Here is a 144,179-nt window from a genome sequence, read left to right as displayed (position 1 = left end):
CACCATCGACCAATGGCACCGTCATACAACTGTCAGATTACCTAACAGATCAAATGCAAACTTATGTCTTTTTCGCTCCGCCCAGGTTTTCTGCAATTTTCCTTAGGGCCCTCGTCCGAATGGAGAGCGATAATAAGTAAATGTCCGCAGCGTCAGTTAATAACAGACGATCTCTGGAAAAAAAATACATCGTTTAAATATATATACCAATGCTGTTCAAATTTTGTAACCTTGCTGAACGATGTAAAGTGTACTGATGTGAACTCAAAGTATGAGACAGTCATAGAAGTCTATGACTGGAATGATGTTAAATATTGTGATGCGAAGTGAAAACTTTAGTGAAAGTGCTTCATGTGACGTAATATGGAATGCCATGCCCGGACATTAGAACATGTGACCATGACATTCCAGGGGGCCTTATGACGTCCCATGGCCCAGATTAGGCAAACTATAAATTATCAAATATTTTTCCACGATTTTAAGGAAGTATATTTGTCATACGTAAAAGAAACTCTACTTGAAAGTCAAGAAATAATGCGATTATAAAGAAAATTTGTTATCTCTAACATAAGTATCATTACTATCTTTGTTTTTTTGGTGTCGGTGTGAAACAAAAAGCGCCAGACACTATGTTGCTTTGTCTCTTTTGGCTAGCGCGCCATTGTGCGCAATCTACATAATAAGGTGTGTCCATGTTTTATTATTTCACCAGTGAGCTCCGATATATGTCTAAAGTATTGCTGTTGTTAATTTTAACTGTAACCTGCACCACACATCCCGTTTGCTTGTCCCATATTTTTTAAAACAATTTCAGACGCCGCGCCGACAGGAAGCTGAACATCGCTGGACGGCGACAATTGGCCGCCATTAAACGGCAATTTCAAATTATCGTAATTATTATCCCGTTCTTTCCACAGGCGACGCTGGAGTTCGGTGGTGTTATTTCTTTCCTTCATGATCTGTAGGAAACCGACATGTTCAAAGTACTTAACGTTTTACTCAGACGTTTTATGTTACGTGCAATAGAACACAGACTTGGCCTGCACTAAGACCTAATTAAATCACACGTAGGTCCTTACGTATTGAAAATGGTGAAATACTTTTTTATGTGTGTATATAGCCTATAATAATTAACTGTTTTTGAGCACGGATTGTTTAAGTAACTTCAATAATTATACGGGATCCCACGCTACATTTTTGTGTCAGTATAATCTAAGAACGATCCGTGCCTTCGCATGGGAGTGAAACCAAAATCAAATTAAAAATAAAAACAAAATATACATTAAATTAAATAAATTAATAAAACCGATCATTCGCTTCAACAACACACACATTAATAGGTTATATAGATAGACAACAGCATGTCATTATGAAAAAGTCGTCAGATGTGAAAGAAATTTGGGGTATGCCCCAGAGAAGTGTTAGAGGACCATTACTTTTCTCAATATATCTATATATATAAAACAAAGTCGGGTTTGTTACAACACTTATAACTCGAGATCTGCAGGACCAATTTTCATGGTTTTTGATTTGTTGGATTTGTCTCCGCCCTGAATAACAGAATACATCTTAAAAATAATGAAAAATTGAAGAATAAAAATTTTCATGGTTTTTGATTTGTTGGATTTGTCTCCACCCCGAATAGCAGAACACATCTTAAAAATAACGAAAAATTGACGAATACTTGAAAAATGCGTTATTTTCCCTAAAAGTTCTTTAGTTTCGGAGCTGTCAAATTTTTTTGTCTAAATCTGTAAGTAATGATTGACATTTATGCATGCATTCATAAACTATTTAAAATGGATGAATAAACTATTATGTGTATTTTTTTAAAAAAAAGATTGAAAAATATTACGCGTGCGTTCAGAAATGTGTAATGAATACTTAATCTATATATATAAAAGAAAGTCGTGTTAGTTACACTATTTATAACTGAAGAACGGCTGGACCGATTTGGCTGAAAATTGGTAGAGAGGTAGCTTAGAACCAGGAGACGGGCATAGGATACTTTTTATCCCGTTCGACCGCTACAAAACGTAGTATAACAGAAACGCATCTGGCGTGGAATAACAAAACGCAAATTAGATTTAGTAGTTCAAACGCATGTACCCCTGTTGAACCCCCAACAAAAGGAAGTTTATGATACATTAATGAAGGCAATTGATGATGGAAATAGTGGTTTATATTTCCTGGATGCCCCTGGTGGAACTGGCAAGACATTCTTCATGTCAGTAGTTTTAGCCACTGTTCGTGCGAGATCCAACATTGCGGTTGCAGTTGGTTCTTCCGGAATAGCAGACACATTGTTAGAAAGATGCCGTACGGCTCAGTCAACATTAAAATTACCGTTAAATCTTCAAGCTATTGAATAACCTACATGTAATATTACAAAAAACTCAGCAGTGGCCGAAGTTTTATCGGCATCCAAGATCTGGGACGAATGCACAACGGCTCATAAACGTGCATTAGAGGCACTTAACCGAACATTGAAAGATCTACGCAATGACTCGAGATGTTTTGTAGGAGCAATGATTTTACTGTCTGGCGAATTCCGCCAAATACTGCCAGTAGTTCCAAGATCAATGGCTGCAGATGAAATAAATGCTTGCCTCAAATCATCGAATCTATAGCGCTTTGTGAAGAAACTTTAACTGACAACAAACATGAGAGTTGCATTGCTTAATGATACATCTGCTGAAGATTTCTTTGAGCAATTGCTGACTATCGGTAATGGTCGAGTACCTGTCGAAGAATCGAGCGGATTGATTTCATTTCCTCATAATTTCTGTAACTTTGTCTCATCGAAAGACGAACTTATCAACAAAGTATTCCCAAACATCATTACTAACTACAAAAGTAATGAATGGTTGAGTGAGCGAGCAATTTTAGCGGCTAAGAATAAAGATGTAGATGACCTAAACTACATAATTCAGAATGAGATCATTGGTAAAATGCATTCATTCAAATCTATTGACTGTGTAACAAATGAAGATGAAGCCACCAACTATCCAATTGAATTTTTAAACTCTTAGGATGTGCCTGACATACCGCCGCACAATTTACGCCTAAAAATTGGCTCCGTAGTAATCATGCTTCGAAACATAAACCAACCAAAACTGTGCAACGGTAAACGTTTTGAGGTAAGTAAATTGATGACCAATGTTATTTACGCGACGATACTCAAAGGAAAATTCGAGGGTGAGGAAGTTCTCATTCAGAGGATCCCGATGGTCCGAACCGATTTGCCGTTTGAGTTTAAATGACTTCAATTTCCGATCCGTCTTGCATTCGCCATGACCATTAACAAATCACAAGGCCAATCCTTGAAAGTTTGTGGTGTAAATCTGGAATATCCATATTTTTCAAATGGTCAATTATATGTGGCATGTTCACGGGTCGGAAGACCATATGCGTTGTTTGTTCTTGCGCCTGATAATAAAACAAAAAATGTCGTGTATCACGAATTGAAGAGTGGAAGCTATGCACCAAAAAACATAAAGAATCATTAAAATACTTAATTTTTATTTGTCCTAATAAAAAATTGAACTTAACATCCAAAATCTGATTATTTATTGGCTTTAAGGCGGAACAGAGTTCGCCGGGTCAGCTAGTGTATATATAAATGATCTTGTAATAAAGTCGAAACTTCCGTGAGGCTTTTTGTGGATAGTGCAGTTGTATACAGAGAAATCGCGAAACTTGAAAATTGTAGTGGAATGCAGTAAGACCGACAGAGGATCAACACTTGGTGCACGGAGTGGTGGTTGGACCTCAGCATAAACAAATGTATCGTATTGAAAATACATAGACAGAAAGGTCTCTTACTGTATAATTTCACAATTGCAGAACAATCACTGGAAGCAATTACTTGCGTAAAATATCTGGGAGGAAGCATAAGGAGCGATGTGAGGTGAAACGACCACAAAAATTAACTGCGAGTAAGGCAGGTGCAAGACTGAGATTCATTGGTAGAATCCTCAGGTAATGTAGTCCGTCAACAAAGGAGGTAACGTAAAAAGTACTCGTTCGACCGATGCTTCTATATTCCTCGTCAGTATCTGATCCATACCAAATATAATCGATGGAGGACAGAGAAGATTCCAAGAAGATCAGTGTGTTTCGTTACAGCTGCATTTACTAGGCACAAAAGCGTCACAGAGATCTTCAGCGTACTCCACTGGCAGACACTGCAACAGGGTTATACGACCCGGGAGATCCGGGAAAATCCCGGAAATTTTTACATCCGGGGGAAAACCCGGGAATTTTTTAGAATTCATGGAATTTTTCAATGGTTTAGTTTTCAGTTAAAGTCTTGTAATTTTGACTTGTAAGAACCGATGCTCTAACAAAGGATATTACTGTATCTCACTACTGCAGAATAATACTTCAACAATAAAACATAAACGAGAGAAAAAACGAAAATAACTTTAATTGCAAAGGAAATGCGCCACATACAACAACGACACACAGTGCTCATGCAAGCATGTGCCAACAGCGAAATGTGTCAAAGGCTTTAGGACGACTCGGCAATGCTTCATAACAACAAATTGCCTCCGGTAAGCGTGAAGTCACAACTGTTTACATTAGATTCGTTTTAGCAGTTACGAGCGGGCTCATGCGCATGCGTAGTCGAATCGTGTTAGAGTAGTAGATTCTCCGGCTTCTGGCTACAGAAATGTGCCTGTTGGCTGGGTAAGCAGTCGCAGCGAGCAGCTAGATGCTACCGGGAAAGGGGGGCGCCAAATTCATATTCTTTAGGAAAAAAACTTGTTTCACAAAGCGCCTAGCATCCAGCGCACGTTTGCCTATCGATTATTCATATGATTTTGAAACACATCCCTGTTGGTTTTTGAACACATTTTACGTTGATTTCTGAATGAACCATAAGATGATTTTTAAACACGTGCACAGTGTACGTGATGTTTCTGTCAGGAGAACCCTCGTCGCATCTACAAATAAACTGTCCGCAGACAAAAGGGAACGGGGCTATACGACTTGAGCGGAGTAAAGCCGAACGGATGAATGCCAATCGCTGTCTGATTAAGTTGTTGTTTGGATTTGCGAATTAACAGCGTTGTTATAATTACTAGGGAAATCCATAGATTCAGACTACCATAGTGGAAATAAACGACTAACAGGAATAACAGGTAAGAAAATTACGTATTATCTTCTCGGTGTATCCAAGAAAATAAAATTTTATCGGAAAACTTTTGGCCAGATCATTACACTAATAAGGGCCAGTTGTACACTCCCCGTCTAGCAGCCGCTTAAGTTCTATTCTGGAAGTAGCGCGGAAAATGGTTTGTACTAACCGGATAATAATCGGGGATAACTAAACCGGTGATTCTGGCAGGGTTAGTGAAGTTAACCGGCGAATAAGTTTTGACAAAGGCAGGAATAGTTCCAGAATTAGTAATGACAAAATTGTTTGTTATAACGAAGAAGGAGAATAAACTGGGATATCACACAAATTAGGGAAGAATATGACGATTTCAAATTTATATAAAAATCTCGTGCTACTACTTTTCGATCTCATGCTCGGGAAACTGTAGTGTATGAATGAAATGTGAAACTGTTTTCTAACATAAAGCTTTTTGCTTGTAGTAGGCCTAATAAGCATTTTATGTTGGTCTTCGTGAATTATATTCTGTCGTGTTATAAAAATGACCATTGTGCCAAAACAGTCCCGTTATTTGGTGTGTGTTACAATTTCTGCAGTGTTAGAAAGGCCTATTTTGTTTCACCTAGCAGACAGTGACAAAATAGACGTAATCAGATCGAGAAACCACACCAGTCTTGGGTTACTATTTGTGTTAACAGCATACGCAGTATTAGACAACGATATTTCGATTTTTCATGTAACAAAACGTTCGACGAACTTTGATGAGGTAATTGTTTCTTTCGCAGAAAGGAAAGCACTCCATGCAAAGCTGTAGCAGGATTAGAGAGAAAAACAATGCTAGGAGCTAAGGATTGAATAAATTTACACTGTATTGCTTGTCTCTTGCCTTTACTGGTTTTATGTATTCTACAGGGTGGTCCAAAAGTCCGGAAACGCCACCATAAAATTCAAATGGAGTAGCAAACAAGGAAATAGAGTCCCTACACACGAGGGACGGGAAGGGGCAAACTTTATAGGCTATGCCACCAACATGGCGGCCATCTTGAAAGCCGCCATCTTGGATTCAACTTCAAAATTTCAAATGGGAATGTGGTCATGTGACATATCAAACAGATAGAGAATTTCACCAGAAAAACAATGCTATTGTTATTTTAAACATAGCTTTATTCATTCTCGGGTTATAACCAGTTACATGTGGCAGTGGTGGGATGCTCGGCAGCATGTGTGTAATGTGCCGAAGAAACATTACGCCGATGTTACACAGCCCTGAGAGACCACCAACAGTCATAGGGATGGCTCGATATGTTGTCCATTATGTTGTATTGTTAATGCTATCCTCCGAACCCAGTCCTGATGAACTTTGTTTGACCAACACATCTGGCTGAATTTGACCACACGCATCAACAATGCGCTGCTTTAGATGATGCAAATCCCGTATTTGCACAGAATAAACCAGTGCTTTGACATGACCCCAAAGATAAAAATCCAAAGGAGTCAAACCCGGTTAACGCGGTGGGCACACCAGCACTCCACAGCACCCTTACGACCAATCCGCTTCTGAGGGAACTGCACCTCCAGGTATGCTCGCATATTGTGCCCATAATGTGGTGGGGCTACATCATGCTGGAAGATGTCGGAAATGTCCCGTCCTCCGTTAACAACGAGGAGAACACTTCTTCATCCAATAACCTCAGATAACCGTTTGCTGTTAACGTACCATCAATAAAAAAGGTCCAACGACTTTGGTACCCCGCACACTACACGAGACCATCACTTTTTATGAGTCGACCGTTTTGGAAGCATAAATCCAGTGCGGATTTGTGTCGGACCAGTATCTGTGATTCTGCTTGTTCACTTCACCATTGATAAAGAAATTGGCTTCATCACTGAACAGCACCTGATAGGGGTAACGTGGGTTTATCTGCAGCTGCTGTGTCACCCATTCTGCGAACTGTGCCCGACGGTCTGGGTCATCCACGTTCACGTGTTAGAGCAGCTGAATTTTGTACGGGTGCCATTTGTTCTGCGATAAAATTCGCAGTATGGAGGTACGGCTAACCCACATTCTTGTGACAGGCGACGAGTGCTCCGTTGTTGACTCTTGCTAAATGATGCCAACACGCTCAGTGTTGTTGCTTCATCGGTGACAGATTTTGGTTTTACAACCTTAGGTTTGCTAGGAATTTGGGCAAAAGCTTGGCAACTGCGCTGTGAGCGATGGGCTGTCTGGTCGGGCGACGACTGTTGAAATCCTCAGCAATGACCTGTGTGCTTCTTTCTCCTGATATCAAGATGACTTCAATGCGTTCTTCATGTGTTAAGGACATTTTGCAGCCTGTAAATAAGGAAACAATAATTAAAAGGTCAGCATGAGTAAATGATACCTAACAGTTAAACACATGGGATAGTCACTTTACACCGTTTCAGACTCAATTTTATGACTTCTCAGTACGTAATACTCACGCTGCCGAGCGTCCCAATGCTGCCGCAAGTAATTGGCTATAACCCGAGAATGAACAGAGCTATGTTTGAAATAACAACGGCATTGTTTTTCTGGTGAAATTCTCTATCTGTTTGATATGTCACATGACCACATTCCCATTTGAAATTTTGAAGTTGAATCCAAGATGGCGGCTTTCAAGATGGCACCCATGTTGGTGGAATAGCCTATAAAGTTTCCCCCTTCCCGTTCCTCGTGTGTAGGAACTCTGTTTCCGTGTTTGCTACTCCATTTGGATTTTATCAGGGTGTTTCCATCCTTTTGGACCACCCTGTATATTTTATTTCGCCGAAAACAGAAAGTTATTATCTAACAGACAACAAAGAGTGCAAATTTTCTTAAGAGTTCTTGTTCTCCCGATTACAAATAATCAAAAATGGTTCAAATGGCTCTGAGCACTATGCGACTTAACTTCTGAGGTCATCAGTCGCCTAGAACTTAGAACTAATTAAACCTAACTAACCTAAGGACATCACACACATCCAAGCCCGAGGCAGGATTCGAACCTGCCCCGTAGCGGTCGCTCGGTTCCAGACTGTAGCGCCTAGAACCGCACGGCCACTCCGGCCGCCGGCCGGGGTAGCCAAGCTGTTCCAGGCGCTACAGTCTGGAACCGCGCGACCACTACGGTCGCAGGTTCGAATCCTGCCTCGGGCTTGGATGTGTGTGATGTCCTTAGGTTAGTTAGGTTTAAGTAGTTCTAAGTTCTAGGCGACTGATGACCTTAGAAGTTAAGTCCCATAGTGCTCAGAGCCATTTGAACCACTTCGGCCGGCTACAAATAATCCCATCCAGTATTAATTGTGAGCTTTTTTTTTTAAAAAAAAAAAAAAAAAGGGAAAGAGGGGCAGGGTGTCAAACCGGGCGACTGGGAGCAGGAGAGGCACCACAGGACATTTTAATTTCCACTGTCCTGGATATAGTTTGATGGCACCCAATACAAAATATAAACGTTTCAATTTCACGGAGCGAAATACAGTGACGTGCAATAGAAGAATGCTGTGTGCACTCCGGCACACTTAGACCAAATAACATGTCTTTCATTTCCTCGAACATACATGTTTCATGTATCAGACTCTTTAGAAAGCCGTGCGCTACAAAATGAACATATTTTTGAAAATTCGTTTTTTTTCAAATTTTTGACGTATCTCAAACGCTCGAGGGAGGGGTGTGGGCGGGGGAGGGGGGGCGCCACTATCTTAGAGTTGCCCCGGTTCGGAAATATAGTAGTTCCGAGGTTGATGCACAGTGCAGTCTGAGGTATAGTGGGCAAGTGTGTAGTCTCCACGTGACCCGTGTTTACATTTGAGGAGCGTCGGAATAAAGAACGATGTATCCACTTTTGCTGTATTCGCGTGTTTGAGCTGTAGGGGGGAGGTACGGGAGTAATAATACATGCTGTCACAAAATAATTTTCAGCACAAGGCGACATCAAGTGTTTTGTGGTGTGTTTCTTCTTTTTATAGCTTGTGGAGCCATTTAGAGATCACTATTTGTTACTTTCTGTATTAAAAGCAAATGCGGATTTATGGGTTTTTGTTCCGGTGCTCCTCATTTAGTGAGTTTGCTGTTTCCTCTTCGTTTACTGCTCTCACGTCAAATGAAAACAAATTCACATAATTACGGAAGGCTAATATACGTTATTAGTTTCAGATTTTATTTTATTTCCACCTTTCTGACAGCCATGCATTAATCGCCTTGTAGAACAATGAAGTTATTTTTGTCGGGTTGCTAAAGATATTTGGTTGTTATCAATCTTTTACTCTGAGGCAGTTAATGTGCTTGAAACGAAGTGTTTAGTTGCATATAATTGGCTAATTTCGACTGCTCGCTGCATTTCAAGTGCACGTTTTCATGTTCTAGCACGTATGGCATTATGCTATAAGAAAGAATCAAACATGAGTTAATACAGTACTGGTACTCTAAGAAAATTTACATCCCAAAACCCATATCGAGAAGCTTAATATCAGGTCGAGGCCTACTTTATTGGGAATCTGGACATACGAACGTGCTCTTTAAGTATGCACTTTAAATGTGCCATTTTAGTATGGTTCACGAAATTCCGAAGCCCTTGGACATAATGTAATCTTTTATTGTTTTACACGTACGAATATACGGGCTTCCTGTGTCATAGCAGCTGCCAAAGCGCGGTGGTGCCTGTTATCTGGCGTTCTATGACGACTACTGAAACGAACCTATTCTTAACAGGTCACAGGAAAATGTTGCAAATAGTGGTTTGAAAAGCGTTACTTTCAAAGCAAATTTCCTTTTACGCAAACTGAACTATGTGCGAAAATGTACGATGAATTTCTTAAATCACAGAGCGTTTGATGACGAGCCATTTAGAAGTATTTCGAACCCAGAAGGTCAGACATTCATATCGTTACTATGAGCAAATTGAAGTAGTCCTTCGGGATGCTCTGTCTCCTCTGCGGTAGCTAATTTATTTGTGGAAAACTTTTGAGGTCAAGCCACTGGACGCGACTAAAAAATTTACTGGCATATTTGTGTGATATATCCTAAAGTGTAACACGCGCAAAAAATATCAACATTATATGTGAAAGCTTAGCTTCTCTTGCAGCTTATTAACCTTAGAGACCAATATTATATGTGACTTAACTTTTCCTGTTTGTGTATCCGCGCTACTTAACATTGATGTTACTATTAGCTGACTACATCACGTGTCCTGTGGTCTGAATATCCGATGTCATCGGCTGGCCGGATCACGTGACATGAGCTATGACTCGCTTATAAAAGCGCGTCGCAATCTCGATTACAGTGGTTCGGAAAGTAACATGCGGTGTTTGGTGGAATTCGAACTCATACTTTCGTGATACGAAAATATGCAGCGTACATGTTGCTGCACACCAAAATCTTCCCAAAAGGAGTTTTCTTCCCTGACTTCCGTTTTCTAAAGTGCCGGGAAATTCTACGCCCGTGTATAAAAACATAACCGTTCAAAGGATTGATTAGTTTTACAGTTCCGAGCGAAAATATACTGTCACTTCATAACACGGAAAAAGTGTGTTTTCATCCGGGAGAAAGTGTATTTTTAACCGGGAAATCCGGGACTTTTTTTTTTCCTTGTACGCGTATACAGCGTGTGCAAGAGAGGCATTCCACATCACAGTATCGTTTATTGTTAAATTTCCGAGAGCTTACTATCCTACAGTCAACAAATGCATTGCTTCCTTTTGTAAATAGCTTACGAAAAGATCATAGTGATAAAATCAGAGAGATTCGAGCCCACACGGAGGCTTACCGGTAATCGTTCTTGATGTGGCCATTGCTGTTCAGTACTTTACGGTCGCTGTCGAATTATATGTCATTTCCCGAGTAATGAAATACTATCAGTTCTGTAAATTATGAAATTTGTCTGAGCTATAAAAAATCATTTTCCCAAACCATCCACTATGCATACTACTCAATCTGGGCTGTAAATATCCCGAAATATCTCGGTTTAATACAGATATGATATTACGTCACAAATATTAATCTTTCAACGTAAATGTTTCAGTTTCAAGTGCTATCGCGTTGAGCGCGAGCACACAGATCATGCCCTGCAGATTTGATCAGGTTCGCCTAAATCTCCCACCTTAAGATCTGCGGGCGGCAAAACCGCGTTCTGCCTATATGGTGGGTACCCCCGTCAGCGCTGCTACCCCGCTGGGGCAAAAGTGGGTAAGCGCAGATTCGATCTGTCCCTGACAGAGTCGATATCTGTACTCTTACATAGTTCAATCTCTGATCCGCAAATATGTTGCAATGGTATTTCGTTCTATGTAACCCAAAGGCGCCATCTTGCTCTGCTAGTTCGAGCTCTGAACTCTGCATCATCATCCTTTTTCTCATAAGGCCTCTGACCACCTGCTACTCCCTCTTTATTTTTGTATTTCGTTCTATGTACCCTATCAGTTTGTATTGTATAAACTGGTGAGTGGCTGCCATTTAGCTTTCGAGGCTCACACAGGATGCCATCTCTAAGCTACAGTGCTCACACTTCCATCGAGTATGGAGCATTTATCATATCAACTTCTGCTGATATTGCCTACTTACATTGCTTTGTAACGTAAATAACATGCAGCTTTAATCGAACTATATACTGAACAATCAATTTATCATCATCATTTAATACTTAGTGTAAAGTGGTAAGTGGCACAACAACTTTTCAGACTTCTTTTCAAGGTCGCTCCTAACTCGCCTTAGTTCAGCTAAAGCTGCAACGATCAGGGCACAAAGTATTATGCGAGCGAAGCCTGGAACTTGAAGCCTCAAAATGCCAAATGTAGCTCCTTCATCGCACTTGGGACATTATATACAACACACACATACATAGTTAAATGGTTGAGGCACAGCACATGCAACAATCGAAACCTGCCTCCTAGGTATTGTAACCCACACAACACCAGACACTACGTTTGTGTCATGTATGAAACATGCTACACAAGGGTGATTTTAACCGAAAGCAGTCTAGAAAGTTATTTTTGCCTTTTCTCGACTGCATAATGGTACTGATAAAGCATTCTACACCCTCTTGTGTTTAAAATGACAACTGTTCCACAGAATCTGCGTCTAGAACTTTAACTTGACCACTGTTGCAAACGAATGTATCCTAAATGTAATTATTCCATAAATTTTGAACTCTACAAATGGGTTTTCTGTTGCTAGATGTACAGTGTTGGCACCACCAGTTTAACCATTCTTTTACACCAGATCCAAACGGGAATGGAAGTCCATAAACAGATTTTTCGTGTGCCCTCTATTGTACTAAATGTCCTCAAAACAATCTTTTTTTGCCATCACTCCAACGTGTGACTAATTTCCTTCGGTATTTACAGTAAATGCTGATATTTTGTATTTCTCACATATTTTTCCATACACTGCTTTCAAAGTAATTTGTAAGACTTGCATCTGCAATAGTGCGTTTTTTTTTTTTTTTAATTTTTTTCCAGTCGGATAGTGAATAATGAAACGAGCTTCATTGTGACAATGGATTACTGATTTGTGCGTATGCTTTTACATGCACAAAAAACTCTTTCCTTCTGTTGGTTTGTCGTTGTTTTCACAATATATGGTTAATTTTCGAATTATAATTTATATCTGCATCCAAATCATCTACTTCTTCTTCCAGCCAGTAATTTACAAAAACCAAGAACGTAGGTTCTCGATTACGAACACATACCCAAATTTTTTCCTATAAACTATGTCTTCTATAGTCTTCAATTGGCAATTCTTGTAGCTAAGAGCACTTGGGAAGTTTAATTTTACCTTTTATTTGCTGCATAAAATATTATTAAGGTATTTCACATCCTCTATCCCATATTTTAGTGGAATTAACGTATAGATAATTAAGTTTACCACATTAGAAAATTTATGGTGGCCATTAAATGTATTATGTCATCAGTTCTAAACTCCGGAAATGATTTTCCTGTTGCTAGATGCACAGTGTTGAGATCACCACATTTAGATACAAAGTAATCGTTCTTCTTAGCAGATCCAAATGGAAATGGAGGTTTACAAACAGCTTCGTAGCTGGCATACTGCAACGTATAGGTAGACACAGTGGCTCAGATGCTTGAATTGAGATAGTGACAGTGACTTTACCTTGGGATGTCGGTTTATTACTACTGGTTTGAGATAGAGACAGTGACTTTACGTTGGGCTGGCGGTTTATTACTACTGGTTTGAGATAGTAACAGTGACTTTACGTTGGGCTGGCGGTTTATTACTACTGGTTTGAGATGGTGACAGTGACTTTACGTTGGGCTGGCGGTTTATTAGTGCTGGTTTGAGATACTAACAGTGACTTTACTTTGGGCTGGCGGAGACTGATTGGCCCACTTTCCCAGGCTCATCAGTGGTCTTCACCACCCATGTACTTCGCAAGTAGGTCATGTTGCTAAGTTTAAGATTCAAGGTTTTCGCTTGCGTAAGGTGGGACAATTTCTTCCGGGTTTATTCTGCTTTTCGTAATGTCGGCTTTCTGTTTATTTGTCGTGTTCATTGCGAACAGGGCAATTACCTGGTTGCACTGGCTTGAAGCTAGCTGGAGAGAACTTTGGAAAAAATTTACATTTGTGCTTTATACACTTCTGCTGTGTGACATAAACTGTACTGTCTATTCCACCTGTCTTATTGTTGTTCACAATCGCATTACTGCTTGCTTGATAATCTTCTTGAACCAGTGATTTGATGTTAGGTAATCACTCTTCATTTTGTTAACAATCCCGGAAAAATGTTGCGTTGTATCCATGTTCATAAAGTAGTTGTCTTCTACGTGGATTCGCTGCAATATCCCAGGTATCTCATTCATTACTTTACTCAGTGCAATCAGCTCAGGGGACCGCGTGCAGCTACAAGGGTCATATTCCACTGGATTCTGTGCTGTGCCTTCCGTAGCCAATCACTTCTACGCTGATCTGCAGCAACTCCTCATGGATTCCAACTCCCCCTTATCTTTCGTCTTCTTCCGCAGTGTGTACAATCCATGGATTTCAAAGGCCACCGGTGTTTATGTACCTGAGCGACATGTCCTTCTCGAATTAATCGCTTGCTTCTCATCAGGCCTACAATATCTGGTCTATTGCAGATTTCATTCAGCTCACAATTACGCCGGATCCTCCATTCTTCAGTAATATCATCTTGTGCCAAATACAAGACTTAAGACTTTTCGCTCTAAAACGAAAAGATTACTTTTTTTTTCGTTCCAAGTTTCACAACCACGCAGTTCTACGGATTGGATCAGTGCTTTGTACAGCTGAGATTCGAAGTACTTTGAGAAACCGCACGACAAAAAGCTGATTCAGTTTGCAGCGTGGATACTTGCTTCAATTTTCTCATTTTTAGGATCCGGAAGGAGCGATCTCTTTTTACTTGCCAAAAAATATTCAACAACTGAAGTCGCATAAATTTTTCTTTATTTAAGACAATCGGCTTCGACAGGCCCTGCTGTCATATTTAGGTCTCAAAAAATGTTCTTCTTGTAAAACACGTCCATTTTATGATGGACCACATGCCAAGTTGTTATGTAGATAAAAATCAGCACATTATAAAATGCTGTCATGACTAAAATATTTAAAAACATAAAGCACCTCGGGGTCAGGGATTTTCTCTGCCTCGTGATGACTGGGTGTTGTGTGCTGTCCTTAGGCTAGTTAGGTTTAAGTAGTTCTAAGTTCTAGGGGTCTGATGACCATAGACGTTAAGTCCCATAGTGCTCAGAGCCATTTTAAAGCACCTTGTGCAAATGGCCTTCTCCATACATAGAAAGACGGTACACAGTAGCACATCTGTTTGCATAAGCTGGACATATTCATAGCAAAAAGATTTTATAAGCGACTCGCACCAGAAACATGCAACAAACACCACTGACATTTGATTTACCCTACTTTTAGTTTGTTAACGCTAATAGCTACTGTTACATTTAAAAAAGTGTATATTTGCACAAAAAATACACATTCTAAGTATTATTGCAACTGTTTATTGGCTAACAATACAAGGCCCTGACTACCAATCCATTCTGTGACAATCGCATATCGCTAGCACTTTTCCATTTCGCAACATTTGAGGTGCAAGTTTTAGGTGATTCCCCGGGTGAGTCAGGAGGAAAGGTACATGCTTTGAAATGCGGAAGTATTGATGATTCTGAACAAAAAACTTCTTGTGGACATATGCCCTATTGCGAATGGTTTCTGAGGTAGAAGACGTTTAATATCACTTTTGTACATTTTTCTTTAATACCCGAAAACCCCACACTCCAACAAAAACTTGTCTCAGTATACAATTAAACTAAATTAAATTTGCTACAAAAAGTCCTATTTATTTTTGTCTAAGACTAATGGTTTACTCGAAGAGATCGCGAGAATATTGAAAGACTCGCGCGACGCGCGTGCGCTATAGCTTATTTTTTGAAGGCCGGGTTGAGGTAGTTTTCCGACTTGATTGACCACACGCGTCCTGTATCAAAATGTCCATCTCAACTTTGCCTCATTTGGCCAGTTCCGCTGTCAAACATTATTCTGTAATATTTAGCTCTTTTATAACTGCAATAATTTTTTGCTTAACATGTTCGCCAAAAATAGAAATAAATTCATTTCATATCGCTTTTGAGCGATAAGAAGGCATTCTCTTTGACCCACGAGCGGACTCTTCACGTTATAAACAATGTTCTTCCAATACCGGATAGTATTTCACCATCAACTGCGCCAAGTCTAAGAAATTTCCTCTGTTTTCCGATGATACATCTTCACCATGACAGTAGAAAAAAAGGTTTTACTGAGGTAAAAAATTGAAATATCTAGAAAACGATGAAAACTATTTCTCCATTTCTTGGTGAGTACAGCATCCGTTACCTGAAATATACAGTGTCGTTCAAATGTGAGTAGAACTACAATAAAGTTTAATAGTGATGTGTTCTTTTAGTGAGATCACCAGCTCTTTCTATAGGTTCAAAAAGTCGTTGTCTTCGTAGTCGTTACTACCCTTTTCAATATTAACAATTCTTGTATGATTTGGAGCAGGTACTGGTCAATGTGCAGTAATACTGGATAAAGAAGAGTTGATGTTAAAAGCATTAGAAATAATTTCATTCTCACTCATTTTCTCTTCATTATCTTTATTGTATATTCTTTTTCAGTATCACATACGTCGAAGTCTTCATTAAAATCACTTGCAGTGTACCACTCCGGAGAATAAAATACCTAATTTTTTGATCTCTCTCATTTCAAATGCTGCGAAATGTCACGTGCAGAGGGATAACGGATAGATATTTTACGACCACGTGCCTAAACCCTACATACCTAGTTTCCCCGTGGCGGCTGTCCTCTTGTAACTTCCACTGCCAGTTAGAAATAGAGCCTGTGATGTTTATCAGTCAACAGGTTAGGGAGACATTCACACAATGAGCTCCAATTTCATCTGTTAAGATCGAAATGTATTCTGTTAACCAAACGCTGTAACTTTGGGCTGCACAGTTCACAACTAATCAGTTGATTGACGTAATCAATTATTGGCACTTCGGACGCATAGTCCGTTGGGATGTACTGCACTCTATTCTGACAACGTTAATCACTCAGTTTTACCTCTTCTAACAGCCCGTTGTAGGTTTAGACGAATGATACAGTCCTGGGAATTGATATTCATCTGTTCTGGCAGTGTTACTAATTATTTTTACGAAGGTGCGCATGACCGATTGCGACGCGCCTACTTGAAGACTTCACGATTCGATATCCGAACGAAAAGTATCTAAGCTCGTGATATTTGGTCAAACACATTATACGTCTCTGTCTCACTTTTAACTTTCGCGCACATAGGTGTCCAGTACAAGTTAACTGTCCCCGTAACCTTCGCGAGAGGTTCGTTTCTCTCGCGACTCGACGTATGGTTTCGAAATTACCACTCTCAATAATGAACAGTCAATACTAACAAGAAAAGTACACAACTTCAGTGCAAGAGTTTTTTTTCTTCGACGAAATTGCTGTAAAATGCGTTCTGCATCTGTGGCATCGACACAGCATGATACACGCACCACAGAAGTTGAAACCACGAGTCCTTTACAGTGGCGCCCTGCGCTCGCCAGAGAAGTGACTCTCGATGTACGCCTGTGGGACGTGTAACGCCCGTTTCACTTTTCAAACAAGCGTGATGTCACTCTGACGTCACGCGTCATATCAACAACTTTGTGACAAGGAAGAATATGAATGCAATTGCTCCTCGATTCACTCGCAGCAGTTTAGGCTGTCTTCTGAGGTTCCTGCCAAAGCACACACTCGGCAGTCACTAAATATTTATTTCATCCTTCGTTCCCAAATCAGCTGAAATGTAAATACCAACGTTTATTGCAGAACATACTTGTATTAAACTCAAAGTAAGTCCCAAAACGTGTTAACAACGCTAATATGGAAAGAAAAAAATTACGTGTGACGGGATGCGAACCCATAATTTTCGACTCCCGACGTTACCCTTTTCTGTTCACGTTGTAAACGTTTTATTAAATTCCAGTTGATATTTCTTAATAATTTCTTAACTCCACGAACGGAAACGATGGTTCTATATGTCAGTTCTACGGAGATTCGAAAAGAGTACATTACATCTGACACATTTTAGTGTAATATGAATAAACTATCAAAAAGAAGATGCTGGTCGAAATGGTGGTAGAACTGGTTTCGTGTCGTTTCTACTACATATTTGCACCATTCTCTTCAGATTTTCTGATATACATCGTAGTTATTCCTGACATGCGGATTCAGCGATGCGGAATTTGATTTTAGATTGTAAACATTGGGTCATCAGCGCTGACCGCTCTTAATCGAACCTCAGCTTTCTCATTGTGTAACATTACAGTACTACTTTATATCATTTCCTTCTCACTACGAGAATGAAAACATACATTGCACATAATGGGTTGAACACATAAACAACAACTTTAATATTGTTCGCCATACATGATGACACCCGAACCACATTTATGACTACCATTACGGTAGCACTTAACCACGTAGTATTTGTCTCCTGTCTTGGTTATCATATTCTCTCTTGGAGGTTTATATCGTTGATGTGATATTATGTGACGTTTAATGATAATGGTGACAAGTTTGTGATGAATTTTCAATGCTCCGTTATCTTAGAACAGTCTATCTATCTTTCTACATCCAGCTACGGCCGGGTCTGGATGCTGACGAGTCCTCTCCATTTGGCTCGGTCCTCCCACCACTTTTCTTCCTTCACTTGCTGCCAGGTCACACCTCTCCTTTCCACAGATATTCTCACTCCCATTTTCCACCGTGTTCTTGGGCGCCCTCTAGGTCTTTTCCCGTCCATCTTTAGTTCTTCCATAATTCTGGGGAGTCTCTGCCCAGGCATCCTCTTAACATGCCCATACCATCTTAATCTCTTTTTTTCAACTTCTTCTCTCATACTTTCTTGTTTAAGGTCCTTCTAATCTCTACACTCCTTACTCTGTTCATTCTTGTTTTTCCCTTAACTGCTCTGAGAAATTTCATTTCCCCTGCTTGCAGTCTGCTCCAGTCCTTTCTATCTTTGTCCACGTTTCTCCACCATAGGTGACAAGAGGGGAGTAATAATTCTTATACATAAGGAGTTTTGCTTTTTCTGAAACTTCCTTATTCCAAATCAGGTGTTTTATTGTTTGGTAGAATTTGCCTCCCTTCTGTAACCTCCGATTAATTTCGTTAGTTATTCTTCCATCCCTAGATATTTTACTCCCTAAATAATCTTAGAACAATATAGTGCAAATTATAAAACAAGCGTTTCCGGAAATGATGTGTTTTTGTAAATCTCCGGGACGCGCACATGAGATCTTGTGAGACGCCCATATCGAGCGCTAAAGAAATTTGATTGCCGATCATGTGGTTGTCGAGGTGTCATATCAAAATGACGTCACGTTTGCGGAAAGTAGTGTGAAACGAACGTTACGCCTGTGGGGAGTAGCAGCGATATTGCAATTTGTTTACAACGATAGCTTTTCACCTATTGTAGCCCAACATCAGTAATTATCTGTGCACCAGAGCGAGACTTAACAGTTTCGTTACTCTTTCCTTTGCCACCTTATTTTCCTTCGCCAACGCAGATATTTCGATAAAGATCCAGCGAGTAATGTAGCGTCTTCAGTCCTTGCCTTCTTAGCTTTCGTTTCTAGGAGCAAGAAGTTGAGTTCTTTTCACTAAAAGAAAAAGATTCACAAAATTATTTCGGTGACAGATCATGACCTACACATCGATTAACAGTAATTTCTTCTAGAATGAGATTTTCACTCTGCAGCGGAGTGTGCACTGATATGATACTTCCTGGCAGATTCAAACTGTATGCCGCACCGAGATTCGAACTCGGGACTTCCGCCTTTCGCGGGCAAGTGCTCTACCGTTTTTTTTAATTTTAAGTATTTGTAGACCAGTTCATGAAAATATCATAATTTATCCGACATGATCTCTAGCTTCAGTAGTGACAAGATTCCTGGCAGATTAAAAGTGTGTGCCCGAGCGAGACTCGTACTCGGGACCTTTGCTGTTTGTTGGCAACTACTTTACCGACTCTTTTTCTTTGTTCAACTTGGAATTTTGCCTTTTCCAGGAAAGTGCCCTACCTACCATCTTTTCTCTTAATTTTTAGTGCTCTACCGACTTTTATTCTTTTAATTTGAGAAAAAAGTCCTCCTTGTAGAGAACAAAAAGAATAAACACCTACTACGTGAGCAAAAAGTTGCAGGTAATGAGAAAACAAATAAAAACTCTAGTGTTCGAAAACAAAAGACGACGTTCTTCATAAAATAAAACAATATTTCTTGAAAACGTAAAACATAAATAAGTATACTTTCTCAACATCCTTCTTCTATTTTCTTGTAAAAGTAAATAAGTATACAGTCAAAACATCATCAGCAACCCACCTTTTTTTTATGGGGGAGCACATGAGAAAGAAGACAAATGGGCTGCAGATACAGAGCTATCCGTGAATAGGATAAACATGAGCAAGGAAAAAAATTAGAAGCTGAAGAGAAAAGAGAAGTGAAATAAATTAGGAATACTTGGTACGCCATGCTCCACTTTGGCGCGCCGTCAGAACAACGTCCATTCTATCATTCATCATTAGAAGGGGAACGTGTGGTCATCCAGTCTTGGCTGGCACGTTTCATTGAGACTCCAGCTCCAAGGCGGGTTGGCGAAAATACTCTGTAAACAAGAACCTTCAACATCGCAGCGCGTCAGCAATCGCTGGGTAATATATTAAAAAACTAGAAACCCGCCTCGATTGCGAAAAAAGCACCTAGTGTTAACCTAGGTTTCGGCGAAGATAACTACACCTTCTTCAGAACAATATAACCCACAAGTGCCTAAGAAGACCTTTGTCAATGATTAAAAGAGCACCATAGCTATACATTTATAAACGAAAAAAAAGGAAACACAAACCGTACATATGTACAAAGTCTAATCCGTTACTTAACTTGATGGTGTAACCTCCACCTCACACCGGCCTATGTTCGATGGGCCATGACCCGTCATAAACTGCCGCAGTTTAGGAAGTTGTGTGTATGGGACGGTCGTTGGGAGTGATGGCTACGCTTGAGCGTTGTAGTATAAGGGAAAAGCAGCCTCGCGCATATGTAGTATTGTTATATCAAGTCCCATGTAAATGTTAAAAAAAATCTGTTAATAATAATCTTTCTCATAAAAAGTAACTTTTGAAAATCATTCATCTCAATTTAAAGAATTTACTAATTTCTCAAATCCATGGTCATCCCGATTATTGTAAAGAAAAATCAGTTGTTTCCTTTTATACATGACAAATCTATCGGCCAGCATTGCACTGGGATGTGCCAGAAAAATTTATTGTAAGAGCAGATATGTATATGCGTTACCCGGCGACTTCATTGAGATTAGAATTTTCAATTTATTCAGTATGATCTTTCAGGGCCATGACGCAGCACTGCTGACGTCCAAAATTTACCAGTTTAAATTCACAGTCAATTATTGAAAGGTTATAAGTGAACCACAATTTTATAGAGAGATTAGTCACATTGTATTATTGGTAGGTTACGGAATTCATTTATTGGGAGGTTACGCTGAATGTGAACTATAAATAATTGTATTTTTTACTGTTGGGAGTGTACACTTGTCAACAACCGGCCAGAATCGTATTTTTTTTGTGAATTTCTGAGAAGTAGTCAGTTATGTATCTGCTCTTATTTACTTCATGTTTAATATAGTTTGCATCTGGCGCAACGCATTTACTAACTTGTCACTCTTTCTTTCACAGATCATCGACAATTTATTATTCTTTGTTGTTATTGTATTCCATTTTTGCTTTACCTTTGTTTGATTTTATGCCAATCTTTGACTTGTGAAAATGCCGCGAAAATCTGCTAACAGTACATCGCGATGCGTAATGAGTGAAAAAGCCGACTTCAATAATTTGACTGATAATACTAGCGACACTCAGAGCCATAATGATAATCCTCCGTTATAGATAATCAGTGCGTGCCGACCACCAGTAAAGATTTTATTTCAAACGATGAACAAACAAACTCAATTATGTCCACACTAATTTTAACGACAATTGATGACGCGGCACGTTCCGTTACAATGAACGCTGCCCAGTTTGACACACCTGATTTGCAAAATTTACACAGTGAACAGGTAAATGTTTCTCACGAAGATGAACGATGTACTCAAAATATGTCAGATTTATTTGATTCCGATATAGTGATCAACAGTGCACATCCGATTAGCAAACCTTTTCGTGAATCAGACAATGACCAAATGGTTACACAAAACGTGACACATGTAGATAAACCATCACACAGCACAGAGAATAGAGTCGCTAATTTTGGCTTGGATCAAATTATGGGAGTACTGCTGCAGCTTAATGTATCGAACAAACAACTTAATGAAAATTTCAAACAGTTGAATGAAAAACACGACAAACTTAATGAAAAACAAGACAACCTTAATGAATCGAACAAACAACTTCATGAAAATTTCAAACAGTCGAATGAAAACCACGACAGGTCGTTCAAACAAATTAGTGAAAAACTTGGCACCTCTATTGAACAGCTTACCGAACAGATTACAGCCGTCGCGGAGCAATGTAATGAAACTAAAAAACAATTATGTGAGGAAATTAAGGCCTGTGCCAGGAATAATAGTGAAGAGATGCGCAATACACATGCAGCCACAACGAAATTACTTAGAGATGAAATTAGTGCAGTCGCTAAACAATGTCCTAATACGCGACACAGTTACGCGACGAGTTTAAATTGATGTCAGCAGAACTTTCACGCACACTGGATGCGAATGTTGATAAGAAATTTGAACAACAAAACAGGCAAATTGACGAACGTTTTAATCATCTCCTACAAAACAGTGAAACGCGTTACCGTAAATTCATACAGGAGCAGAACAAAGTAAAGAAACAAGTCAGGAAACTATTACTGCGCAGAGACAGGAAGATAAGCGTAAATTGTTTACGAAGGCAAAAACATACATAGACAACAATATTGCTACAATATCAGATGAAATCAAACAGTTGAACACCGAATTGCACGATGAAATCTCCGATCTTAAAACAAGAACAGACACACACACAGTAGACTTTCAGACAATGACCAGCAGATTTGAACAATGGGAATTAATACAGGATCCCGATGCCATTAAAGCCGACGTTAAGAAATTGAACAAAACCACCCGTAAAACCAAAAAACAAATTGATGTTTGTGACACTAAAAATGACGATCAGGTAAAAGCACTGACTGAAAAAATCGATGAATTGGCCAGTCGTGTTGATGTTATCGAAAATAACAATGACACCAAATCAGACGATACGTCACCAATTTCGTTCAATCAAACACCCGAATTCCAAAACTTACAGCAAACAATCAGTGAGATGGGTTCGTCCAATAATACATTACGTAGAAAATTGTCATCTTTACAGCAAGAAGTGACGGAGATGAAAAATGTTTCAGCCCCTAACACGACACAGCATTCGCCACATTCCGAACATTTGTCACACTCACACAGCCAGTGTAACTTAGGTAATCTACTGAGAGTACGTGACTTAGAATCCGAACAGATACGGACAAATAGATTCTCATACAATCCTGAACCTGTTCAGACATTCAGAGACGATAATTTTGATTACAAGCACTTTCTACCCGTGAGAAGATTTAAGGTATTTATGAATGACAGAGCACAGATTCACCCCATGGATTGGATACAATGCTTTTCCACCAACTTGGCCCGTAACACAAAAACTTGAATTTATTTGCAGTTTTTTGGAAGGCGAACCGGCAACTCGTATGAGACCGATCGCGAGACAATGCTACTCGGTAGAAGAATTTCAGAATGCTTTTCTGTCAGCGTATTGGTCGAAGACGACGCAGCGCAGAATCAAGGATCAATCAATTAGCTCACCGAATTACGAGAACTCAAATTTTCCCACTGTCACGCAATTTTTTGAACTCATGGTCCAACAAAACCAGTACTTAAGTGAGCCATACAGTGAATCTGCACTTATCCAATTGTGTTTTTCTAAATTACCACGATCGTTAAGAGTACCACTTTTAACAGGACAGCAGAAAGAAAATATTTCGGCATTTAGAGATCTGTTACAGCTTTTGGAAGTCCGCAAACAGACTATTCTTTCATAAACAAAAATTTTTCACATCATAACCAAGGCCAATAAACATATAGTAATTACGATCAGCCACGCTATTTCAATAGCAAAAGTGATAGACGCTCCAGGACTGATAACCACCAGAATTTTAATGACAGACAAAATTTTTATTATCAGTATCATCAAAATTGTCAGCAACAGCAAACACATTTTGGCAACAATAGAGACTTTTCCCCGCAACAGCAACAAAACCAGCCGGTTAGCATACCTAACCAACAATGTAGTCTGCAAGGTCAACCAAGCTTTAATGTTTCGCCGCCTACACGTATAGCGTCGGCTGCACCAAATAGTAACGGACAGCAAACAAGGAAATCACTACGTGCAGAAGACACATCATTTCAGTTCCTATTGCAACGCGCCGTATAGTAATGAGTATCATGACAGACGTAAAAGTAATGAGCATAGTTGTCAGCATAACAGTCGGTCTTACCAGCAGCAGAATCATCCGCAACAACAGATTATCATGAATAATACAGACAGTCGGTATCATCCCGAACCTAATACGTCAGGAAGAAATAACAGAACAGTACAAATAGTCGAAATGCCACAGCATCCTCCTGCAAATAACAGCACGTCAGAAAGAATTTGACTAGATACAGGCCGGCAGCTCGTGGTCGTGCGGTAGAGTTCTCGCTTCCCACGCCCGGGTTCCCGGGTTCGATTCCCGGCGGGGTCAGGGATTTTCTCTGCCTCGTGATGGCTGGGTGTTGTGTGATGTCCTTAGGATAGTTAGGTTTAAGTAGTTCTAAGTTCTAGGGGACTGATGACCATAGATGTTTAGTCCCATAGTGCTCACAGCCATTTGAACTAGATACAGTACAGGTTGCATCTTCCAGCGACGTAAGCAATACTTTTGACACACAGAATCTTGTTCACGAAAATGTTATTACTTTTGACGAGATCCGAGACACACTTCTACATGAAAAACCAGTTAAACAAAAAACCATTTCCCACCCTGTCATTGAAGTAAAGATTGGATCATCCACATTTTCAGCAGTAATTGATTCTGGATCACCTATGTCAGTTATAAATGAAGAAACTTTCAGCGAATGTAACAAAGAGAACATCGCCGAAATATTGTGCCCGTTGGACACTATAGACCGGCAGCACACCCGTGGATATTTTGATTATCAAATACGCCGGGAGAAACTCAAGAATCACAACAAAGAGAACACCTATCCTACGTTACCATTAGGCAAAACTAAAGTAAAAGGAGCAGTATTTAGTGAAGGAGTAGATGTAAAATTACAGACACACTTATCATTTTGTATTGCAGGTCATACATTCCACTCAAATTTTTGGACTGTTCCCTTATTGACAACAAACGTTATTTTAGGTACGAATTTTTTGGTACAACATGACGCAATTATTGACTTTCAGAATTCCTATTTAATGTTAAAGGATGAAGATGTACAACTGGCATTAGAATTTCAGCACTCTTTATCTGCAGAAGAACAAACAGTTAATCGGACAGAGGTCATTTCTGCATCACGTAACATAGACAGTCATTCCACATTGTTCACAGATACGTATGTTCACAACTACAATACACCAGACGAGGCAGACTATGACGTTATACAAATGATTTCTGATAAGGTTAAACAGAGCAGTGCAAATACAGACGACGAACTTACAGAGCTACGCAGAATTCTTTTACAGCAAGCTCCAGTTTTTGACAACATCCCTGGTACTATGTCCGGTTTCATGTATGAATTTCAAGTTAAACAGCATGACACATTTAAAGCTAAACATTATCCCTATATTCACAGAGAACAAGTTAAGAAAGAATTACAAGCCATGTTAGACCAAGGTATTATTGAACCGGCAGTTAGTCCGTACATAAACCCGCTCGATATTGTTAAGAAAAAGGATGGCTCACTTCGCCTCATACTTGATTCGCGTCGTGTCAACGACATTATTATTAATGAAACAGATCGCCCACGGACACTAGAAGAACTTTTACAGAAATTTCATGGTACTGCTATTTATTCCACTTTAGATTTGAAATCGGGATTTAGGCAAATTCAGCTCCATCCGAACTCCAGGAAGTACACAGCATTTCTCTGTTTTGGTGATTGTTATCAATTTTGCAAATTACCGTTCGGTTTAACAATTTCTTCAGTAGTATTTATTCGCGGTTTGAATACTATACTTCCGACAGAACTGAAAGAGAGAATTACAACATACGCAGACGATATCCTTATCGCAGAAGCTAACTGGTCTGAACACAATTTGATTCTGGAACAACTGCTGCAAGCTTTTCGTGCACAAGGACTCGCAGTTAATCTTAGCAAATCGCATTTTGGCAAAACTTCCATAAAATTTCTTGGACATGTAATTTCAGCAGAAGGCATTGCGCCTGACCCGGAAAAACTTCAAGCTTTACGTGACATTAGTGTTCCAACGACAAGAAACAACTAAGCAGCTTTCTGGGATTAATTAACTTTTTCCGTAGATTTATTCATTTCTCTGCTTTAGACACCCCTAGATTATGCCAACTGACGGGTAAAAACGCTATTTGGTCCTGGGATAGCCAAGCACAGTCTGAGTTTGTTAACCTGAAAAATGCATTGTTAAATGCACCACTTTTATCGCACCCAGATCTACCAGAAATTTTTCCATTGCCACCGACAGTTCCAACACCGCTTTAGGCGTACACATTTTTCAGGAAATTGAAGAAGACGGTTCTACAGTAATTGAAAACAACGCCTTTGCAAGTCGCATTCTGTCACCTGCTGAATGCAATTATTCTGTCACAGAACTTGAAACATTGTGTGTTCTATGGGAATTTACCAGATTTAGGCATCATCTTTATGGAAGACATACTACCGTTTACACAAATCATAGAGCTATACAGTTTTTACTTTCAGCTCAATTTAAAAAATGGTTCAAATGACTCTGAGCACTATGGGACTTAACATCTGTGGTCATCAGTCCCCTAGAACTTAGAACTACTTAAACCTAACTAACCTAAGGACATCACACACATCCATGCCCGAGGCAGGATTCGAACCTGCGACCGTAGCAGTCGCGCGGTTCCGGACTGAGCGCCTTAACCGCGAGACCACCGCGGCCGGCAGCTCAATTTACACATGACAATTAAGCATATGGGAACTTTATTTACAGGAATTTAATTTTGCAATCGTTCATATTCCCGGTACACAAAATATTGCAGCAGACGCACTATCCCGTTCTCTCAGCAACAGTCAGCAAGACATCGCAACCAACTTCTGCCAAGCAAATTCTAGCGTCATGTATATTCAACAAGTAGCATTTGAAAATTTCATTTCGTCGTTATTACGAGACATAGCACAAGAGCAGAGCGAAGACAGCGTATGGAAAGAAATGAAACAACTTTGGGAAGATAAGAATAACGTTACCATTAGAAACCATTATACTGTACGCAAAAATATTCTGTTTCGCCGCTCTCACCCTGACAGCAACAACTGGTTATTATGTATTCCTGACGAACTTGTTAACAAATTAATATGGTATACTCATTTAAGTTATGCACATTATGGAGCCAGAAAATGTTTTCTTATACTGAGACAGAACTGTTATTTTGCCAACATGGAGAAACGTATTCGACGAGTTTTAGCGTCATGTAAAATCTTCCAGAAAGCTAAATCAGACACGACTTCACATATTCCTCCGTTACATCCCATTGTACCCGCTAAATTGAGACACATGGCCGCTGTAGACATTTTTGGTCAAATTCCCAGAACTAATAGACGTTTTTGCTACATCTTTGTCGCTGTTGAACTCACTTCGAAATTTGTTACCTTCACTCCGTTACGCAAAGTTACTGCTAGATCTATTTCGAATGCATTTGTAAAACATTTTTTTATTTTGTAGGGCATGTATTGAAAGTAATTTCCGACAATGGACCACAATTTCGATCTACGATGTGGACACGTATGTTACGAGCTAGAAACATTTCTCCGATCTATATATCCACGTACTACGCTTCTTCGAACCCTTCTGAGCGATTGATGAAAGAAATTGGTAAACTATATAGAATATATTGCCATAAAAACATATTGATTGGGATACACACATACTCTCATTCCAGGATGTAATTAACTCCATACCAAATGAATCTACCATGCTATCTCCGACTGTTATATTGAAAAATGTTGAACCACCTAACAAAATTAAAGAATTAGTATCTTTTCCTCCATCTCGTCGACTACGCCACCATGAAATAATTGACATTGCGCTCAACAACATCACACGTGCCGCAGAGCGCCGGAGCAGACAGCAAAAACAGGTTTGTACACGCCGTGACTTTCACATTGGACAGAAGATATTAGTACGCACACATTATTTATCCAACAGGGGACGGAGTAGATGCAGTAAATTTGAGCTTCTATACGCAGGTCCATATAGAATTCCAGCATTCCTCACCCCAATGTAGTACACGTCGAAACTTTGAGAACCAGAAAAAGCCAGGGCAATCACCGTATTTCCAATATTAAACCCTTTATTGAGTGAACATACTCTATGATTTATCACACTGTAATGCCATTTCCAGATATTTATATGACCACTTATTGATGATGATTATATTTTTTTCTTGGCAAGTGCCCGGCAAGGTAAGATTAGCAGGTCGCTTTTCTTGTCGTTAGACATCAGACCGTGCACTTTTTCCATTTTTTGTGTATGTATGATTGTTTCCCTGACGAAAGTAGAATTTTGTCTGTATACAGTGACTTTAGACTTAGTAACTAAATAGATTATAGAAACATTTGTTGCTCATGGCAAGTCCAATTGACTCACCGTCGCTGCCAAATTTTGTTTTTTGCTCCCCCCCCCCCCCCCCCCCCCCGTGGAGGGTTATGTAAGACGTCCATAATTAAGGAATTTGTTGCTAGCGCACTCGAACAGATGTAATTTCGATGGATTGCCCACGCGCTGCCTGCGATATGTAAGCTATAAGAGAATCTCAGATCAGAGAGCAGTGTTGTCAGCAGTAGGAACTGTGTGGCAGTAGGAGTAAGTAGTAGCGAGCAGTCGTGTGTGTGAAGTTGGCTGGGACGGTCGTGGGGTGCGATGGCTATGCCTGAGAGTTGTAGTATAAGGGAAAAGCAGCCTCGCGCATATGCAGGATTGTTATATCAAGTCCCATGTAAATATTTAAAAAAAAATCTCTTAATAATAATCTTTCTCATAAAAAGTAACTTTTGACAATCATTCATCTCAATTTAAAGAATTTACTAGTTTCTCCACTCCATGGTCATCCCGACTATTGTAAAGAAAAATCAGTTATTTCCTTTTATACATGACAAATCTATCGGCCAGCATTGCACTGGGCTGTGCCAGAAAAATTTATTGTAAGAGCAGATATATATATGCGTTATCCAGCGACTTCATTGAGGTAAGAATTTTCAATTTATTCAGTATGATCTTTCAGGGCCATGACGCAGCACTGCTGACGTCCAAAATTTACCAGTTTAAATTCACAGTCAGTTATTGAAACGTTATCTATGAGTCACATATTTTTATTAGGAGATTAGTCACATTTTATTGTTCCAAGGTTACGGAATTTATCTGTGGGAGGTTACGCTGAATGTGAATTATATAATAATATTTTTTACTGTCGGGAGGTTACACTATATATATTTTTTACTGTTGGGAGTTTACACAAGTTTCCGTCCTCAGTTCAAAAGGCTCTGAGCGCTATGGGACTTAACATCTTAGGTCATCAGTCCCCTAGAACTTAGAACTACTTAAACCTACCTAACCTAAGGACATCACACACATCCATGCCCAAGGCAGGATTCGAACCTGCGACCGTAGCAGTCGCGCGGTTCCTGATTGAAGCGCCTAGAACCGCTCGGCCACCGTGGCCGGCTGTCCTCAGTTCTTGTAGCAGGGTGATGTTGATGTTCACTGCTCTTAGCGTGTCACGATTGAAGTTTAACATGGGAGCCGATATTATTGGTGTTGATGGTAGTTATTCGCTATGCGTGATGGTGGATCCGCACTGTCGGTAGGTTCGTAGCTGCTGAAGGTTGTCGTGGTGGTTTCTGGAAGTCCATAGTTGTCGCAGAAGTCGTCGTAGAAACATCACCCATTTTAGTGTTGGTCTAACGGAGGAATAGGTCTCATTTCCGCGTCGGGTGGAGGTGGTAAATCCACGTCACCCGTCCATGAAAATTGTGCGTCAGTTTCAACATTGGTGAGAGGTGGCAGCATTGGCTAAGTCGGCTCAATTGCGTCGGTGATGACGGGCGTGCTATGTTCCTTGGCTTCTGGGTGCGGGGTTTGCTCGCGATCGTTGTCGGACGGCTCACCCTCTTGTGGATGACGCGACTTCGTGACAAAGGAAAAAGAGTTATTGTGTACTCCGTCAGATATATGGTCCATCTCTTCGTCCTGCGGAGCGGACTCAGTGGCCGATTATGTCTTGCGGCGTTTTTCGTCGTTTGGGCGACTTTTGCTTCCGGTAATGTGTTTCGGGGTCTGATGAAGGAAGAGATTCGCGTCGTTCCAGTAAAAAAACCGTGGGTTCTATGATGCGGCCTTCAGTCTCCATAAAATTCTCGCTGGTAACCTTGCGATCTTCTAGCGCGGTTACGTCCGGCTGTAAGCCATGTTCGCGCGCGGCGCCGCCAGTATTAAGGAGCTATAAAGCCTCCAAGTGTATCGGTCAAGAGATATGCTCGTGAATCGCATTTTATGAGGGCTGGACGTGCAGTGTCACCGCATAGGTGATTGGAAGGGCGGTTGTGGTTCGGTCGGTGTTCGTATCGTTGTGCTGTAGTTGGGTGACGCGACGTTGCAGGCGTTAATTGCGGACTTGGCCTTCTTTGCCACAACCAGAACATGTTCCAGGTTGTCCGTCTTAAATGACCACTGCACGGCAGCCGCCGATAGAAATGTACGATGGGACGTGCCGTTTGAGGTCTATTCGGACTTGTCTCAGCCGCGCGGGATTAGCCGAGCGGTCTGGGACGCTGTAGTCATGGACTGTGCGGCTGATCCCGGCGGAGGTTTGAGTCCTCCCTCGGGCATGGGTGTGTGTGTTAGTCCTTGGGATAATTTAGGTTAAGTAGTGTGTAAGCTCAGGGAATGATGACCTTAGCTGTTAAGTCCCATAAGATTTCACACTCATTTGAACATTTTTTTGGGACTTGTCTCACACCATTAAGCACCGGATACGTCGTAAATTGTGCTCATGTCTCGGCTACGTGGCTCTGGACTTTTCCGTACGAGCTTAGCGCCGCGATGACCTCGTCTTCATTCACCTCGAAAGGCAGTTCGAATACACGGATCGTTCGATGGCCCAGTCCAGCATGGTCGACATCCACAGGCCCTTCGTTGCCGCCGGAGTGTCGAAATTTTAGTCCATGTCGCGTCCGTTGAATAGTCTCATTGCAGGCAGCGTTAGAAGTTATCTTAACATAAACGACGCTGCTAGTGATCTACATCTACAACCACATCTACATGGATAGTCTGTAAATCACATTTAAGTGCCTGGCAGAGGATTCATCAAACCACCTTCGCAATTCTCTATTATATCAATCTCGTATAGTGCGCGGAAAGAACGAACACCTGTATCTTTCTCTACGAGCTCTGATTTCCCTTATTTTAACGTGGTGATTGTTTCTCCCTATGTAGGTCGGTGTCAATAAAATATTTTCGCATTCGGAGGAGAAAGTTGATGATTGGAATTTCGTTAGAAGATTCCGTCGCAACGAAAAAAGCCTTTCTTTTAATGATGTCCAGCCCAAATCCTGTATCATTTCAGTGACACTCTCTCCTATATTTCGCGATAATACAAAACGTGCTGTCCTTCTTTGAACTTTTTCGATGTACTGCGCCAGTCCTATCTGGCAAGGATCCCACACCGCACAGCAGTATTCTGAAAGAGGACGGACAAGCGTACTGGAGGCAGCCTCCTTAGTAGATCTGTTACATTTTCTAAGCGTCCTGCCAATAAAATGGAGTATTTGGTTAGCCTTCCCCACAACATTTTCTGTGTGTTCCTTCCAATTTAAGTTGTTTGTAATTGTAATTCTTAGATATTTAGTTGAATTTTGGCCTTTATCGATTGGTGTATGCCGATGAGATTGTCTCGAGGCATCTTCTCATCTTCACGTAGGACGTGTTCGACAGCCAATGCTTTGGGTCGTCCGTATTCATTTCAAAAGGTGAACTTCAGAGTGTTCTTCCTGTAAGAGCTGGCTATTATAACTTGTTCGACTGCGAAACGCGGTGACAGGGAAGTAAACAAACACTTCGCACTCGCAGTGGCGTAGACAACCGATCGCGGTCCGCATTGCTGCCCTGCCAAAGGCTGACTGCCAACGCAGCTACTCAAGCATGACACACGCACCGTCCTCACAGCTTTACTTCAGCCTGTATCTCTTCTCCTACCTTCCAAACTTCACGGACGCTTTCCTGCCAACCTTGCAGAACTAGTACTCCTGGAAGAAAGGATACCGCGCAGACATGGCTAAGCCACAGCCTGGGGGATGTTTCCAAAATGAGAAACATCCCCCAGGCTGTGCCTAAGCCATATCTCCGCAGTATCATTTTTCCAGGAGTGCTAGTTCTGCAAGGTTAGTGGGAGAGCTTTTGTGTAGTTTAGAAGGTAGGAAAAGCGATACAGGCAGAAATAAAGCTATGAGGACGTGGCGTGAGTCGTGCTTGGGTAGCTCAGCTGGCGAGTCGCTGCCGAATCGCCGTATTGTTCGGACGTGTGTGTTCTGTACGCTTGGCAGCCCTTTCCACGAGCTCTCGCTGTTGTTTACAGCTGCTTGGAGCTTGTAAGTAACGATAAATTCTTCATATAATGAAGGCTAGATACCAAAAGTGTAATCTGAAAGTTGGGTTCCCATTGGGGTGTGAACGATCTAGTGTACTCGAGATTGACGACTGGCTTTTCGAACAATTAGGTTTGCGAAATGGTGATGTTAATGGGTTGCAGTATGATTTCCTAGCTAACGCTCTGTATGTTGGTCTAAAAGACGACGATGTGTGTCATGTGGTTATGACAAAAACAGAAGGTTCTTCGAATTTTCGTACCTTGAATGGAGAAGTTCTGCAAGGAGGCATCAGTTATGATGGCTTACGTTTGAGGACTGTCCGCGTCTTTAACTAACTCTTAGAAATGTAATTAGATCACATCAAACGAATGCTTGAACCGTTTGGAAAAGTCGTTCATATCTGTGTCGAAGAAGGGCAGGGGAATAGGCACTTCATTGTCGACAGTGGTGTCCGAAGTGTAAAGGCTGACTTTCTTAGGCACATACCTTTATTTGTTATGGTGCGCGGTTTCAAGGCCCTAGTAGTTTCCGAAGGCCAACCACATAGTTGCCTTATTGTGGTTCTCCTGATCATATAAAATCAGGATGACCCCGTATTAAACCCAAACACAGAGACCCTCGAACTCTCCTTAGGCCGTGTCCTATGTGAGCGACAGAAGCGACCGACAGCTTCTGGGTATGCGACACTGCAGCGACAAGCAGCAGCATCGAGCAAAAAGCTTGGGTGTCCTGAGTGTGAGCTACCATGTCGCGCTACAAGATGGCTGCTTAAGAGCCAACCAGTTGTTTCTATAAAGCGGCGTCTCTAACCTGTAGAATACAGGGTGATTCAAAAAGAATACCATGACTTTAAAAATGTGTATTTAATGAAAGAAACATAATATAACCTTCTGTTATACATCATTACAAAGAGTATTTAAAAAGGTTTTTTTTCACTCAAAAACAAGTTCAGAGATGTTCAATATGGCCCCCTCCAGACACACGAGCAATATCAACCCGATACTCCAACTCGTTCCACACTCTCTGTAGCATATCAGGCGTAACAGTTTGGATAGCTGCTGTTATTTCTCGTTTCAACTCATCAATGGTGGCTGGGAGAGGTGGCCGAAACACCATATCCTTAACATACCCCCATAAGAAAAAATCGCAGGGGGTAAGATCAGGGCTTCTTGGAGGCCAGTGATGAAGTGCTCTGTCACGGGCTGCCTGGCGGTCGATCCATCGCCTCGGGTAGTTGACGTTCAGGTAGTTGAACCAATTTCAGACGATAAGGTTTCATAACTAACCTTTTTCGTAGGACTCTCGATACAGTTGATTGTGGAATTTGCAGCTCTCTGCTAACTCTTCGAGTCGATTTTCCTGGGCTGCGAACAAATGCTTGCTGGATGCGTGCTACATTTTCATCACTCGTTCTCGGCCGTCCAGAACTTTTCCCTTTGCACAAACACCCATTCTCTGTAAACTGTTTATACCAACGTTTAATTCACCACCTATCAGGATGTTTAACACCATACTTCGTTCGAAATGCACGCTGAACAACTGTCGTCGATTCACTTCTGCCGTACTCAATAACACAAAAAGCATTCTGTTGAGCGGTCGCCATCTTAGCATCAACTGACGCTGACGCCTAGTCAACAGCGCCTCAAACGAACAAATGTACAACTAAATGAAACTTTATAGCTCCCTTAATTCGCCGACAGATAGTGCTTAGCTCTGCCTTTTGTCGTTGCAGAGTTTTAAATTCCTAAAGTTGTGGTATTCTTTTTGAATCACCCTGTACTGTAGCTGGAGAGTAAGGCTACAAAATTAGATTTACTTAAGAAAATAAAGCAAAAAGGAATGCTGTGCATGAAATTTATAAAGGGAGCAATCTTCATGGAGAGTTTCGTAAATATCATCAACTACGAAGATTACCAGACAAATTCGTCGATTACACGTGAATGAGCGGAGGAACATTCGATTACCTCATCAATAAATTAAAGAAGAATGTTTTTTACATGATCAAGAACTTATAACAGCCAATAAATCCCATAAGAGTGACTGACTACAAGAGTGACTACAAATATAAATTGACAATAACTTATAACAGTTAGGTGTTGTGTAATGGTGGCATTGTAGATTGTTGTTACGACCACGGAGAGGTACTCGGTTTGATCCCATGTGCTTTTTATATTTTAACTGATTCAGTTAAAATTCCATATACTACGTTTCATGTATACTGTTTAGACTGCATCACTAAGTATATTTTTAAGGTCTTGTCAAAGAACTTGATCTTTTTATGTGTATACACTCCTACCCCAGTATATGACACACGTTAAATTCCTAATAAATTATAATGAACCATGAAATTTTACAGATATTTGATGTTGCGTACGTAATTCATCAGCAGTCAGTGTTAAGGTCAAGGGTTTCACTTAATCGTAATAGTCTGTAAAAGTAAAACATACAAAATTTTTAAAGAGAAAGTCAAACACTTTGTGAAATGATTTGTCTAAAAGTATGAAATAGGTCATGATTTCGAGCATCATTCAAATGCACATAAAATGTTTCTCTGATATACTTATTTCTTTTGCACAAATCATTTCATAAAATATTTGACCGGTTTCTTTCATTTTTTATTTTCAAGTTTTATACAGAAAGCATAATCTTAATGACTCCTCGTTTGCGTTCCTAACGTTTTCTGTACTAGAAAATCCTAACTTTTGTACTTGATTCGACAAAAGTCTTCTGACATTTAAATACCGCACCAGAGTATCATTTTATGTGCAAAATAGCTAGGTCCTAAAGAGACGAAATTTTAGACACTTCATTTACAAACCTTGGCAGCAGCTTTTCGTGAAATATTTCAATTTTTACTCCACTCATTAATTAAGTTTTCGTTGATTTTCATGCAAAACTAGACCCCACGCTGGTCACTTTGATACTGCGTTTACGTGTTTCTCTCTCTTTGGTTGGCTATGAAAATTCAGACAAAAGCTCATGGTGTAATTTATAGGGAGTCTTGTTTCCGCTCTACTCACGCGTTTACAAAAACGTATCGAGTGTTAATCAGACGATAAAATAGTCCTTTTTGCATGCTGTCATTTCCAGAAATCTTCGTTTCGATATCTTGAAACATTTATGAGATACGACGATTTTTACGACCACTTGATTCCTGAAGGGCAGGAAAGGTTCGGACGCGCCGCGAGCGACCAATATCTCAAAGATAAAATGAAAACAGATATCATTCCAGTCTGAACTTTAAATAGAATTTTGATATATTGGTTGCCTTTCATCCGCAATAATGTATGGCCTTAACGGAAAGTCTACGCAATGTAATTTTACCTCTACAAATTCTTAAAAATTTCATGCAGCCATGAACTCAATTTCGTGCAGCGTAGTAACTACGCCGAGCAACGAAAATAAATTCAGACTTTTATCGAGCAAAGATATCAAGCTATAAGATGCGGAAAAATCAAATTTTTTCACCAAATGTTTTTCTTAAAATCGGATGATAAGTACTTCATAGCTGCCATCGCGCCCACTCCGCTGCTTTGCCGAGAAGACACGTGGCTGTCGCTCTCTGTCGCGCGTGCTGCAGCGACAAGATCCAAATATGTTTGAATTCAAACGTAACTATACCTGCGGTTGTGTTTTGTCCCATGAGGCTGTCACGCACTGTCGGTCGCTTGTGTCGCTAAAGTGTAATCGAAGAATTTGTCTGGTGATCTTCATAGTTGATGATATTTACGAAATTCTCCATGGAGATTGCTCCCTTTGTAAATTTTATGCACATCATTTCTTTTCGCTTTATTTTCTTAAGTAAATCTGATTTTGTAGCCTTACTCTCCAGCTATAGTATCCTACAGTTTAGGGGCGCCTTTTTATAGAAACAGCTGGTTGGCGGTTGGCTCTGAGCAGCCATCTTGTAGCACGTCATGGTCGCTCGCACGCAGGACACCCGAGCTTCTCGCCCGTTGCTGTTGCTGGTCGCTGGAGTGTCGTGTATCCAGAATTCGCTCGCTGTCGGTCGCTTCTGTCACTCACGCAGGACGCGGCCTTACTGCGGATAGATTAATGTACGCGCAGCGGCTTGCAGACCCGCCGTCGCCGAGCCATGCTTTGCAGCGGCCGTCCACAATAGCAACACCGCGATGCAGCCGGCGGCCTCCGCTGCGGTAACCTGTTAGATTCAAAATATCACCGATCATCGCGACTGTCAGACTGAGAATTTACCTGACCTGACGACTGCCAGCCAGGTGCGAACCGGAAAACGTCACGAAAGCAAAGTCTGTGTTACCTGGTGTACCTTCCGGCAAGGAGGAGGACTCCAACATCAGCATCGATAACACATCTGTTGGTGACTCAATAACCGCTGGAAAACCCAGTTCCAAACAACCAGCCACCAAATCTAAACGTCCTGCTCGGAAACAGAGTCAAGAGGAACTAGACGAGATGGAAAGGAAGCTGTCGCGAATACATCATACCCTGAAGAAGAATACCTCTGAATGGTCGGTGCCCAACAAAGAAGAGGACAGTAAATCCAAAATGCAAGAGGAAGAGGATTCCATGCATGTCGACGCCCGTTCAGGTGATCCAGTGGCAACGACGACCACGAGTGTTCCTGCAACGACTGCTCCGTGGTCAGAGGACGTGGAACAAGACTAGAAGATTAAAAGATGATGCAAGCTACAAGCTTGCAACAATCAATGTCAACAGGATTGTCTAAGACGTTAAATGGAAGAGCTTAAGTGATTACTTATACGCAGCACACGTCGACATAGCTATGTTACAGGAACTTGTTTCCAATAAGGTAGAAGAAATTACTGGCTACGAAGGCATTGTGAACATAGGCGATGACTATGGGACAACGATACAGTACAAAGCAGACATGCAGTGTGAATTAGACACCTTGCTAGAAACCGGACGCGGGAGCATGGCAAAACTAAACGGTTGCTTTTAGTTAATATCTGTATTCCAACTGGGTCCGAAGGCTGATGTGACAGATGCAAATTTTATGGTCAGCCTGACGGATTGTCAATCCTCTGGGCCAAGATTCGATTCCCGGCTGGGGCGGGGAATTTTCTCCAGCCAGGGACTATTCACTAACATCAGACATAATATGTATTTAGGCGGAGATTTTAATTGTGTGTTACGCCGCGAGGATCAGTGGCCGAATTTTAACTTCTGTGACGAATTAAAAGTTTTAACTTATGGTCTAGGCCCGATAGACACTTGGACTCAAGCATACAGTATGCGTGCAATACCTCAGCTAGTCGACTAGACAGAATATACGATGCAAAAGGATTGCTGCACAATGTAATTGACTCTGAGACATGGGCTCTAAATTTTTCTGGTCACTGTGGTTACCATATAACTGTCACTTATGATTTATTTATTTAATCGTATGGCTAGGGCCCCCCGTCAGGCAGACCTTCGCCAGGTGCCGGGCTTTCAATTTGACGCCACTTCGGCGACCTGCAGTCGATGAGGTTGATAGGATGATGATGAGGACAGCACAACACCCAGTCCCTGGCTGGAGAAAATTCCCCGACCCAGCCGGGAATCGAATCTTGGCCCAGAGGATTGACAATCCGTCAGGCTGACCATTCAGCTACCGGGGCGGACAGTCAATTATAATAAACAAAAAACATTTTTGGGATGCGGTGTATGCAGTTAAATCCCTCCCTCCTCTACGATGTCGATTTGCAACAATCCATCAGGTACACTTGGAAAATGTGTATGCACACTCAAGCGAGATGCGGACGGCATGTAGTTTGGTGGACTGAGTTCGCAAAGCCACAAATAAAGAAATGTGTGATCCAATATGCCAGGGAAAAAGCGTATTGGAGGAATCGCGCATTAGAGTTTTACTTCTCATGCTTGCGCGAGTTGTATAGTGACCCTGCACAGATCATCAGCCTAAACCTTAGGATCAAACGTATTCAAGTAAAAATTACAAATTTGGTGCGACTGTCGCTGGACGGTCCTAAAGTAAGGGCGCGGACTGGGACTGACTCTCTATCTTCCATATTATCAGAGAAGCTAAACGTGGAAAGCAGAAACTACTCCAAATATTCAAGACAAACGAGGTCAGGAGTATAACACACAGAAAGACATTAAAAATTATGTTGGAACATACAATACGAACATTTATGCAGAACCGGAAATAGACTTATCAATGGAAGGAGTTCTTTTATCTCCGACTGCAATGACAGTTACTGCTGACGACAATATTGACCTAATGGTAAACATCACAAATGAAGAACTTTTAGGTTGTAGTAACAGGTTTACCTTGTAACAAAGCGGCAGGGGTAGACGGTCTCCCTGTGGAATTTTATACAGACTTCAGGGACCTTATTGGTGATGAATTAACAACTATGTACAATGAATTAATGCAAGGTGACCCCTTTCCAACAGAATTTACTTAAGGCTTGGTCATATTGATTCCCAAAAGAGTGCATCGCAGCTCTTTGAACGGTTTTCGACCAGTTATGCTGTTGAACGCCGATTTTAAAAAACCGACTCGTTTAATAAACCATTGGCTGAAACCCATTCTCGCGAAAGTTATTGGCCCATACCAGACGAGCATCGGAACAGGTCGATCCATGACGAATGTCTTATGTGCATACAGGGACGTCTTTACATTTAACTTGGATCTGTAAATGCCAACTTGGGATTATGGTTTTAGATTTCGAAAAGGCCTTTGATAGGATTAGCCACAAGTTTCTAACAAACGTTATGCACAGAATGGGATTTAATAATCAGTTTCTTCAGCTTTTACAAAAATGCATTGTTGGGACAAAGTATAGAATAAAGGTTAACGGTCAGCTCACCAATCGTGTGCCCATCAAACAATCTGTTCGCCAAGGCTGCCCTCTATCGATGTCATTGTTTGTCACCGCCGTTGAGCCGCTACTGTTTAATCTGCATGCACAACTAGCAGGCCTAATGGTGTTTAATGACAAAACAGTTTGCTATGCGTAAGCCGCTGACATTAGTGTCATTGTAAATACGAAAGATGATATTGAAAATTTACGCCGCGTAATCCTCAGATGCGGTGATAAATGAACAGAAATCTAAAATTATTCCTATCGGACCACTCGATGAACACATGGTATCATTTTCGTTGCAACGTGTTGACAAGACTAAGCGACAAGTAATGACTTTGCTACCGGACCCGCGTGAGACACAGTCACAGCAACACTCCAAGAACACAAGACTAGATCCCTCAACCGATTCCAAAGAGTGCAGTTTATAAATAAGTATGTTCTTAGTAGAATATATCATATCGCTGCCGCGTTAGCAATACCCAATGGTATTGCTCACAAGCTTCCTTGTTGCCATGTATTAGTTTGTATGGAGAGGCAACATCTTCAAAACTCCAGTTCACACCATAACACTGGCTCGCCATGCAGACAGGTTAGGTATAAAGGATGTGCGCACTCAGTGTCTTGTGGTCTCCATAAATAGAACATACAAAATAATCAGCAGCAACCAGACTGGGATATCCTAGAGTCTATTCACCTCCTTAATACCTCAGGATGTGAGGCCGCCAATCAATACTGGGCACATCAACAAAGAGCTGGGATACGACGGCGCCTACTTCAGGGAAATCAGCTACGTGAACCAGTCGCCTCAACATTTTAATACCCCTACATTTTACTTTGAACTGACAAAGCGACACTTCTTTTTTTTTATTTCACTTGCCGCCCTTATTTTACGACCCACCATCTAACTGCTTACGGTGGGTCTGCGACCGGTGTACAGGCCCCGATGTGGCTTGAACCTCCACACCAGTTCCCGCATCTGGTCGCATCTGGTCGCACCGTTGCCACGTGGAGGCGGGTCTTAGTTGATCTTATTTTGTTTTTATCTTTTGTTATTTTGATTTTGTTTTGTTTTGTTTGCTATGTTGTTCTGTGTTTTCTTTCTTTTTTGGCAGCTTATTCCAAAACCATTTAACAAAAAATTTAACAAGGTGTTTGAAATTTGGAAAAATAAATAGTTGAGAATGAAGAAGAGGAAAGAAGAAGGAATGGAAAATTTTGAAGTCCCGCCATCCTGTGGCACTGAAGATGAAAGTCTTGGAATTGACCATCAAGCCACCAGGAAGATCTATGCTATACTAGAGCTACCACTAAGCTAATTACTAGAGCTACTACTAAGCCTGTTTACAAGTTTAAAGTACCGCGTTTGCCTGTGGCAACTGCGACGGTGCGCCGACACTATTTACGTCTATATACCGGTAAATATTTGGATCTAGTCCTGTATTAGCCATTATTATGGCTATAATTGTGTTAGATCTAGGACGCTACTTCTAGATTAAAGACATTTCTGTCGGGTCTTTTGTTCTGTCTTTGTTTTCATCCGTCACACTATGGTGTCTGCCTAGGTGCTGCATATAGATTTGTCATTTGCGCGGCCTCTCACGTCTGTATTCTTTGTGGCATTCGTCACATACTTTTTGTTAGTACGTTTAGTTCGTCTCACAGTTCTGGTGTTCTGATTGCGTCGTATATGTGTCGTTCGGTTTGTATGTGTTGTATTCCAAGTGTGTTCCTGTGTTGTCTGTATTTCCCGCAGAATAGGATTGTGTGTGCATCTTGATGTGTCTCTTAGACTCACGCGGTGCAAGTGCGTGGGATAATCTCCGTGGCCAGTCAAGAAATGCACCATGCCGCTGCTAGGGTCGGCATGTTTCATTCTTAACCTTTCCGTTACATCCGGAAGAAATGTGTGTACTCTCCGTCCCTTATCACTTGTGCCCCTTTCTTCCTGCCATTTGTCAATTTTCCATTTTCTGAGGTCCCGCTTCTTATTCAGCGGTGAATCAGTTATTATATTAACCTGGTCTAGTCTACCCATCTTTAACCAGTACAGAGCGGCCCGATACCTGATTGTAATATCTATCGGGAAGATTCCGAGCACAACACAGAGCTTCGAATGATTTCGTGCCAAATGCTCCAGACAGTCGCAATAGGACGCTTCTCTGTCCTCGCCTAACCGCTGTTCTGTTTGTGACGAGGTTGAGCCTGTGCGCCCATGTACTGGCAGCAAAACTTAGTACTGATTCGAAGAGTGCGCAGTGGTAGGTTTGTGTGACTGACAGAGGAGTCTGTATTGTCCTCAATTTATCCTTGTTAGTTTGTGTAGTATTTTCTCTGCCTTGTCTGTTGCGATTCTAATATGTTCATGGAAGTTCAGTTTTTCATCTATGTGTACGCGCAAGTAGTGGGTGACTTTTATTCTTTTTGTGTTGCTGTCCCCGATTTTTATTGATGGGTTACGTGTTAGTTGGCCAAAGTGACAACAACGGATTCCGATCGAAAAGAAACACTCGGATAAAACTTGGCAACGTATAAGGGCGAACATCACCAACCCGATTCTTACGTCGGCCATAGCTGCTGTATGGTATGACACCACAGGCGAAAAGATGCATAAAATTAATCTACACCCTACACCATACTGTAACCGTTGTCACCTTATAGACAAACTGGCTCTCACCTTCAATTGTAAAGAGAACACCGTGATATGGAACTGGACGACGAAAAAGCTATCGATTATTAACAGGACGACAGAGAATGCAATCGCTTTGACGATGTGTTACACCGGGACTGGCATTTGTTTCCTGCCGCGAAGAACAATAGTTGTACCTGGCTCCTCGGACAACAGGGTACTACATTTTTGCGCAACAACATGCAAACCTCAGAGCACTCAGTTTGTATATTCACGAACAACATCATAATTTCAAAAAACGTTCTAAGTATAAATAGTTGTTCCAACACTTTCTTATTTGCACTCATTCCACGTTGTATTACTCATGTCCTAAAAGGCAACTTACACATTGTTGAGGAGCGCAAGCGCGAGAAAGCCACATGTACACATGCTGGCCATGAAAACTGCAAATAGTCAACGAAGAAATGTTACATAATTTGTTGGAGAAATCTTTCCTTTGCTTTTATTTTCTTTAGTTTAAACTGACGGTTACGTACTGCTACGAAGTTAATTGCATTTCCAAAAGGTGAGAAGCTACCACCAAAGAAAACACAACTTCCCTTCTTTTCTTTACGTTTATTTGTTGTGAGTAGCACTCATGGGCAACGATCAATTGCATATTTTTTTTTAAAAAAAGAAAAAGACAACAATTAAAAACTAAAATAAAATGAAAAATAAAATAAAATGAAAAAGGCAGAGCACTAAAAAACTAAATAAATCAAAAGTGGCGTAATTGGTTAGCACTGAAAAAAAAGTGGCGTAATTGGTTAGTTGAATCCTGGAGGGAGGGAACAGGACAAATAAAAAATAAAAAAGTAGAGCTCGTGCCTGCAAAAGGCAAAGGTACCTAGTTCGAATCTCGGTCAGGCACAAAGTTTTAATCTGCCAAGAAGTTTCATATCAGCGCTCGCTCCACTGCAGAATGAAAATCTCATTCTGGAAACATCCCCCACGCTGTGGCTAAGCCATATGTCTGCAGTATCCTTTCTTCCAGGAGTGCTAGTTCTGCAAGGTTCGCAGGAGAACTTCTGTGATGTTTGGAAAGTAGCAGACGAGATACCGGCAAAAGTAAAGCTGTGAGGACGGGGTGTGATTCGTGCTTGGGTAGCTCAGATGGTAGAGCACTTGTCCACCAAAGATAAAGATCCCGAGTTCGAATCTTGGTCGGGCACACAGTGTTAATCTACCAGGAAGTTTCAGTAATTTCTTCTCTCTGAGTAGCTTGTACGGTCGCAAAGAGCAGGTAAGTTCCATCATGGTCATAAATGCTTGGTAATTTTCAAATGAATGTTGTCCATAGCTTTTATATTTATACTGAAGCCAGGTTTTTCAGTGGATAAAAAGATTATTTTTATTGAATTATTTGATAAACAATTATTTGTTTGTGAAACATCATGACGCTGCTATTTGTAAACATTTAGATATTATAACGAAGTGTTGTTTGCTTCAAAACAATGTAACGAAAGAATCTAATGTTTTGTAAAGGATTATAGAAATTTAAGTTTCCATGCATTTATGATATTCCCAGTATGTACCGGTATTAGTAAATTTCCAGATAATAATAACTTAGTAAGAAATATAGGCATTTTCATTTTGGGATCTTCTTAGATAAAGTGTAATATAGTCACCCTTTAAACATAGTTAGCATATAACAACAAAAGTAAAAGAGAAACTGCATAATTGCTTAGTGTTTCTAATCGAGCTATATGAAGAATAAAATAAGACGAAGTCAACACGAAACTCAAGGTATTGTAGAGCGCGTTCGTTCACGAGCGGACTATCTGGGTTTTGCACTATTTGAAATATGTTCTCTGAGAGTTTCAAATTGGAGTCAAAGGGACGTCCAGCAGCGGCTACTATCTCTGTTTGGTCTCCTAACAAGTTACAATTTTATTTTACAACAATGAGGTTCAAATTGATTGGTCCCGTTACCATTCTTTAACAGGTACCCCGTCCCTTGCACAAAAGATATCATCACACAGTTTCTCTGTTGTTTGGATCTATTATTTATGTTTCGGGCCGAAGCGGCCACAGCGAGCTGGATGCACGCCGTTACGACGCTGGCTGTAACTAGATGGAGCCGTATGCGATATAAAGTGTGTTCAGCAGAAAGAAAACCGTTACCAAACGTTTTTCTACGATTGGCTAAGGCGTATAATGTCTCGATGACTCTAGTGTTGATCTTGATGTCTACAACTGGTAAAAAACCGTTGCTTAAATCTAGATGACTCTACTCCACATTGTCTAGTTGGAATTTTCATGTTAAAAAAAAGAGGTGTATAATGAGTATGTATAACTTCTGCTTTTTTTTAAAAAAAAAAGTAATTTTTTTAATTTAATTCTTCAGTGAAAAAAGTAATAAACCACTTGTAAGCTCTTCACTGAACTTACGTACGTATTTTCAAACTATGCTTATATACACACCTGTGTAGATGGCATAAGTATCAAAAACGAGTCCTACCGAATAACTGCGTCTAACAGACAACTAGCTATCATTCTACAGTTTTTAAGTTTCGTGCAATGTCAGGCTAGGGGTCGGCCGCCTCCTCCTTTTCCCCACTCTCTCCCCTCTCTTAGTCCGCCACTGTGTTAACGGACTTCTAGCCATTCAGTCAACTGACCTGGCTTATGGGTAAAGACATTGCACAGGTGAACAACACTAAAGACAATGGAGGTCTGGCGCTACTTCTTGACTAGGTGAACGATGGCTCTACATGTATCCCATCCTCTAGCATCAACTCGGATTGTGACCCTGTTACCAGTGGCGTAGCGTGGTTGTAAAGGTTGGGGAGACTCTGCAGTTATTATAGGGAGACAAAATGGTACAATAAACAATAATTTAAACAAATGAAACACAATGCACCAAATAAAACAATAACATCAACTACTACTACTACCACTACCACCGCCACTAATAATAATAATAACTAACTTGTTCAAAAAACGATGACAAATTTATAGAACTCCAGCAGCAAGAGAAGAAGCTCTTATATTTTCTTGTACACAGGTGCAACGCGCCTGTCTTTTCTCTCCTCGAATAAGTCTCTAACTCGGTCTATAAAGATCTGATCACTGGATAGCTCTCCAAGTAGTGTCTTTTCTATTGCTAACGTGCTCAAACACGACAGTCGGATGTTGGACACTGAATTCCTTAAATAATTCTTCACTCGTTTAAGAGTACTCATGCTTCGTTCACTGCTTGCTGTAGTTGCTGGTAGGGTCAAACACGCAGTTGTTTTTTCATAAACTGAGTCTAAATCATTGTTGACAATGTACTTTAAGAGGATTCTTGGAGATAAGTGTTTTTTCTCATCAGCGTTTACGTTACACAGCTCATTTTCAAGTTGTTCTTGTTTGAAAAAAGGGCACTGTTCTAACAATTGAAGCAGTTTCAACTTTGGGAATTGTTTTTGATAGTTCGGGAAGCACTTTTCATTCAAAAGTTCAGCAAACTGAATCTGGGGAAGTCTTGAAACCTTCTTTCCATCTGAACAATTTGCAAATCCAGTATCTCGTAAGTTAGTGCCCTGAGAGATGTCTTTTGACTGTCACAGGATGATAAGTTGCCATTCAAAGACAAGCTGTATTTAATGCATTCATCAAATAATGTTTCCGTTCTTAACGGTCGTAAGCTTCTCAAAACAGTTCTTATTTCGTCATGGCAGAATGTTATACTGGCAGATTTTGACTGAAGAACGTTAAAGAGAAGATAAACATAAACAAAGCACCCTCGGTAGAAGCAAAGCAAGTAGACAAACGTAGGATCATCCATCCGTCGTTTCATTCCCACAGTACAGCTCAAAGATTCTGGGTCCCACTGAGAGTCTGTATCATCAAGTATATAATTAAAAACACTATATAGCCCTGAGAAATTACTAGATGTTGTTGAAACTGCCCTGGAACGAAAGTTCCAGCGAGTGTTGCTTGCATATGGCAGTTTAAATCCTTTCTCAGTTAGCAATACAGTTCGTTTTGATGATTTGCTGAAAAACGAATGGAATGCAGTAAGATCACTTACAAACATGTGTACTTGTCGTATGATTTTGGAGGAATGTAACAGTACCAAATTCAGTTGGTGTGCGTAACAATGAATAAACAGCGCATAGGGACAGAACTGCTTCACCAATTGTTGTAGTCCTCTTTCTCTGCCCGCCATTACTGAAGCGCCATCATATGTTTGAATAACCACTTTTCCTTCCACATTCCATTCTTTCAATACTGCAAGAATAATGTTTGACAAACCTTCAGCAGTTTTATCTCCAGAAACATCGTAAAATCCAACGAATCTTTCCTCAATTTTGTCTGCAATACAGTACCTGAATATTATACTGATTTGACTCTTGCATGACTCGTCTAATGTTTCATCAACCTGAATCGAAATGAAACTGCAGTTCTGAATTTCAGATTTTATTTTCTCATTAACTGCCAGAGTTATGATTTCTATTAGATCATTCTGTATATCTGGAGAAGCTCCTTTAAAGGTTGAAGATGATGACAGATGCTCTCGGATTAACTGCTCTCCTTGGGCTAGTAAATCCAACAATTGCAGATAGTTATCTTTGTTGCTGGAAGATTCGTCTTCTCGATGGCCGCGAAAGGCTAGTTCTTGTTTACAAAGTAATACAATTTCCTGAATAAGACGACCCAATATTCTCCTGCTGGATGCAACTTGTTTGTCGTATTTTATTGCTATCAGACGAGCGGCTTCAGAAAGGGCGTTCTCATTCTACTTTTGCCCAATAACTGAAATGATTCTTTGTTCTGCAGGTGACGTTTTGATATGTGATGCTTTTGTGCTTTCCTATCAAAGTTCTTTATTGTACAAATGCCCTCATGGCATCATTCCTTTTCACTACCAAACAGAAGACATATATAACGAAATAATCTGTTATTAACTGCATTCGCAGTCTACCAAGCATACTTTTCGTACCAGGCTGTCTGAAAAGTGCGTTTTTGTTTGGCTTCACTTAAAACTACACTGAGTATAAGAATAGGTCGTTTGTCCTTCAATTCGCACGTTTTTTCGTACGTTAATGTAGGAAAAGGCGTTTTTAATAAAAATTCTATAAGGTGTTCAGTTGCTGGCTCACTCATGTTGGCGACACAACGAAAATATGCACTAAAATCACACAAGAATGACTATGAACACAAATTGCGCGACTGTTCCATTTCCGTGTTACCTCACGCTACGCCACTGCCTGTTACTCGTAAGCGTCTGTGTAGTGCTGTATTTTTCGCCTTTATCAGTAGAGGTCTCGGGAAGCCAGCAGTTAGAAAGAAGAGGGGGACGTGAGCTGAGAGCCCAGTGGAACGCTAAAAACGGTAACCCTTGGAGACTAGTGCTAGTAAATAAATAGCTATTTTTATAGGTAGGGCCATCTGTCAAAGCGCTCTCTGCAGAGGGCAGTGCACGTTGTCCACTGAATTCTCAGAAGGCACAAGGTTTGGTACGTAAGACATCCGCAACTGAGAGGCGTGATAACTAATTTAGAGAGATCCGCTTCAATAATACTGATTTTTATTCAAACCATGACCGGTTTCGAGACTTTAAAATCCCATCTTCAGGTTATGGAATTATGGTATACGGCAATACATAACACGCGGTCGGGTCAGTCAGTGCAAGAGCGCCAATCACTGCATGGTGGAAACTATCCGTCGCCGGGCAGCCGCACTATAGTAACGACAACCACTACTGTGACCGCGTATTCGATCAGATCACTATCTGCTTGACGCTAGCAAAAGCTGCTTAACAGTTCAGGTTCTACATTTCTTTTCTCCCCACGTGCGGTGAAAGCATACAGAAAAATAGATGCCAAGACCTGGTGGGCTGAAAGATTCTTTTTTTCTGCCCACAGGCAAGAAAGAAAAGCATTGGGTTTTCGCAAACAACAACTAGAGTGGAAGGGCAAGAACCATTTCCTGGAATTTTGTGGACTGTTAGAACGAATAAACGAGACGATGACGCAGTGTTACGAGCGTGGAATTCTTGGAACATTTAATTACATTTTTTTGGCTCATTCGTAACTGGATCGAGACCATACAAGGAATTATAGTAATGATTGTTAAATAGATATCAATTAAGTTAACGGATTGGTTCAAATGGTTCAAATGGCTCTGAGCACTATGGGACTCAACTGCTGAAGTCATAAGTCCCCTAGAACTTAGAACGACTTAAACCTAACTAACCTAAGGACAACACACACATCCATGCCCGAGGCAGGATTCGAACCTGCGACCGTAGCGGTCGCGCGGTTCCAGACTGTAGCGCCAGAACCGCTCGGCCACCAGCGGCCGGCTAACGGATTGGTAAAATATGTTTCATATAAATTCTCGGCGCTTGAGCATGGCATTTTCGTTAAAGGTCCGTTCATGTATTTTTAACCGTGTTTCCCCTCTGTGTTTTCAATAAAATCGGACTTCGTTATCAAGCAGCACCCGAAGACGATCGAGCTGGACGACTTTTTGCTTAGAAGTACGGAACTTTTGCCATGCCAAGTCGCCCAACCATCTTACAATGATTAAAGACACAAAATAAAACAGACACAGGTTAGTAAGAACTATGTATTCTGAAATAAAAACACAATTTAAATTATTACATTTTCATTGTGACTTGAATTATACAATTACGAGTGCCGTTTGGTTGCAACTCGTGAATAAAATAATGAAATAACATGGTATTAATGGCAATACGTCCGATCTGGACAAGACCTAGAAAACAAAAGCTGATTCTCCTCTTTCGGCAATAATATGACGATGAAAAATCTCCAAATGTTTTCAGCGGCTGCATACAATGGTTCAAATGGCTCTGAGCACTATGCGACTTAAGTTCTGAGGTCATCAGTCCCCTAGAACTTAGAAATACTTAAACCTAACTAACCTAAGGACATCACACACACCTATGCCCGAGGCAGGATTCGAACCTGCGACCGTAGCGGTCGCGCGGTTCCAGACTGCAGCGTCTATACACCATTCACAGAAACGAGAGACGTACTGTAAACACGGCGCGTGACCACAGCGCTGTCGTCGGGGGGTGTACAAGGCGGGGGCTTCAGAAATTATAAAATGAAAGTCGCGTTTTTTATAATGTGGCACCTGAACATGATAAAGTGATCCGAGAACTACCTTCCGACAATTTTTTTTACATTACAATAAAATTTATTGTCACTGAAAAAGAGAAATATTTAAGCTTTCAGGAAAAGTTGTTTTTTCGCGTTACACTATATTTATGACGCCATATCTCCTAAACTGTGTGTCACACAGCAAAATAATTTTATAATTGCCTTCAGTACTACATGTAGATGACGTCTGCAAATTTTCTGCCCAATAGAGTCAGTGATAGTGAAGTAATAAATTAAAATCTCACGTCTGATGCAGAACTTTTACCAAATCATCATCCGAAATATAGTAAGTGACAAACTCCACCCCTTTAAATTTTTTTTATGGGGGTGTAAGCGAGAAAAGTTTCAGAAAGGTTTGAATTTAATTTTGTAGTTTGTTCGAATGCGATGGGTACAACCGTTTGCCCTTTATGAGCGATGCATTGTGCGATTCGCAGCAGGCGCGGCGCTCAGTCAGTGTGGCCGTCTCAGTTGCAGGTGTGAGCTCGTTGGTGGGTGTTGTACAGCGGCAATTTAAAGATATCGTAAGTTCATCTGTAAAAACGCTTGAAAAACTAGTTGTTGATTATTAGAGTAAGTATATGTGTTTGTAGTCACGCTGAGCTTTCACTGTTTGTGTGTGCATCCAATAGCATCGCATGGTTTCATTAGCATCAAATACGGCTGTCCTCATTATGTCATCCACGGATTCAGCAAGCGAGGTCGACGTGTCAGTTCTGAGTCCACCAAAGAAGCGAGCAAAGGAGAAATCATTAAGTTCTTCTGAGGAGCACATGGTGCTTAATGTGTATAAAACGGAACTGTTACATCCAGAGCAGTCGATGAGTGACATTGTTTCGAAAACAGCTGCAGCTACAGGTGTTGGACGTTCTTCAGTGTATCGTGTGATAAGTGAGTAAAAGGCCACACACTCTTTGAAGTCTCCCAAGAAAGGAAAATTACAACAGAAACTTTCTGAAAGTGTTGGTGACTTCGATAGAAATGCGATACGAAGGAAAGTACACGAATTTTTTTTTCGTAACGAATTGCCAACAATTGACAAAGTGGTTACAGGCGTGAACGAAGATGCAGATCTGGGCAATTTTCGGAGAACTACATTTTATAAGTTATTGAGAGAAATGAATTTCAAATATGTCTGGCGTGGGCGCGATAGCATGCTAATAGACATGGATGACATCATTTTATGGAGGCGGCGTTATCTTCGAACCATTAAACGGTTGAGAGATGAAGGCAGATCCATTTACTATTTGGACGAGACGTGGGTGAACGCAGGACATACCCGAAGTTACGTCTGGGTAGCTGACACTATAAATTCCTCAAAATAAGCGTTTCTGTCCGGATTATCCACCGGAAGCAAGGGCCCATCAGGTAAAGGGAAACATCTGATTATCGCACACATTGGCAGCAAAGCAGGGTTCGTTGAAGGATGTTTGTGGACTTTCGAATCCAAGAAAAGTGGAGATTATCATGAGGAGATGTGCGCCGAAACCTTCCAGAAGTGGTTTCAAGATGTTCTTCCTCGGCTTCAGGAAAATGCAGTTATTGTTCTTGATAACGCGCCGTACCATTCTCGGAGAAAAGAAAAATTTCAAAGCGAATTCCAATAAGCATGAAACATCAGAGTGGCTAAAATCTAAGAACATAGATTTCGGAGACGGTATGTTGAAGAAAGAACTTTTAGATATAGTTAAAAATCACAGAACAGCGCACAACGAATACGCAATAGATGAAATAGCGAAGAATGCAGGGAAAACTGTTCTCAGAATTCCTCCGTACCACTGTGAATTAAACGCCATCGAGTTAGTGTGGGCCAGAATCAAAGGCTATGCTGCAGCGAAAAACAAAACATACAAAATGTCGGAAGTACTACTAGAAGAAGCAGTAAGAACAGTGACTGCAGAGGATTGGAACAAGTGCGTCCTCCATGTCGTACAAAATGTGGAAATTAGACTGCATTATAGAAGAGAGAGAGGAGCAGTTTGTTATAAACCTCAACGAAAACAGTTCAAGTTCGACAGAGTGAACTTTGTTTCATCCTTTATCATTACTATTACTGGTACTGTTATTAAAATTAACAATTAATTATGTTTGAATGGAGCGTTTTGTTAGCAACTTGAATGAAAATAAATCTGCTTCGACAGAATGAGCACAGTTTAACATTATTTTAACGTTATTGTTAAATTTATTTCGTACATTGTTGCCCAGGTTTGTCACGGTCCGCTGTGACAGCTCGGCATCCATCCGAACGCCGCCAGCTGCAAAGCGTGCGCCAAGGATTTTCCACACCCCTACGTATCACGTGAACACCGAATGCTTTCTCTGGAAACGAGCGTAGTCGCTCACGTGACACTGTTTATGTTTCATTCCAGCTCTCGGTGAATAGACTTTAGAACCGCTCGGCCACTCCGGCCGGCGCTGCATACAATATTTATACAGCCGTGGACTATATCTATGGCTTAAATTATTTCTTTTTTTATTACTTACAATTACGTTTTCCGCTAGTAAAAGCTCAGAATGCAAATGTGCCTTTAAACTGCTCCCTGGGTTGCGAAGCGAAAGGACACTCCTGCAGGCGAGCAACTCACTCTAAAGCACATTGCATATCTAAGTCTACAAATACACATGCGTATCATATATAACATACATATGATAACATAATATTTACACAAAACAAATTTCCGATGTTTGTATGCGGCGCGTGCGCCTATAACAGTTTTATGTTGGTATTGCGCCTACCTCGCATGCGCAGCCGCTTAAAGTTCAGTACTAGCGCCGCCTTCGCGAAGCGCGTTCATCACATGACACATAGTTAATACTCAGTCCGTGTGTTCATGTGCACAAGACGTTGCAGAGACAAAGTTCATCATCATGGATTCCACAAATGTGGGTTAACATTTAAAACAGGTATAAAATCCTAAAGTTACAACATTCGTTAACATGAAATTACAAAATCTTATTGCTGATAGTCTCTTTCACACAGTATTGCGCTTGAAATGTCTTTTTGTTTCAGATATAACGTCTTTCCAATACGTGTCGTCGTTCACAGTTCCACGTACCGAAAACATACGATAACTTTATAAAAGTGAGCCTCGTTTATGGCAATTAAATGTCATAGTTCGCAGTTTTGATATAGATGCGTGTGCGCGATCACTCGTAGCAGTTTATATTTTCGCACTGGTTTATTTAGACTGTCACTTTTTATTTATTTATTTTTTTTAGGTCGTACATCGCTGATAGAAGATTGGTGGAATCCCACTCCACAGCATAAGTTCGTGAAGGCATGGAAGCAGGAGCTCGGACGGCACGATGCTGGGCGTCGATACTCGTTTAGACCAGGTAAGAGTGTCCGTCATTTCCGAGAACATACTGCTCCATGAGGACCTGTCCAAAATTCCTCCACCCGTCGAGTGGTCTTCCTTGTTTTGGAACAAAGCGACCGTAGGTGCAGTAGGGAACCAGTTAGTTCTTGCTATACATACTTGCAGAGATACAGAGATGCAGCGCAGTAAATGTCAATTTGCGATGCACTCAGAAGTGTCGGTGCATTTCAATATAACAGTTTTTTCACGTGCTCAGTCTGTCAAGCGATATTCAAATATTCGTACACAAGTAATTGTGACGCAGAACAAATGTCCGTTGACATGTCTTTACGCAAACAATTCGTAACACGATTCTACATTAACAGTTTGTAAACAAATTTCAAACATCAATAGTTCATCACGTCTATATATAACCATTATATCATGAATAGTCATTTTCAATTATGCGGTTTTGCACACCAGTTGTTTCCTCGCAGCCACAAGTTCAGCAACGTATAGTAAACGTGCACAAATAGTTTTAGGTTATGCAAGTCTCATAACTGTACCCATATGGGCACATGTAACAACTACAGATAACATACACAAGTGAGCATTAGCATTTAGCTTTACCTAAATACAGATAAATATATGGAAACGTGTTACATATAGGTTTTTTACATAGGTACAAATACCTACAAACATATTACGTTTTGGCTTTGCATAAAGATAGACATATTCCTCTTGTCTTCACACAAGTATGATTGGTCACATAGAAATACAGGGCTATTACAAATGATTGAAGCGATTTCATAAATTCACTGTAGCTCCATTCATTGACATATGGTCACGACACACTGCAGATATGTAGAAAAACTCATAAAGTTTTGTTCGGCTGAAGCCGCACTTCAGGTTTCTGCCGCCAGAGCGCTCGAGAGCGCAGTGAGACAAAATGGCGACGTATGTCGTGCTCGAAATGCACTCACATCAGTCAGTCATAACAGTGCAACGACACTTCAGGACGAAGTTCAACAAAGATCCACCAACTGCTAACTCCATTCGGCGATGGTATGCGCAGTTTAAAGCTTCTGGATGCCTCTGTAAGGGGAAATCAACGGGTCGGCCTGCAGTGAGCGAAGAAACGGTTGAACGCGTGCGGGCAAGTTTCACGCATAGCCCACGGAAGTCGACGAATAAAGCAAGCAGGGAGCTAAACGTACCACAGCCGACGGTTTGGAAAAGCTTACGGAAAAGGCTAAAGCAGAAGCCTTACCGTTTACAATTGCTACAAGCCCTGACACCCGATGATAAAGTCAAACGCTTTGAATTTTCGGCGCGGTTGCAAAAGCTCATGGAAGAGGATGTGTTCAGTGCGAAACTTGTTTTCAGTGATGAAGCAACATTTTTTCTTAATGGTGAAGTGAACAGACACAATGTGCAAATCTGGGGGGTAGAGAATCCCCACACATTCTTGCAGCGAATTCGCAATTCACCAAAAGTTAACGTGTTGTGTGCAATCTCACGGTTTAAAGTTTACGGCCCCTTTTTCTTCTGCGAAAAAAACATTACAGGACACGTGTATCTGGACATGCTGGAAAATTGGCTCATGCCACAACTGGAGACCGACAGCGCCGACTTCATCTTTCAACAGGATGGTGCTCCACCGCACTTCCATCATGATGTTCGGCATTTCTTAAACAGGAGATTGGAAAACTGATGGTTCGGTCATGGTGGAGATCATGATCAGCAATTCATGTCATGGCCTCCACACTCTCCCGACTTAATCCCATGCGATTTCTTTCTGTGGGGTTATGTGAAAGATTCAGTGTTTAAACCTCCTCTACCAAGAAACGTGCCAGAACTACGAGCTCGCATCAACGATGCTTTCGAAATCATTGATGGGGACATGCTGTGCCGAGTGTGGGAGGAACTTGATTATCGGCTTGATGTCTGCCGAATCACTAAAGGGGCACATATCGAACATTTGTGAATGCCTAAAAAAACTTTTTGAGTTTTTGTATGTGTGTGCAAAGCATCGTGAAAATATCTCAAATAATAAAGTTATTGTAGAGCTGTGAAATCGCTTCAATCATTTGTAATAACCCTGTATTTTTCATATAGCTTTACATAAGTTTACAATATTTACAGCATTTACAATCACTGCAAGTTTAGATCTATGTTTTGCTTTTGCAAATGAAGTCACCTGAAATAGAGGAGGATTATACACGACATCCCACACCAGCAATAAGACCAAGTGCACAACTACAAATAAGGAAATAATAAAAGCAATGAACTAACATCAAACACAAAAAATACTCGTGACACAATTGTAAGTGTGCAGCGTAAGCATGGCCTTAGCTACTCTTAAGTGAGTGTGTTCAATGGTGAGATGCGTATCCAATCAATTTCAAGGTGAAAGTGTAAGGGTGTAGAATGATTAAGTATTCTCATCAATCAGTCGTTAGTAGTCGAAGACTGATGATGCAGATAGTCAATCTCATAGGCTGAAAATATTGTAAGGCATCCAAATTTTACGGACCTTACATGAACTTGATCCATAACGACAGTACGATACAGTATGAGGTCCTCAGAAAATAGTAATTATATCAACAAAAGGCAATTGCAGTAATCTCATGTACCGAAAACTAACAAAACAATATCTGCCAATATATGGACAATGGCACGAATAAATCAGTTAAAGTGAAACGCATTTTGGCGATGAATCGAGCAGGCGGTTAATGCCATCTGAAAACCCCATTTAACAAGAGAACGGCGAGCTTCAGCTCAGAAAGGGATAAATCCAGAACAATACATTATTCCTTTTACCGTAAATATGGCTGGGACCGAGGGTAAGTGGCTGGACAGCTTTAACAGGGCTAGGCTGTGACCCAGCAAGAAAAATAAAATTCACCTCTAATGAGACAGCAATTGGCTGAAACCATACTTGGCGACGGAGACGCAACATGGTGGGGAGATCCCCATTATATAAAATAATTTTGAGAACTAAAATTTCTAGATGTCTCTCTCGTCTCGTAGCGGACCGTACAAGTGTGTGGAAAATAGCGAGGGCATTGAGAGCTTTGCTTTCTGCGAGTATGCTTCATGTACACTGCTGGCCACCGTAAATGCAACACCCTGAAGGAAGCATCCGAATCAAGTGAAATTTACACCATGGGTTTGCAGCAATGAGATATGCAGCTGATTAGAATTTCAGCGCAGACGCACATCACGCGCGCCTGTGGCGCCACCTCATAGCGCCATTTAGGGCTTGGCGATTTCGACGAGTGTACGTTCGGCACGTGTGTTTACCTTGTGGTTGTTTCACAAGACGATCAGTTATGCCTCGTAGACAACAGCGAACATCGTTTGATCAAGTATCCGAGTTCGACAGAGGGAGGATAGTGGCTTACCGAGATTGTGGATTATCATACAGAGAAATCGCTAGTCGTGTTGGACGAAACCAAACAACTGTAATGCGGATATGTGACCGTTGGATGCAGGAGGGTACGACGGACCGACGTGGTCGATCGCATTCACCTCGGTGCACCACTGCACGTGCTGATAGGCAAATTGTGCGCATGGCAGTGACGGATCGCTCAGTGACATCCGGAACCATAGCACAGCACATTTCGTCTGTAACGCATCATCCAGTGTCTGCGCGTACCATTCGACGCCGTTTACAGCAAAGTGGTCTGTCCGCAAGACGTCCATTGCTTCGTCTACCATTGACGCAGAACCACAGACGTCTCCGTCGCCAATGGTGTGATGACAGACGGATGTGGACGGCAGAATGGAATGACGTTGTCTTTACTGACGAGGCACGCTTCTGTCTGCAGCATCACGATGGTCGGATTCGAGTGTGGAGACATCGTGGAGAGAGGATGCTGGACAGCTGCATTATGCACCGCCACACTGGTCTTGCACTGGGTATTATGGTATGGGGCGGTATTGGATATTACTCTCGCACGCCTCTAGTACGCATTGCCGGTACTTTAAATAGCCGGCGCTACATATCCGAGGTGCTGGAGCCAGTTGTCCTTCCTTACCTTCAGGGCTCGGCCACAGCCATATTTCAACAGGATAATGCGCGACCACACGTGGCACGCGTTGTCCAAAGGTTCTTCGTCAATAACCAGATTGAATTGCTTCCCTGGCCGGCTCGCTCTCCAGATCTTTCGCCGATAGAAAACATGTGGTCCATGGTTGCTCAACGAGTGACCCAGATTACATCCCCAGCTGCCACACCAAATGATCTTTGGCAACGTGTGGAAGCTGCTTGGGCTGCTGTACCCCAGGAACACATCCAACGTCTCTTTGACTCAATGCCGAGACGTGTGGCAGCGGTGATCTCCAACAATGGCGGCTACTCTGGCTACTGATTCTGGCAGGAACCACATGTCACAGACGTCTGTAAACGTAATCATTTGATACTTGGTCAACATGTTATCTACAAAATAAATTTTGTTGTGCTACCTCTTGTCTTTCTTGGTGCTGCATTTACGGTGGCCAGTAGTGTATTTTGGCATAATACAAAGGCAAAAAGAATTTGAAGGGCGCATAACACAAGGACAACAAGAATTAACACTGGGACTGAAAGAAATAAGGAAATACAAAAAAGCGTGATAATATTCAAGGCCAATTAGATCAAATACAAACTGAAGCTAAAAAAGCACATATCACGCTTCAAACGCTCGTTACAGGGCACAAACAATTGAGATGAGACATTGACACTGTCCAAACAGACATGATTACGTTGCTTGAAGTTACCCAACGAAGTGTCAAAAAGGTTAAAGAACAGGTCGAAGCTTTTGCCATCAAAGCAAAGACAAAAGCAAAACATTTTATTGCTGAGACAACGTCTCACAAAAGAACGACAAAAATCAGCATTAAAGCAATTCGATGCTCGTATTTTAAAAATTTAAGAGAAAAACGAACACCAATTTCAATGGCTAAGATCGGAAGTCATACGTTCGATCGAAAGTCGAGGTGACGAAGAAAGCGTTAGTGAGGACTCACAGACGACGTCAGAATCCACTTTAGTGTCGGTAGATACTACTGTGAAGACTGCAAAATCTACAGTTGCCGATAATACGACAGAAATGGTACGCGAAGTTACGTTTGACATTAGTCCAAACCGGCATATGCCAGAACATCACGGTAACCGTAGGGTACAGTGTGGAGTGCGACCACGTGTTCAAGAAAGAATAACAGGTCAATCGGGAATACAAGAGTGTGGTTTGCAGCTAGGTGCAAGTTGATCAAACCATAGAGACGCGTTACGCAACGCCACAACCTGTAGGACGAATACCGATGGGTTTAGGACGAATACCGATGGGTTACAGTGCAGCGTCTAACGAGCCAGAATTGCTTACACGTCAAGATACAGCGCCGGTCGTGGGCGTTATGCAAGCATATTGAGCAGTGAGACCTACAAGTGATTCTACAGCTCAAACGTCACAGGACGAAGTTACACACGTTTGCGTAGATTTGACGCAAACCAAGGACAGAATTCCAGTCTTCAGAGCCCAGAAGGTAAGTCACAGAGAGAAGCAAGACGTTTTGATGATAACCACTTTCTTACAGTTTGGAACTCCCAGCACTATAAGGAAGATCCAAATGTTTTGAGAGAAGTAGAATTCATGTATGAAAACGACGATCGAAAACGTCGCGATTCAAGCCAAAATAATTTTGAACGAACACGTAATAGTAAAGAGAATAATATTTGTAGCGATGGTAGGCCGGTATTGGGATTGAATCCTGGAATAATTACGGAAATGGGAGTAGTGGAAACACTAGACCACAGCGTAATGGATATGGTTTTAATAGTGGTTGGAACAGGCGGAATATAGACAAAAATAGGAATGTCTCGCTTCCGTCGGCCGTAGTAATTTAATTTATTCTTTGCTACAGAAATTGATTGGTAATGGTGATTGTTGCCGACTTACGTGGTGGGCCTTAATCAAAATGATATTTCATTCAATTTTGATTTACGATTAAATGCTTTTGTTCAGATGTCTCTTTTTACAATATTAATCTTCAGTGGAAATTATTTGTTACGTTAATGACGTAAGACTCACTGCATCTTAAAACATGAGCATATAAGTTGAACAATGGAATAAACTTTTCATATCAATTTCCTCGGCTAGTTAGTTCACTTTAAAGCAAAAAATCTTTAGTTATTAATTACAATTGCGGCTCACACACGCGCTAGAGTGTTTCTTCTTACCTCCGTTAACCATTGCATTGTAGTCGGAGTCGTGGCTGGCTCTGGCTCTCGGTGTTGTACAGAAAATAAGACTCTTAAAGCTACGTATTTTCTGTAACGTCGGGCGGCTGTGGAGAAAAATGTATATTATGTTAATAGCGGACGAGTTTTTCGCTTCCGCTAATTTTTATAAGTTAATATCGCTACGTAAAGGCGTCGTTGGCTGCATCGGCCGCTGCGATTGTTTCACTATAAATTACTCGAATGCAGGTTAATTCAAGGAAGGCGGACATGAAATCGGGATCACCTCTTACAAATAAAAATGAAAAATAATCTTAAATCAATATATTATCTACTTAATTAGTATAAATATGCTTACATTTGTCAGCACTCGCAAGATGTCCGTCCACACGCAACCAAGGCAAGAGAAGTGAAGACGACTAAAAAATTAACAAAAGGGCTTATCTTGTCGTCTCTTTAGATCATTTTGTTATATTTCTTTGCCCTCAAAACTTACACAGAGAAATTATTATAATACGGATACATGAGAAAAATGTATATTCGCCTGAGCGACTAGTGTCCGCTTATTATTCAATTTTTAAATGTCTCGTCTTTATAAATACTGTTTTTAAGTCTTTTCTTAGTGTTTCACTGGGGACGGTATATTGCCCCCCGAAACGTTTGTCATAAAAAATGTTCGTGTTAATTGCTTTTTTGACATAATTATTTCCTATGTCCACAGTGTTCACACAAAGGCAGTTTTTTCTTTCACAGTCTACATGTGTCACATCGTATGTTTTAGTCACTGTACTTAGTGATGTTTGTTGCACACAAAGTAATAAAGATGAAGTTATTTACATACATATATATAATATACAATTGGTTACGAATATAGCCGTGGATTAAAGAAAAGGACATAGAATACAATGAGTTTGACAATTATGTTATGACATGTTACATTTGTACAGTAATTTCGGCTGCTTCTTTTCGTGGTTGCAGCTTCTGTAGTGTTCGAGGTATACAACTACGAGTTAGTCTGTAATTCTTCCAGCCCCAGGAGTGTCAACTGTTCGCTCCCCATTTGGCGCGGCCGTAGGGAAACCCTGAGGGAAAACCTCGGCAGAGCGACAGACTAACCGCTTTTGTTATTTTCACTTAATTCTTTTTGGGATGTCATTGGAGTACAGGATGTGCATACGTTGCGAGCAATTTTTCGTTGCACTATGCAAAGAAATGAGGTCATTATAACAATTAATACATCGAGTTATTGACTGCGGTGTCGTTGGTGATCTACGCCGCGACTTCTAGCTCGCGACGGCGCCGGTTGGTGTGTTCGGTGCTCGGCGTTCGCGGCGGCTGCGGAGAGGTCAACGCCTGCTCGACGCCAGCGTGTCTCTCGCCGTCGTGGAACATCAGAATCAGCTGATCCGCTGCACAGTTGGCGATGCGCTTCTGTCTCGGCCGGGCGTGGCAGATTGGGGATGATATCCGCCCCCCCCCCCCCCTCCTCGCGGCTCTTGTTGGCAGGAGTCAGCTCTGCTACAGATCTCCAGCGTAGTACATGAAACATACACGCAAACAACGTAATAGTTCCCTCCCGCTGCAGATGGTTACGCTAGTGGGAAAGGAGCATTTATCAGTGCGGCAGTTATTGTTAAGTTTTCGCCAGTTTCCGAGTGTCAGGCCAGCATTGCCTTGCAGAATACAAGACATGAATCCTCTTCCGTGAATTCAGTTTTGATGCGACGCTGTTTTCATTACACCTCAGTTTCTGTTTTGATGAGATTATTTATGTTTTCACCGCACTCGCCAGTGTCCCAATACGAGCTTAGCACAAACATTCCCCGTTTCTGCGGTCGCTGTTTTGCAACAGTCCACGCATCGCATTCCGATCTCGATTTTTTGTACTCACTGAAATTACAGTCTGTCCCAAAAATATTGACTGTGGGTTCACTTCACGTTAACAGTTTACATTTATAAGCAAATTCACAGTTTTTCGTGCTTAATATTGGCGTTTGGCGTCTTCACCGCTGTTGAACGTTCAATACTAGCACTTCACTGTCCGTATTCACAGCTTCACCTTCGCAGATTATCACACTGCTTAAAGTAAGAGTTTCGATTAGTTCACAAACACTAATTTATTTAATTCAGTCTGAACTGTATTTTGGCTCGTGCTGGATTTTACGTCTCTCGCACTAATTTCATCGTTCCATTTTCCACTTACAGAGCCGTACTTGCCTTCAGACTTTTGACTATACAATTGTATTTCCGTCTCATCTGAGGTAAGTCCCTATGTCATGTCTGCCTACTCATTGCATACTTGCCCTCCAGAGCCAGGATCGACTTTACAAAACTTAGCCTCTCGTATTATTTTACACATTTTGTAATCTTGGCCTAGCGTGCAAGTTCCTAAATTAGTCTTAGATTAGTGACTTTTGTTTACATGATAAATTCGTGCAAATCTCTGCCTTAGCACATGGCGTTATATTTTAACGGTGCTTCGCGTTAATCGCGTTTACTGATTTGCTTTGTACCTTGTCCGCAACACATGAGGTACCTTGGGTGACGCACACCTTGCACTCATGTTTTATAGTAAATTATGATTGATCATATTTCAGGATCGGTGTAGACATAAATACATGGAATAATATATACACTATAATATTGAATTTCATAAGTTTCATTACTACTGAAGTTCAAAATTATTCATGACACACTAATGAAAAATTCGTTCATCATTACATGCTGTTGAATTCTTTAATAATATTTTAAGGCATTTTAAAAAAATGAAATTTGATAAATATTCTTAAACTTACTTTCATTTTTCTTTCAAAATGCAGTTGCTTTCAAATTACTGTTATTCCTTAACATCTACATAATTGAATCACAGTAATCCTATGTGCCTCATTGTCTTTACATGTTACCCTAAAATCTGAACATTTACACACAGAAAATATACACTATGAACTTAACCCACTACTCATATATGTAAAAGTTGCTCTTCTGAGCGAACTTCTTTAAGTCTTTGTAAGCATTTTTCTTACTTCCTTCGTAACTGCCTCCTTCTTCGACCACGGGATGGTGTAGTTTGGGTGACAGAAAGTATCGTGAGGTACCACTTCGATGTTATAGGTGTAGCCCACTATAACACCGAGTTTTTCCGAAAACACATTCTCATAACCTTTAAGTAGCTGAGTCAACTCGTTTTGTTTTTCTTCAGTCAAATATTCTGACTTCATGACTTTCATGGGTATGAATTTCCTTTTTCCTCTCTGTCTTTAGTAATATACTCTTTATAATATGCCTGTCTTGTACTTAAGTCAGAATATAAATTCATTACCTGTATGCCTTCGAATCTAGGCTGAAAGCTCCGGCAATATTTACGGTGCACTTCCCATGTCCTCAACAATAGCAAAATTACACGTCTGCCCTCATTCATAAGGCTTACTTCCCCGCTCAAGAGGTCGATTTTTGCGTCCATCTGGCGTAAAAATTCCATCCCCAGGATACAAGCAACACCTAATCCCTTAACTACTAGGAACGAGCTTTTCATTGCTTCATTTCCTACCGTAAACTCGACTTGCACCTGGTGCTTTATGATATGAGATTGTGTACCTATTGCACCTGTTACACGACAATTCTTCACTGGAAATACTGGTATTCTATTATTATGACTCAAGTACTTGTAAAGAATTGCATTCATGACATTGGTTGACGCACATGTATCGACTATTATCTGTATTGGCGCTCCGGTACATATCTGCTTGCAATATAGCCTGCACAACACTTTTGTCGGTTCGGTTACATTTCTGCGATATGTCTACAACTTCCTTCTATTTTTATTCCTTTATTTTATCTCAGCATACAAAGTTTATGGCTGTCGTCAGTGAATGTGCCCTCACTACACCATCCTGCAGCCAACAACGGAGAGTGTATTGTGGCTGTTTTTAGTTTAACGGATGAGCGTTAGTGTGTTGACAGTTGTCTTGTCACTTCCACTAATCTCACATTGTGGTTCTGGTTGTTGTTGTTGCTCCTGTTGGGTTGGTCGCCCTGCCTCCCCGATGGTGTATTTTGATACTGTGCATGGCTCTGGTTTTGCGGTGGTTGGTTGTAACTTCTGACATTTTCTGTGATGGACCTGTGTTGGCGTTGCTTTGTGGCGCCGTGTTTTGTTGCCACTGTGGCGTCGGTTCATTATAACCACGCCACTGGTTTCGGTTGTTCCGCCATTGAGGATTGCCGTTACCATTATATCCACTAGTCATGCGTCCATCACGACGTCTCTTCCGATTTTGACGATTATAGCCGTTGGCGTTATAACCATTGCCATTGTTTGTGCCTTGACTCTGTTGCCGGTGGCCCTGCCTATTCCCGTTACCATTTGGTACTGAGTTTCTACCGTTACTGTTGCTGCCATTGTAATCGGCTTTTTGTTGATTACAGCTTGCATGGTTCCACTTGTTTTCGGTTTTCATATCTTCGATCACTAAGTCAACAGAATCCACTATTTCCAGGAATTGTTTTATATCATATTCCGGCACTGGGCAACTTCATTTTTATTAATCTGATTATGTCGCGATCGGACATGGGCTCGTCCCAGTACCTGGTTTTGTTTACATTCTTTTCAAAATATTTGCCTAACGTTCCCACCTTAGGATTTTATATTTCTGGACTGTACAACTCCTTGCGTAGTTTTTCTTGGACGCTATCGGACCAGAATTTTTGCAAGAATGCACCTTCAAACTGTTGCATCGTAAGACATTTTTCGGACACGTCGGTGGCCCACAGTGCCGCGTCACCTTGAATAAAGTAGACCACGAACTGTATTATTTGTCTTTCCGCCCATGTCCTGGGAAACACATTTCTGGAGCTCTTAATGAATACCACAAGGTGGACATTTCGTTTTTCACTACTAAAGGGTTGGAATGTCCTGTGTTTTACACATTGTCCTCCTTTTTGCACATCTAATTGCTACCTTCTGTGGCAATCATTACTTCGTGATGTGCGCTGCACGGTATCGCATATTGTTCGTGCCCGCAATTCACATTAGGTTGCTGTTGCGCACTCGCGCCCTGCATACCGTCTGCGTTATTATAGAAATCAGTACGCGGAGTCGGATTCATTATCTGTCCGCCGCTGTTTACATTGCTTTCCAACACAGTCTCCGCGCGACCTCCTGTTGCCAATCCGGCAACTCCGCTGTCACACGGGATTTGATCTGTGTTAACCCTAGGACGCCCAAGCCTTTTTTCTAACTTGTATGCCTAAGGGGGTGTGGGTTCGGCGAGCCCACAGGTACTAAATAAGTTTACTCACGAAAAATTACAACTTTCAAGATGATTTATGTATTTTAACTAAGGCATCGGTTTATAAATGTTGTTATTTGTTATAAATATTGGACTGGGTGAATAAAAAATTGACATATTACAATAAAAATACAGATGTGTTCATATACAATAGACTACTCTGAGTCCTCAACTTCAAGACAAGAGACACACTTCACAATTTTTTCTGAATGTGTGTTACACACATGTTTATGACATTGTCCACAATACTGTTTTGGTTGTACTTCTGCTTCTTTGTTTTAGCTTCTCTTACATAAATATGGCACCGACCTTTCCCTGCAGGAGGCTGACGTGCTTCTGTTATCACTTCTTTGATTTTCTTTTGTAGAATAGTCTCCATTGATTGAAGAATTTGGTTAGATAACCCTCTTGTATTGGCACTTCTTTCTTCTACCTGCAATTTCACTAGTTCCATCCCAGCTTGCAGAAGATGAAGTTCCCGTTTGTTGTGTTTCTTTTCATTCCATCTTGGATGTTGCTGGATGAATATGGCAGTTGCATTGATAGCACAAATGTCGACGAGAGAGTAAAATACAGATAGAGGCTATCTCTTTGTTCCCCTCTTGCAGGTGAAAATACAGATAGAGGCCATCTCTTTGTTCCCCTCTTGCAGGTGTACATACGCGCCATTTGATCAATGGTATTAATTCCACCTTTAGTGGAATTATAATATGCATTATCTCTGTTTTGTTCTTCTCTCCTCCAACAGTGCTTTTATCTTGGTGCATTGTTGTCAACATCAGTAAGTTTTTACTTGGTTTCGTATTTGCTATGTAGGTCACCAAAGTTACTGGAGGCCTACCTGTTGATGGGTCTGTGAACAAGAACATTGATGAATATAGCTCTCGATTTGACGTGTTCTTCATTATGTCTGGAATATGCTTCCTGTTTGACTGGAGAGTTCCTGCTGTAGTAACTTTGTAGTCTTGCTATAACTCTTCCGCCAAATCCACCGATGTGTAGTATCGGTCTGTAGTAATATTTCGACCTTTATTTTTCACAGGTGCTACCAGACGTTTGACGACAGCTGCTGAACCTCGTTCTTCTTTCGACAAATTCTGAACATTACCTGCATTGGGTTCCATATTCAAGACGTATCTGTCAACTGCATCGGACATCATGCGTATAAGGATGTCATAATTGCCCGATTTATCCTTCATAAATACTTTGAAGGGTCAGCGCCGTCTAAACAAGCTGAGCATCTCATCAATGGTGAGGTGGATCCCTGGTTTATACAGTAGTGGAAACCTATCATTCATTTTGTTGAAAACATCACGGATTGCTGTGAACTTGTCTGCTTCCCTTCTTAGCTGGCGGGTACTTTTGTCATCAAACCTTATGATTGCAATAAGTTCCTTGAAACGTTCTCTTGCCATAATACCCTTGTAAACTGGCCCACCCATTAGGTCTGACCAAAGATTGTGTACACTGACAGAATTGCCCTTATTTGCCCCCATAAGTATCAGGATTCCTATAAAGGCATAGAATTCTTTCTCATTAGTCAAAGTAACATTTCGCCTAACTGCTTCTTCATTTGAATGTTTTACTATAACACCTATGATGTCATGCGTAAGAAGTAACTTCAAGGCTTCTCCAGGTGAATGGCAAACACCAGCTGGGGTTCTCCTGCCTGCTCTCTTACTGTATTAGCAACAGACCTCCGAGGAATTCTGGGCTGTGTGGTTATGTACCTTCTTCCAGACTTGGCCACAATAACATCCTGATGGTCACTGCCTGAAGCTGTGCTATCTTCATCTTCTCTAACATCCACATCACTTTCCCGATCTGAATCATACTCCATAACACCATCGTCATATTCAAATTCACTCCCCGAGCCAGACTCTTGATCTAAAATTTCATTCAGAAGTCTTTCTAAACACGGGTCACGTATTCTTTTAGTAATTTGTAAGTCTGTGTGTGAACAGTAGGGAACTGCACTAACTCATTGCAAGTTTACAAGATAAATAACAGCTAACTGACATCAACAATCACTTCCTCTTAAAGTAAACCGATTGTTGCGATTATCAAGAATACCAGCCAACAAGAAACAAACTTGCATTGTTGTAGAGATGAGAAATACGAAATCCTACTAAGGAAAATTTTCTATAGCATGGAAGCCTAAGGGGGGGGGGGGGGGTTGTTGGACCCATAATAAGTTTATTTATTTTTTTCTTTCAAAGCACGAATTTTCTATAAAATATATTGACACTAACGTTTCATAAAATAGCCAACAAACAATAACTCAAAGGGAATATGTAGTATGAAAGTTACTTGGGTAAAAGCAGGGGACAAAAAAAAATTGTGGGTTCAACGAACCCCCCCCCCCCCCCCTTAGGCGTCCTAGGGTTAATTGAGCGTGTAGTGCAGCAGCACTAGCGTCAAATTTACACTCGCGGCCGCAGTCGCTTGTTCTACAGCTGTTTTTACATCGCTTTCAATCTGTGCAGATATCTTGCGATCCTTTACTTCTAGCCATTCAATACACTCTTTTTCGACTTTTTGAGCTTGCACTTCCGAATAGGTATCAATACTTTTCCGTGCATCTATCTCCACATTATCCACGCGGTTAGTTAAAGTTTGGACATTATCTTCTAGCCTGGCCTGCGATATCTGTAGTTTTTACATCTCGCCGGCTAGGCTTTGCACAAGATCAGGTCTTCATTTCCAAGCGTCTCGCGTCTCGCCAAGTTCGCTTTGGATACTGTTTAGTTTCGTTTGTAGTCTTTGGTCTCGCTCTCTATCTTTCTGCTCACGCTCATGGAGCATTTGTGTTAATTTTCTCTCCTGCTCATGTAGCATCTGAGCCACTTTTTCTTCCCGAGAAAGGTATCTCTTTTTCCCTCTGTTCTGACATTCTTTCTTTTTCCCTTTCTTTCTGTTCTCTTTGTTGCTCTTGCTCATAGAGCATCTGAGCAAATTTCTGATCTCTCTCCCTATCTCTTTCTTCTAACCTGCGCAGAAATTCTGCAAATGGGTCTGCAATCGGTGAGCATACTGCTGCCCGCTTAATCTAGCACTCGATTGCCCCCTGCCCAGGCAGTGGAGTTGTTATTCTATTCCCATTCTGCAGTGGAGCGTCATTCACCGTCCACAGATCCTCCACCGCCGCTCCGGAAATTATGTTATCCGAGGCGGTGGCTTGGGATTCGTTTACGTTTTGCAAATGATCTTCACTTTCCATGTTAACAGAATTTTGTTCGTCTGGTGCGGAATCTGCATAATAAATTCACTTTAAGCTACTAACAAATCCTTAACACTGATACACACACGAATAATTATCCCCTCCAAAAATAAACACATAAATACACAAATACACAAAATTTAATTTAGACTCTACTTACTATTTTTTCACCGAAGGTATCTAGTGTGCACATGGGTTCGATATTCCGCACAGAGCTACACAGGATGTTTGCACAATAGGCCTTACCTTTGTTATTTTTCTTTCATGTAATCCTTTTTCTTTTCTACACTTTTTCTTCTCCAGATCTCTTCAGGGTGTGGTTTTGTTGTTGTACATGTAAAGAATTCAAATAGGCATTAATATTTTACAACAATTAGGCACATACATAATTACATTCATTACAATAGTAAGTTTCATATTAATAATACTCGCATTTTCTGTGATCGGGCCCCAAAGTTGCGGAGCCAATCTCCCGTCCGTCGGCCGTCGTGATTTAATTTATTCTTTACTACAGAAATTGATTGGTAATGGTGATTGTTGCCGACTTTCGTGGTGGGCATTAATCATTCAATTTTGATTTACAGTTAAATGCTTTTGTGCATTGTCTATTTTTACAATATTAATCTTCAGTGGAAATTATTTGTTACGTTAATGACGTAAGACTCACTGCATCTTAAAACATGAGCATACAAGGTGAACAATGGAATAAACTTTTCATATTAATTTCCTCGACTAGTCAGTTTACTTTTTACCGCGCGGGATTAGCCGAGCGGTCTGAGGCGCTGCAGTCATCGACTGTGCGGCTGGTCCCGGCGGAGGTTCGAGTCCTCCCTCGGGCATGGGTGTGTGTGTTTGTCCTTAGGATAACTTAGGTTAATAGTGTGTAAGCTTAGGGACTGATAAACTTAGCAGCTAAGTCCCATAAGATTTCACACACATTTGAACATTTTTTCAGTTCACTTTAAAGCAAAAAATCTTTAGTTAATGATTACAATTGCGGCCCCCCCACACGCGCGAGAGTATTTTTCTTACCTCCGTTAACCATTGCATTGCAGTCAGAATCCTGGCTCTGGCTCTCGGATGTTGTACTGAAAATAAGAATCTTAAAGTTACGTATTTTCTGCAACGTCGGGCGGCTGTGGAGAAAATGTATATTATGTTAATAGCGGGCGAGTTTTTCGCTTCCGCTAATTTTTATAAGTTAACATCGTCACGTAATGGCGTCGTTGGCTGCATAGGCCCCTGCGATTGTTGCACTATAAATTACTCGAATGCAGATTAATTCAAGGAAGGCGGACATGAAATCGGGATCACACATGATACAGCTAAATAATGTAGATATTTTTAGGTAGCAGCAGATCTCAAGAGGCAGACAGGACGAGCTACAAACATGTAAATATTCAAATATAGGTACAATAATACTAATCATTTAAATCGTTAAAGTAGGTCAGGAAAAAAATAAAAGGAAATCAATGGCGTGATGTACTAATTAACTAACCTACATATCAAAAAAATGGTTCAAATGGCTCTGAGCACTATGGGACTTAACTGCTGTGGTCATCAGTCCCCTAGAACTTAGAACTACTTAAACCTAACTGACCTAAGGACATCACACACATCCATGCCCGAGGCAGGATTCGAACCTGCGACCGTAGCGGTCGCGCGGTTCCAGACTGTAGCGCCTAGAACCGCTCAACCACTCCGGCCGGCACCTACATATCATCACCCCATGCAGGAACTGTTATAAAATAGAGTAACTTTAAAAGTAAAGGATAATTGATCTGTAAAGTGATGAAAAAACTATTTAAATATTCATTCTATTATTCATGTAAATATTAAGTGTAAAACTCATTGCAAATTTAGATAAAGAAACTTCTAAGTAGTAGCATTAAACAAAAAGTCATGGTAACCAGGTGAAACAGAGAACACATGCAGTGCCACGTCACTACAATCGTCTGGGGAAGGAAAACAAGCTGACAACAGGAGCGGAAGGTCAACGGGACGCTACGGTCTGAGTGTGAGAGTTTATACGATTGGACAATATGGCTTTGGCAACAAACCGGAGACCAAAGTAAGGAATTTACTGACTCACGCTTCACATTAGTGCGGAGACCAAACCAGGTGTAATTTGAAGAATATTGTCCCAAGCCTCACCCCAGTAGCGGGAGGATGGGGAAAGCCCAGCTACAGTGAGGGACAGAGGACGTACACCTGCGAGGATAACGAAACTACTCCATTTACGCAAAATACAATAGAAACGACTAACAATAGCAAACCGTCGATAACAGCTCCATAGTACAACTGCCTGGAAAAATAAACTCGGAATATTTCTCTCAATACCAGATGGAGAAGCTAATAACTAACCACAGAAATATCACTTCCGAAATTATCTGTTCAGACTTTACCATATCTCATAACAACATTACTGGTAATCCTTCCCACTGAATAACATATCCTATCCCTATGCCCAAGCAGTTGCAAGTTCAAAGAAAGAAGACATGAAGACACAGCAAGAAACAAAGAGAAGAAAGAAGATGAGGGCAGAAGACAGCAAGATTCCTTTCTAAATCCTATACCTTAAACAAGTATGAGATTTGGCAGACTCAACAGAAAGCAATATTCAACAAAATCATGGCAATTATATCATTCTAACTATCAAACCAATCAAAGGCGGTCAAACCATCAAACAGAGTACGCATAATGTGGACATCAAACTGCAGCAATCGTCAAGAGGCTACACTCAACCTCGATGACAACGATACCAAGAAAGGACTATGCCACCTAAGTTGTCACATTATGGCATTGCCTTGGTCGAGCAGTTTGTCGTCAAAACAATGCAACAGGGAATCGACCATGTAATGGCATTCGTGGTCGAACTGTAAATGTCGCTAATCTTCATCAAATCATGCAGAGTCTACAACTGCATCAACCACCACTGATCAACAGCAGCATAGGGAAGCAAACCCCGCCTAAAGTTTGTAGTGTAAAGTGTACTAAGAAAGAAAGTGATGCATGTGATGAATTCATTGTAATATTATACAGAATGCAAAAGATAATCACTTCAGCAATGAATGGAGATGCCTATAAATATTCAGTTGCACCTTTACCACTGAGAATTTGTGCTTTATGTGTTTTATTTGTATCCTATAATTCGATTTGTAAATTGCTAATTTATATTCATAAATTACCATGTTTTATATTTTGTATTTCATGTGTAAATTTGTATATCTCCATTCAATCTACAGATATGTTAATAAAAATTTGTGTATTGTAGATATTTTGGAAACTTGTGTTTTTAATGATGAATAACGTGTTGGTTGAAACCAGTCTTGGTTGCAATTTTTAGTTTTTTTTTATTTTTCAGCTTCGCATTTCACCTTATTTAGGCATCTTCAGGTTGATCTACGAATACTGTTAAGCACTGGTTTGCTGTATGCCACAGATGGATTGGAAGAATTTCTATGAATAATGTGAATGAATATAAAGTTTCTGTTATGCAAAAATATTAACTGTTTTAAATAAGATGACAATGATGTAGTATTTACGTTTTGAGAAAAGAGATAAGAGAAACAAACGCTTCCTTAACTTCACTCATCTTTCACAATCGTCGATAACATGAATGTTTGAGAATTGTGGAATGCCTGAAGTTATTGTAAAGAAAGAATCTAAAGGGTGGATGAACCATTTTAATAGAACTTAACCGCAAGTACTAGAGAAAAATGTTGTAAGATTAGTCAAATAACTGCTATAAATGACTGTAAAACCACATAATAATCATCTAAATAGAAATTCCGTGTAAAGCAATACATTTCAAACGAAAATAGAACGTTAAAACGACATCATCTAGCATAAGATAGACAAGTAGCTGGCCAATGATTAAAATTAACTGAATTTATAATTTAGCACTGCAGTGAGCATTGCCTCAACCACTGGTCACAGCAGTACAAAATCAATTTGGAAGGGAAAGCATGTGTAAGGCGTCCGGATTTTACAGACCTTACTCGAATTTGATCCATGATTACAGTACTATACCATATGAGACCCCCAGAAAATAATAATTGTGTTATATCAAATAAAGGCATTTGCAGTAATCTCATGTACCGAAAACTAACAAAATAATGTCTACTAACATATGGACAGGGGCATGAATAAATAAGTTAAAGTGAAACGCATTCTGGAGATGAACCGGGCAGGTGGTTAATGGCATCTGAAAAACCCATTTAACAAGAGAACGGCGAGCTTCAGCACAGAAAGGGATAAGGCCAGAACAATACATTATTCCTTTCAACGTAAATACGGCTGGGACCGAGGGTAAGTGGCTGGACAGCTTTAACAAGGCTACGCTGTGGCCCGGCAAGAAAAATAAAATTCGCCTCTAACGAGACGGCGATTGGTTGAAGCCATACTGGGTAAAGCAGACGTGACACGGAAGGGAGTTCCCCATTATATAAAAGCATTTTGAGAAAAGTGTGGACGATATGTTTCACATATCATGGCGACAGGTAGCAACGAGATAGTTAACTATTCCCGCGGGAATTTTTACGGGCAAAGATTTTGTGCACGTTGCTCCAACCCTTAGCGAGTGTACAATAGCCATTATTTCACCTAGGGAAAAAATTAACGTTCTATGGAATGCAGGAAAGTTGAGACTGAGTGAATTCAGTAAAGGACAGAGCAGGGAATTGGCGTTTCAGATCCAGCATGGAGACAATGCCGTACTGGATGCTGCTTGGTAAAGTACCATCGCACATTAGGCCACAGTAAATGTTGAGTCGAGATTTTGATCACTCCAACTTGCATACGCTTTGACCATTGATCATAAAAAAAAATGGTTCAAATGGCTCTGAGCACTATGGGACTTAACTTCTGAGGTCATCAGTCCCCTAGAACTTAGAACTACTTAAACCTAACTACCCTAAGGACATCACACACATCCATGCCCGAGGCAGGATTCGAACCTGCGACTGGAGCGGCCGCGCGGTTCCAGACTGTAGCGCCTAGAACCGCTAGGCCACAACGGCCGGCTGATCATCAAAAGCTAGGATGCTAGCCTACCCTCACATTGAGTACATGAGAGTTTTTTTCATTGGTTCAAAAAATAAATTTATTCTCCACCAACTCACTGCATTGACCAGCTATGACCTCGTGGATATAAATCAGTTAATGAAGATTTCAATCATTCTTTCCTGTGATAAAAAATGTTTCATATGTGGAGATAACGATTTTAATAATCGTCAATTCAATATGTCCAAGAGTTAAATATTTTTTATTGAGTGTTGAAAGTAATTGAACATGGTTGTTGTGTATGTCTTGACCCCTGAAAGCACAGTTGTTAAATTATATGTAGAATAAAAAGGGAATAGCTGTTTTGTCTTTCTAGAATAGACCCCAAACTTTCACTTTTATTAATTCATGCATTCTAGTTAAGTGACAGCAGCATTTCTAATGAGTTTTATTACGATCCACACATGATATTAGTTGACTTACAGTGCCAGGTTCATATTTATATAGAATGTCTGTTTAACACCCTGGGCTTGAGAAGACAGTTCATATATTTTGTCCATTTGTGTGCTAAGTGGTAAGCTAAGTTTGCACACATTAGTACACTCACTGTGCAGATACAAAGTGCGGTCAATCTCACAATATATCTTATTCATTCCTGTATAAAAGTTAATATAGAAATGCTTTAAAATTTTAGGTGGCTGCTGTAAGTATTCAGCGAAGACGAATCTCTTCTTTCTCCTTCTGCTGCTGACAAGACAGCTGAAATAAAACACTTATGCTACATAGCTTCAGTGTAGATGTACTGTGAGGTACGTGTATTTGATGGTTGTGTATAACATAAGCATGGTCCATAGATGTGTTTACTGTTGAGCACGGAATACTCTAAGATCACAGTGAGCAATAGCCCAATAATTCTGTTTGTTTTAGGATGCTGCAGCAGATATGCACAAGGATGTGCAATGCTGACAATAATATAAGGACCATCGTACAGCAGACGCCACTTCGTGTTGCGCCACTAAAGACCACACGACTTATGGCGAATACACAAAAGCGCTAACATACGAGCTTTAAATTCCTGCTTCCTCCTGACAGTGCGCGCTTAAGTTTTGCTCCTAATGTTGGTTTTTGCAGTCAGCATCGCACAGGCTTTCCCTTACCTTTTTGTTGTGTGTTGTTTGCCAAAAAGAAAGTTTTGGTAACAGCGTTTTCCAGTCGTTGTCTTCTTTGCGATCGAACATGAGCTCATTAGGAGTGTATGGAGTTTCATAAACATTGAGGTTGTTGTGTACCTCTTCAAATAAAGACAAATATGTTACCTAATTGGAATGTTTGGTAGAATTGTAGGTACTCATAAGTCCGTCAATCTCACAAAACACACGTTCAGTGGGTTTACACTGGGGATTATACATTGAGATAAAAATACTCTTAATTAATATTGTCTTTGAGAAATTTAGTGGTGGTCGAGCGGCTCTAGGCGCTATAGTCTGGAGCCGCGCGACAGCTACGGTCGCAGGTTCGAATCCTGCCTCGGGCATGGATGTGTGTGATGTCCTTAGGTTAGTTAGGTTTAAGTAGTTCTATGTTCTAGGGGACTGATGACCTCAGCAGTTAAGTCCCATAGTGCTCAGAGCTATTTGAACCATTTTGAGAAATTTACGCCACTTGTACCCAGTATAGTATGTAGCATTGTTGGATAACATACATTTTGTTTTTCCCACGTGAGGCATGTAGTCATATGAGAAACGACGAATGATGATAGTGGCAGTAGCAGATCTTATAACATACAGTTTAACATGCTTGGAGAATAAATCATAAAATTCAAGAATTTATTTTACACCACCACTGCTTGTGGGATATGGACCACTTACGTCAGAACTTACAATTTCTGGCGGCCTACTGGGTAGAATAGAATGCAAGTCAGTCTTCGTAAAGAAGTTCAGCAGTTTAGATTTTTGACAGATCGCACATGTTTTGAGTATACTGTGGATCTTACGTCCCATATTCCTAAAGTAACAATAGGTACTAAGCTTTGCTAGGCATTTCTTGGTTCCATAATGACCCCAAACAAAATGTGTGTGCCAAATTAGGTTGCGTTCAGAATCCTTAGGAATACAAACACACCAAGTAGAGGCTTCAGGATGATGGCGATAAAATAACACATAATTATATATCAAATATCGGTTGGACAGAGGACTTGTTCTCCATTCTTTACAATTTGAAACAAACAACAGTTAAACCATAGGATGAGGCGTCACATGTCATACAAAAATCTAAATTAAAATCAAGGTGATCCAAAATTTTTGCTTTAACCAAAGCATGCTTAATACTCTCAAAGTCTTTCTGATACTGGTCAGACCATATCCATATCTGATTCTTTTTGAGTAGGTTCCATAAATGTTTGCTGTTTAAAAGTTGGTGCGGTAAAAATCGTCGAAAGAAAGAACCAAGTCCAAGGAGAGATTTCAATTGCTTTCTAGTTCGTGGACTAGGAAAATTCCTGATTGCGTCTAAGATACTTAGGTCAGGTCGTATACCTTGAGCATTAATAATGTTTCCAAGATACCTAATTCCGTTGCAAGTAAATTACGACTTTTTGAGATTAGCTGTTACTCCAGCTTGTGCGAATTTACGTAGAATCTTTTGCAAAGTATCAATGTGTTGAGACCAAGTCTTACTAGCTATGAGCAGGTCATCAATGTAGTAAAATGGAAATGCCGTGTGGCTAGGGCCTCCCGTCGGGTAGACCGTTCGCCTGGTGCAAGTCTTTCGAGTTGACGCCACTTCGGCGACTTGTGTGTCGATCAGGATGAAATGATGATGATAAGGACAACACAATATCCGGTCCCTGAGCGGAGAAAATCTCCGACCCAGCCGGGAATCGAACCTGGGCCGTTAGGTACGACATTCCGTCGCGCTGACCACTCAGCTACCAGGGGCGGACATCACTGTAGTGAGTGACTGATTCAACCAATTCATCACCAAGTACAGTATCCAATGCGGTGATAAACACACCTGAACTGACGTTCAGATCGAAGGGAAGGACACAAAATTGATAGGTTCGCCCTCCGAATATAAATGCAGCATACTTTCTAGAATCTGGCGTGGTTGGGACTTGCTAGAACGAATTGGTGAGATCTATCGTAGAAAAATACTTAGAATCTAAAAATTTCTGAAGTCGCTCCTCTAAATTATCAGGTTTCCTGCAAACAGGTAAAATAATCTCATTAATTGCACGAGCATCCAAAATAACTCTGATGTTCCCATTGGGTTTCTTTACAACGATTAAAGGGCTGCACTAAGGTGACGTGGAAGGTTCCATAATTTTCCACTCTAACATTTGTTTCAACTCGTGCCACACAGCAGCTCGATGGGATAGTGGCACATTATAGGTTTTGTGGGAGAAAATCTGGTGAGGCTTAACTCCTATTTTATACATATATGCGTTGATCACACTTGGTCGTTTGCTAAATACTTGTATATATTTGGACAAAACATCATAAAGTTCACTACGTTCATCATGTGTGACAGCTGTTGTTTATAATAACTTATTACTAATTAAAGTTTTCAACTCCTCAGACTCAGCATCAGGTGCGTGTGTCTTTGTGTCAACATCATCAGTGTCCTGTACTAACTGAATCTTGTACCCTGTACAATATTTATCGTGCTTCAGAGTCCTGATATCCAGGCCAATTGAAATTTCACTGTCCTTATCTCTAAGTATACATTTACGTTGGGAGAAGTGAATAGTGCTGTCCTTCTCGCATAATATATCTAAACCTAAAATACAATTAATGACCAGGTTTTGGACGACGAGGAATGACCATTGTACGATTCCATTACCTACCTTGGCTGATACAAGTACCTGTTTCTTAACCATAGAACGCTTATTGCCTACGGCAGTTAAAATTTTACAGATCTGGACAGGATACTCTGCTACAGGTTCAGACTCACACATTTTCTTGTAAAAATCATAGGAAAAGACACTAACATCCGCATTTGTGCCCAGAATAATAGTAGTGGGAATACCACCCACAACACCTGTAGTTGAGGCCAAAACAATTTCATTGGTTGATGAACGACATTGTGTGTTCTCTTGTAACAGTTCATCAGACTTTTCGTCATGATTATACCTTATGAATAATAATGGTTGATGTATACAACTGTCAGGTACATGATCATTGTGCCGTTGCGAAGTGGGAGTGTCAAATAATAAATTTAAATTGAAGTCGCCCCCAGTTCTTCCACAGCCACAACCTGGGGCACAGTAGTGACTGTTTTTAGTTTGACGTCGTCACATTTTTAGTGGGAGCAGGCACAGACGGAGGTGGAGAATCATTAGTTACTTCGATAATATTTACATTTGGGCATTGTTTATTCCAGTCTCCAAACTGTGGCGGTCGTTGCGTTTTCATGTTTTGACTTACCTGTGGGTTCGTAGATGCATCACAGTTATGAATTTGCATTAGCGGCGGCGGCAGTTGCCACTGGCCTGTATTATAGTTTTGCTGCGGTGGTGCCGCAGTGTTTTGATACTGAGCGGCGTAAGTTGCTCCAGCTCTGTTGCTGGTTTGGTGGGGATCGATGGCTATTTTTGTTTCTCTTATAATTTTTGTTACCATTCTGATAATTATTTTTACCGTTGTAGTTGTTGCGCGGTCTCTTATTTGGATTGCTGGCAGTAGAGTAAGAAGTGTTATAACTGCTGTTTGTGCTATGTTGAGCATTTTGGTTCTGTTGGGTATATACATTTGCCATTTGAAGCGGTTGATTCTGTTGGCTTGCGTGTCCGACAGCAGCCGGCGCGCCGGCTACTCTGCATATTTTGCATGGGCTGGTGTAAATATTGTAGCAATTGTTTTGCCATACGTAACGCTGGTCCTCGTAAATCATATCAACAGAGTCGAGCACTGTGAGAAAATACTTGCGTCGTTGTCTGGGATTTTTTATTTTATTTTATATTACGCAGCAGTCTTTCCTTCAGTGCGCGGAGAACGTCGCGCGTTGCAGCCGGCTCGTCAAGGAAATGTCCCATATTTAAATATTTCTCAAAATTCGGGCGCAAATTGCCGTGCTTAGGATTGAATGGTTCAGGATCCACAGTCTGCCTACGAAGTCGTTCCTGTACAGATTGTGACTAAAATTTAGATAAAAAAGCCCTCTCAAATTGTTCGTCCGTGACTCATCTGTCGGCTTCATTATACGCCGATACAGCTGCGTCGCCTTGGATATAACCGACAACATAAGATATTCTCTTACGGTCACTCCACGTACGAGGAAATGGATTTCTGAATGCTTTAATAAAAATGACAGGATGTACGGGTCTTTTTTCAGGTATAAATGGCTATGTTTTATGAGGCTCTCCTCTGCCTTGTCATTATAGTAATGTAAGGTTCAACTAGCGAAAAGCAAGGAAAATGTTGATAATTATCACGACTGCAATGCAGTGTGTCATGTCGAGATGCGTACTGTTGTTGTTGTGAGTACGTAGTGTGCGTCATAAATGAACTTGTATTCATTGCCAAACTGTGTATTTTGGTGGCTACTACCGTCACTGCACACTGGTTGTACGTAATTGTCAAACTGTTTCGATTGCGCAGCGGCAGATTGTGCTGCTTCACTGATTACGTACGTGTTGTTATGTATAAATTCTGCGACAGTGCTCTATCCAAATTCTCTATTGATGCATGAGAAATGGTTGTCAGTGCGTAGTCTTACTTTATCAGAAAGTTGTTTGTCAATTGTGTCAACCTTCTTTTCGACGTCGGCAATACTCGTTTTTATACCTTCATGCACTGCCGAATAAGATTTAATCCGAGTAACTACAGACCCGCATGTTTTACTGAGATTGTTCACTTGTGCTTGCACATCTGTCCCATTTTTATTTGTGTTTTCTTGTTGTAATGAAAGCTCTGAAAATTTCACGTTGAGGTCGGACACTTGTCCAGTCTGTCTGTTATTCATGTCCTCAACATGGCTACACAAAGCGTCGTTTGACGTTTTAAGTACAGCTATATCTTTTCTAATTTCATCATGTCTTGTTTTCATCTCGTCATGAGATGTTTTCAAAGTGGTGCGTACAGACGTTATCTGTTGGTCATGTTGTGTCATTTGTTTCATAATAGCATCGAACATTCTGGCAATACTATTGTTCCGCCCCCGCCAAGTCGTTAGACATGACGTGAGACACCAAAATGGGTTCGGACCTACATTTAGGCATATTACTGTTAGACGGACTGTTTTCTAAATTTGCGTCACCAGAATAGTCAATAATATGTCGCTCGTTAGTTTTCAACTCAATCGTAATGTCACTTTCAGTATTTAATGGCATGTCAGTGTCGGATTGCGTCTGTTTTTGCAGTCTCTGGTTTCCATCGTTGCTGTTTTCTGGTCAGTACCATGCCACACGTAATGTATGACACAATAAAATTTTAAACTCGTATGTGTAATCAGAATAAATGTAAAAATTAATCTCGCTGTGCGACAATGTCTGAACAAGAAAATTAATTGTCGAAAGTAATGGCGGAATTTTGAATACTAATGCCTGCACGCCGTATTACGTCGCACAAAACTAAAGTCGGCCATATTGTGAACTGATAAAACTCTATTGTTGCACTGCATGAATAATGAAAATAATTTTGGAAACCGCGATGCAACTTAAAATCACTGCTACGAAAACGGAAAATTCTATCAAGCAAGCTACAATAATACAAAGCGCTTGGGCAAGATTGCTGATGTAAAGATGCGGTGCCTTACCTTGCATCTGCAATTGCAGCGCAATTTCAGGTGTCGGCATACATTCCAGTAATTAGTCTTACTTCACTGTATTCTGGTCTCGCATCCCATTTGTCATTTGCAATAAACTTGTAACAAAAGGAAGACAATATAGTACATTTAACAATGCGTCCAGACACGAAGCCGCCGATTTATTATTTTTTTTCCTCATTCGTAACTGGTTCGAGACCATACAATGAATTATAGTAGTGAATCTTAAATAGATATCAATTAAGTTTACAGATTGGTAAAATATGTTTCATACAAACTCTCGGTGCTTGAGCATGGCATTTTCGTTAAAGGTCGGTTCATGTATTTTTAACCGTGATTCTTCTCTGTGTTTTCAATAAAATCGGACTTCGTTATCAAACAGCACCCGAAGACGACGATGGATCGGGCTGGACGACTTTTAGCTTAGAAGTACGGAACATTTTGCCATCCCAAGTCACCCAACAATCTTACAGTGACTAAAGACACAAAATAATACATACACAGGTTGGTAATAACTATGTATTCTAAAATAAAAACACAATTTAAGTTATTACACTTACATTGTGTCTTGAATTATGCAATTACGAGTGCCGTTTGGTTGCAACTCGTGAATAAAATAATGAAATAACATAGTATTAATGGCGGTGCGTTAAATACGTCCGATCTGGACAAGACCTAGAAAACAAAAGGTGACTCTTCCCCTTTCGCCAATAATATGACGATCAAACATCTTCAAATGTTTCCAGCCGCTGCATACAATATTTATACAGCCATGGACTATATCTATGGCTGAAATTATTTCTTTTTTATTTCATGACTTACAATTACGTTTTCCGCCAATAAAAGCTCAGCATGCAAATGTGCCTTTAAAACAGCACAGTAGAAAAACCTATTGGAAATGACTCATACACAGTTTTTAGCTGGAGAAAAAACAGTAACAGAACAATTGTGTCGTTGGCTACAGCGGGGCGATTTTTTTCCTCACTGGTGGGCGCTTTTTTTGTAGGTGAACTCATTGCAGAGCAGACATGGGAGATGCGGCTAGCGTAGGGTGACCAAATTATTTTCGGTGAAAACCGGGACACATTCACCTGGGTGCCAATGGACACCTCATTCCAGTTGTACACACGTTTCTTAATTTTATTAATGTTGATACATTTTGTTAACCCGATTATTATAATTAATACGAGGATACAAAAGATTGATATAATCTAGATTATCTGTATAATTAATGACATTTAATAAACGTATACGGTAATAAAGAAATGTATTACGATTTTACAAAATTTTACAGCCATTCAACTTTTAATCAATTAATATTAACATGAGCTTTAATATTACTGAGCACTTGTAGATGGAATTGACTGTCCTTGGAGAAAGGGTATTTTTCACTGCCTCCAGCCTTCTTGATCATTTCTTTGTTCTTTGAGACACAGTGATAAAACTCGGCACAATCCATTTTGTAGTTGTAAAGGATCTGCAGGTTTGCTTCAAGAGAGTCCTCCTCCGTTCTGTCCACTGCATATTCATGAACGAAAATATTCTTTCCACATTGGCATTATGGGCTGGGATTGCAAATAAATACCTTGCAATTATTACCAACTCAGAGTAATGCTGAAGGCAGTCACATCTTTTAAAAAAACTTTCCCACTTCTCATGACATTCCAATGGTGTTTTTTATTTTTTTTTTCATCATTCCACTTGTGAAGACTTTCTTCAACAAAATTTGTCAGTATTCCGAACTGATCAAAGAGAATGGAATCATCGATTTCAATCTCTTTACTCTTCAAATAAGAAACTGTCTCTTCAACACTTTCCCATTTTGGCACTCTCTTCGGTAACATCCAATCAGACACCGACGATGAGGGTAAATATGAGGCGCTCCACTTGCTGAGATATTCTACACAAGTGTCATACAACTTGTTAACTTCTTCTCTAAAACTCCTTTCCGCTGCTTCTGATACTTCTGCTCTTTTAAGGACAGATTTAACATTAAAAGAAATGAACTGCTGTTCTCTTCTCTTAGTAACAGTTTCCAGAGTATTTTTCAAAACATCATTTCCATCTCTTACACTTTTCGTGCTTCGCTCAATTTCCTTTATCCCATGCTGCAAAGTGCTAAGCTGACTGTGAATGAACCAGAAGCAGGCTTCACTTAAAGGGTTACTGAAAGACTGAACCAATATTTTGGGGGCTTTGTCTTCATTTAGGAAAAAATCTTTTAACTGTTCAAACAGGCGGATTACTCTTTCGACTGCTGGAAACAGTGATAACCAACGAGTTTTCGAGTGACATATTACATTCATATATTCAGTTCCCACATAATCACAGAGCTCCTTAAGCCTCTCTGTTCTAACAGTATATACGTAAAAGTGTCAGTATACCTTCATGACAATAGTTTCAACATCACAGCTTAAACTGTCAGCAGATGTCTGCACGCTCTTGTGTAAAACATGTGCAGGGCACCCTATGCCGTCAATGTTTTCATGCAAAGTTGCCTTTAATTTGGTAAATACGTTGCATTTGCCTTGTCTTTTTAAACCACCAAAGTTTGTGTTGGTGTTGTCTCCACAAAATGCCACACATTTATTTTTCTCAACATCAAACATTTCGATAGTATTCATACAAAACCTTGAAATTTCGTCAGATGTTTCATTAGGTAGGGAACTCACTTTCAAAAATTTGGTCGGAATTCCATGATTAATCTCGAAAAACTGAACAACAAACGGAAATATTTTAGTGGCCTTGATTGCTGGCATCAGTGGATATCCCGTAGAAAGAAGACTTTTTGATGTATTCAAGGCTTTCCTTTACACTCTGAGGAGCAATAACTCCTTTCACTAAGGCTGACACTTTAGCTCTTGCTGAACTAAACTTTTTTTGCAATGGAAGAATCATCAAACATAATGCTGTTAAGCTTATTAGTACAATCACTAGATCTATTAGTTTGGTAATGTTTTACTGTGTGGTAGGCTGCTCGAACTTTCGTCTCTTCACTTGACTGATGTTTCACAAAATAATTTTGTAGAGTTTTACTGCAGCTCTCGGTGCACTGTATCTATTAATGTGTGTCTTTGACCTGATGTGATCAACTATGTCAGAACGTCCACCATGACTTATACTAATAAAACAGGTACATACGGAACAGTCTGCTTCGTAATCAAAACGACCTTTGTTAATGAAATTCCATTCCTTGGAATAACAGTCACTGAACTTGCACGCACGTTTCGGTATTGCGTTTCACAGTACTGCAGCAATAATACCACTAATATGAGAAAAAACTATTGCAGTTTGTCTGACAAAACATCAACTACTACACTGTTCTGACAATGAGTGTGTGAGTAAGTGGCGCGACAATCGGACGGTTTCATAGCTCTGTTACAATAATACAACTTATTACTTGTTGGCCAGAGTACCGCTCAAAGTAAATTATTGCCTGAGTGTATCAATACTGTGATTACTAGTATGGGACAATGGAGGTTTTAGACAAATAAGCTAAAATATATTAATTTCTTGTGTTGTATTTCCTTTAATACAGCGAAATCCCAAAAATTTGAGAAAGTTTCACGAAATGTATTTAAAAACTGAACTCCAGGACTTTTGAGCGTCCCGGAACAAATTTTCGGGACACCGGAACACAGGGATGAAAACCGGGACAATACCGGTTTTCCGGGACGTTTGGTCACCCAAGGCTAGCGGACACTCTCTTACTTGCAGATATTCTACCTACACACTTCGTGACAGACAATCTGAGCGGCAGAGCCCTTGACTTGGCACCAGATGACTTCTTGCTGTTTGTGAGGCAACCTGTGTTGGCAGACGAGTTCCGGTTGCGTCCATCGGCACCATTCGCGGGCTACGGTCGCAGATTCGAATCCTGCCTCGGGCATGGCTGTGTGTGATGTCCTTAGGTTGGTTAGGTTTAAGTAGTTCTAAGTTCTAGGGGACTGATGACCTCAGATGTTAAGTCCCATAGTGCTCAGAGCCATTTGAACCATTTTTGAACCATTCGCAGTCTACTCATCAACACACAATAACTAAGCCGAGGATTTCTGACGAAATCGGCTGGTTAAGACTGAATAACGTGAGAGGTTTTTCAGTACTTCAGTAAATTAACACAGGCTCAGCCATGGCTGAGTGGATCGGCGTTGTGTGTATGCTTAATTTCCTTTCTCTTTTTGGTACGGCCACACAATCGCTATTGTCCACCCACGGCTATGTGTGCTAAATTAATATGTTCGGAAACTGATTGCTACAGACCTCATGCCTTGTCAGATAACTTTCCGAACGCAATCAGTGTTTATTGTAATCTTACTTTCATATTTCAGTTACGTGTTCTTTATTATCTGTTAAGCTAATTTCTATGCAATGTCCTCTATTAACCTGCGCACACTGAATATGATAAAACTGCGTTTACTTGGGTCAAGTCTTTCATTTGAGAGTTAATGAATTCTATTAATACTGAGTTATTAAAAGTCAGTTCCCAAGACACTGTAGGGAAGCAGCCTACTCACGCTGTAGTAAATTCACATCAGTTTCCATTGTGTGCCAGCCAGTCTGCTGTAACTAGCTCTGACGTCATAAATGTTGCGCAATACCTTAAAAATCAAGCAAAGAACCTAAAACTTTTCTAGCATGTCAGGAATAATACTAAATTAATGTGTGTTAAATATCAGTTTGATAACTTCAGCCATTTTCGAAATTTGGACGTTTTTCTAAAAAAATCATTGGCGCAACAGAAAAGAGCTAGAGACTTCAAAATTTATATTTAGATTCATCTTTCATAATGATTTAATAAAAACAGTACTTTGGATTTCACAAATTAAGATTTTAGTGGAAATTCATGATTTTCTGGTTTTCGTCTCAAAACTGAAGGAAGCAAGATAGATTAAGTAGGCTAATAAATAAGGCTAGGATGTTTAGATTTACATAAGTTGGAGGTCCGCTATGACTATGAAGATGTGAAAAGTTTCTTTTGAATACCTATAAAATTATAGCGATAGCGGATCTCAAAAGGGCCAGTTCAGAGCTCATCTACTGTGTGCAGTGTAATTAAATTAATTCTCTCGCCCAAAATATTTAACTTAGCCACGTCAAAATTTTATTATCAATACTTACCTGCGTGCTGAATGCACGTTTAAATTAAGAGCTTCATCGGCCATCAGCAAAAGAAGCTATAAATTATTATGTAACTTGAAGTGGTGCGTTACTAGCCCAGCGGCTAGTCGGGAGAGCCGATTTGATCAGGCGTTCCCTTAGCCATCCGCACCGCGGCTTTATATATAAGAACGCTGCACGAGGAAGCAAGGCCCCAGTTCTCTCCAGACGCTGAATAACACGCCATCTGTGTCGGGAGTCGCGTCGCATCGGTATCACTGCTACAAACAGCCTCGGGTGCCGTATTAAGTTACTAGAGATACGCGGAACCATGAAATCATTTCAAGTGAAGGGTTAATTCTGGGATGATTTTCATTATCTAGCTTCAGTTTGCGTATTGTCGTATTTTCACGTGAGGTCGCGGGACAGACATTCTACCAAATATTTAGCGTGGCGTTTGATGAAATATTCTCTCATCAAATTATGGCGAGCATTTTTTTTAACATTTAATTCGGACATTTATAGTTGCATCAGCGCATTAGACTCTGAACTGCTCTGTTAGTTAGGTTGTAGGGATACTTGTGTTTTTTATCAGTGAATTTCAGAATATACTCAACTATTTTGGAAAATCGTTTTTGATTAGAAATCCCGGACAATCTCCTAATTCCTCGGAGCTATAAGCTGCAGCTATAATGGTATTCTCAGATGAAGTGGGCACTAGGAACTCTAATTACAGGCTTCACGTTTTGTTAAATCACTTTCTGGGTGCTAAAAAGTAAATAGAGAGCCAGTGTTGAGAATGGCCAAAGACAGCATTAACAACATTCTAAAAGCCTGAAACTGATTCAACATGCAAGCATTTATACAGCAATTTATTTTTACAACTTATTCGCCGCCCCACATATGGTGCATCGGCCGGGAAATTCAACTAAGTGAAAGTGATTTTTTTTACTATTCGGATTCGCGAGTGAACAGTGAATGTGTTACGTGTGCATGTGGACGACGCAATTGGATTAACAACACATCTGGATTGACGGAGCTGGCACTGAGTCTAGCGGTGCTGCCGGCATCGCGAGAAGCCAGTCTCGCCACACCGCAGTCGTCCGCTGGAGCAGCCAGCGCAGCGCCTGCAATTGCGGGCCACGCAAACACACAACAGCCGTCGGAGAGCCATCTGCAGTTCAACGTGCCACGTCGCATCAGGAATCCTGGTACGCCGCGCCGGCAACGCCATACGTCGTGCAGAAGGAACTAAGTTAAGTGAAAAGCTGTTAAAAATTTTACTAACCTGCACTAAAAGACTGTCGGCGATGGAACCGCCAAAAGAAGCTGAGGTTAAACTTAAATCAGAACCAATATCTGTTGAGGGAACTGTAAATCCAGACAACGGTTCAAGTGTAAATATGCATGGAAGTAGTAATGTTAAGGTGAAACATGAAGTATTGTCTCCTGAAAGTAGTGTAAAATGGGGCAATGATTCAATAATAGAAACCCCTGTAGTAAAGCAGAAATTAGAAATTGTAAATTTATTGGATGATAGTTTCTCTGATGAATTAAAAATGAAACAGTCATCAGAGATGGTACAGTTTAAGAAGGAGAAGTTAGATATGACTGATCAATCAGAAGTTTCAGTTAGTTTTGATGATTCTGGTGTTGGAGCTAGTTTTTCGTCACCTGAGTGTGATAAAAAGCCAGCTAGTGAGCAACCCAAAGATGCTGGGGCTGTTGATTTAAATGTTATATTACAAGCAATAGCTGCCAGTAATCCAAAAATGTCAGCCAGTAATGCTAGAATGACAGCTGATTTAAAATCTGATATAATTGAGGTAAATAACAGGATTGTGGCCAGCCAAACAAATTTTAATAAACGGTTTGAGGCAATGGACAATAAATTAGAAGCCAATAATGCTGAATTAAAGTATGAGATTGTTGCCAGCCAAACTAATTTTAATAAACGATTGGAGGTAATGGACGATACCTTCAAGGATGGTTGCAATAAGTTGAAAGAGGATCTAGACAGTTTAAATTATAAAATTGATTACAATCATGAGGATATTAAGAAAAAGGTTGCTCAACAGTTTTCTGAAATGTATAAAACAGTTAAATCCGAAGTTGCTGAGGTTCGCAAAGACTTCCAAATGAAAGATGCGAAGCTGGAGCACAAGTTAACAGAAAAGATCGAGGCGGAATCTGAACTGTGCTCAGATAGATTTAAAGATGTTAGTGTAAAAGTAAACATATGTCAAGCAGAAGTAAATGCAATCAAAACTGATACTACTCATATTGTGCAAAGAGTAGATAATGTTGGAATGATAGTAGAAAATATCAGTACTAACATTGCTAACATTGAGAGTAAAGTAGCTTCAGTAACTTCTGGTAATGGTAGTATACAACAAGTTGTAGCTGCAAACGCCGCTTTTATCGGGTGTCGGCAGTTCTTGCGGTTCGATCCAGATAAAAATATCCATCCGTTAGATTTCTGGAACGATTTTGAAGATGTGATTCCACCAACTTGGTCTGAGCGAGAGAAAATCTCATTTATTAGAAGCCATTTAGCAGGTGACGCCATACGTTGGTCAGCTGATGTTATGTTGAAGTGTAAAACATTAGCGGAGTTTAAAACAGCTTTCATTAATGAGTACTGGTCTAGCAATAAGCAAAATGAAGTGTTGAGAGAATTTTGGAGTGGAAAACGCTTCAATGCAGGCAAGGAGTCCATTAAAGAGTTTGCTAGGTTATGGATTTCACGTTTGTCACATTTGGACGAAAAGCTGAAACCTGAAATGATAATACTAGGTCTTGAAGCCAAACTGCCATGGTATTGGCAAACTAGAATTATATCAGCCCCTAGAGATAATCTGGATCGTTTCATTGAGTATTTGGAACGTGTAGAACGTGTTGCTGCCAATGAGGAGCAAGCACGTAATAACCGAAATGCCAATAACAATAATAGTAATTTTAGGAACGAGCAAAATGGCAATGTAAACATCAGAACAGTAGGTATTCGCCATCCTAAGAGAGGTAGGAATTGGGGAAATAATTATCAGAACCAACAATGGCGTCCAAGGGATAATAATTTTGTTCCAAACAGAAATATGCATGTAAACAACAGTACGGAAGGTAATGCTGCGCCAGTCAACTATAATGAAAATAAAGGAAACAGTAGTAGGCCGAGGCAGGAAAACTAGTTCCCGTCTATGAGGACACTGGCGCTCACCAGGCGGTTACTTTTCCTAAGCCAGTAGTTACGGGAATTGGTAAGACAGATCAGAATACTCAAACTGAACAGGTGGATGAAGTGTCGGTAGCATCTAAGGATACAACAGAAATATTAGATCACTCACAGTATTTGATAGATACCGTGTTAGAGACTCTTTCTAAGTGGGAAGAGAAAGACAAGGCGCAGCAGTGTAACAGTAGGGAAGAGCTACAAAATATTGAATTGTCAGGTGAAGAAGCAGAAGAAATTCATGCTTATATTTACGATGAGGATGATGTGCTCTTATCTAAAGTGCCTGTGCAGGATGTTGATAATGTACTAATAGATTTAGGACAGGAGATAAGTGAGAATGTAGAGGGTAGGCTGTTGAGGGTCGATGAACCCAGTAGCTGTGACCAGTTGTCACTTGAGAAGGAAACCGACGATAATGGTGAAAGTTGTTTAGCTGTAACTAGTTTTATGCCCGGTCTGGAGGCGCAGAATCGCTCAGACTACAGTAATTTGGGTTATGTTCAGCAAACTAAATGTAATGAGGTCGTGCGGTGTTTCGATTTAAAATTAATAGACCGACTGGAAAAGGCAGCTGAAAATGTAATTCAGGAAACCCCTACACACTGTGACCTAAATGTAATCAAGACAGATGTCGATCACTTTAGTTGGAGACAAATCCAAAAGGAACTACTAGATGAATTTGAGGAACCACCTGTACAACCTAGAATAAGCCACCCTATAATAATAGTGAATATGTTGGGTATCAGTGTACGTTGTCTCTTAGACAGTGGAAGTGAGGTGAGTGCAATATCTCAGTCTTTCTTTGATGCATTACCTGGTAAAGACAAGCTTACAGTAATGAGGGTATCAGGACTAAGAATAATTGGTGCTACTGGCAAGGTGTCAAAAACGATAAAGCAAGAAGCTTTGCTGCCCTTTAACATTAATGGTAATTTAATTGATCATCCATGTTTAATTGTAAACAATCTCATTATTGAGGTTTTAATTGGCATAGATTTCTTGTCGAAATATCAGAGTGTTGTTGACTTTGAAAGAAGCCAGTTAGAAATGGTCTTGCCAATAACCGGAGTAATTATAGTACCTTTTAGTGATAAACATGTAGTAACTGATCATGAAACTTGGGAGCTGCCTATACGAGTTCTGAAAAATAGGAGGTATTGGGACGAAGGTGTTAATCTTAGTAACAGTAAGCTGAACACAGAAGATGAAGAAGAAGAAGAAGCAATTATTTTAGACAAAATAGAAGCTAAATTGTAGGAAATCAATAAGATTTCAGCCAATCAGAAGGAAGAACTGAGACAGGTTCTAAAAAGGCATCATAAAGTATTTTCAGATCGACGTAGCGTGGTCAAAAGTTATGAATGACTGCTGTAGGGAGGAGGTTGTTCTGTAACCTCTACACAGTGTGGCAGCTGTGCAGTCCCAGCTGTGTGAGATCTTCTTTCCCTTTCAGGTCTCACTCATTCTTCCTCTTTCCTGTCCTCAAAAATTTCGACCTTTTCTTTCCAAATACTAAAATTTTCCGTTATGACTATCAATACAGCATCAAACCAATGAATGCTGTAGGGAGGAGGTTGTTCTGTAACCTCTACACAGTGTGGCAGCTGTGCAGTCCCAGCTGTGTGAGATCTTCTTTCCCTCTCAGGTCTCACTCATTCTTCCTCTTTCCTGTCCTCAAAAATTTCGACCTCTTCTTTCATACATTAAATTTTCCGGTATGACTATCAAGCCATGTGTTCTGTAACCATTCTATCCACCGATCAGTGAAGAAAAATACCTAATGTGACAAACCTAATAGTGAAAAACAACAGAGAAGTATGATATAATTAAGATATAAATGTATTTGAGTAACAATTATGTATAGTACCCTGGTAATATAGTAAGTACAAAGTGTTGTTCTATTGGAAATGGTCCACCAACAGTAATTTAAAAAGATATATGAATTCATGTACAAGCAGGATCTGAAGTGGCAGTGAAACCTAGTGTATGCATTAGAGCTAACTAAGAAATAGTAAAAGAGATTGCTTAGTGTTAGGAAAAATATGCAGATAAGTTGTAAGATTAAACTCACCTGGTGTAGCAAGGAAAGACAGTGTAATAGATTTGAGCAGTGTTTGTGGTTGAGACGTGAAGGACACGTCCCTGAAGTATTTATAAGGTTGGAGCTGGCCATTATTTTAGTGTAGTGTGTGACAGGATACACCTACACGTATTGAGGTTATGAGTTGGAGGCGTGAATGCAACCATAGGTACCCTTACGTTAGATGAGACAGAGTAGCTCATGGTGTCCTATAGGTTTAAGGAAATTAGCATTACGCTTGTCCATAATTACTTGATGCACTTTAGTGGTAGGTCTGAGAGAGACTACCTGAGGTTTCAGCGTCCGATCGAGTGGAAATGGATTGCCACGTGAGCAAACTAATCAGCTGCAATACACTATGAATATGAAATAAATGTGCTATCCTATGCTTTAAATATTAATACAGTGAGTGTTAAATAAGTTCATACACTAGCAAAGTAAATAAGTAACATAATGGCAGACGTGAAACATTAATTTTAGCTCAGCATAAATACACTTCAAAGTAAGTAAGTACCTAATTGCAGATGTGGAACTAACACAACAGCAGAGGACCAATAAGTGGATTTAGTAGTCAACTAAACGTAGTGTGTTTTGAACACTCACAACTGTACTATTACCAAAAGTTACTCACATGTACAAAGAAGCTGAGAAAACAACCACTAATCATACTCATACTATCTCTAAGAATAAGGTAATCAAAGATGAGTCAGTTAAGTGCTTAAAATACAAATGTATCAGGAATGTACCGAGCATTGGTTCAGTGTTCCGGCCCAGAAATAATAAATTTAGATTAAATATGATTTATGATTGTATGCCTTAGGAGCATAAATTTTCTCTAGTACATGACTAACGGCGTTTGGAGCCATTTGTTTACCGATTTTATGACAATTAAGTAACCGCGAGAGTAATACTGAAAAAGTTCTGTTAACTTTGTTCCAGCAAAATATTGAAGGATAAAATGTATATAACCCCATTTCATTGTGACCCACTCTTAGATATTAAGTGAACAGAGTCTGAGGCACTCTTTTTGTTTGTTCTACAGGACAAACCAGATAATGGCAGCCTGGTAGCTGCGTGAAAGCGTGGAGTGACTTGGACACAACTCACAGTGACCCCTTCCCTTTCCCCATGTAATTTAGAGTGAACGTGAAGGACGCACACCATAGCAACTTCCCCTCCTCTACCCTTGTGAATGGAAGTGTAGAACGCCAGCCAAAGCGGCTACAACCACGTGTGTAAGAATTATTTGTGAACTTTTCTTTCAGGTTTAGAAAAGACTGCTAAGAGATAATCATCTGTTTATGTATCATGTTATTTTCTTTGAATTTGTGTATGTAAAAATGTATTTAATGGATCTAAGATTTTCATAATTTTTCAATTTGTATGTGTTTGTTTGTCTAAGGCAATATGTATGCCAAAATATTTCATTGACTTTGCTTAAAATTTTGAGTAATGACATTGTTTAAAAGGCAGTGAACATGCCCACAATTTAAATAATTAATGTAGGTAATCAGTTTTCTTTAATGTTTCTACATGTTTATATTTCAATTTTGATTTTTCATAGGGAGTTAAACTGTACTCTTGCTTCCCTTTTTGTAATTAATTTTTTTTCATTCATTAACATTCATAAACAAAAAAATTTAAGTAGAGGGTGATGTAGGAAAGCAGCCTACTCACGCTGTAGTAAATTCACATCAGTTTCCATTGTGTGCCAGCCAGTCTGCTGTAACTAGCTCTGACGTCATAAATGTTGCGCAATACCTTAAAAATCAAGCAAAGAACCTAAAACTTTTCTAGCATGTCAGGAATAATACTAAATTAATGTGTGTTAAATATCAGTTCGATAACTTCAGCCATTTTCGAAATTTGGACGTTTTTCTAAAAAAATCATTGGCGCAACAGAAAAGAGCTAGAGACTTCAAAATTTATATTTAGATTCATCTTTCATAATGATTTAATAAAAACAGTACTTTGGATTTCACAAATTAAGATTTTAGTGGAAATTCATGATTTTCTGGTTTTCGTCTCAAAACTGAAGGAAGCAAGATAGATTAAGTAGGCTAATAAATAAGGCTAGGATGTTTAGATTTACATAGGTTGGAGGTCCGCTATGACAATGAAGATGTGAAAAGTTTCTTTTGAATACCTATAAAATTATAGCGATAGCGGATCTCAAAAGGGCCAGTTCAGAGCTCATCTACTGCGTGCAGTGTAATTAAATTAATTCTCTTGCCCAAAATATTTAACTTAGCCACGTCAAAATTTTATTATCAATACTTACCTGCGTGCTGAATGCACATTTAAATTAAGAGCTTCATCGGCCATCAGCAAAAGAAGCTATAAATTATTATGTAACTTGAAGTGGTGCGTTACTAGCCCAGCGGCTAGTCGGGAGAGCCGATTTGATCAGGCGTTCCCTTAGCCGTCCGCACCGCGGCTTTATATATAAGAACGCTGCGCGAGGAAGCAAGGCCCCAGTTCTCTCCAGACACTGAATAACACGCCATCTGTGTCGGGAGTCGCGTCGCATCGGTATCACTGCTACAAACAGCCTCGGGTGCCGTATTAAGTTACTAGAGATACGCGGAACCATGAAATCATTTCAAGTGAAGGGTTAATTCTGGGATGATTTTCATTATCTAGCTTCAGTTTGCGTATTGTCGTATTTTCACGTGAGGTCGCGGGACAGACATTCTACCAAATATTTAGCATGGCGTTTGATGAAATATTCTCTCATCAAATTATGGCAAGCATTTTTTTTTAACATTTAATTCGGACATTTATAGTTGCATCAGCGCATTAGACTCTGAACTGCTCTGTTAGTTAGGTTGTAGGGATACTTGTGTTTTTTATCGGTGAATTTCAGAATATACTCAACTATTTTGGAAAATCGTTTTTGATTAGAAATCCCGGACAATCTCCTAATTCCTCGGAGCTATAAGCTGCAGCTATAATGGTATTCTCAGATGAAGTGGGCACTAGGAACTCTAATTACAGGCTTCACGTTTTGTTAAATCACTTTCTGGGTGCTAAGAAGTAAATAGAGAGCCAGTGTTGAGAATGGCGAAAGACAGCATTAACAACATTCTAAAAGCCTGAAACTGATTCAACATGCAAGCATTTATACAGCAATTTATTTTTACAACTTATTCGCCGCCCCACAACACGGCGCTACACCCATCCTTTTCATTACTAGCGTTAATTAAAATTCATTGTGTAATATTTTTACCGAGTATCTGAGTTCTCCAGTGAGTGATTTGCCTCTGAGCATCCCAGTTGATGCAGATCATTGTACCACTCCAGAATTGATGCAGATCATTGTACCACTCCAGAAGGAGTCAGCTTGATTGGTATTTTGCACAGCGACCTCCGATTCTCATCAGGTACTCTGGCGACTATATGGAACTCCAGCATTCGATCATTACGATTCACCACCATGGTCGTCTGATGGGACAAGCTGAAGATCTGTATGTGCACCGTCGCTGATTATACACTCTAAGACAATAAAAGGAAAAAAACGACGCATCACGAAGGAATTATAGGTATGGAATGGAAATCGGTAGATGTGATGTGCATGTAGAGACAAACAGAAGATTATAATTCCAGAAAAATTGGATGATTCATTAAGGAGAAAGAGTTTTCAAATTCAGCAGGTCAATAATTCATTGGTCCACCTATGGATCTTATGCAGCTGTTATTCGGCTTAGCGTTGGTTAATAGAGTTGTGGACGTCCTCCTGAAAGATATCGTGCCCAATTTTGTCTAACTGGTGCCTTAGGTCGTCAAAATCCAGAGCTGGTAGGAGGATTTTAATCAAACAGCTCCAAACAGTCTCACTGAGGAGAGATCTGGCGAACTTGCTGGCCAAGGCAGGATTTCATAAGCATGAAGACAAGCAGTAGAAACTCTCGACGTGTGCTGGCTGACATTGTCTTGCTGAAATGATGTAAGCCCAGCGCTGTTTGTCACAAAGGGCAACAAACCGGGCCGTAGAATATCGTCGACATACCGCTATGCTGTGAGGGTCTCAGGGATGACAACCAGAGGGGTCCTGTTATGAAAGAAAATGACACACCAGGCCATCACTCCCGCTTGTCGGTTCGTACAACCGGCGACAGTCAAGTTGCTATCCCACCACGATCCAGGCCGTCACCAGGTATGTTAGACATTTCAGGATTTAAGCTTGCTTCCTACTTCTGCAGTTTAGATATGGATGGAGGAGGAGTTGCCACAATTATTAAAAACTGCCATAAATTCAAGAACATTGACATTAATAAATTCCTTTTAGAGCAGCATCTAATTCTAGAAGCATGTGCAACAGAAGTAGAGTTCCATAACAGACCCTATATAATAGTAACTATTTGCCGAGCACCTGCAGGAAATTATAATGTATTCATAAATCATTAGAAGCTCTTTTGGGTTATTTAACAGGAAGAAACAAAGAAATTTTGATTGCTGGTGACCTTAATACAGATTTTCTAATGCAATCTTCCAGTAAACATTTACTGCAGTTAGTAATGTTGTCTTTCACTCTAACTCACACTGTAAACTTTCCAACTAGGATCACTAAATCCTCAAAGACAGCCATTGATAACATTTTTATAGACAAATCAAAAGAACAAAATGATATCATAAAACCTGTAATAAATGGACTATCAGATCATGACATGCAGCTCCTTGTTTTAGATGTAAATTCTAAGCAGATTATCAGGACTAATAAATCTGAGTACAGGAGAGTAGTCAGTCAACCAAAAATTGAGTGTTTTAGAAAACTGCTCAAAGAGATGAACTGGAAAGATGTTTATAGTGCTCATGGCATGAATGAAAAATATAACACATTCATGAACAATGTCAGTACCATGTTTGAAAACTGTTTTCCTCTAAAAGTTACTCAAATTAAACAGAAGTCTATAACAAAAACATGGATTGCACAAAGAATAAAGATTTCCTGTAAGAAAAAAAGGAAAATGTATCTGTTGACTAAGAATAGCTCCAATGCTGATGATTTAGCTAAATACAAGGAATACTGTAAAATATTTTAAAAAGTAATTCAGACATCTAAACAAATGCACTGTGAGAAGAAGATAGCAATGTCAGGGAACAAAAACAATATGGGATATAGTGAAAGAGGAGACTGGTAGAACCAGGAAGGAACAGGAGCAAATAGCATTAAGAGTAGATGACACATTAGTAACCGATGGGCATAGTGTGGCAAATCCATTTAACAAGTACTTTATATCCATTACTGATAGAATGGGATTGTCAGGATCAGTAAATAATGCCCTTGTATATCTGAAACTAGCCTTTACAAATAGCTTCAGGTACGTGAATGTGTCACTCACTTCACCAAAAGAAATAACTTCCATAATAAAATCTTTAAAAACAAAGCATTCTAGTGGTTACGATGAAATATCAACAAAGTTAATTAAGGCATGTTCTTGTGAGTTTAGCACAATTTTAAGTTACTCGTGTATCCAGTCAATTATAACTGGGACATTTCCTGACTGGCTAAAATATGCAGATGTTAAGCCTCTCTTCAAGAAAAGGGATAAAGAGATACCATCATACCACAGACCGATTTCACTTTTGCCAGCATTCTCAAAAATTTTAGAAAAAGTAATGTACAGGCAGCTTCTCAACCATCTGACCACAAATAACATATTATCAAGAACACAGTTTGGATTTCTGAAGTGTTCTGATATCGAGAAGGCTATTTACACCTACCATGAAAATGTACTTAATTCATTAAATAACAAATTACAAGCAGCAGGTATTTCCTGTGATTTGTCAAAGGCATTTGATTGTGTGAACCACTACATCCGTTTAAATAAATTAGAATTCTATGGTGTCATGGGCAGTGCTGCAAAATGGTTCAAGTCATACCTCGCTAACAGGAAACAAAGGGTGTCAGTGCAAGGGACTAGTGAATTAAGTCATCAGTCATCATCACAATGGGAAGAAATTACATGTGGTGTCCCACTAGGATCCATCTTAGGGCCAGTGCTTTTTCTTGTGTACATTAATGATTTCTCATCAGTTACACTGCCAGAAGCAGAGTTCGTTTTTTTGCAGGTGACACAAGTATTGCAATAAATAGTATGTTGAGTGTAATTGTAGAAAGGTCTGCTAATGATATTTTCATGGATATTAATAAATAGTTTAAAGCCAACTCACTGACATTAAACTTTGAAAAGACTCACTATATGCAATTCAGAACCTGTAAGAGGTTTCCACCCAGCATATGCATAAAGTATGAAGAAGAGCAGATAGAAGAGGTTGACAGTCTTAAATTCCTGGGATTACAACTTGATAATAAATTCAGTTGGGAGGAGCACACCACAGAACAGCAGAAACGCCTTAGCAAATCTGTATTTGCAATTCGAGTGTTAGCAGACATAGGCGACATAAAAATGAAAAAGCTTGCATACTTTGCCTACTTGCATTCCATAATGTCATATGGTATAATATTTTGGGGTAACTCTTCAAGTCAAACAAAAGTTTTCAGAGTCCAAAAGCGTGTAATACGTATTATTTGTGGAGTAAATTCACGGACGTCCTGTAGAAACCTCTTCAAAGAACTGGGTATACTAACTACTGCCTCTCAGTATATTTACTCCTTAATGAAATTTTTCCTAAACAATATACCTCATTTTCCAACAAACAGCTCAGTTCATACATACAATACCAGGGACAAAAATGATCTGCACAAGGACTTAAAAGCACTTACTTTAGTTCAAAAAGGGGTCCATTACTCAGGAACACTCATCTTCAATAATTTGCCAGCAAACATAAAAAATTTAGTTAACAAATAAAGATCAGTTTAAAAGGAGCCTGAAAGACTTACTAGTGGCCAACTCCTTCTACTCCATTGACGATTTTTTTAAAATAGAAACAAATGATGTATTGTATATATTCATACTATTAGTATTGTTATTTAAGCTTTAAAAAAATTGACATGTTCCACATCCACGAAGATCTCCTCAGCACGGATCTATGGAACGAAAAACTAATCTAATCTGATCTCATTACGAATACGACGCACGGCCTACAGCAGAACATCAGTTCTGCTGTGAAGTTAGCCACTCAGGGGCCATTCCAGGAACGCGTTGCCAACATGCGTGGAAGACCACATGGTCTGACTATCTCTAGATGTAATTGTAATAGCATATACACTCAAGAAGCAGAATTTCGACACTTTATCACAGAAGATTTTCTAAAATCGAATTCCAGCCCTCTAATCGCAATAAAATTGTCTTCTTCCTAAACTATCTGAATCACTTATTTTGCCTCATCATTTGTTCTGTCAGCTTCTTCGTCATCTATGGAGGTACTGTACTTAGCATATGTACTTGTGCCATAATGGTGGACGTTGGCGTCAGGTCTGTCTTGGCTATGACGACACGTATATTACTTTCTTCACAGTAGATTACTCTCATTACTAATTTTTATTTATTATTAAACCCACGCCTGCATTACTCCTGTTTGATTCTGTATTTATAACTCTTTATTTAAGGAATTTAACATTCCTCGTACTGACTTGGAGAATACCACTTATGTTGTTCCTCGCAGGTTCGAATCCTGCCTCGGGCATGGATGTGTGTGATGTCCTTAGGTTAGTTAGGTTTAATTAGTTCTAAGTTCTCTGTGACTGATGATCTCAGAAGTCGCATAGTGCTCAGAGCCATTTGAACCATTTTTATGTTGTTCCTGATGACTACATTCTGCTGAGTAGTCCCCAGCTGAAGATCCAAACTGGGAAGTTTTTACCTCTGGAATATGTTAAACAAGGAGAATACCATTATTGTTTAACCATACAGAAAAGCTGTTGTCTGTCGGGAGAAATAACAGCTGCAGTTCCCACTTCCTTTAAAACTTTTGCTGTACCAGCATAGCTAGGCCACGTTATCTAACCTTACAAGGACAGTCTGTCAATCATCTAGACTGTTGTCCTAGCAACTACTGAAACGGCTGTTGCCCCTCTTCATAAGCATAGGCTTTTCTGACGTCTCCACGGATACCCATGTATTGTGGTTGCACCTACAGTACGGCTATATACATCGCTGAGCCACGCAAGTCACCATGCCTCGGTAAGATCAACGGTTCATGGAGGGAATAAATACGAAACTTAAAAAAGCCATAGACAATACCCAAGTTGTTTATACTTATTTACAATGAGGGGCCTGTGGCGAAATAAATAAAAAATTAAATTTTTTGATTTTTTGAAAAAAAATGGGTATGGAACTTTAGAATTTTTGAAAGGCTTTTAAGGACTGTAATGACTGGCTTTGAATACGAACAAGGCCGGCCGGGATGGCCGAGTGGTTCTAGGCGCTACAGTCTGGAACCGCGCGACCGCTACGGTCGCAGGTTCGAATCCTGCCTCGGGCATGGATCTGTGTGATGTCCTTAGGTTAGTTAGGTTTAAGTGGTTCTAAGTTCTAGGGGACTGATGACCTTAGAAGTTAAGTCCGATAGTGCTCAGAGCCATTCCACCCATTTTCACTGCGAACAAATTCAAAGCTGATTGAATTTTGCCTGAAATATAATGTACATTTCCGATTAACAATATTTTGGAATTTTACGTCGTTATCGATTTATTCAGAGTTCTCATCTTAAACGTGGCATTAGTTCTTCTGCCACATGGCACTGTGAATTCTTTCGTGTTACTGAGTGTCTGTCAGTTTTTTGGCACACTTATGCTAATATTGACAAACCTTAATCCTAATGTATAAACTTCTGATTTATACTCATTCATTGTGGCCATAAATCTTCTTCACTTTGTCGACTGTGCGTATCTTCCTAAGGCGGCGCCGGCTTCTTTAGCGAAGACGGTGGAACAAAGTACTACAATGATACGTCCATTGAAATAATTCTCGTAAGACTGGAATGTTTTCACTATTTTATTCACGAGACAATAAGACTTTTCTTACGCTTGTCGCACAAATCGTTGATACTGACAATATGGCTGCCTCGCAGCACACCCAAAAAAAAAAAAAAAACAAAAAAAAAAAACGCGCGTCCGTCACATACAAGGTAACAAGGAGAGTTTTTAGCTCCTTCTTGGAGTACGAAACAAAAGTGGATCAAGTATGGCCATTACAGAGATTATTTTCTACATTTCTCTCAATTTAATCGTAGGCGCATAATTTAAAGTACTGTATCTCTCTGCGTCGTAATGTGTCATTACAACTCCTCCCTACTGTATACTGTCACTAGAAAATTTTATTTGGTTGACAGAATACAGTAGTCGACCTTGTAATTATTGGTTTGGGAGTCTTTTATTTACAAACTTCAGTTTTACTGTCTGATTTCAATGGCTCTGTGAATTCTTTCGTATTACTGAGTGTGTGTCAGTTTTTTGGCACACTTATGCTAATATTTACAAATCTTAATCCTAATAATATAGACTTTTGAAAAAAAAAACATCATATAGTAAAGTTTATACAAAAGAATATACAAAGAACACAACGTTATTTACAAATGTTTCCTTCCTCATCAGAGGTGAAAATTAAGTCCTTGTATTGCTTTCTGTGTTTATTCTGTGGCGGCGAGCTTTGTTCGCTGGCCCCAGGGTTGAATATGGGCGAGCGATACGCGCACGTGATTGCTTAGTTGTTCGTTAGCAGGCAACGTTGGCTGATCGCGCGCGCCAGTGCAGTAAATATACAGCAGCGTGTGGGTACCATTTAGACTTCCGAACATCAGTATGCGTGTTCTCTTTGTAGTTCCTTCCAGTACTAAGACTTCATATGACGAGGTACATTGGAATATGTGCCACGAAGAACACACCACACTGTGGGCGAGGCGGAGGACGACCTCGTCGATGCAGTTCCAGGTAAGAAGCGTACCATGTCTAACTTATTTGGCATTGTCTCCTCTTATCGTGTCGCTGGGGTTGTTAGACGCCGGCCGAAGTGGCCGTGCGGTTAAAGGCGCTGCAGTCTGGAACCGCAAGACAGCTACGGTCGCAGGTTCGAATCCTGCCTCGGGCATGGATGTTTGTGATGTCCTTAGGTTAGTTAGGTGTAACTAGTTCTAAGTTCTGGGGGACTAATGACCTCAGCAGTTGAGTCCCATAGTGCTCAGAGCCATTTGAATCATTTTTTGTTGTTAGACGATACAGGCTTCAGTTTTTGTTTGCACTTGTTTAGGCTCGCTGACACTTGCAACGTAGCACTGCTTTGCACAATTTTGATTTCTAAACACACCACTTTAATCGCGATCGAAACTTTTTTCACTGCACTTTTTTCTTCACATTAACCCCTTTTACATATTGTACCGAGATTATTTCCACTCGATACGTCTGGTCAATGCACACACATATTTACAAAATTCAAAGGCACTTGACTTTGAATAAAAATATAAAATACATTACATACAATAGAGTAACATATAAAACATGGTCTTGGATTTTACTGAAACACAAACCTTTTGCCATTAATCAGTTAGAAGGAACATGTCCTTCGTTTTCATTCTTAAACTCGTGTGTAATTTCAAGGTTTACTGTACGTTGTGTTCTTCATACGCAACGACTTGCATCAGCGTGCAGAGAATACACCTGTAGCCGCTCCACTGAAGCTTCGGAAGGAAATTTTCTACCTTCTACTTAGGATGATGACTACGTGTATTCTATAAAATCTGAGAAATGCATGAAGGAATCATTTATATGTGGCTTAACCCTAATATGTACAGTGTTTCGTGCTTGAGCACGTTCTGGTGTGCTCGTAAATCATTCTCCCTTATAAAACTTCCTGCACTAACATGGACATATAAATATAAAATCTTGAAGTTGTAACTGTACAGTATTTCATAATAGCGGCACGCCCTTGCGTGCGTGTATCATCACTTAAAGAGCGCTTATAGGCGTCTTGTGTTATCATGAGAAATATGAACATTTTAATTCATCGGTTGTCATGAAAATCTATGTACACAAGTAATCCTTTCATAGCTTCAGTGCAGCATAAAATTTTGTCTGGCGTTTTTGTTTATAGTTTATTTTATAGGCGATTCCTTTTGCTTACAGGTCGTCGATCACACTACTTACCTGTTTCTCGTATAGCGGCGATATCATTCTCATTCGTCGTAAATATAGTGATATGTACGCAAAATACATTTTTGAAACAATTCATAATTTCATGTTTTAAGTGTGTAACGTATTTCATGACTTCCTTCCGCATACGTGAGTCAAGTATCGCTGATGTTGCACCGTGTATGTTTCTTAGTATTTGCTATTAAACCGGTAGTGTCTTACGGCTTTAACTGCGTTGTTTCTTGACGTTAGGTATACATGTTTATAAGATTTTATCTTGATTTAATTTTCCCCTATCAACTTCAATGTTAATTACTTGGATAGCTGTTCCGTACATGTACAGCGCTTCTTACACACACACACACACACACACACACACACACACACACACACACACATATATATATATATATATATATACACCACTATAATAGAATATCCTCTTAGCTGGTGGGGCCCTCTCTAGGTACCCTGCACCATTCCTTAAATTCTCCAAAATAATTCGGGCTGTGCTGAGTACCGTCCCCTCATACTAATAATACTTACAACTAAATATCTCGTCGTACGTACATAACTGCCGTATGGTCAGTTAATGTACAATTATACCATATTTTCTTCCTTTACTCCTTAGTTTTCACTTCCGTACATGTACCCTGGTGTATAGCTTATACAATCTACAGAGTCGCATTTACTGAATGTTTTATGGGCTTCCTTACGTCAATTTGTTTCTCTCTCGATAAAGTGTAGGTATTTGTTTTGAGAGCTATTCATGTTCATTACTCACGCTGCATAGGTTTATTTCCGTATCTTAAAGCTTCTGTCATTCGCTTCTTTAGCCACAAAATTTCACGTATTTACCTTGTTGGTTATTCTGAAATCACTCGCTACTGTGTAATGTAAATTTTTCTCTTTGCCTTACTCTTTGCTGCTAGCTTCCTTCTATATGTAACTGTTGTTTTCGTGTACATAGCCTTTTTTCCGTTAATATATCTGTATTACATCTTTCGTTACTGTGCTATTTTCTTTCTCCTTCCATACAGCTAGTTTTATCCCTAGGATTTTCCCCAAATAGTATGTAATACTGTTTGAGTGGAGCAGAGTAGCTTACTTCCTCTGCATAAAATACCGTCAAGGACCAGTGTGTACCTTCATTTCACTTACTACTACGGAGTACAAGCTTATAAACTAAACTTTCTAAGCTACTATTTACAAGGATTATGTCCTTTATTTTCCTGCTTTTGAATGACGTTCTCACTGTGTGTCACAATAGGCGTAATGGCAATACTTTTAAATATTCAGCGCATCATGTACTAATCTGACTGCGTCAGGTTTGCTGACAGGTAGGATGGGACTGCAGTAGGGTGAATGCGAAGGTTCTATCACCTTCCACAGGACCGGTCTATTTCTTTGCGAACCGCTCCCTTCTTTGCCCATGATATCGCATATGATTATGCCAGTGCGTTTTATGGGGGTAGACGTCCATTATGTACTCATAGTTTATTACTGTCGGCTGTTTTCTAAAAATGTCTTGTTATTCATAAGTAAGATCTGCTAATTCATTTTGAGTTTCCTACCTTCTCGTGGGCGGCCTGTTCGTTAATTATTTCTGTGTCTAATTGTGCGGGGAAAGGAATGTCTATCAATAACACTTGTGGGTAAACTAATTTGTTTCTGTAATTGGCCATTACGCTCTATTCTTGACTTTACAAGATTGACCTCGCTACGACTGCCCATTCGAAAATAGCAAAGTGCACTGCCTATGTCGATGTTTACTTTATACTGCTGGAAAACTTCCATTCCTAAAATAAATTGACGATTAACTTGTCAGCTATTAAGAATGTACAGTTTATCGTGACATCGTTAATAGTAACAGGTATTTGTGTGTGCCACTTGTCTTTTTGACTGGCTACTTACGGCTGTCAAGATTTTACAATTTTCCGTTGGCAACGATGGTACTTTTAATGTTTCCGAAACTTCTTTAAATAATCTGTTGGAAATATTTGTAGATGCGCCTATATCTAAAATTACGTTGGTAATTATAGCCCCTATGTTCGCTGTTATTACACCCTGCCCGAGGTAACTTACCTTGTTCGGTGCTTCCATCTCTTCTTCACGTAGATCTTCTACGGTAGCATCCTGATCATATCTTAAGGCGTTGCTTGATTAGTCTGTTACCTGTACGATGTGTACTGAGTGGTTATTCTGTCGCCAATTAGTTTCCGGACCGCTGCGTGCAACATTTTCTTGCCGCCGGCCGTCGCTATTTCTTTTTGGTCAGTCATTCCTATTACTGTAACTATTGTAATTTTCATTGGCGGGCCACCTTTCATCACGCGGGCCTGACCAATAATTCGCGTGATTTCTATTATTTCCATGTCGGCTTGGACCGTAATCTGTATTATATCTTCAGTCGTCACGTCTCTGTGGCACCGAATTCCTTAGATTTCCGTAATTCCCGGTTTCCATTATTTGGCCTCGTCGCATACGGATTCCAACCGTGTTGGTTTTGTCCACTGCCATTAAAATGATTTCCTTTGCCGTTGTTTTGATTGGTTCCGGAGTAATCATTCCGAGTACTTGTGCTCGGCTATTCACATGTTTGATCAATTGAGTAAAGCACGGAAAGAAAGTATTCAAGGTCGTTCTCTGGTATGGTTACAAATTTCTCGCGTATAAGTTCCGGGTAGTCTGTGTTTCAGAATTTTGAAAACATTCACGTGCGGTATTGGATAGTTCCAAAAGCTCGTCTTATTCAAATACTTTCCGAAATACTTCCTCAACCCGCCGTGTTTGAGGTAGAACGGTTGTGGGTTGAATATCTCACGTCGCAGTCTTTCTTGGACCCCAATAGACCAATATTTCTCAAAGAAAGCCCGTTCAGATTGTTCGTAGGTGACGCACTGTTCTGGCATGTCTGTGGCCCACAAAACTGCGTCGCCTTGTGTGATGCCTACTACATACCTAATCTTCTGTGCCTCAGTCCAGTTTCTTGGTAAGACATTTTTAACTACTCTCACGAATACGACTGGATGAGTTTTTCTGGATTCCGTGGAGAAAACTGGAAACTGTCTAAGTTTTAATAGGCTCTCATCGACTAGAATCGTCGAAATGCAAGGCGGCACGCCTACTGCATGTTGCAGCGCCGCGTTTGGCGAATAGCCATAGTCTGTCTGCGCCGATGCGTGCACATACGCCGGACTGGGCGTGTGATATTCTGCATTATTGACATTGTAATGTGGCACGGGCGAATAAGTGACAGGCTGCCTGTTGCTTGACGGAGGCAAATCATTGGAACACTCGGTCTATCCGCAACTTCCTGAAGTACTGTCCTCGGCTTCTTTCATTTCATTACCTAATTTTTCAAAAAGTTTTGTTTCCCGGTCAGTTACTGATTCTTTTACACAACCGATTTCAGAAGTTTCCTTTATTTTGGTAATGTCCGCGTTAATACGTAGTCTCCTGTTTCAGAAGACCGACTTTTTCGTTAACTTTATTAACTTGGTCGGGTATTTCTTCACATACGGACTGTACTTACGTTAAATTTAATTGAATAGCTTCTACGTTTTCATGTATTTCTTTATGTACCGTTTATGTTTGTGTGTTTCTACGATTGCTGACAGTTCCTGTTTGTAAGATTGGCAAATTTCCAAATAATTTGCCAATACATTATATACACTATTGGCTATTTTGATGACTTTGTCTTAGATCTTCTGATCGATTTCATTGGTGAGTTTATTTAAGCGTTGATCGAAATGTTTGGGCATATTTTCAAATTGCGTGTTTACACTTGAAAACTGCTGCTGGAACCCAGTTTCCATGCTTGACAATTTTGTCTTGTTGTGGCCGATTTCTAGACTCGACAGTTTTGCGTTCGTAGTGTTGTGACTAATCTTTAAATCAGGTAATTGTGTGCTCATGTTTGACATCAGACCATATTATGCCTCAAGCGTAACTGTCTAAGTTTGTGTGTTTGTATTTATGCCATTATTCGTAATCATTGCTTCTCTACCACGGTCTGATTGAATCGCAAACGGGCTAAGTTCACTGATTTCACGGGAAATATTTTGTCTGACCTGGTAATCGATGCTTCATAGATTGTGTACAAGGTTTCATTTGCATGTGGTTCGTTATTGTTAATCATTGTGGAGTGCAATTGAATTGCATTTACTTCAACATTATGTTAATTGCGTCATTTATGTCACTATTGTCAGAATCGGTTACGTATCCATCAACATTTGTCAAATTAAAATTCTGATTCCATTGTGAGGATGTTATTTTATCTGGACTTCACTGTTAATCTAAATCTTTAAATTCTCTCGCAGTTGAATTAGTAAAAATATCTCACGGTACTTATTTGGTGCGCATCGGAAATTTACAAGATGGCGCACTACGTGTTATAATTCTGTGATTATTGAACGTAAAAATGTAATTATCGGAAGTGTAATTGCGTGTTGTGCGTTGCCACAAACACTACCAGGATTTTGATATGGAAAGGAAAAGGTTCTGCTTTTAAGTGGAGCTAAGTCAAGGTGCAGCCGCTGTACGCGTTTGCGCTTTCCTAACTTAATAACATTAATAATGGAATGTGGTCGAATTAGGTCGGGTGATGCTGAGGGAATCAGATTAGGAAATCAGACACTTAAAGTAGTAAAGGAGTTTCGCTATTTGGGGAGCAAAATAACTGATGGTCGAAGTAAAGATATAAAATGTAGACTGGCAATGCCAAGGAAAGCGTTTCTGAAGAAGAGAAATTAAACATAGAGTATAGATTTAAGTGTTAGCAAGTAGTTTCTGAAAGTATTTCTATGGAGTGTAGCCATGTATGGAAGTGAAACATGGACGATAAATAGTTCTGACAAGAAGAGAATAGAAGCTTTCGAAATGTGGTGCTACAAAATGCTGAAGATTAAATGGGTAGATCACATAACTAATGCGGTATTGAATAGAATTGGGAAGGAGGAGTTTGTGGCACAACTTGACAAGAAGGGACCGGTTGGTAGAACATGTTCTGAGGCATCAAGGGATCACCAATTTAGAATTGGAGGGCAGCGTGGAGCGTAACAATGATAGAGGGAGACCAAGAGATGAATACACTAAGCTGATTCAGAAGGATGTAGGTTGCAGTAAGTACTCGATGAAGCAGCTTGCGCAGGATAGGGTAGCATGCAGAGCTGCATCAATCCAGACTCAGGACTGAAGACCACAACACCTTAATTCCAGTTGAGCTGCGTTACTCAAGATTACGTTAGTTTTGTAAATCCTCGTTGTTCTTTCTCGTTATTGTGCCATCCGTTTATACACTTAATATTGTTCCACCTTATTCGTCGTTTTCCATGTGCGTCATGTACCAGAGAAACAGTAATTAGTACAATTTTAGTACAACAATCAAGTACTTACTCTTTGTTCTACCAGCACTGTCCTGTCAGCGGTCGCCAGTGTGGCGAAACAAATTTATTGATTTTTGAAGAGAGAAAAATGTGGAACTTTAGAATTTTTTGAAGGCTTTTAAGGCCTGTAATGACTGGCCTTGAATGCGGACAAATTCAGTGCTGATTGAATTTTGCCTGAAATATAATGTACATTTCCGATTAACAATATTTTGGAATTTTACATCGTTGTCGATTTATTCAGAAACGTGGAATTAGTTCTTCTACCACAATATTAATTCATTGGTCGCCATAAATGTTGTTCTCCTTGTCAACAGTGCGTATCTTCCTAAGGCGGCGTCGGCTTCTTTAGCGAAGACGGTGGAACAAAGTACTGCAATGCTATGTTGATTGAAAGAGTTCTCGTAAGGCTGGAATATTTTCACTATTTTATTCACGAGACAATAAAACTTTTCTTACACTCGTGGCACAAATCGTTAATACTGACAATGTGGCTGCCTTGCAGCACACTCAAACGCGTCCGTCACATACTAGGTAACAAGCGAGTTTTTAGCTCCTTCTTGGAGTCCGAAACAAAAGTGAATCAAATATGGACATTAGAGATTTTCTACATTCCTCTCAATTTAATCTTAGGCACAGAATTTAAAGTATTGTATCTATCTGCGTCGTAAGGTGTCATTACAGGCCCAAAACAGGGCAGGTACTTTCAATGAGGATAGCACAGTGAAGAGTCCTTCAAATTTGTCTACTCCATTCTACACTCTTTATGTTGAAATAAGATAATCACTTCCCCCACTGCACAAATTTAATTTTAACCAAGAAATAAATCTGGATAATTATTTCCAATTAACTATCAGGCAACTTGTTACCAAATGGTAATCAGCGTTAAGTCATTGACATTTCTTGCGTGGACTGTGAAACGAGCTCAGAGGTAGCTTGTTTTGTTTTGAACGCTAGACTACTCGCCTGCATACTGCTCCGCAGGGCGCAATTGGGACGCAGGCGACGAAGTGCAGGACAGGATAGGGCAGCACCGTGCAGGTTTTTGTGGCGCACGGATATAAATGCAGCAGCAAAAACTGAGGTACAGGGCAGCACAGTGCCAGAGCTACCACCCTCGCCTCGCGATGTCAGAGGCACGGTTTACTGCGCGAGCGCCACTCGTGCTCTCACAGGGTGGTACCCCAGAAGAACGAAGGCGAGGGTATTGGAGATAATGGTATTTACCAGGTGGTTACATCTCAAGCTGACAGTCCTGCAGAACTGGGCATTTCCTCATCGACCAACCACCGACGTTATAAAGAACAACCAAAGAAAATGAAGAAACTTGATGATTCCAAGCTTATACAACATTCCATTGTATAGCGTGAAAAAATGGCAAAGGGAAGAGCTACCGAAGGTAGAGAGATTAGACACGAAGCTGCCTGCACCCCCAACCCATATCCATTCTTGCATTTCTTCATGTTGATTTACAAAGCAACAAGTCAACATTTCATGTGAGGTAAAATGTTTGAAGTAATTTAGCCAATTGCGGTATCTCTACTAGGGACTCAGTCCTCCAGCTCAAGAACTCGAATCACCTCGGAATTATGACGCAATAAGGGCTACATTTCAATCTTACTCATCGCGAGAAAGCAATATATCTTCGTCACCTCTTTAGAACTCTGTGGATGTGCCTTCAAATACAACTGCTGGATCTTACACTCAAGTCGTGTATACTAACCATTTCCCTAGTTAAATTTCCAAAGTAAATTTAACTCGTTATGTCTTTACTTTGTAAGAAATATCAGTACCCCAAGAACACAGCGAGGTTTTCTTACCTTGCAATCGGTTTTTAGGCATTCCACCTTTTAGAAAATACCTATTTGTGCACGGGCCTGTGAAATTCGTGGAACTGACTCCTGCGTAAACGGTAGTAGTTCGTGAACTGCTCATCAGAAAACTCTTGGCGTCAAAGAGAAATCACTGAGTATTTTCTCTTGGTCATGTATCCATTATTCCATTGCAATGTGTTCCGTTTTGAAGTCTTAGATAATATCAGCATGTTCTTTTCATGAGAATCCAACACTGGAGTAAGATTCCTGATTTCAGCACAAACTTCACAAGGGATGACAGTGCACTGGATAAACAAGGAAGACTTCGTGACGACGGCTAAACTGCCTCCCACTGTGGACACACTGTCTTGCAAGATCGTTACTTCGGTGCGCTATCCTATCCTGCCCTGCCCTTCGCCGGCTGTCTCAATGTGCACCTGGTCTGAAGCTAGACGAAGCCTGGGGCTGGAAGAGACGTATTTAGTTAATGATCGTAAAAGTAATATTTACGACTTTTTTACAATGACTGTAACATCATTCATACTGAGTCATAAAGAAGACCAAATGAAAGCGCTTGTCGAGGGGAATGGAATGAGCTACTCACACGTCTCTTTTTGCATTTAATTATGGGATGAGGAGCGTGTGAATTAAGTAATTAGTCAGCATAACTGACTATACAAAGGATACACAAGTAGCATTGGAGAGTGTGTTGAAGAACGTGACCACACGTTATGAGCAACGTTTAGAATCGATGTTCTCAGTCTATTATTGGCGTTTGTACGTAATTTGATTTTTGCATAATTTCGTCCATAATTTAAATTGTCACAGCTACACAAATTTGGCTGACATCTGTAGAAACAGCAGCTCATTTCCTGTCAGACTTATGTACACAGGGTGGTCAGAAACAGTCCGAAAAGCTTCTAAGGGTGTTGAATAGGAAGCTCTGCTGGGAAATAATTAAGAAAAAACTCGATACGCTGTGGCGTTAATTAACACAGAAGTTAGCCAATTACAACACTATGGGCGCAAATTCAAGCGGCTTGCCAGAGGCGATGTTCAAAGACATTTAATTCGTTTGGTGTCCTAAAATCGAACACGAGAGCGATGCAAAAACTGGAGATGGGATGGCAGAAAGGATCAACACGAGTCGAAGGATGAGTCATCCGGTGTGCAGTCATCTACGTTATGGGAACAGCTGATACTGTTTGTATCTGGCGGGCTGTTTGAATTTGTCCGTGCAGCGATCTGACTGGCTAACTTCAATGGTAGTTAACTCGGAAACGGCGTACCATATAGGATTTTTTCTGAACAATTATTTCCGAGCACAACCTACCCCGAAACAATCTTACAAGATTGTCAGACTGTTTCTTACCACCCTGTATAGACGCAAATTAAGACAGCAATTTAATTACTAATCACGCTGTAAGCTGACACTATTTATACTCCACACATCCAAGCTTTTCCTGATTATGCAGATCACTGAGATTCAATTAATGTCCATTGAGAGGTCTAGACATTGGCCAATGGAACCACGAAATACGTGTCATAGAAGAGCTAAAGATTTTATTCAGTGATCGCATTCAAAGTTCCCAAGGGTAGGGATATCACATAAAATTACTTTGGAACGTCGCAACTGGTATTCAGTCCCAGATGTTCGCTCAGACTGTATAGAGTATGCCACGCGAAGGGGATTGCCTGTACACAGCTTACAATGGGCAGCGTAGTGCGGCCAGGAAGGCCACGACTGCGGACACGGCTGACGGCGCCATTGTCAGCGTGGGGTACCAGCTGGGCGCACCGCCAAAACTGAATTTCTTTTCCTGAGGCAGACCCGCTCACGGTTTCGCGATAAGACATAGTGCGATTGGGCATGGACTGCGAAATCTCTGATAAACTGTAAGCTATGGTGAAATCTTCGCTGCTCGCTGATGACCACAAATTGACCTAGGCGACTATAAACATACAGCTGTTTCCACGTGCGATCACTGCAGTCTCCGTTATTCTTATCACCATGTGAGACTACTGTTTCTAATATTACGAGGGGTATGGAAGTGACACCAGTTTTGTGAATTTTTAAGCGTACCTACTGATTTCTGCTGTTTTCCAATAATTTAGATTGGGAAAAGTATTGCGTAAATTTCGGTAAGTCATCGATCTTACTTCAGTAGTGACGAAAATAGACGATTCCCTCTAATGTGACAATCGTTCGATACTATTATTTTCGTATCAGTAACATACATATTATACATGTTTATGACATCACGTTTGCTCAAATCTTGGCCACCTCCAATGCACCCTCTGTTCCTTGATGAATTTCATCTGTGCAGGAAGTTACACAGTCGACATTGAAGGGTCTGATAAGTGTGGTCTTCTCCACAGCTAAACTGAGTATGATCACTGTAGCCCCATTTTGCCAAATTAATCTTTGATCTGTAACCCAACATCGCAGTCTATTCAGGGACTTCAAAGGCGCTCATTTCTCATCATAGCCACGAGACAGTTTCTGAAACTTACCAGCAGGGCATAGGTGGGTCGCAGATCTCCATAGTTAGAACCATTGCTGAAGGAGGTAAGTTTAAAGTGCTGTCAGTGTCATAACGAAACTCCTCCTTGACTTCAATCGTTGTGGTTGCCTTTCGCACCCATTCAAGTATATATTCTCTACTGTCCCACTCTACTTCTTTCCTTGTTCATAGGTATTTCTGTTCTGAATACAGGACACTGCGAATAAAGTGACAAAACTGGTGAGTAGTAGGGTAGTCGGGTTCTTGGTGCAATTTTGATATCAAATTGATATGTAAATTAATTTATCAATTAATCACCCCCACCCCCCGCTCCTGGATGACGTCACGTGTTTTTCCTCAGCTGCACGTGTGCCCCAGCCTCCTCATCCCCCCCCACCACTATCCCCCGATCCAACCTACCCTATTTGCGGAAATTTTGAATTTTGACGAATTTCCTTGTCTCAGGGCTGTGCTGGATAAGATGGATGTATGTCTGTATTTAAACAGTCTTTATTTAAAGTTTAAGGCAGTGCCTCCATCCGGTGTGTTCACCATGGGGTCTGGAGTCCAACTGACCTAGGGTATGTTTTGCGTGCTGGTTTGTGCAGTTCTCAAACTAGTCTCCATACTTATTCGATGATTACTCTCTCTAAGCTCAGAAATTATTGAAACAACTTCATTTGAATGAGCTGTATTATCAGTGGCAGCTGATGCTGTGAGCAGTCATAGCTGGTCTATTAGTTCATTGGGGTCGTCATAAAATATATATATATATATATATGGGGTCTTCGGGGCCCTCTGCCGCTCTTTATCCGAAATTTTCTGTCGTATCGTACCTTCCGCGTGCAAGTCGCGGCCTCTCATAGTTCCTCCCGAGTCCAGGAGAACGGGGTACCACAGGGATCTGTCCTCAGTGTCTGCCTGTTTTTAATAGCAATAGACGGGCTCGCTGCAGCGGTGGGAAATTGTCTCCGCTTCCCTGTATGCTGACGACTTCTGCCTTCACTACAGCTCTACTGGGATTGCAGCTGTTGAACGTCAGCTACAGGGCGCTATCCGCAAGGCGCAGTCTTGGGCTGTAGCGCATGGTTTTCAGTTTTCAGCTGCCAAGACCCGCGTTATGCATTTTTGCCGGTGCCGAACGGTCCATCCTGAGCCGCGGCTTTATCTTGCTGACGAACTCCTTGCTGTGGTGGAGACCCACAGGTTTTTGGGTGTAGTTTTTGATGCCCAGCTGACTTGGCTGCCTCGTATTCAGCAGCTTAAATAGGCGTGTTGGCGGCATCTAAATGCTCTGAGATGCTTGAGCCACATCCTCTGGGGCGCCGACCGATCTACCCTGTTACGGCTCTACCAGGCGCTAATCCAGTCCTGTCTGGATTATGGGAGCCTGGCTTATGGCTCAGCATCCCCATCTGCGTTGCAGGTGCTGGACCCAATCCTCCACATCGGGATACGCCTTGCCACTGGTGCTTTCCATACCAGCCTTGTGGACAGCATACTAGTGGAGGCAAGTGTCCCTCCACTGCGGTTACGGCGCCAACGTTTGCTGGCTGCTTATGCTGCCCATGTTTTCAGCTTGCCCGGGCATCCTAACTGTCGGCTACTATTCCCAGAGTCGCACCTCCATCTTCCAGAACGTCGACCCAGGGCTGGCAGTACGATCGCAGTCCGCGTCAGAGAGCTTCTCTCCGGGCTTGGGGCTTTACTTCTTCCGCCTCCTTTCAGGGCACCTCTGAGTACACCCCCGTGGTGTGTGCCTCGCCCTCGCCTTCAGCTGGAATTGGCACAGGGCCCGAAGGACTCAGTCCCTCCGGAGGCCTTCCGCCACCGCTTTCTTTCCCTCCTTGCAATGTATCAGGGCTCTGGCATTGCATACACTGACGGCTCGATGGCTGCTGGTCGTGCCGGTTATGCGCTTACTCTAGGGGACCATTCCGAACAATGTTCATTGCCGGCTGGCTGCAGTGTTTACACTGCTGAGCTGGTCGCCATCTTTCGTGCCCTAGAGTATATCCGCACCTGCTCAGGTGAGTCCATCGTGATCTGTAGCGATTCCCTGAGCGGTTTACGAGCTCTCGACCAGTGGTTTCCCTCGTTCCTGTCTGGTGATGGTTATCCAGGAGTCCCTGCATACTCTTGCCCGTTGCGGCCGCTCTGTGGTCTTTGTGTGGACCCCCGGTCATGTCGGTATCCCGGGCAATGAATATGTTGACCGCCTGGTGAAAGAGACCATCAGTAAACCATCTATGGACATTGGCCTTCCAGAGACTGATTTGCGAGCAGTCCTCTGCCGAAAAGTTTTTGCGATTTGGGACGCTGAATGGCGCGATCGGATCACGCCCAATAAACTCTGTGCCATTAAGGAGACGACGACTGTGTGGCAGTCATCCATGCGAGCCAACTGCAGGGACTCAGTCGTCCTTTGTCGGCTCTGCATTGGCCACTCTTGGCTGACACACAGTTACTTAATGCGTTTGGAGGACCCTCCTCTGTGTCGCTGCAGGGCGGCTTTGACAGTGGCCCACATTTTGTTGGCCTGCCCCCTTTTAGCTGTGATCAGGCAGACATTTGCGCTGCCTGATACGCTCCCTGCCCTTTTAACTGATGACCCTGCTATGGCTGGCTTAGTTTTACGTTTTATTCGGGCAGGGGTTTTTTATCATTTAATTTGAGTGTTTGTTTTATTTTATTGTTTTGTGTTGATTCTGGCCTTTGGCCTACGGTTTTAAACTGAGTTTTTAATGTGTTCTCGGTGGTTGGCTTTTCCTTTTTTATTCTATGGTCGGCCAACCAACGCCACACTCCGTGTGATTTTAATTTGTTATCTGTTCTTTGTCTGAGGTTTTCTTGTCTTGTGTTTGTTGACTCTATTATCCGTTTTTTTTTTACTGTGTGGTAGTTTCTAAGTTTTGGAACAAGGGACCGATGACCGTTGCAGTCTGGCCCCTTTAATCCCACAAACCAACCAACCAACCAACCACACTATTTCGGCGATCATACATGTCGCCATAATCAGCTGAACTGACGGACTGAGCTCCTGTGAACGTGCTGGCACAGAGATCCGGACGCAATGGCTGCTCAGAGGGAACTGGGTTCGGTCGCGGCGGCGGCAGATTTAAATACCCTCCGCCCGCGGCGCGCTCCCTCCGCCGTCCGCGCCCCGCGCCACGGTCGCGCGGTGGAACAGATTGCGACGGCCGTGGATGTTTTGATTATCAAATACGCCGGGAGAAACTAAAGAATCTCGTTCAGTATGTTGTTCAGTCTCAGAAGGGTTTGACAATTCGTCTCTAGTTCCTTGCATACACCTCCAACTTTATGTTCGAGACTTTGAATTTTCGCGTCCACGTACAAGCAGATGTTTTGTCTATGTACATCCATCCTATCACATAGAGCTCCTGGCATGGGTGTAAATTTATCCATGGTGATGCATATACTGATGTATTCACATCTTTACATGGTTACATATATATGAACTCCTGGAAGTTGTCTGTACCTGCCATCATTGAGTTTTCTTGTTTCATAAATAACGAGAAACCCATACTGTGACTGATTACAACAATCTGCACATATCTTTACAAAATCATTGAATGATATGTCGGCTCCTACATGAGCCTGGTAAATGCGTTTTAAATTCAGATTGTCTTGTTTGAATGCTATAATTGGGTTTGCATTATCCCTCACTAGCTGTTTTGGGATTATGGAATATGTCTCTCAGATACATCAACAGCTACAAGGCGACCGAAATAGAAATATCGCCTGATTTGATCTTGGTTTTCCACAGCAGCATCGTCAAATATGATTACTGTGTTTGGCTTCACTTTTTCCTGTGGAGGCATATCGCTGTTCTCACTGAATTTCGTGTATGTGACACCACCTACACCTTGTCTCCTGTAATAGCTGGTATTTGAGCTGAAACAGTGTTTTTGAAAATACATATACATGCTCAAAGCAGATTCCATCCAGATGTTAGCTCAAAATGGCTCAAATGGCTCTAAGCACTATGGGACTTGACATCTGAAGTCATCAGTCCCCTAGACTTGCTACTTAAACCTAACCAACTTAAGGACATCACCCACATCCATGCCCAAGGCAGGATTCAAACCTGAAACCATATCAGCAACGCGGTTCTAGACTGAAGCACCTAGAACCGCTCGGCCACAGTGGCTGGCGATGCGTTAGCAGTGACACGAGAAAATTTGTCTTGCTACAGTTGGATGCACCTAAAAGTATTGCACGTATGTTGTCTGGAAGGAGGGCGCCATTCTTCTTCCGGTCTTCTTGTGCTGCACCGTCACAGCTCTAGTCGCTTATAACAGTCTTGATGCTTCATCCACCTTGCCGGCCGAAGTGGCCATGCGGTTCTAGGCGCTGCAGTCTGGAACCGCGAGACCGCTACGGTCGCGGGTTCGAATCCTGCCTTGGGCATGAATGTGTGTGTGATGTCCTTAGGTTAGTTAGGTTTAACTAGTTCTAAGTTCTAGGGTACTAATGACCTCACAAGTTGAGTCCCATAGTGCTCAGAGCCATTTGAACCTTCATCCACCCTGTCATGACATCTACCACTTCAGGTACCGGTGTGCAAGTGTTTTTTGTAGAAAATAAACACTATGCCCTTTGCAGGATGCAAACCATTTCAGGTACTGGCGTGCAATGGCCTTTTATGGAGAATTTAGCTAAACGACACGATTTTATGCTGTTGTATGTTTCCAGTGAAAATACTGGGCAATAGCTTTAGTACTTGCAGTATAAGAGGTATGAAATAAAAACATACATAGTTATATACTTTTTTATTCAATAATCACACACAGGATGCACTACATCAACTGGTTCGTTCTTTATCTTAGCGTCAGTTCAGAGTATAGAAAATAAAGCCTTTTTGGAAGCACCAAATTCAGCATGTATTTCTCTCAAAGTTATTGGCAGTACATTAGTTTTCACTAGCACCTTACTGACCCACATGCACGCTTTTCATACTCTGCCGTGTGTCTATACACAGCTTTAACACAAGACAGCCATTTTTTCAGTTTTTCCAACACAATGGGTAGTACCATCTGTAGATCGAAAAAAATTGTAACTGTGGAGTGCTGTAGATAAATGGATGTCACCTGATGTCACATGGAGTGCACAGTCATTGTACACTGTTATGGATAGTTAGAGCAGCACAGTAAATGTCCAGGATGGCTCGGGTGATACTTGAGTCAACTTCTGCATGGCACACGCTTCTGCATGACAGTTCATCCCATCCCACGTCTGTAAACTGCGCTTTAACACTTTCAGCTGCATTCTCGATCTCACACAATATGCCACTCTGTCTGTGGTTGCTTGTATACAATATGTAAAAGTTTCGAACCACTAACAGTTAAATTGTACATTGAAGAGAAGGTTAGTGGTGCACAGCGCTTAGTTGGAATCTTCTCATACACTACATCCTCACTCTGTCCATGCAGTATCACTGGAATATTCTGCCTTGGCGCGTATGATGGAGGCCAGTGCTGAGCTGTGTCGTGCTGATTAGGACCCCCAGTGCAATTCAGCGAGTCAGAGGCTGGCTGGGTGTCTTCAACCGACAGCTCATTGTCCTGCTCCATCAAGCTGACCAGGTGCGCGACAGGATCCCAGGATGCTGCCACTGCTGTGGGTACCAACGGGCCGGGACACGTCACTGTTGCAGACCCTGACAGACTCGAGGACGTTGGATCAGCTGATGAACAAAGAAGAAATACCATTAGAAGCGATGTGAGAAGCACAAAGAACCTCACACGACAATAAACAGACATTAAGCAAGGGGCGCTTACTCTTCCAGAGCTTCTTCCTACTCCGTTGCTGCTGCGACTGGACTGCGCAGGACGATCTCTACCGGTGCTTCATTCTGTGTGACTGACGGCAACTGAGGCTGCAGAGCTGCTGGGCCCACCTTACATCCCTGTTATCAGATGTAGCGGTCCTATTGGCTACTACCAATTCCAAGCGCTTCTGGTGGTTTTGAAAGTCGCGAGCTCTATCTTCTTATCTCGTGTTTTCTACTGAAAATCTCGTGCTCGTATTCTTGTTAAGTTTACTATTACAGAGATCGCCTGAACTTTATTTTTTTATTGGTCCTGTGCGCAACATATAACTTATTTGGTCTTTCTGCTGCCACTGCTTGATCTGCTGCATTCCATTATTTAACTAAAACATAAACCTATTATTCATGCTGAGTGCAATGCATCAATGCATGTTCTGTATGGCGGCTCCTGTTGCTGCAGCTACTGCTGCTTAAAACTACTACATATAATTAAAGAGAAATGGTTTGGCCAAATCTAAACTCGATAAATAACCCAAACAAGTAATTCCGTTTTTCAAAAACTATATTCTGAAAGCGATTCTTTCTCGTTCAATTAACAAAGAGCTAGAAGCTCTTTGAACAATCGCTTCATATGTAAATCTGCCTCCAGTGGCATTAAAGCAATATTACAACTTAATCAAACTCTTGAGACTGATTGAAATACTTCTCAATTAAATACACAGTGAAACAATTCCCTGACTATTACAAAAGGAATCAATGACAAAAATCAATACTTAATCTATTCGCCTAACAATAGTTTTCCTTAAGAATTCAACTCCTATCGTTATCAAAATTACCGTCTGCTGCTACGCACGTACACGAAACCTTTCCTTTAAATTAATAAGCGCGCTGCAAATTATTAAAAATATCAATACCAAATCCTATGTCGCTGCTGACGGACACGGCAGTACAGCAGCTCGGCGACGACTCCTCACCCAACACACGTGCGCACCACAGCAGGCGGGCACCTACACTGGCTTCCAAACTGCCACTATTTAATCTGTGTGCTGCGAAGTGCGACAATAATACCTTAGATTCCAGAGCTTGTGTATGCGTGCTGTAGCCAACCTTTAAATCCTAAGAGAGTATTGCCAACGCTCAGTATAATCGTGAACTATAAGAGTTGTATGGTCCTCTGGATCGGAGGCAGAGGACTCTTTGTGAGGTGGAAAACTGACTGTGAATTTCAAAAATGGCAGGCAGTTAAAACAGTATCATTGGTCTGCCTGAATTAAAGAATGCATCTTGGCATCATTCTGCTGCATAGCCATTATCTACTGAACAGTATTCCTCTTCAGGCACTCGGCCAATGTAACTCCTTTAAATTCCACATGTAGGAGGCTATGGGTGCAGTGCTCGGCTGTATGCTTAGACAACATGGCTTTTAATCTCCTCCCAGTCACACCAATAGCTCTTAGATATAACACGTTCCGCCAAGCCATGAGGATGGGTTGATGAAAGGAAACTGGATGGGGATGAGCACTTGCTCTTCACTGGTATATATCGCGTATAAGAATACGCTTACACTGAGTTGAATTGGCGTCAACTGCCCACCTCTTGCGTTCTGGGGGACTGAATACTTCATGTGGAATATTTCAACAGTTTGCAAACATGCTTATGAGAATACATCAGATAATACATGCATCTTGGCTCCATCCCACTGCATTATCTCAATCTGCTCAACTGAGTTATTCTGCTTCTTTCTCCTACACTCTTCCATTATCATAGTCTTCCATTCCTAGTGTAGAGAACTGTGGCTACAGTCCTCCTTCGAATGTGTACATGTAATGCAGCTATTGAAAACTGCTCTATCCTTCATTCATCTCTATGATCGAACACATCATGATGGTTCTACAACGACAGCTCAGCAAAGACTGAATGTGTACTACCAATTCTGGTCACATGAGTGGAGATAAAAAGCTCCCTCTTAAATTTGTATTTCCAGCCAATTCCTAGGTGGTGGAGGTGGCCACAGCACTTGGACAAAGAAATTCCCTCCAAAATTCGAAATTACCGCCAATAGAGTAGGTTGGGGGAGGGATAGTGGTGGGGAGGGTAATAAGGAGGCTGGGCACACATGCAGCTGAGAAAAACACGTAAAGTCATCCTGGGGTGGGGGTGGGTAGGGATGGGGTGATTAATTGATCAATTCAATTAATTTGCATATCAATTTGATATCAAAATTGCACTGAGAACTTCACTCCCCTACTACTCTGGTAATGCAACCCTATTCACATTAATCGTGACTATTTTGACAGTGGTCGCCAGTCTCACGTGGACATGTCGTTTCTTAACCACAGTGTTACTTAGCTTTACTAAATAAGAGCAAATTTTCACTATACTTTCATAGTTCATTCAAACTACAGTGAACGTATCACTCGGAAAAGAATAATTCGTTATTTCAATGAGAAACCTGTAGAATGCACTTTTCAGACAGTAATCAACTCCATTAATGAAACTATATCCTCATAACATGTGCTTATTTCATAAGAGGCCAGACATCATTCTAGACATGTAATAAGGACAGATCAATAAAAACATAGGTGCAATTACACAAAAAACAGCACATGAAGAAAAATCCCACAAAAATGGGATACAGTTATTCGTAATCAAAATTGAAACATTACATAAAATTACCAGAAGTTTTAAAATTCTGTGGATCATCCAGGACCTGCACTTCAGATCGAGCCCTGTTCGGGGAAATTTTCATTTAACTTCTTAAAATACAGTGTGATGGCTGCTGGCCGGTAGCCAATTATAGTCGTACTCCTTGCACAACGTGTAGCTCCCTCGGTTCACCCCATCCATAATTCATTAGAACTGGCTTATATGTGACAGAAATTCTGGCGTTATATATAAGTAATCTGCATCTGGAGTGAACCCAACATTTTACCCAGCGCAACGTAAGCTCAGAGATTCTAATATTAATAAAGAAGCAAACGAATTTTCATAATAAACACCAGTAATGATAATTAAACTTGGTTCTTTTAAAATGTATTCTTTAAACGTGGTTCTTTTAAAATGTATTCTTTAAACGTGGTTCTTTTAAAATGTATTCTTTAAACTTGGTTCTTTTAAAATGTATTCTTTAAACTTGGTTCTTTTAAAATGTATTCTTTAAACTTGGTTCTTTTAAAATGTATTCTTTAAACTTGGTTCTTTTAAAATGTATACACATAAATTATTATGGAACCCATAAAGAACTGCGGCTAGTAGCATCTCATGTGCAAGAGGAGACTGTTTTCTAACAACCAGCCCAGCATTCGCTGAATCAGTTGTGAGGAACCACAAAAAATTCATATCCAAATTGGCCAGTACAGTGGCCCTCATCACTAATCCTTGGGGCGGATTCGGTCTGGAGCCAGCGCAACTTCCTGTGCCCTGGATGTGAGCATTTCAACATGCTCAGCTATCGAGGTGGACAAAGTCTTTTATTGTGGGTATATTATTATTACATTAGTTTAAGAAGTAGCCTCTCCCAGGGCTTATTAAATAGGACCACTGCTTGTAGACACATCTGAAGTAACACATTATATCGACCTTCATGATATCAGAACACTGGAAATATATATTTTCGTAATGATACTTTTATATTGATTTTGGAAACTCGTTTTGTTTACTTTTATCACTTGTGGTTATTAGATAATGGAATAAAGTACACTTCAGTTTTAGTTGCAGGTTTTTCATTAGGACAACTCGGTGGGTATGTGTAAATGTTCTGCCTTTCGTGTTTTGACACACATTTAGTGCCTGGACTAAAAAAAGGCATGAACGACCTTATAATGGTCGCCCAGTCGTTGATATTCCTATATTCGCACTATCACTCCAATACACGAAGCTTGTTAGCACTTGATGTAGAGAATTGGGTCGGCGCCATTAAATTGTATTGTAGTACTCGTAGTTGCTGCTGCTGGATGGTTCACTGCTGTATCTTGATGTTAATGTTGGCTCTATATGTGTTCGTCTAGAGGTGAAAAGATAAGGTCTAGTGTTGATGTGCTTGTTGATAATGAACGACAGCATAAGTGAACTTTAACTATTTATTGATTTATTGGCATGGTAGCCATCTTAACTCCGCTGACCACCCAAAGACGTTGTCACAGTACAGAGTAACACTTCTTTTACAACATCTTTGCATTCTTTTTCCACGTAAGACAATAACATACACTTCAGAAAATTTCTATCAAGACTGAGCTGACGAGGCTTTTTGCTGTTTGTATTTATAACGTCGTCAAAGAACTATTAGGAAGAGATGTGGTTTATAAGTCAGGCATCCATCTGTTATCGTAATTTGTGCAAAAAGTTATATTAATTTGCATTGAGTGACATAATGTAACAGGTCATTAAAATTATAGATTTGTCAACTTGTCAGAACAATTCTTTGTTGCAAACAGGCAGTTTTCAAAATGTACGTCTTTTGACTTCTCTCATTTGCATACATAAGTAAATAAAGTGAATTATTAAAAATTACAGTAGTTCTCGTTTAAAATAGATGTTTACGTGAATAGTGAGGGAAAACAGTCCTAGTGAATATAGGTTTCACTGGGTAATTTTTATTTAAGGAGATCCAAAATACGTAAGTTGACCAATATTATTCGTATTTCATATTTCGGTTGAATATAGTGTTTTTACATAATGACATCTGCAGTATCAGTGTTAAAGTGATAACTTTTGTGTGGGTCAGTTATTATATTTTAATGGATGACTGGTCATGTAGACATGTTATGCAATCATTGCTAACACACGCAATTACTTTTCTATTATCATAATTGCTAGTTAAACTTGTTGAATTAGGAGGGTATCGCATACTTCATTATAATAAAGCCTTTAATAGGTTCCGTTACAACCTGTAGCCCAAAAATTGGGACTGATGATGCAGTTTGTAAGTGGTCTTCCACAAGATAGACCCAGCTTTGAGCATCTTTCTATGAAATTAAAGGTAAAACTGACTTGCGGAAGTTTTGGTCTTCAATTCACAAATCGATGAGGATCATGAATTCTGGAATGGAGTGAGTGTTAGACAAAAAGATGCATGGACTGCCTTCAGGTGCATTATGGAAAACTTCCTAGAGAAAGAATATCCAGATTACAAGGTCATCAACTAGGTCATGTTGGAAAATTTCAAGAAGTTGTGTTACAGTAGGAGAGTGAAACTCTACGTCTCCATCTTATACGGACTACAACCTAGAAAATTAGGGGCATAATATACTCGTGCCAGGAGAGCACTTCCACCAGGACACTGCGGAGATTTAGTAGTACCAGGGAAATTAGAGTGAATGTATGATGGAGTAAAGGTTGAGATTCTTTGAGGAAATAAGGAAATCGGAAGTTTGAATGTTTAATGAAATGCCCATAATTTCTTGAAGACCACTTTGTATAGTATGTTTAGTATATGCCTACAAAATAAAACAGCAATTATAAAAATGTTGACAATGATTCAAATTCTGTTTTAGAATTTGTGCTTCTGTTACTTAAATTTTTAAAATGTGATATATTTGTAACATAATTTCTACCTATTACAGTTTCTCAAAAATTTAATGTGGTTTGAAAAATAATCTCCTCTCTAAGCATCATCCTCAGTACAATGTGATGGGACATTAGACAAATGTCACAAAGGTTTGAAATGTCAGTTTCTTGTCCTCTACTCGCAAAAAAATCCTTATCAGTGCCTCCATTAGTTCATAATAATTATATTCAAATGCTAACAGATTTTAAATATGGTGATAGTTAACCAACAAGTCTAACTTCTCATCTTTCCAACCACAATTACAACACATTAGTTACAAAAATTTATCTAAAATTTATGCTTAAACATTTCCATTAAAACTGAGAGTACTGAAGCTGAAACTGCTCCTCATGCCATTACATAGAAAATATTTTTTCTCAAAAATGCAGAACATTCCTTTTCAAAATGGAGGACAAATTATTAACTACTCCAGTGTAAGTATAAATAGATTTTTCTATCATAGCAGTGGAATTTTCTTAAATGTAACCTAGTTCCTAAATCGTCAGAATTCAACAATAAAACACCAACTGCATTTTAAAAAGCATAAAAATTTTTCAACTCTTAGAGAAAACAGTAAATAAACTTGACATTACACCGCTCTGAGACCACACATGAAAATATCTTGTATATGTACACCGCGGATAGTTAAAGATAACCTGAAAGATTTACAGATTATTCAAAGACGAACTGTGGCAAAGAAACCGAAAATTAAAAAAGAAATAGTGCATTAGCTTGGCGCCCTATGTTCGCTAGTCACATAATGTACAAAAGAGTATATACTCTCCCCCTCTCCCTCCGAGAGTATCAAAACTGTTGTGCATATATCATCGCTATTTTTCAACATTATATTCTTCTATTTTTAACAGGAATTTACTTGACAGACCTTGCATTGGCATTACACTGTTGTACTTACTTTAAAAAATACGAAAAGGCACAAAAACATGTTCGACTTTATATGGTTCATAACATAGCAGCCCACTACATGGGTACTTTCCAGTTTGACATTTCACATAACCATAATCCTTAGACATTCCCATGACGATATTACTGGCTCTTTCAATTTCTCAGACAAGTAAACTTGACATATGTTTGCAATAAAATTTCGGTAAGCTGTTTGAGCTGCATTTACAAATTCAACAGATTCTTTTGTTAGTAATGTTTCACACACACATTTATCATTATTTCACATTTACTTAAATGAATTCTCCGTACTACAATTATTCGATGTTTCAGTTTCTTTTCATGACTTCTCCAGTCCTGAGGCATTCATTAAACAATTCCGTTAGAGATGGTATTAGCTGAGGGGCGAGGAACTGTAAAACCTCTGCTACTATGCTGTCTGGCCCAGGCGCCTTTCCCTTTCTTAATGATTTAATTTGTGCAGCAACTTACCCTTCTGAGAAGGGGTACACCATGGTGTCGTTAGTATGTTCTTCCTGATCTTCCCTGCGCATTTTCTGTTGGAGTTAATTATCCTCATTTTCCTCATTACCCAGCAGCAGAGTGCACAGGAGAACTTTGGCAGTTTCCTGCCACGACTCTGTCATTCTGCCTCCACCTCTGATTGTCGAGAGGGCCGCAGGAGACCTGATTTTCTCTTATCAATTTGTTCGGCACACCCCAGGGATCAGTGGCTAGTTGACTCAATACGAATCTTTCCCAGCTTTCCACCCTTACTTCCTTCAATTCTTATTGAAAAATTTATTTTATTCTCTGTACTGCTGCAACCAGTACTACTTTTCTTGCTAGACGGCTCTTTGCTGGTAGTACCTCCTCGCCCGTCTCACAGGCTGACTCATACGTTCAAGGTCGGCAGTCTATGGCGATGGGGAGGCCGTCATGGCACAGCGGCCTTTACCGCACTAACTGACCATACCAGCTCTTCGGCGTACCTATCAATGTCTAGGTCACCCTCAGGCAACGGTGGAACGTCACACTCGCGAGCTAGACATTGCCGGTTAGCTTTGTTAAAGTTGAATTTGGTTTCCCATCCCAGGTCCCAGCGGCACTCTTCTTCACTAAGACAGAAGGAAATTAAATTATGATCGCTTCTAGTGGCGTGATCAGGAACATTCCAACTTTTAATGATGCGAATGGCATTAGGCGTTGCCAGGGTGACATCAATGTTTGTCCCTTGTCCGCCTCCTGTGTTGGTGGGGGATTTCTGGATTTGTTTGCCACTACAAGTTGGGGGGGGGGGGGGCATGATCAGTCCTTCGGCGTTCTCGCTGTTGGCGTCTGTAGTGCTGTTGTACCACATGGGGGACTTCGCATTTGTCTACCATGATAATGACCCTATGCCCACACATCGCCATGACTCTCGCAAGGTGGTCATGGAAATCTTCAAAGTTTCCTTCATATTGATTGTACATGTTCACAAGGTATATTATTCCTACAGGTCTGTAATTCAACAACATTGCAGTGAGTGTTCGATAGCTGCATTATTGTGGTGGCCCGTCGCTTTTGGCACTTCTCCAGTGGAGATTGTTTGCCAGGTGGTAGACATGAAATTTGCCCAGCCCGTGAGTATGGCTCCTGCAGACTGACTACATCCAGTCTCCTCTCCTCCACTACCCCTTCGAAGCTCCTACATGAGTAGCCGACTGTCATGGGTGTTTATCTGTCCTATCGTGATTTCAGATGTCGTTATGGAAAATAGATGTGAAAGTTGTAGTCAGGCCGTGTTTTGTTGTAGTCTGACGCGATTCGGTCATTTGTGACGACAGACTGTACGTAAATTTCCTGCATATGAAACTCATCTCTCAAAAACGTTCCTAAGCAGGTCATGCAGGGCTCCGAACTCAATGGGAAGATTCATTGAGTTAAGCTGTATCCTGTCCACAGCCTCTATTGTCGAGAAGGTGGCCTTTCTTTCATATTTGTGCGCTATGTGTTCGACGTGCCTGAGCGCCGTGGTGAGGACAGCTGGCTGCTCCAAATGCGATAGCTGCATTGCGAGCTCAAAATTGGGGTACATCCTTCTTGTGTTCATTTCCCCAGCTCTTTGCACTACTTACGACTGCATCGTACTCGTAATCATACTCATACTCGTGACTGCTGTCTTGCAAAACAGGTTTAGGAAGTCCTCCTTGAGCAGGGATGATACTATTTGTTTTAGTCGATTGCGGGCTGTTATCCATTTCTTGGCTGTCTTGAGCTATCTCAGGTGAGTTTATTGCTATCCGTTTTCTAGCAAAACTTTCTGCTCTCGGGTTGAGTGTCGAAGAGACACTCGGAAGAACCGGAGTCAGGGACTCAGTCTGAATGCGTAGATCATCCATAATTCCTCCTAGTTCTTTTGTTTCTACAACTGGAACGGTCTGAATGCCCCCCTTGCGGGTCCGGGGTAAGAATAGGCCCGAGGTATTCCTGCCTGTCGTACGAGGCGACTAAAAGGAGTTTCAACCGTTTCGGCCTTCCATGTGATGGTCCCCCTTGGGGTTTGACCTCCATTTTTCAAAATTCTACAGAAGTACGAGCCTTTTGGGGAAGGACACCTTACGTGGTGTACCACTGGTCCTAAGTGCACTAAGACCTTGGCACTCAGTATTGTACTGGCGTTGTAACCATACCCACTATTCCTCAAATTGGGCCTAAACGCCTGATGGGTTGTCCAAGTTACGCCCATAGTGCATCTCCATCTGCCCCAGCGATCATGATGGACTTCCCATGGCACCAGAAATCCAGCACGGTAGCCAGCCCGTTGTGGTTGGGTCGTCATGTACCCTCTAGGTTGTAGCCCCCTGACAACACAGGGATCGTACTGCCGATACCTGAGCTGCACCCTCCCCACGTCGGCCAAGGAGTAGATGCCAGTCTCCTTGGGGCATCAGGACTCCCGGCAATGGTCATCCTGCCAGGTGGCCCTTGCTGCGGCTGGGTGGAGCCCATGGGGAGAGCCCCTGGTCGGAGTGGGTGGTATCGGAGCGGACGTTTCGCCGATGAAATGTCAACACGTATCAGGTCGCTCCGCGGCCGAGTCTTTCAAAAGAAAAGGTACCGTTTCTAGTCCTGGTTCTCCAGCCCTTTCCCCCTTGGCCACTCCATGGGAGGAGGGACAGGCCCGCCGGCTTGGGGCGAAGTACTTCCCCCGCTATTTGGTCTGTTCTCGAACCGATGGGGGGACATTCGCCACCTCCATGCCCATGTTCTTTGTTCAGCACATTGAGGACATCTTCGGGGAAATCGAGGCTCTCAGCAAGATGCGTTCAGGGTCCGTACTTATCAAGACCACCTCCGCCACACAGTCGGCGGCGCTCCAGGCGTGCGACCGCCTAGGGGACATCCCAGTATCCATTGTCCCACATCTGGCATTAAGTAGGACGCAGGGGGTTATTTTTCATCGTGACCTCCTGCTACAATCTGATGAGGAGCTCAGGGCCAACCTGGAGCGCTGAGGCGTGCATTTCGTCCGGCGAGTCCAGCGCGACCCCAGAGACCATCGCATCGACACCGGGGCCTTCATCCTCGCCTTCGAGGGGGACGTTCTCCCGGAGAAGGTAAAGGTGATGTGCTACCGGTGTGACGTGCGACCTTACGTCCCGCCTCCTATGCGCTGTTTTAGGTGTTTGCGCTTTGGGCACATGTCGTCACGGTGTGAGGCTGAGCCCCTTTGTGGCGATTGTGGACGTCCTCTTCGTGAGGAACATACATGCACCCCACCACCTCGGTGCATTAATTGTCCTGGCGTCCACTCGCCTAGATCCTCAGACTGCCCCACCTATCAGAAGGAGAAGAAGATACAAGAAATAAAAACTTTGGATCGGCTCTTTTATTCTGAGGCCAGGAAGAAGTATGACCGCCTTCATCCTGTGCCATTGACCATTTCGTTTGCCTCAGTTGTGTCCACTCCTTCCGCGGTATCCTCACCCCTATCCTGTCCCCCCTCCGCCTCCTCCGCCCATCAGGGGGCTCTGCCTCCGTCTCCAAAATCCCTCCCTTCCAAATCCTCCTCCCCGTGGCCCCCACCCCCTCTGCCCCAGGGGCCACCCTTCCTCCTCCTCCTCCTCCTCCCCACCCCCCACGCCACCTGAGAAGCGATCCTCTTCTCAGGCGTCAATCGGGGAAACGTTCCGGACCCCAGCTTCCGAGGTCCGGCGTTCCAAAACTGACCCCGCGCGTGAGGACCTTCTTCGGGTCCAGCCCACCATCCCTGTGCCTCCTCGGCCTTCCAAGAAGGCCTCCAAGCAGAAATCTCTATCCCCCTCTCCACCCCGGCGCGTTTCGTCTGACGCTTCATCCGTGAGTCGCTGCTCCCGCCCGTCCTCAGTTTCGCCAGGACGCTCTGCTGCCAGGCGCTCCGCCGGCCTTTCGTCGGCCAATGATGTGGCCCCTCCTACACAACCAGGGACAGTGGCCGCAGCTGGCGACGAGTCGATGGAACCGGATCCGCCTCCCGTCGGTTGTAGCATTGTTCCCTCGCAACCTGGCCCTCCGCGGCCGTCGAGGTGACCATCTCTTCCCCCTTCTCGTTCCCCCAACTTTTTGACTAGCGATGGCGTTGTTTCATTGGAACATAAGAGGTATTCGATCCAATCGGGAGGAATTACAACTGCTCCTCCGCCTGCACTGTCCGCTCGTCCTTGGTCTCCAGGAAACCAAGTTGTGCCCGACTGACCGTATTGCCTTTACCCACTATACCTCGGAGCGGTATGACCTCACCCCTGTGGACGGTATCCCAGCTCATGGTGGGGTCATGTTGCTCGTTCGGGACGATGTCTATTACCATCCCATCCCATTGACCACCCCACTCCGAGCAATAGCTGTCCGCATTACTCTTTCTGCTTTTACTTTTTCAGTTTGTACCATCTACACTCCACCGTCATCTGCTGTTAGTCGGGCTGACATGATGCACCTGATCATTCAGCTTCACCCGCCGTTTTTATTGTTTGGCGACTTCAATGCCCATCATCCCCTTTGGGGCTCTCCTGCATCCTGTCAAAGAGGCTCACTCTTGGCGGATGTCTTCAACCATCTCAATCTTGTCTGCCTCAATACCGGCGCCCAGACTTTCCTCTCTGACTCTACTCATACCTACTCCCACTTGGACCTCTCGATCTGTTCTACCACTCTTGCCCGTCGGTTCGAGTGGTATGTCCTTTCTGACACCTATTCGAGCGACCACTTCCCCTGTGTCGTTCGTCTCCTGCACCACACCCCATCCCCACGTCCTTCGAGCTGGAACATACTGAAAGCTGACTGGGGACTTTACTCCTCCCTGGCGACCTTTCCGGACCACGATTTTCCCAGTTGTGACAGTCAGGTCGAATACCTCACGGCTGTTATCATCAATGCTGCCGAACGTTCCATTCCTCGTACTACTTCTTCTTCACGTCGCGTTTCCGTCCCCTGGTGGAACGAGGCTTGTAGGGACGCTATCCGTGCTCGACGACGTGCTTTACGCACCTTTCGCCGCCATCCTACGTTGGCGAATTGTATTGAATACAAACGACTCCGAGCGCAAAGCCGTAGAGTCATCAAAGACAGCAAAAAAGCTTGTTGGGCCTCTTTCACCAGCTCCTTTAACAGTTTTACTCCCTCTTCCGTCGTTTGAGGTAGCCTACGCCGGCTGTCGGGCATTAAGGCCCACTCCTCGGTACCTGGCCTGACCTCAGGTAATGAGGTCCTTGTTGATCCTGTGGCTGTCTCCAACGCCTTTGGCCGCTTTTTCGCGGAGATTTCAAGCTCCGCCCATTACCACCCTGCCTTCCTTCCCAGGAAAGAGGCAGAAGAGGCTCGGCGACCTTCCTTCCACTCGCTGAATCTGGAAACTTATAATGCCCCCTTTACTATGCGGGAACTCGAACGTGCGCTTGCACTGTCCCGATCCTCTGCTTCGGGGCCAGATACCATTCACGTTCAGATGCTGGCACACCTTTCTCCGGCGGGCAAAAGCTTCCTTCTTCGTACCTACAATCGCGTCTGGACCGAAGGTCAAGTCCCCAGGCGTTGGCGTGACGCCGTTGTTGTTCCTATACCCAAACCCGGGAAGGATAGACACCTTCCTTCTAGTTACCGCCCCGTTTCTCTTACAAGCTGTGTCTGTAAGGTGATGGAGCGCATGGTTAATGCTCGGTTAGTCTGGATTCTTGAATCTCGACGGCTACTTACTAATGTCCAATGCGGCTTTCGTCGCCGCTGCTCCGCTGTTGACCACCTTGTGACCTTGTCGACATTCATCATGAACAACTTTTTGCGAAGGCGCCAAACGGTAGCCGTGTTCTTCGACTTGGAGAAGGCTTATGATACCTGTTGGAGAGGAGGTATCCTCCGCACTATGCACAGGTGGGGCCTACGCGGTCGCCTGCCCCTTTTTATTGATTCCTTTTTAACGGATCGAAAGTTTAGGGTATGTGTGGGTTCCGTATTGTCCGACGTGTTCCTCCAGGAGAGCGGAGTGCCTCAGGGCTCCGTCTTGAGCGTAGCCCTTTTTGCCATCGCGATCAATCCAATTATGGATTGCATTCCACCTAGTGTCTCACGCTCTCTCTTTGTCGATGACTTCGCGATCTACTGCAGTGCCCAGCGAACATGCCTCCTGGAGCGCTGCCTTCAGCGTTGTCTAGACAGCCTCTACTCATGGAGCATGGCAAATGGTTTCCGGTTCTCTGAATAGAAGACGGTTTGTATCAACATTTGGCGATATAAAGCGTTCCTTCCGCCATCCTTACATCTCGGTCCCGTTGTTCTCCCATTCGTGGACACAACTAAGTTTCTAGGGCTCACGTTGGACAGGAAACTGTTGGTCTCCACATCTCTTATTTGGCGGCCCGTTGTACACGTTCCCTTAATGTCCTCAGAGTTCTTAGCGGTTCATCTTGGGGAGCGGATCGCACTGTCCTGCTTCGCTTGTATCGGTCCATAGTCCGATCGAAGCTGGATTATGGGAGCTTCGTCTACTCGTCCGCTCGGCCATCCCTCTTACGCTGGCTCAACTCCATCCACCATCGGGGGATACGTCTTGCGACCGGAGCCTTCTACACTAGTCCTGTCGAGAGCCTTTATGCTGAAGCTGCCGAGTTACCATTGACCTACTGGCGCGACGTACTGCTGTGTCGGTATGCCTGCCGGCTGTTGTCTATGCCCGACCACCCCTCTTACCAGTCCTTCTTCGCCGATTCTCTCGACCGTCAGTACGGGTTGTATGTGTCTGCCCTGCTGCCCCCCGGAGTCCGCTTCTGTCGCCTGCTTCGACAATTGGATTTTCCCTCCCTACCACCTTCAGAGAGGGTGAGAGCTCGACACCACCTTGGCTCCAGGCTCCAGTTCATATTTATGTCGACCTCAGCTCACTCCCGAAGGAGGGTACTCCGGCTGCAGTGTATTGCTCACTGTTTGTCGAACTTCGTGCTCGCCTTGCCGGTCACACCTTTATTTACACCGATGTCTCCAAAACTGACGATGGTGTCGGCTGTGCCTTTGTCGTCGGGGCCGCCACCTTTAAATACCGGCTCCTCGACCAATGTTCCAGCTTTACAGCCGAGCTTTTTGCTCTCCATCAGGCCGTTCAGTATGCCCGCCGCCACCGCCATTCGTCGTATGTACTCTGCTCTGACTCACTCAGTGCTCTTCAGAGCCTTGGAGCTCCCTATCCGGTCCATCCCTTGATTCAACGGATACAGCAGTCCCTCCATTCTTTCGCTGATAATGGTGGTTCTGTCAGCTTTCTGTGGGTTCCCGGACATGTAGGAGTGCCTGGGAATGAGGCTGCGGATGCTGCAGCGAAGGCTGCAGTCCTCCTGCCTCGGCCAGCCTCCCATTGTGTCCCGTCATCTGACGTTCGTGGGGATGTATGTAAGAGGCTTGTGTCGTTGTGGTGGGATGCTTGGTCATCCCTCCAAGGAAACAAGCTCCGGGCAGTAAAACCGCTCCCAACTGCTTGGACAACATCCTCCCGACCATCTCGGCGCGAGGAGGTCCTTCTGACCAGGTTGTGGATTGGGCATTGCCGGTTTAGCCACCGCTACCTGCTCTCCGGTGACCCAGCCCCGCAGTGCCCTTGTGGTCAGGCATTAACAGTGCGCCATGTTTTATTGTCATGTCCCCGTTTTAGTCAATTTCGTGTTGTCCTGTCCCTGCCATCTACTTTACCGGATGTTTTAGCTGATGACGCTCGAGCAGCTGCTCGTATTCTGCGTTTTATAACTTTAACTGGCTTGTCCAAAGACATTTAACCTTTTTACTTATTTTATCTGCATCTTTGTCAGGTCCTTCTGGTGTCCCCCATCCCCTTGAGTTGTAACAGATTCCATGTGCTCTAACAACAGTGACTGGGCGCTAATGACCTCAGCAGTTGAGCGCCCTTAAACCCAACCAAAAAAAAAAGGTCTGAATGCATAAATCGACCATGATTGTCTTCTGTTCTTTTGTTTCTTGAAGAGATTTTAAGAATACTTTGAATTTATTTGCTCTGTCAGCATCCCTTCTCACCTTGCTGGGAGACTTCCTTTTCTTAGTTGATTTGATTTTGTTGACAACTTCAGCCATAATCTATTCTGGAGATAAGGCGCTGTTCCAGCATTTTATAGGTTGGGTAGTTTCTCTGTTGTGCCACAGGTCCTTTCGCCCCTGTGTGTAAATGGTATACAAACCCATGATTTTCTAGTACTTTCTGAGATGGTCTTGCTCAACGCATTTGGAGCAAGCCGGCTTTCTGCTACAATATTTGTGAATATGATATATATCCCCACAGTCTGGTGATGAGCCTTCTTGTAGAAGCTGGAATCCCTCCCCTAAGATTCCGCCGACAACAGTTGCTTGCGTCATTCATAACCCACGTCCATGCCTCGCCCAACCACCCAAACTGCAGGCTCCTTCCATCTTCTGCACTCCCCTCCCCACGACAGCGGGCTTGGTCGGGTCTCCCAATCGCGATCCACGTTCATTTCCTTCTCTCGTCACTCGAGTCCTTTCCCCTTTCTCCATCTTTCCGGCCATCTTCTTCTACCCCTCCTTCGTCCCTCTTTCACTTGCGGCTTTGCTTGGCTTTGTCCTGTGACTCCAAGTCCTCCGTTCCACCTGCCAGTCTTTGTCAACAACTCATGGCTCTTCGTGTCTCGTTTTGCGATGCAGATGTAGTCTAAACCGATGGTTCTGCGGTCGATGGACGCACTGGGTTTTTCATCCACGGTGACTACGTTGAGCAGCATTCCCTGCCTTGTGGCAGCAGTGTTTTCACTGCAGAGCTGGTTGCTCTTTATTGTGCACTCGCTCACCTTTCCTCCTGCGCTGGGGAGTCATTTGTCATATGCAGTGATTCCCTGAGTGGTTTGCAAGCACTCGACCAGTGTTTTTGTCGGGATCCTTCGGTGCGCGGTGTTAAAGATGGTGTTTTTGCTCTCGCAGAGTGTGGTCGTTCAGCGACGTTTGTGAGGACCCCAAGCCACATTGCATTCCAGGAAACGAACGTGTCGATCGGTTGGCCAAGCAGGCCACCACTTCGCCACCCCTGGAGCTTGGTCTCGTGGAAAGAGACCTCCGGTCAGCCCTACATCACAAGATCCACCCCCCCAGGGGGTCCACAACTCTTTTGTGGATACGTGCGTGGCGAGCACGGGGCCCCGAGCCATTGCAGCCTTCTTTCTCTCCCGGGCTGCATTTCCTTTCCCTTCCCCTCCTTTCCCCTCCATACCCCTTTCCCCTCGCCCTCTCCTCTCCCTCTATTGGTGTCCTTGCTTATGTTGGCCCCCGCTATCCTCCTGGTTCTGTTGGTTTTACACTCCGGCTTTGTTGCGTAATCATCTCCTTTTGGCATTCCTGGGTCCCCTCTGGGGTTTGACCTCCATTCCAAAATTTCTCTTCCGTAGTGTGAGCCATATGGGGAAGAGCACCTTACCTAGTGTCTCCAACGTGTGCCCTCTTAGTACATTCCACCTTTTCTTTTACGTCGTTGTCTGATGCTAGGGTGCATAGCCAGCACGGTAGCCAGCCCGTGTGGTGGGGTCGCTATGTACCCTTTTGGTTGAGCCCCCTGAACACACAGGGATCACACTTCTGATACCTGAGCTGTGACCTCCTCATGCATGCCTTGGAGTGGTTGCTCGTCATCCTGGAGCATCGGAACTCCCGGCAATGGCCGCCGTGCCAGACGGCCCTTGCTGTGGCTGGGTGGCGCCCGTGAGGAGAGCCCCTGATCGGAGTGGGTGGTATCAGGGCAGACGCTATGCAGATGAAACGCATACGGGTCCAAAACTCTGGCCGCTCTTCTGCGGCCGTCTCTCTGCGTGGTACTGATTCCTCAAGTGCTGCTTCTCTTGCCCCTTCGGCCTTCCCTTCCGTGGCTACCCCCTGGGAGGAGGGTCAGGCCCGTCGTCTAGGGGCAAAACCTTTCCCCCGTTATCTAGTTTGCACCAGGACTGATGGAGATACTTTCACCAGTGTCAAACCTTTATTCTTTGTGGAACACATTGAAGACAAGTTTGGCGAAGTGGACTCCCTGAGCAAGATGCGGTCGGGTTCGTTGCTAATAAAAACTGCTTCGGCTGCCCAATCTGCGGCCCTTCGTGCCTGTACCCATCTTGGCACAATACCCGTGTCCATTACCCCTCACCAGTCTCTAAATATGGTACAAGGTGTGATTTTTCACAGAGACCTCATCCTTCAAACTGATGAGGAACTTCGGGACAATCTCGGACGGCGGGGTGTTCACTTTGTTCGGCGTGTTCAGAAGGGTCCTAAAGATAATCGTATTGATACTGGTGCCTTTATCCTGCCTTTGAAGGGGATACCCTTCCTGAGAAAGATTATGGTCTATCGCTGTGATGTGAAGCCGTACATCCCTCCTCCTATGAGGTGTTTTAAGTGCTTGCGTTTTGGCCACATGTCTTCTCGCTGTTCCCAGGACCCTCTCTGTGGTGACTGTGGACGTCCACTCCATGAGGGGAGTCCCTGTGTTCCCCCTCCTGTATGTGTAAATTGTCATGGTAGTCATTCTCCACGTTCAGCAGATTGCCCAGTCTATAAGAAAGAAAAAAAGATACAGGAGTATAAGTCTCTTGATCGTTTAAGCTACACAGAGGCCCGTAAGAAATATGCACGATTGCACCCTGTGTCCATGACATCTAGTTACGCCTTGGTTACATCTTCATCCCTTCCTCCTCCTTCCTTACCCCCATCCCGGACCCCTCTCCTTCCCCCCTCCCCTGCGGCTCCCACACCTTCTCCTCTGGGCGCTGCTCCCCCTCCCCAGCCGGAGAAGTGTCCCACTCCTTCGGCGTCTGCCGGTCAAGGGCGCGTCTCCCGGGATGCCCCTTCCTGGCACCTTCCAGGTCAAAGGTCTGCTGCAGCGCGGCGACCGCGAGAGCCGCGGTCTATCGGCCCCCAGGTCGCCCGGTCTCTTTCTGTTCCTGATCTTGCTGCAGCTGGCTCCATTATGCCACACAGCCCTCCTCGATCTCAGCCTGAAAAGAAGAAGAAACATAAGTCCCGGGACAAAGAGCCTCTGGTGTCACCGGAGGTCCCTTCCCCGACTTCACAACCGGATTCTGACCTGTCGTTTATGGATGTCGCCCCCTCCTTGTCGGTGACGGGTGGGGACCCGGCGGTATGACTGGATTTAGCGTGTTCAGCCCTCATTTAAACCATCGTTCTGTGGTTCTCCAATGGAATTGTAATGGATACTATCGTCACCTTCCGGAATTGAAATCCCTTCTTTCGTCCTACTCAGCAGCTTGTGTGGTTCTCCAGGAATCTCATTTTACTGATGCTCACTCACCGACCCTCCGTGGGTTCCGTGTTTTCTGTCGAAATCGGGTCGGACCCTTGCGGGCTTCTGGTGGCGTTTGTACGTTGGTCCGTACAGACATTGCTAGCACGTGGATTCCTCTCCAAACTACATTGGAAGCGGTTGCTGTTAGGGTCCACTTAGACTCTGCAGTCACAGTATGCAATCTTTATCTCCCTCCTGACAGGACTCTTACACCTGCTGCCTTAACCATCCTTCTTCAGCAACTTCCTCCTCCCTTCCTCCTCCTTGGGGATTTTAATGCTCATCATCCTTTGTGGGGCAGTGCCTTTCCATCTAGACGAGGTCTTCTTATAGACCAATTTATTGCAGACCACGACCTGTGCCTTCTTAATGATGGCTCCCCTACTCATTTCAGTGCTGGTCATGGTACCTTTTCTGCCATTGATCTTTCTCTTGCTTCTCCCTCTCTCCTCCCTTCATTACACTGGTCGCCACATGACGACCTTTGTGATAGTGACCATTTCCCGTTGATTATCACGCTCCCTTCCCGCTCCCCGATGGAGAAGTTACCTCGTTGGTCTTTCCACCGCGCCGATTGGCCTCTATATACTGCACAGGTCGAGTTTTCTCCCTCTTTGTCGGGTTGTATTGATGACGTCCTACGTGACGTGTCTGACGCGATTGTTCGCGCTGCTAACCTTGCTGTTCCGCGCTCATCTGGACAATTTCGTCGTCAAGTCCCGTGGTGGAGTACGGCCATTGCCATTGCCATCCGTGATCGCCGTCGAGCTTTGCAACACTTTAAGAGGCACCCATCTGTAGCCAGCCTTTCTACCTTTAAGCGCCTTCGCGCTAAAGCCCGTTATTTAATCAAACAGAGCAAGCGGATATGTTGGGAACGATTCGTTTCTTCCCTTGGTTCCACTGTCCCTCTGTCACGGGTATGGGCTACACTTCGCTCTCTCCAAGGTTGCCATCGGCAGTCCCCCCTCCCAGGCCTTCACCTCCCAGATGGCATTTGTACGGACCCATTAGTTCTCGCAGAACATCTTGCGACCCATTTTGCAGTGGCATCAGCGTCGGCCTCCTATCCAGCTGCTTTCCTTCATCAAAAACAGCAGGCTGAAGCTGTCACCTTATGTTTCACCACTTGTGAGTCAATCTTACAACGAACCTTTCACTGAATGGGAATTTCTTTCTGCTCTATCTTCTTCTCACGATACGGCCCCTGGCCCAGATTCCATTCATAACCAGCTGCTTCAACATCTCAGTGCTCCACAACGGCACCATCTTCTTCGGGTGTTTAACCGTATCTGGCTCCAGGGTGACTTCCCTTCTCAGTGGAGGGATAGCATTGTGGTTCCTGTCCTTAAGCCTGGTCAGAACCCCCTATCTGTTGACAGCTATCGGCCAATTAGTTTGACCAATGTTGGTTGTAAGTTACTTGAACGGATGGTAGCCCGTCGGCTCACTTGGGTCCTCGAATCTCGGGATCTATTGTCCCCTTACCAGTGTGGCTTTCGAGAGGGACGATCTCCAATCGATCATTTACTTCGCTTGGAATCCGCAGTTCGGCAGGCTTTTTCCCAGCGCCGCCATTTGGTTGCAGTGTTTTTTGACCTTCGCAAGGCCTATGACACGGCCTGGCGCCATCACATCTTACTAACCCTTCATCAGTGGGGTCTTCGGGGCCCACTCCCGATTTTTATCCGCCAGTTCCTGATCCATCGGTCATTCAGAGTTCGAGTTGGTACTGCTTTTAGTTCTCCACGGACCCAGGAGACGGGCATCCCACAGGGTTCTGTCTTGAGTGTCCTTCTTTTCCTCATTGCTATCGATAGACTTGTGGCCTCTGTCGGTCCCTTGGTTGCCCCTGCCCTGTATGTGGATGATTTCTGCATTTGGGTTAGTTCCTCCTCGATGCCATCTGCAGAACGGCAGCTCCAGGTGGCTATACGGCGTGCCTCTGCATGGACACTTTCACACGGGTTTCAATTCTCTCCTTTAAAATCGCGGGTGGTCCACTTCTGTCGCCGTACTACGGTCCACCCTGATCCAGAGCTCTATCTCGCTGCACAAAGATTGCCTGTGGTTCCACAGTTTCGTTTCCTAGGTCTTCTTTTCGACAACAAGCTTACTTGGCTGCCCCATATCAGACTCCTGAAGGTAAGATGTTTCCGTAAACTCAATGTCCTTCGCTTCCTTGCCCACTCCTCTTGGGGTGCGGACCGTTCCCTCCTCCTCCGTCTTTATCGTGCTCTAGTTCTGTCACGTTTGGACTATGGTTGTCAAGTTTATGGTTCAGCTGCTCCTTCCACGCTGCACGTGCTGGATCCGGTCCACCATCGTGGTATCCGTTTGGCCACCGGTGCCTTCCCTACTAGCCCTGTTGATAGTCTCCTGGTTGAAGCTGGGATCCCCCCCCTTTCTGTTCGGCGGTCCCAGCTTCTGGTGTCTTATGCCCTTACTATCCGTTCTTCTCCCGCTCATCCTTCCTATTCTATTCTATTCCCAGACCATGGACGTCGCCCGCCTGACTCCCGCCCTCGGGCGGGTTTACCGGTTGGACTGCGCCTTGCGTCTCTTAACCGTGATTTTCGGCTTCCTTCTTTGTCCTGTCTTCCTCGCTCCCTCCCCTCCACCCCTCCTTGGTTAGTTCCTCGGCCTCGAATTCGGATGGATCTCCGCCGCGGTCCGAAAGATTCCATCCCCCCGGTGGTGTTCCGTTCCTTTTTCCGCCAAATTTTATGGGAGTTTCGGGATGCTGTTGTTTTTTACACTGATGGCTCTAAATCTGCTGATCATGTTGGGTATGCCTTCACGTCCTTTGTTGGAACGGAAAATCATCTGCTGCCACCCTCATGTGGGGTGTTTACTGCGGAATTGATGGCAATTTCCCGGGCCCTTACCTTTATTAAACAATCCCAACAAAACCGCGTTTTGTTATGTACGGACTCGATGAGTGGCTTTCTTGCTATTGACCGGTGTTTCTCGCGCCATCCCTTGGTCTCTGCCATCCATGACCATCTCGCTGATCTTCACTGTGCTGCTTGTTCCATTGACTTCCTATGGGTCCCGGGCCATGTGGGTATCCCGGGTAATGAGCTCGCTGATCGTTTGGCTGGGGGAGCAGTTACTTACCCCCCGTTTTCTGTAACCCCTCCTGCAGCGGATTTACGGCTTCACATCAAATCCCACTTTGCACAGTCATGGGCCAATTCTTGGGAGGCTACTCCACTGTCTAATAAACTTCGTGCCATTAAGGTGAATCCAGGTCCATGGCGTTCTTCCTTTCGCCTCTCCCGCAAGGACTCGACCACACTGTGTCGTCTCCGCATTGGCCATACCAGGCTGACCCATGGTTTCCTTTTGCGTGATGAGCCACCCCCGCTATGTGGTTGTGGAGCCTTCCAGTCAGTGGCCCACATTTTGGTTGAATGCCCCCTTCTTTTGGCTCTGCGTGCTAAGTACAGACTCCCCCACACTTTACCTTTGATGTTGGCTGACGATTCCCGGATGGTCTCTCTGGTTCTAGGTTTCCTCCGGGAGAGTGGTTTTTATTCTCAGTTTTAAAGTTTTTAATCTCCCTCTGGTGTTGGGGCAGGGCGGTGAGTGTTTGGGTGTCTCCCACTGTAGGCAGTGTTCAGAGATTCCCGATTCACCTCCCTGACCGGAATCCTCTTTTCTTTCCCTTTTACTCTGTTTTTACCTCTTCTTTTTAAGGCTTGGTTAGTTTTTCTATTCCCATACGTACTTTCTGCATTATAGCAGTTGTACCTTTTAAGTCACAGGTGGTCTTGCCTATGCTGCTTCAGCATCGTGTTGGGTTCGTTCTCTTGCCAACTTCCCTCATTTGTTTTTACTATTGACAACGTGACTGCCCTTTTACGTTTCCCCTTTTTCCGTTTTATTGTTCTGACTTTTCTGAGATGTCCCGTTAGCGGAATGGAGTCTATTTGAAACAAGGGACTGATGACCTTGCTGTTTGGTCCCTTTAACCTCAAACAACCAACCAACCAACAAGATCCACAATGTCTGGAGCTCTGAATGGTCTGTCTTGAACACGCCAAATAAGCTCCGCATGGTGCTAAAGTCGTCCACGGCCGTATGGAACACGTGCTTGAGGAGCACGCGTAGGGACTCAGTTGTCTGCCGTCTCCGAATTGGACATACGTGGTTGACCCACAGCTATCTCCTTCGCCGTGAGAACCCGCCCAAGTGTCGCTGTGATGTTTGGCTGACAGTGGTCCATCTTCTGATGGACTGCCCCCTTTCAGCTCCCTTTCAGCCTCCTTGCGGCAGTCCTTTAATTTACCAGCTGCACTTCTTTTAACTCTAGGTGACGATGCCTCTATAGCTGACTTTCACGATTTATCCATGCAGTTGGATTTTATCACTCACTCTAGTGTGGGCGCTCTCGCATGATTTCTCAGGCTACACCCACTCCAGCGACTTTTAATTGTAACGTGGACACCAAAATAGTGTATTTTATGGTAACAAGATGTGTTGGTACGTCTATCACCGCTTTCCAGGTGGAGGTTCGTTTGTAGTTCAGTGGTTGACCTTTTACGTGATCTATCAACCACTGTAAACGGTTTCACTCTAATCAACTATTTGCTCAGCTCCTGTCCAGTGTCCTCTATTTTGTATTATTGCGGAGTTTATTTTAGCTCTGTACCCCTTGGTGTTCCCCCCTCTGGGTGCAGGGGTTACGCTTCTACTGTATAGGCCTTTTACAAGTACGTCTGTTTGGAACAGGAACCGATGACTTCGATGTTTAGCCTCCATCAAACCCCAAAACCAACCAATCCCACAGTTGCGGCATCGGGGGACGACCAGATAGTCTTTCACGTTTATTCCATGAAATCCTTCGTACACCCTGCCCATAGCTGTTAGTTTCCTCTATAAGGCCCCTGGTACCTCATCAACATGGACTACATCCTTGTCCCTAGGTCCTGTTTAGAATCAAAGCTTAAATTCTTTTAAGAATGTTTCTATGTCCATGTCAAAGTCCTGCTGGTACAGGGTTTCGTATAAATGTTCATCTGTCCATGATTTGGGAACGTCATAAAAGATAAGAGGATTTCGCTTACAGGGGCTCACACTTTCCTGATGTGCACAATTTTTGATTTGCTAGAAGCTTATTTTTGTCATCTTCTGAGGCAACATCCACGATAACTGTTTTTGGTTGCTTTTACCCTATTGATCTTAATTTTTTCCCTTACTGAATTCACGGTGGTGGCAAACACTTCCCGAACCTTTTTAATATCTTGGCCGAGCATTGGTCTTAGAAAGGCTGCTGTGTTTGGCCGTTTGGAGACCTTTGCTATGGTTTCTCTAGTAGTTTGGGCGTTTGTCAGAGTTTGTGTAGCGACGCCGGCCCATGTCTTAGGTGGTTGTTTCCTCAGCCGCTCATTTTCTTTCTCCAGTTCTTCTAACCTACCTTCTAGCTCAGCATTGGCAATTGCCCATGCTGCCAGCTCGTTTCTGATAGCCTACACTGCAGCCTGGCTAATTTTTCGATTCTTAATGTTCTGATCTAGGAACTGGATAATTCTCAAATGCCTATCCATATTACTCTCCTCCATCCCCTGACACAGACCATCCTGTGGGGAGGGATCCAGCTAGCAAAGAAGCTCTTATGGGCGTACTTAAATCGTGTCTCGTCGGAAGCCATCATTAGTTAGACAAGCAAAAAAACGATTGGGAGCCTCTCTAACCCCAGACAGGCTCATCTGGCATGGGCGGGGGAGGACTGAAACCAGCTCGCCCACCAACCTCGCCGTGAGGTCGAGCACTCCTGAACTACTGAGTTCAGCACCCCATTGCCAGTGTACTGGACCCTTCAGTGGCCCCATCATCGACGATTTGTCCCAGCGTTCACTGGCAAGTGCACCCCGCACTCTGGAGAAGCAGATGCACTCCTCGTCCTTCGCTGCCTACTTGACCGAGCTGCCACCTAAAGGCCTAGGACCTACTCCTGCTCAGGTGGCGGGCCAGTCACCCAGTCGTTCGACAGTCTGGACCCAGCTAACCTGGCCCAGGCGATGTCACCACCTGGGTTTGGCAGAACACGCCCTGGTTACCCACGGGTGTGGTAAAGCATCCTTGCCGACCCACGCTGAGGTCCCACAGTGATGAACGAGGTTGCTGGCATTTAGAGCACCTGCTGGTCTGACCTTTGCAGGAAAAGTGGGAGAGAAGAGGAAACTGCCCAGTGCAACTGCAACTGAACAGCCCCACCAAGCCCCCCCCTACCCCTCCCTCCCCCAGGGACAGTTCTTCGGTCTCAGGACACAGCTCCCCATGCCACGTACCCTTCGCTTTCGCCTTGGGTTGGGATCATTTAACGTCCTACCTTGACAAGAGTTTAACGTCCTTTCTTGACAACCACCCTCACCATTCCACAGCCTGGAGATGTTACAAAGTTGGGATGATATGATGATTATGATGTTATGGCCCGGGTCTTACGTTGTAGAGTTTGACATCATCAAGACGGTGCGGCACTCAAACCTGAGTTATTCCTCAGAGGGTCTCCACACGTGCTGGGGATCATGGCCTACCATGTCTCACCCGCCACTTTTGATAATTCACGGTGGGCCAGTGCGGTTCAGTGAGGATAGCACCAATTTAAGAGCTAGCCTTTTAACGTCATACATGGATGACCCTTCCAGTGTTAGCTTCACCCCATCTGAGTGGTTATTGAGCGCCGGGGCCACATCAGTGCCACAGGATAGGATGTTACGGTCCCCGCCCAACTCAGGTTCCTCAGAGCCTCGAGAACACTTCAGAACAATCTGAAGACTTCCGGGAATCAGAGGGTCTCCTGGCGATTTTAACCCAGTTACAGAAGGCAACGCACCTCCCCAGGTGGCGCCACGAAATCGCGACGTTTGCGCGGTTTGTGCTTTCTGTGGCGTCGCTCGCTGACAGGCGTGGTGGTGGTGGTGGTGGTGGTGGCAGTCGTCCTCTTGTCTAGCGGCGTCCTGCGTCTCCGCCCCATCGCCTACAGGGTCTTCAGCCACCTGTACTGCGGCCTGGGCAGTCGGTTCGCTCACACGTTACGGTTGCTCAGTCAACGCCTCAGCAGCCGACATGCGAGGAGTCTCGCTACGAGGAGACGGTTGGCTGGGTGTGCTTGCACCGACAGTGCTAGCAACAACCCCTTCCCCCGCCCCCGAGTGCTCAACAAGCGCCGGCCGTAAGGCAATGACCTCACAACGCTTGCGATTTTGCGGCTCGAACTGCAGGACGCATGCAGGCCTCTTCTGCAGTCGGGAAGTGCTGGTGTGGCGTGCGAGCCGACGTGATCGCTTGCGTGTCGGTGTTCCATACGATGTTTTGCTGCTCTCGTCTGTAACAGAGATAGTATTAGAAACATTCCCGGCAGGCATTTTTTCTTTATTGTTAGTTTCACACCTGATACAGGTAGGCCAGCAGCGGCATATTACGCCGCTCTTTGGCCACAGATAAAACTAAAGATACAAATGAAGACAACTGTAGAACAGAAAGGGTGGATATACAGACGCAGATATACAAAATTAAAAAAAAAAAAACGGAGCCGTTCACGGGTGCAGAGTCCAAGAATGTTCAGGCATGTGGACATGTACAGAGATGATAGATGGCACAAACGAATAAACACTGGAACACTTTAGCATGGACACACACACACACACACACACACACACACACACACACACACACACACACACACACTAGGCGATGATCTCCAGCGTGCGGATGTCCACGTAACATGTGAGAGTCCGGGGACCTGCCAAGAGAGGAAGAAGGGGGTGGGGGAGGGAGAGGGGAGAGCCAAGATGCCAATGGCAGAGCAGATAGTAGCAGGAATGGAGGGTAGGGGAAGTCTGGGGAGTAGTGGGGAGAAAGGGAGGATGAAGGGAAGGGAGAGAGAAGGGAGAAAATGTGTCCATAGCAACAAACACAGGAAGAGGGAGGGAGGATCAAAGTTGGTAGATGGAGGGGAGGAGGGCACCATCAGGGTGGGAGAGCTGGCGGAAGCCACCTTGGGAAAGGGTATGGAGAGTGGAGAGATTGAGGGCAGGTGGGACGTGGAAATACAGGTGCGGCAGTGGATGGGGGCTGAAGAGGATGGGAGAGACCAGTGGGTTAGGAGAATCGAGTTTACAGGAGGTGTAGAGGATCCGTATCCATTAGAGGAAAACGTGGGGGAACGGAATAAGGTCATTCAGGATCCGTGTGGGGGAGGGGAGATTGATGTGATTGGTGGGGCGAAGAGCATGGCGTTCTAAGATCTGAAGAGATTTGTAAAAGGTAGGGGAGCGGACATCCAGGCAGGGATGTAGCAAAGGATAGGGCGAATGAGGGATTTATAGGTATGGAGCATGATGGAGGGGTCCAGACCCCATGTACGGCCAGAAATGAGCTTGAGGACAGTCGAGAGCGTGCCTTGGCTTGGATTGTCCGGAGGTAAGGGGTCCAGGAGAGGCGACGGTCAAGGGTGACGCCAAGGTACTTAGGGGTGAGGGTGAGGGCGACAGGACGGCCATAGACGGTGACATTGAAATCGAGAGGGCGGAAGGAAGGGGTGGTTTCGCCTTCAATGATTGGAAGGATTGACCTTAAGCAACCACTGGTTGCACAAAGTGGTGAATCTGTCAAGGTGGGACTGGAGAAGGTGTTCGGAGCACTGCAGGGTGGGGGCGAGGCCAAGGAAGGCGGTGTCATTGGTGTACTGGAGAAGGCGGACGGGAGTGAAGGCGGCGGCATGTCCGCCATATACAAAAGGTACAGAAGAGGGGAGAGGACGAAACCTTGGGGCACACCGGCGGAGGGGAAAAAGGTCTAGGAATTTGTGTAATGCATGGTGATGTAGGAAGGACGTTGGGAAAGAAAGGAGCCGATCAGATAGACGTAGTTAATAGGAAGGGCGAAGATTTGGAGCTTGAAGAGGAGACCGGAATGCCATATGTGCTCATATGCTCGTTCAAGGTCAAGGGAGAGGAAGATAGCGGAGCGACGGGAGTTAAGCTGTTCAGGAGATGAGTGAGGTGAAGGTCATCGGAAGAAGACGGCCGAAAGCCACACTGGGTAATGGGAAGGAGGCGGTGCTGGCAGAGATGCTGGTGGATGCGTCGGGTGAGGATGGATTCCAGGACCTTGCTGGAGACCGAGGTAAGGCTGATTGGATGGTAAGAGGAGACAGTGGGCGGCAGTTTTCCAGGTTTAAGGAACATCAGGATACAGGAGGTTTTCCACAGGTCGGGGTAGAAGCCGGTGGACAAGACTACATTGTAGAGCCTGGCCATGGTGGAGAGGAAAGAGGCAGGAGCATCACCAAGGTGGCAGTAGGAGACACGATCGTGACCAGGAGCGGTGTTGCGGTTTGTGCGGAGTGTAGCAATGAGATCCTGTGTAGTGATAGGAGCATTGAGTTCCGTGAGTGCAATGTTATCCATGTACTGGAAACCAGGTGCGAAGGGGGGGAGAAGAGGTGTCAGTTCGATCACGGACACTCGGGAAGAGGGAGTAATCGGACTGGGATCATCAGGGATGGTAGAGACATCGGAGAGATAGGAGGCAAAGTGATTGGCCTTACTAATGTTGTCAGGGAAGGGTTGGTTGTCAGGGAAGGGTTGGGATCTGGTAAGGTGGTGGAAGGCTGGCCAGAACTTGAACGAGTTTATAGGAAGGGTAGCGTTCAAACAGGTGCATGTCTGTCGCCAGTCCCTGCGTTTCTTAGCTGTGAGCAAGTTATGGATGTGTCTCTGGAGTTTCCGGTGACATCGTAGTGTGTCCGGGTCACGTGTGCGGAGGAAAGGATGGTAGAGACAGCGGGATTCATGGAAGAGGACAACGGCCTGTGGGGGTAAGGTAGGACGGTGGGGGTGCATGGTGACAGAAAGGACGTGGGCTTCCATGGCCGCAGACAAGGTCTGCTGGGGAAAGGTGGCATTGGTAATATCATCAGGGTGGCTGTAGGTGAAGGGGTGGCCATCGACCTAGGTGGAGAGGGTATCCCGGTAGGCATTCCAGTCAGCACGGGAATAATCATGGATGTACTT

The sequence above is a fragment of the Schistocerca piceifrons genome, chromosome 1 (assembly GCF_021461385.2).
Source record: "Schistocerca piceifrons isolate TAMUIC-IGC-003096 chromosome 1, iqSchPice1.1, whole genome shotgun sequence".
Classification (NCBI taxonomy): Eukaryota; Metazoa; Arthropoda; class Insecta; order Orthoptera; family Acrididae; genus Schistocerca; species Schistocerca piceifrons.
This window is presented reverse-complemented; position numbering follows the sequence as displayed.